The following is a 144179-nucleotide window of genomic DNA, read 5'->3' on the forward strand; positions in this document are numbered from 1 at the left end:
CTAGCAAGCTATCTCCCTCTAAGGGAGCTCAACTCACTAACACTGTGCAAACCCCCGAGGGCTGAGAAGTCTAAGTGTGACTCCAAAGAGCCTGACATCTGAGATACAAGAACCAATGTCTAAAGAAGCACAGGAAGGAGGGCAGCGCTTCCCCACTGTTCCCCCACGCAGGTGTGTGCAGGTTTCAGGCCCAGATGCAGTATCTGAAGGACCGAAGGAGCCGAGTCCAAAGATACAGCCCTGACGCTGCTACTGTGCAATTCCAACTTCAATCACAGTCCTTGGTTTGAAATCATCAGTTAATTGCCCTAACAGTTCATTGGTAAAGCTACAAGACAAAATGAGACATGCAACAGCCTCAACTACAAGTGGAAAATAAAATATATTTTTCCATAAAGACTCTATGAAAATATAAAGCCCAAAGTGAGTGACAACAGAAGTCCACATACAAACATCATTTAAAAATAGAATGTTTTCCAAAGCTTTTCATGAGATGTCAATGAATAATCAGTTAAGACCTTATAAATCAAGGTTAGGTTTACATAACTATGCTGATTGACATCCCGTCCATCATGTTCACTTGGCATACATAATTCACACACGTCCACAGGAACCCCTAATGCCCTGGTACATACCTCTTCCTGCTGGATGCTTGCCACTTTCTAGCGTGACTACCTCAAGAACCAAGAAGCCTTTTGGAGGAAGAGTCCATCTCCTCCTGTGATCCCCTCAGCGTAGGTAACAAAATATAAAATTAAAAGAGGTTTATGTCTGAGAAACTAACATAGAAAACTACCAATGCAATATTTATAGTGACTGCTTATAAACGTTGACAGTCATCTACAGTCTATAAAGTATATCCTTAGTTTTATAATAGAAATGCAGATTGTCTCAAGGTAAAAGTACAATGCTGGCTGCTGAAAAGCACTTTGCTGCAGTAAGATGTGCAACAACAAGCCTCTGGCTGCAGAAAACACGAGCACGCTCCCAGGCTCTCCTCCCAGGGACACACCAACTGCACTGTGGTAGCAGGGTACCGTCGGTGGCTGACACTGTAAAGCCAACTTAAGAAAGAAAAAGGCAGAAACTGTGAGCAGTGAATGCTGTAATCAAATTATTGCAAATGGAGATTAGCAGTGAGAAGGGAGGAAGGCGAACGTCCACTCCACTCTGATAAGATGCCATCTTTAAACATTAAGTTTTTGGCAGGAAGTGGAACTCCCATATCAGCGCAGGATGACTGGGAAAGCACACTTGAAAAGCTGGGCTCCGTGTGAAGATCCAGAGTTGAAGCACCTTCCTAAAAAACCAAGAAACAAGAGAACTATTTCACATTTACTTTTAGTGAAGAAACAACTGATGAAATGTATATGGGCCTGATTACCTGAAAACTCTTCATAACATGTAAGGCACTATGGAAGGCAGAGAGGAACAGGCACAAAAATGGCAGGTACATGTAATAAGTGCTTTGAAAACAATCAGAAACGGTCTATGAGATCGTGATGGGATAAAAGACTACTTGTCAGCAGCCAGACCTGCTCATTCACCTAATGGGAGAATGCCGCAACAAATCCTGTCACCACGCTACCCAGCTGCACAAGGCATGATTCCCAGCTTCCCAGATGAACATACTCAGACCCACATTCCCAAACACCCACATGTCTGCCCATGGCCCTAACGCATCTTCCCTACACTAGACACTTGCCATGCCGGGTCCCCCCTCTTCCCCAGCCTTCCCCATCCAGCGCTGGCTGACGAGAAGTATGAGAATCAGTCTTGACTTTTCTAACTACACCCTCATTATTTCTTTCATTTAATTCATCAAGTTCTACACATCTATCTTCAGAACATGGCTCCAACAGTACAGCACTCACCATAGCAAGGCTAGTGGACTGCAGAGTAGAGTACAGGCCTGAGAATTTCAAAACCCCACCACCTGTCTACTGATCCTCACATCACACTTTTTATATTGTTATGACTTACTGGCATGATAGCACATGTGCAATCAACAACACTTCCCTAGGTGTACACGTGCATTCCAGCTGTCCTTCTGTGAAAAGTGCTGAGTCACAGCATGGCTTCCTCAGACCATTAGCAGGGCATCTGGCTGACCTGCCTATAGACAACGTCTCTCTAACACTAACACACAGTTTAAAGCACTCCATCAGAAGCAATCTCCCCCCTCCAGCAGCCCTCAGCCATGTCTCTTGGCATTTGGTACCTATATAAGTTCCTCCGTACACTCAAGAAGGCCCTGCCCTCCGCAGCCTCACCTGTTGTCACTTCTTTTTTCTTATGATGCTTCTACCATCTTGGTTGCCTTTTGTTCCTGTGGGCCCAGTGCTTTGCTTTCCTGACACTAATGCACCCCCTGTCTACCTGCAATAATCTCTGTTCTATAGGCTTCAGCTTATATATTAATCTTTTAAGTCAGGGTTTCCTTCAGACACCATCAAAGCATGGCTCCCTCAAAGCACTTGTTGAAATCTTTTTACAAACACTACTGTTTGATCAGAGTCTCACTCACATAGCTCATGCTCCACTAGTGTCTTCCATGTCAGTTTCCTTGACACTTGGTAAGGGTCTGTAATAGGGAAGACTCAAGTACTGAATGAATGAATTAATTAAGTAAGTAAGTAAGTAAGTAAATAAATGAATAAAAAAAGCCCTCTAAAATACTGACTTCATAATGTTGAGTCAGATATCCTGAACAGACATATTCTCAAAGTTTACTTTATCTACAAAGTCTAGAACATTCCTTCTCTCCATACCACTGACCTTTACTTCCACAACATCCCTCCAGCAATGAAGCAAGCAGCACTGTGGGTAGCACTAGCCTGGCCTCAGCACTAGCATGTAGGACAGACAATACGCAACATATGGTCAAGCCTCTTCTGCTGAATGAACCCTGGTACAGAACGCAGGGCCAGGCCTTGTCTAGGAAGACCTGACCAGTGAAGTGTCCAAGTCAGTTAACACCTAGAATCACGCAATTACATACTGAGGAGACTCAAAATCAAACAAGAAGACTATCACACATTATAAAGCTATACACAAACACCATTTGCACTATTTGGGATTCTTACCTGGAACGAGTGAACAAAATTAAGAACTTGTAGAGAGAGTTTCCTACTGGAATGTAAGAGGCTTTGAAGGCTGAAAAGAAAAAAGGGAGAGAACACAAAAATTTTAACCAAATATAATGGTAAAAAAGTGAACTACTACAATTTAAATTTTATCAATTTAAATAATTTATGTATGAGTGTACAATCTAATATTGCCCAGAATCCTTAAAGCAACTACAATGCTTTGTATCAATAAAATTTGTACCTCTTTTTAGAAACAGGGACTAATAGTATATAAAAAGGAGGCCATTTTGAAATGCCAAACTTTAAATCTAAATTAAAATATAAGTTTCTGTGGTGGTAGAATAAGAATGGCCTCCATAAGCTCATATATTTGAGTGCTTGGGCACCAGGGAGTGGCATTATTTGAAAGAATTAGGAGGCGTGGCCTTGTTAGAGGAACTGTGTCACTGGCTTTGAGGTTTCAAAAGCCTATTCCAGGTCCAGGAGCTCTCCCCTTCTTCCCCCCACCCCCTCTTTCTATTCACCCAACCCCCTGCCCATGGATCAGGATGTGGCTCCCACTTGTTTTTCCAGCACTATGGCACCACCATACTCCCTGCCATGATGATAATGGACTAAGCCTCTGAAACTGTAAGCAAGCTCCCAATTAAATGCTTTCTTTTATAAGAGCTGCCTTGGTCATGGTATCTCTTCACAGCAAGAGAGGGAGGGTGGGACCCGGAGGAGAGGAGGGAGGGGCTACAATCAGGATGTAAAGTGAATAAATAAATTTTTTAAAATATTATTTAAAAAACCCAATCAGGTTCGTATTTATATAAGCATACCCATTTCCTCATATTCTCATCATGTTTGGTGAGATGCAAACTTACAAAATCTTAAACCCCAAATGTTTCCTTTTGAGTAACTTCTAATCTACTGAAATTAATTTCACACCTGCACACACATAATCTTAAGTATGAAATCTTTATTTCTTTATGCAGTCAACCAATATATAGGGCACATGTGTTCACATGTGAATTAACAAAGAACCAAACTAGAGCAACATTAGTAACAGCTTAACGTTGAGATGAGGACCAGAAGCCTTACCTCTCTTTACTGCACAGGCCATGTGTAGCTATTTTCTGACAAACTCTCCGGTTTAATTCAGAACTGAACAAAGGAATTCCAAAACACAGCTCAAGAGGAACCCAATCTGCTTCTGCTGTGGTCCCTACAAAGGACACAGAGAGCTTGAAAACCGCATGTTTGCATGCTCTGTGTGAGCACGAAGATCTTCCAAACTAAAGTTCTTAGAGCCTCCTACCCCCTCACCCACGAGCGAGCCCAACAAGGAGTGGGCTGAAACAGAAGAGTGTGCCTTCTGATATGCTCATAAGCCTGGGGAAAAGATACATAGCTTCTCATTAAATGTTCCATTTGCTCAAAAATGGTATAACAAGACATCTGCAAGATGATAAAACAAATCTAATATTTATCATACAAATAATGAAACTGAAATCATTATTCTCAGACTATACAGTATTTGAATTATTCTAAACACACAAACAGGTTTCCAAGACGAATCACATTAACACAAAACTCCACTGTAGACAACAAGACAACAAGCAAATAGCTTAACAGAAAAGTTAAGACCCAGGAAGGGAGTTACATCTTACCAGAGTTTTGTTTTGTTGCTGAGTCTGCAGTTGCTTCCTCAATGACCATTTCAAATGACTCTGTACTCCCATTTACATCTGAACCAGAAGCCAAATCAGGCTCGCCTGATAATTGTAGATATAAGACACTATGAGGACTCTAGTACTCAGCAGAAATCATCAATTACATCTTAGTACAAAGAAGACTTCAGGGAACAATAATAATCAAAGAAAAAGAAAAACAATCATCAAACAATAAAAAGAAAAATAAAATTTAAAGAAAATGAAAGATCTGCTATGGGCAGTCCAGGTACAACAGCTTTCCGTAGTCAGCCACACAATCTATAGAGAGCTGTGGCCAACGTTAATGTACAGCACAGATATATCACTTTCTCTTTCTCCCTTCTCATCAAATAATTTTTAAAATGGGAAACAGATTAAAAAAAAAAAAAAAGAACCATCTTTGGCTTAAGCAGTAGACATTTGACAAACATCTAGAGACAAGTTTGTGACTATGAAGAAGATTAGACTGACACCCAGCAATACCACTGACACTCAGCAATGCTAAATATCTAACCATCTGTATAAATTTTTCTCAAGGTAAAAATTAACCATGACCAAAACAATACAAACTCATGAAGCAGAACACAAGTTTAGACTGCACTGCCATCATTCCAAAGTCATCCCATGGGTGTGCAATTATGCAGTCTGGGTACTCTTCAGAGTTCTCTCCTGAACCCTTCCATCTCTCATCAGCATGAGCTAGCCACCTTCTGTGCTCATCTATCAACAACTCTCTTTTGGCTAAAACGAGCCACAGTTTTGTTTTCTAATTCTCTTTGCCAATAAAATGAGTGAATGAATGAATAATCAATGAATGAATGAATCAGCAATCACCTTTTGACTAATTTCTAATTTTTTAAATTTTATTTTTTATTGTTTTTCTTTTTTATATTTATACATTTATATTATTACACACACATATATATACAATAAACTGCCTACAGCAAGAACCACCACGAAACAATCAGGAATTATATAAATGTTACCATCATAGTGTTTTAGCTATTTGTATTTGGCAGCTTTGAGGAAAACATCTTTCCTATCTTGGTGCATCTAAAATTCTGAATGTAAATCAATATCCATCATCTCATCTTTATCAACTTAAAACATTTATCTAGACCTAAGAGCCCCTAAACAACTAAGCTTAATTATAAAACTAAACTCTGTGGTCTTCAACCCCATCAGAGACTTGAGAAGGAATAAATATTTATAATTTTAGGACTATATAATGTTTGTGAGAAATCATATGTTTTCAGAACAAAAGAACTAGACACTGACACTGGATCAGACCTGAAAGGATGCATTCCTCTCAGCATGCTGGATGCTGACAACCTGCATCCTTCATGTTCCAGCCCCAAGTGCTTCAGTTGCTGTTCCTCATCAGAACAGGACAGCTTTGAAGAAAGCTTCCGATTCCAATTGGTCCAGTATTTCAGACTGTCCCACACAGGACTTCTATTAAGCCTGGAATTTCTCAACATTTAGAAACTGGACCACAAATGCTATTCCTAGCTTGTTTAACCATTTCCTCAATTATATCTGGGCCCCTACAAAGGTAGTATTTAATCTCAAATCAGCCGGAAGAAACCTTAAGAGATCAACACCCTATTTCCTTAAGGAGGGGTTGCATAGGTTTTTGGGTAACTTCTCACTTTTCACATCTCAGCTCAAACTGTTCCTTCTTTAAGGTGCATGCCCAAAGGCCCCTGTGTTAAGAAGCCTCCTGCTCCCATGTATACTCCAGGCAGTCCACTGTCCCTCTCATTCTCCTGTCTCCCATGTATATACCCTAGAGAGTCCACTGGCCCTCTCATTCTCCTGTCTCCCATGTATACCCCAGGCAGTCCACTGTCCCCTCTTATCCTCCTGTCTCCCATGTATACCCCAGGCAGTCCACTGTCCCCTCTTATCCTCCTGTCTCCCATGTATACCCCAGGCAGTCCACTGTCCCCTCTTATCCTCCTGTCTCCCATGTATACCCCAGGCAGTCCACTGTCCCCTCTCATCCTTTTAACTACACAGTTCAGACAGATTCGTTTACCTTCCCTACTGAAGTTTCACTCTTAGGAATAAAATTGGACTTAAAAAATTAAATGTTTCCAGGACTTGAAACAGTTATTTGCTATTTAAACATTTGTGGGGGGAAAATGACTTAAAGAAATGAATTTTGAGTACATCCAAAACTCAAAGTGAGCCAACCTAGCCTACCAGGTAACCACTAACCACATTTCTCAGGATTTCAAATTGAAAGGGCCATGGAGTGCAGTCAGCCACACTCTGAGAATTGGTAAAATAGAGCTGGCATCACCACAAGCAAAGCTATACACACAGCACCATGTGAGAGTAGAGCAATCACTACACAAGAGCTTATCTGACTGTTGACATGCCAGACATGCCACAGAAGAAGGAAGGCCACAGGGGAAATGGCTGCAGCACGTGCTTTAAGGCATCGAGATGCAAACTAAGTTGAGAATTAAAAACAAGAAGGGCTGGAGAGATAGTACGTGAACCTCGGCATATACTCACAAGAAAATGCCGACTATTACACTTGGGCTCCAGTCCCAGCACCTACACAGAGACTCACAGTTGCCTCTAACTCCAACTCCACAGGAACCACCACCTCTTCTGGCCTCCCTAGGCACCCAGCTATGGTACACATATACAAGCACACAAAATAAAAAAAATAACTTGTTTTTAAAAAGAAAGAAGAAGGTGGGAAAGAGATGAATACAAGAGTCATTTTCAAAGTCTAACTCATGCATCTATAAACTGCTAAGTCTAGTTTGGAAATTTTTACAAAGTGGTGTGGGTTTTGAAATCACACTCCTAAAGCTAACTCGATTCAAAGCCTGTGAAGATAGATGCAATGCTAAGAGGCTGAGCGAACAGCAGTTCTGTATTCAACCCAAGGTCATGTTCTTCTCCCTTCATGAGAACTATGAAGTAATTCAACACGCCCACAAAGGTTGGCCATGGTTTACACACAGAGACCATGCTCAACTCAATCACAGTACCCAATCAAGCACTAACCTCTCTCATCAGAAGCGTCACTGAGTTTTCTACTGGCAAGTTGGCTAGATGCATTCAACATGGTGACATAGCCGCAGAAATGCTGCAGGTCCACTTTGCTCCTCAGAATCTGTAATGCTTTATGAACACCCATACTGGTCCGGGTAAACTCTAGAAACACACGGATGACACCACATCAAGGAAGTCTTGTCACGTAACACAACACCAAAAACTAATGTATACTTTACTATTTTTGAACTAGTTTTACACATTACATAAGACCAATTCCAATAAAGAAACAGAAGAAGATAGTTGGGTTTTTTTTTTTTTTAAATGAATAACCCACACAAGTTCCCATTAATCAGTTGAGATTTTGTAAAACTTAAGATTCTGACATAAGTGCATGGCATCTTCAGGAGAACAAACATTTGTCCTTAGAATTTAGAAAGCACTGAAGGATTAGAGAACAAAGCCCTCTCACTCACACATGCACACATGCACACATGCAGAAGCAAGTATACACATCACAGACCTTGCCTTGAGTACTCTGAAAAGGAAACGTATCAAGCTTTCTAAGCACAAATGGTCCCTGATGGCTTGTCTTCTCTCTCAATCTTCAAATAAACCAGCAACGAAGGGAATCTACTGAATAGCTACATACAGAAAATCTTCCATCTAGAATAATACCCACTTCCTCTCTTCATCGCTATGCAAACCAGCATTCTTTCAAAGGTTCTAACTGGTTGTCTACAGTTCACTTGCAGAAAATCACACAACTGAAAACTACCTCTGCCAACTCTTTTGACAGCAAAGTAGAAAAAACAGAATTTTAAAAATTTAAGAACTTATCTCCTGTCATTTCCTGCCAATTACTGACTGGAAGAATGATAAAGTCAAATGGATAGAATTCAAAATGTACCTCCTTGTAGCTCTGCTTCATCAAATGGGAACGGTATATGGACAGTTTCTCCTACCCCATGCAAACCATGTCCCTACAAACAGAAAGAAATGCAAGTGGAAAGGTGTATGAGAAAGCAACATTTCCAGGAACTGAAAACAGTATATGAAGTGGTACCATATCCTACAATGATACTCCATCAAAATGGAGTATCATTTGACTTTTTCTTTTTTCAGCAAAGAGTGACAATCTTGTGTGTTTATTAACTCCTTGAACAATATTTTTCAAATTGAATATATGAAAAGAAAAAAAAAAGGCTGACTAATTAATAGGCAAACCAGACAGACTTGAGCAAAGTGAGGACTGAGTACGTATGCTCGCAGCTCAGGCATAGTTCTGAGTGAAATAAGGAAGGACAAAGAATCTAGCTGGGAGACAAAACTCAAACTCTTACAAGGAAAGAGAATGCTTTCAAAGGTGCTTGCTAATACTTACATATACCAGAAACAACCAAGATGCCTCACAACAGAGGAGTAGTTACTAATTATAGTATACATTTTTCAGTTTAGCAGCAAAAAAGAAAGAGGAACTAACTCTCTATGATCTCAAATAAACTAACCAAAAGGCACAGGGAAAATCAAACTTGCATTTGCAGAAAGGCTACAGCTAAAATGGATCATCTTATTAGAAAGACAAAGATTGGCAACTGGGTAGAAAGGATTAAAAGGAAAGTAACTTTTCCTCTGTACATTTTCTAACAGTTTCATCTCTGAACCGTGTGAATGTACTATTAACTTAAAACACTTAGAGCTCATTTTCTCTATTGGGATATTGTTTGTGTCCCATATTGACACCCCCCCCCCCACCTCTAGAATCAGGAATGAGTTACTTCTTTTTGAGTTGTTAGCTAATGGAGTCCCAAAGACCCCCTTAAACATATCAGGCTACTGCCAAAGCTTTTGGCTATCCCCCAGAAACTGACAGTGAGACCCTTCTGCTGAAGTCACCATTTACTTGAGTCACAGAACATTGAGAAGACAAGCAGGTACAGACCTAGAAGCTTCAGCTCCATCGGCTGGCTACTTTTCACAGTGTTGGAAAGTGCTGTGCACCAAAAAGAACAGTAATCACTAATCCTTATCCAGAGGTAAATCCTGTGAGCTACAGTACCAACCAGCCGGACAAGATATGCCCACTGGCACAATAGTGTCACAATGTTATGGGAGTAACCAAGCATTTTCTGACTGGATTTAAGGCCTGCTTCATGAAACAGAACCTATACCTGGCACTGTTGGCATGGCCAAGAGGGCCAGGAAGCTTGCAGACCCTAGGAGAGAACTACTGCTCTACTACATGACCTCATGCGATACCCACAGACAGGTCAGTGCATCTCCCAATCCTCATTGAGAACCTTCTTCTTACAGTAGGTGTCAATGAACATGGAGACGCTCAGCTGGCCAATGTAAGAAACTAAGAGACTCTGGACTGCTCAGTCCTAACTGGGACATACATATTACACTCCTCACCTCAAGGCTCAGGGATCTATGTGAAAAGGGGTTCAGTAAGAGATAGGGATGGTAAATGACTTCAAGAAAACAGTGTTTTCCTGATGTTAAGGGCAGTTGCACTTATGAAGGAAGTAAAGTGGGTATGAAGTCCCACCCCTAGCTGAAGAGCTATTGGCATTTAATAGCTGCTAAGAGAGAGAGTTTTCTCTAATGCTGGGACACCTAGTATCCTGACCATTCTCCAGAGCAGGCTCCATACCTGAGAGCAGCTGGGAAACACAAGCTGGACTTAATGGACTTGAGAAAAAGGACAGCAAGAGAAAGAAAAAGGAGAAAGAGAATGATTATGAAGTTGGGTGAGTAGGGAGGTCAGGTGGATCTATGAGGAGTTAGGGGAGCAGATGAATATATTAAAAAATATATGAGATTCTCAAAGAATAAAAATATTATTTAAAAAACGACAATCCCTCATATTATAAATTATTCACCTATCACATTCAGTTAATCTTCATTTAAGTGTTTGTTTCAGAATTTGTCTTTAGTTCCCAATACAGTTTGAGTTTACAGTGGCGCTAGAATAATAAACATAATTCAATTTTATGTTCACAAATGTCATATGTGTATTGTCATAATACAAAATTTAAGTAAATATTGAGAAATAAACATCTTTTTTTTAACCTTTAAAGGAAACCTATTACTCAAACTCAAGAAATACTGATGTAGCTGGGTGTGAGGTTGTGTTAGCCAGTTTTGATTATCAAGTTGACACAACCTAAAGTCACCCAGGAAGAGGAAAACTCACGGGAAGGACTGCCTCCACCAGACTGGGCATTATCTTGATTGCTGACTGATTGGGCAGGCCAGGCCACTGTGGGCTGAGCACAGACAGTAAGCAATCCCATACTCAGTATCCGACTGTGACTCCTGCTCCAGTCTCGCCCTGATTTTCCTCAATGATAGACTGTGACCAGAAGTGTACGCCAAATAAACCCTTGCCTCCCCTAAGGTGCTTTTGGTCAGTTGTTTCATCCCAGGAACAGAAAAGCGAGTTAGAACAGATGCACATCCCAGCATTTGGGGTTTTTTTTTTTTCCTTGGTTTTTCGAGACAGGGTTTCTCTGTGTAGCCTTGGCCATCCTGGACTCACTTTGTAGACCAGGCTGGCCTCGAACTCACAGCGATCCGCCTGCCTCTCCCAAGTGCTGGGATTAAAGGTGTGCGCCACCACGCCCGGCCCATCCCAGCATTTGGGAGGCACAGAAAGGAGGCTCTCGTGAAGCTCAAGAACAGCCTGGGGGAGACCCTGCCTCAAAGATGACACACAAAGGAAGAGAGTGAGGAGATGGGGAGGGGGAGGGGGAAAGTCTACAGAGAGGAAGGGGGATAGAGCCAATACGTCCAAGATATCACACTCAATATGCAATCACACTAAGTACAAAACCATACTCTTAAGGAAGTTTATAATGTATTTCTGACAGATGTCTCTTTTATTCCATAGATATTTATGATTTAATCCAAAACTAACAGTTGTAAATAAAATTAGGACTTTATTAAAAATCTTAATTGTGGTATTTTTCAAATTCTAACAAGGGAAATTTTTCCAAAAAGGAGGCGTTTTTCTAGCAAGAGCACAACTTGTGAACAAATGAGTCATAGCAGCTGTCATGCTGATTTACCTCCTGTGAGGGTTTTTATCTGCAGCCTGACAGGATCCAGGAGACAAACTTCTGAGCACATCAGTGATGAATCATACAGGTTAGGTTAGCTGAGGTGGGAAGGCTCATCTTAACTACAGTTAGCCACATCCCATGGAAACAAGAGCCCACGCCTGCTTCCTGACTACATGCAATGAGATCAGCAGCCTCCTGCTCCATACCTCCCCCTCTGTGACGGACTTCCCTTCAAGCTGTGAGCCCGAAAAAACAGAACTCTTCCGTGAACTACTGTGTTGCAGCAAAGAGGAAAGTGACTAGTACACTATCCTTTCCCATTCATATTTTAGGATACCAGAACAATGACAACAACAAAATGCCTATTATTTGTTCTGACTCACTGGACTTTATGTGTACAATGGGCCTCAGCCATCATCCTCACTTCATAGGGAAGGAAACAGGCACTCAAAGCAGTGAGTGGTCAGCTTACAGCAGTAACAAGAGGACACAGTGCCCATAACTCCCTCACCACATCACCACCACAGACGACATCTTCACTGCCTGCCCCTGTGTCAGGTACAATGCAAAGCTCCTTATGCTAACGATCCATCTCAGGCAATGTTTTCAATAACCTGAGAAAGACAGGGGTTTCTATTATCTCCAACTGACAGCTAGAGACACGGAGACTCAAAGCGTGTCTCTACCTTGTCCATCAGTAGTGGAACTAAGATGTGACTTTGGACAGTCTGACTTGAATCCATGTCCAGCACATCCCATGTTTGTCACCTCCCATCACTATCCCTACCATACATTTTCCCTGTCTAACTTCATTCTCTCAAGAATTCAACTCCCAACTAACTATCTATGTGTTGAGGCTGACACTTCAGTCACTTCTCTCCTGTGGTCTCTCATTTGAACTTCAGAATTGCCTCTCTACCACCTGACCCCAACAAGGGCCACATATATAAAATGTGCAGAATAAGCTGCGCAAATGTAGAGACAGTAAAGTTATCTAGGTTTAGGAAGAATGGGCAGTGGGAAAAAAAAAAAAAACCAGATAATTAAACAGTGTAAGGTTCACTTCTGAGGGGATAGAAATATCCTAAAGCTGGTTATGTTGACAGTTACACAAATCTGTAAACAAATTAAAAATCACTGAATTAGCCGGGCGTGGTGGCGCACGCCTTTAATCCCAGCACTCGGGAGGCAGAGGCAGGCAGATCGCTGTGAGTTCGAGGACAGCCTGGTCTACAAAGTGCGTCCAGGATGGCCAAGGCTACACAGAGAAACCCTGTCTCGAAAAACAAAAAACAAAAAACAAAAAACAAAAAAACAAAACAAACAAAAACAAAAAACAACAACAAAAAAAACCCCACTGAATTGTACAACTTAAACTGCTTAATTATACATGTAAATTACAGATCAATAAAGCTATTTTTAAAAACAACAACAAAATGTTGCACAGTTAACAGTGTGGCTTCAATTAAAATGTGGGTTCAAATTCAGTCCACTTGAACCTACTACTCCCACAAAAAAGGTCCTGCAGACTCGAGTCCTTAAAACTCAACTTTGAAGTAAAAGGCATTTGACTGCAATTCAGTTGCATTCAGACAATATGATTTAAGTGATAAAAATCCTGTTTAATTTGTTCCAAAAGAGACAAAACATACCTGAATTAGCACTGCAGAATGTGTTAAAGCATCATTCAGCATTGTGAGCACGTTTGATGTAGGAACTACCCCAGGATCGTGGCCCCAAGAGGTTATAAGTAACCGATCATAACCCTGTTGGAAAGATGAATAACATATGAAATGGCACTTTGAGAGAAGGGAAAAATTAAGAAAGTGACCTCATACTGCATAGCAATTTCTATTTCCCCAAAACAGTTCAGGGTCTGTGCCCTGGTTCTGTCCCTAACAGAACAGAACGAGCACAGGGAGAGCCTCACACATACCTGGAATATATCTGGCAGTTTCCGAAGTCTTGTACCTTTGGACAGTAAGAGAGATGGTGGTCCTTGCCCAGTGACATGGTAGATATACAATTTAAACCAGACAGAACTGACTTCTGGGATAGCTGGTCCAATATGCTATAACCATGAAATAGGTAAGATAAACTATAATATTAATCTAAAGAGTAAAATTTCACAAATGATCAACATAAACTTCTAAGTAGTGAATGCTTCATACATACTTTAGTTGTTGTTATCTTTATAAAGGTAAATGCTAACTACCCCAGTAAAATAGTTTTATCTTCACAGTAGGATTAAGAAGACACACTGTTAAGACAGTGGACTTTGGGGTGGACTGCCGAGGTCTGAGTCTAGGCCTCAGCCCTTCAGCCATATCATATCACCTTAACGAAGTCTCTTAAACCCAAGAAAGTATGTATGCACCACATGTAAATGCTATAAGGTTTCTTAAAAGGCTGGAAATAGTGCCTGGGTAATAAGCTCCACATACAATGGCGGTCATGATCATCAATCACATGTTATTTTTCAATAGACGATGTCTCCTCCATCCATTTTCCCATTTGTGCAGACAGTTCATAGACTGTACTGTGAAAATATACTGAGTAAAGCTGGAGGGGGTATAAAAAATTATAAAAAAGGTTGGCTATACAGCAAATCTAGGATCATTCCTGTTAACACAAAACCAAAATTCTGGCACAGGGATGAGTGATCTGAGGCAACTAGAGCACACAGGTAGCAAAAACAAATTTGGTACCAAAATCCCTTCCTCCCTTCTCTATCACCAAGCCCCACACATCCAGAATCCAGGCAGGATGGACCACTGTCCAGGAGCATAACCTCAACTCTCTGAAAATAGTACAAGTACATCTTCCTTGCTGAGTATATAGGCACGTGTCTGATTTATTCTTCAAAAGCCAAAGGAAGTAGTCATTTTGGTAAATTTTATGGTTAACTATGAAGTTCTAGCTTGCAAAGTCCATCTTAGCATTACAACTCTACCTTTCTAAAATATCTGATATTTTCCTAATTAAATTTATCCAAACTTTCCTTCTGGAACATTCAAAATGTTCTCTTAAAATACATCACATGAATACATCTTTAATCTAACGTGTCACAAGACACTTAATGATATACAAGCTAAACATACCAGTCACACCTTTCAATTTGAATGTGACACCATCTTACAAGAGAGAACAGACTTATTTTCTTAATGAAATGACCACATTCCCATCTGGATCCTCCAAGTGAGTCATTACCTGAGGGGTACAGCTGCTGATGGGCCGAATTTCATTGGTAAGAGGTGCCATTGAAACAAGCAGTGTGTAGTTTTTGTTTAGAACTCTGCTGCAAGTTGCCGGATCCAAACCAAGAAGGCTTTCACAGCGCAAGAGATCCAGGGGAAAGCCTAAGTTACCATCAAGCAACAGGACATAACAAGTCAACCACGTGAAACAAAGATGCTGAAGATGAACTGTTGATCACTGCCTTAAGACTTATTATTTTTCCTTAATTGAAAATAGATTCCTTTTCACACAATATTACTCCTACTCCTCCCATTTCCTCCCTACCTCCTTTCCCATCTGGGATCCACTCCCTTTTTGTCTTTCATCAGAAAAGAACAGGCTTCTAAGGGATAATAACAAAATATGACAAAATAAAATATAATAAAACAAAAGCTATCACTTCAAATTGAACAAGACAAAAAGAAAAGAGCACAAGAAAGCAGAGACCCACTCATCTGCGTAGTCAGCAAGCCCATAAAAACACTAAACTGGAAGCACATTGTAAGCGCAGAGCCCCCGGTGCAGACCTGCGTAGGCTCTGTGCATGCTATATTGAGACTTATTTTTTAAAGATACAACAACTACTAAGGAGTACCAAAGACATCAAGACATCTCTAAGATGTCAAGTTTTGGGTTTAGAAAGAAAGCTGTCTTCTAGTGAAGCAGTGCTTCTTCAGACTCTCTGTAGGGAAGCATGCTTGCTCATTCCATCCCTATGCCAAGCCACTCTGCAATGTCTTCTGACACTGAAGTGTCGAGGAAAGCTCTGTGCTCCCCTAGACTGTCACCTCTAAAGTAGTGGTTTTCAACCTATTGGCTGCAACCCTTTTGGGGGTTGAATGACCCTTTCACAGTGGTTGCCTAAGAGCAACCAAACCACCAATACTTATATTACAACTTCTAACAATAGCAAAAAGATATTTATGCTGTACAGTGAGAAACTGTACAAAGGACTCTAATGAGAAAATACAATAAAAATTTCATCCTTCCACCCCATGGGAAAGAGCCAACCCCTGACACTATTAATGATACTCTGCTATGCTTGCAGTCAGGAACCTAGCAGAGCTGTCCTCTGAGAGGGTCCACAAAGCAGCAGAATGAAACAGATGCTGAGACTCAATGCCAAACATTGGGCGATGCTTAGGGAGTCTTATGGAAAAGGGGGGGCGAAGGGAGGAGAAAAATATCTAGAGGTGACAGGAGCTCCATAGGAAAACCAACAGAGCCAACTAACAAGGGCCCAGAGGAGTTTGCTGAGACTGAAGCTCCAACCAAGGACCATGCATGGACGGGACCTAGGCCCCCTACACAGATGTGGCAGATGGGCAGCTCAGGCTTCATGTGGGTCACCTAGTAAGAGGAGCAGGGGCTGTCTCTGACAAGGACTTCGGTCCCAGCTTTTTGATCAACCCCCCGCCCCGGTGGGGCTGCCTTGCTAGGCCATAGTGGAAAGGACTAGTTCAGTCCTGATGAGACTTGATGAGCTGGGGTGGCTGGGATGGGGGGCGCCCCTTTTTCTGAGGAAGAGGGGAGGGAGGAGAAGAACTGGGAGAAGAGGAGGGATGGATGGGGCTATGTCCAGGACATAAAGTGAATAAAAATAAATAAATATAAAAACAAAAAAACTTCAGTCTTAGCATTCAGGAAAAACTTTGCTGGAAAAAATTGTGGAGCATGGAGCATGACTGCAACAGAGGAGTGAATATACAGGGCAGAAACAACCAGGTGAGAAGAGATAGGATGCAGAACAGCAGGCCAGAGAATGTCTACTGTAAGGTGTCAGTCAGTGTGAACTTTGGGAGCCTGGAATCAACAAAGAATCCTACCTTACAGTTTGATTAACAAGCATCTTGTTCTGACTGATCAGATGAGAGGCAACTCAGCTAGTCACTTATGGGGCAAAGAAAGAGAACCCGGAGGATCTGTTTCAGCCTTGTCAGACATAAACAGGGCACAACACAGAAATCTCATGTAAGTTGGGTAGAAAGAGGATGGTCCTTAACATTGGCCATTTTCTAAAACACGAATGGATGAGGGGCTTCCTAACCTTAGGCAAATGGCAGTGCTATCAATGTCAACTATAAAATACACTTAGAGTAGGGACCTATAAAATCTATAGAGTTCATAGCGAATGGAGCACTTTCTAAGATCTTTACAATCATGACTGCTCATCTATAAATGTAGATTAGTTTCCAAACCTTTCCAAAATACTAGGATACCAAATTACAAATAGTGGATCTTATGTCTAATTTGTACTGATCACAATGGAAAGATGTCTTTTTCCTTAATTGAAAACAGATTTTTCTTTCATACCATGTATTCTGTTTAGTTTGCATTCCTCAATTCCCTACCCACCCAAAACTACATCATTTCTTTTTCCCTCTCATTTGTATGCAAACAAGCATCTTATAATAGTAATAAAATATAATCAAAACAAACTGGAATAGGATGAAACAAATTAAAAAAATCAAAAGCACAAGAAAAAATATAGACACAGTGAAACACATGCTCACACATACATAAAAGCCATAAAAATGTAACATCAGAAACCATAATATACACACAAAAGACCAATAAGAGAAACACATACATACATAATTACATACATAAAAATAATGTCCAGACATAGGATTATAAGGTGAGGAACCTCCAAAAATTCTGAGTTCCTTTTGTGTTTGCCATCTAGTAAAATGTAAAGTCCAACAGCTTTTTTTTTTTTTTTTTTTTGTTTTTCGAGACAGGGTTTCTGTGTAGCCTTGGCTGTCCTGGACTCACTTTGTAGACCAGGCTGGCCTCGAACTCACAGCGATCCACTTGCCTCTGCCTCCTATGTGCTGGGATTAAAGGCATGCACCACCACTGCCTGGCCCAACAGCTTCTTAATAAACACTCCTATAACCTATTTACAAGTCCTAAGCAGATTAAAATATAACAGACATTAGTAGTACAGGAGAAGAGAGGAAGGACGTAGAAGGAGGTTAGAAACAGCTGACAAGGGCATTCAGAGGCGGGCGATAGCTACAGATACCAGCTGCTAGCTACTAAATGTCTGCAAACATGTGCTGAGGAAATGAGGAGGGTGGCTGGCTAAAGCATCAGAGGGACGGTTATGCTTGTGACTTCACAATCAAGTATATTTTTCATACCATAATTGGGCTGGTCTGGCTGAGAAGTCTGAGCAACCAGATCTCTATTATGACGCAAAAAGAGAATCGTGTTCCTCAGAGTAAGCGCATGATCGAAGTACCTCTGTGCTTCTCCTTCACCAGTGCTCTGAACCTAAACCAAGAGAAAATACATTTAAAAACAACAAACAAAACAAAAACACACCACTTTCCAATCCCTGCACCTTACCTGGGTAGCACAGTAGAGCTGATGGTGATGGTGGTGTGTGTATGTGTGTGTGTCTAAGCTGGTCCAGAGTGCATGAGAGAGCTGTCTCTGTTACTTGTCTGCTCTGTGATGACATGGACAAGGGAGAGGTGACACCCGCTGCAGGCAAGAGAGCTGGCCCCAGGTCAAAAGAGCAGGGAAGTTGGTTTTGCCCCTCACCTGAGGTAGCACTTGAAAGAGCAAGCCCTGGATCTCACTTGGGCAGCACAGGAGAGCTGGCCCTGGATGTGGGGGATGTGGGTAAACCAGCCAGAGGGTGTGAGCATGGGAGAGCCAGGCCTGCCTCTTGTCTGATGTGCAGTGGGTCTGAGAGAGAGAGACAGAGATCCCCCTTCTCCTTCCTTTTGCCCTAACAAGGCAGAACTGGATCCTATGGAGTCTTGAGAGCAGCAGAGTTGGCCCTGCTCCTTACCTGCTGCAGCACGAGAGAGAGCAGGTCCTGCACCTCACCTGGGCAGCAATATAAACTGACCGTGCCGGCGGGAGCACAGATAAGCCAGCCCCAAGGGTGTGAGCATGGAAAAGCTGGCTCCACAACTTGTCTGCCATGCAGCAGGATGGGCACAGGAGTCACACCCTCCCCAACCCTAACCCCTTGCCACCACAGCAGGCAGGAGAGCTGGCCTCGAGGTCATGAGAGCAAGAGAGCTGGTCCTGCTCATCACCTGCTGCAGCAACCAGGAGAGCAGACCCTGAATCTCACCTGAGCACCACAGTAGATGGTGAGAGATGGAGAGGAGGAAGGCATTCCTCCCTCATCCATGCCACCTGTGCTCATGCCCTCAGGGCTGGCTCACCTAAACCCCAAATCTGCTAATTCAATGTGCAGATGTCCAAACAGCCCCACAGGATAAGATGGGGTACAGCAGAGACAGGAGGGAGAAGGCACATTCCACAGACCCAGTGCCATGAGCAGAGCGGCGTGCAGTAGGAAAGGCTGCAGACAGGCCACCATGGGGCACTGACCTTCTCTAGTTCTGTAAGGAAGCTGTCCAGAGACTCATCTGAGAGTTTGCCCACTTCAAACATGGTGACTGCATGGCTTTTCAAGTTCTACAAAAAGAAGCACAATATTAAAGCTCTGGTTTCCCTTTTTCGCTAATAGCATTTAGTATGATGTATAATATATTTACAACTGGTTCCTCCAACTACAACAGCAATCCTCACTCAATCCCAACAGTGGAAACTCACACTGTTCGGAGGAATGTAAAACACAGGTGGCTGCTTTCAGGACTAGTTCTAAACCTAAAGACATTATAAAGCACTGAATGATTTTATATCTCATCTTTATTCTAAACATCATTATATTTAAACAAGCATTTGACTTACTGGTGAAAGATTTCCCATCATTAAGAATGCAGTAAGAGTGGAGTCAAATAAGAACGCAATACGCTTTGTATAACCAGTGGACAGACTCAAGCTGCTTATACTGGCTGTGTCAGCTGAAAAAAAAAAAAAATTAGAACATGCAATCCAGTCAATGAAAGCCTTATTTGCTTATCTTCTGAAATAAGTTTTGTTTTTGTTTTTGTTTTTTGTTTTTGCTTCAGCTTTATCTGTTAGCCAAACAAACTTAACTGATATAAGCAATATTGTCTTAAGACATTCAACTTTTTAGCATCAGGGCCTCACTGCCTGGTCTTGAATTCCAGTCTTTCTGCATCTCCAGTACTAAGATTACAGGTATGTAATGAGGGGAACATTTTTGTTTTTTACTTTAAAAGACATTTAAATTTGTGGTGATGTGCTAGTTAGTTGTCAACTTGATACAAGCCAGGATCACTGGGGAAGAAGAGGGAACCTTAAGTGAGAAAATGTCTCTGGAAGACTGGCCTGAAGCCAAGTCTATGGGGTACCTTCTTGATTAATGGTTGGTGTAGGAGGACCCAACTCACTGCGGCAGGTACTACTCCTGAACAGATGGTCCTGGGAAGTACAAGAAATGCAGCTGAACATTAAGGCCAGGGAATAAACCAGTAAACAGCATTCTTTAGTGGCCGTTACTTGAATTCCTGCCTGTAGATTCCTGCTTGGTTTCCACCCAGGCTTCCTTTCATAATGGCCTGTAAACTGTAAGCCCTCACACTCACGCACTTCCTCCTCAAGTCGCTTTTGGTCACGGTGTTTTATCAGAGCAAAAGAAAAGCAAACTAGCACAGTTAATTTCCTTGAAAACCAGAAGTAAAAGTTCTTGATGGTCATCAGATTAATAAACACTACCAACAGGCATTTGCGCCTCAAGGTGTCCCAGGTTCCTATTCTCCCAATTTTAAACCTTGGACATCTCCTTTAGGGCTTAGCCTGGACTTTCTCCTGGGCAAATTGGCCTTTCCTCAATGGCCAGTGAACTCACATATACCCTGGCCATACCCTCTCCCTGAAGGTTGATTTGTTTGTTTGTACAGCCCCAAACACAACTGCTCATGTTTTTTGGGCTATACTCCTTCTCTTCTCTCTCAACTTAATTTCTAGAAGGCAAGTGTCATATTCTTATTTTATGCCTTCAAGGCCTTGCACAGTGTTCACAATATTGGTAAGGACTCAGACGGCAGACTAAATAAGAAGCCTTAAGCAGAGCTATAAAGGAGGTTAGGGCTGTGTCTGCACAGACGGCAGACTAACAGACAGACTCGAAGTTAAACTGAGTTGCTGCTAACCTGGATCTTCTTGACTATTTGTGTCAGTGTCAGTAGCCGAAGAAGCTTCTTGCACAGGACTCCTACTTTCCCCGCCATCCCATGATAAGAGCATCTTTTGAGGGTCTAAAGTGCTCCTATTAATGAAGAATACATTCATTTTTTAAAATCACATAGATGATCTCACATGAACATAAGCTACAATCCACCAGAACATGGGCCAATGCAGTGTGAGACTGAGATGAGTTCTCAGATTGCTCTGGCCACACACAGAGAACACTAGGACTAAACTCAGGCACAGCTTCAGGGAATCTGAGTTCTTCCACCTTCTACATTTTATAAAGAATGTTCTGTACTTTTCCTCAACAAAGCCTTCTTGGTTTCCATCAGATTATACAGAAGATCCATCACACCGAGATGATCGAGACACTAGTGTACAGGATTCACCTCAACTGGCAGAGTGAATAAAGAAACTCTCTGCATATAAAAATTTTTTTCAAAAGGAAACTGTGTCATACTGGATAAAGGAATTACTTTAATCTGTTCACAGATGGAACATTCTTCCATGATGAATGAAGTTGATCCAAGTTTATTACTTGTCCCTTCTTATGGGCAAAGCCCAATCGGCAATACATTGAAACAGCATTCTGAAAGGAATGTAAGGAAAATTAGCATTAAGATAGACATCAGATTATTTGTAGAGAAAAATATGCTGTATAAGACTAAGCCTCTGGTGCTGTGTGTGTCCATATCGTACCTACAGGACAGTCTGGACAGGACTGCCATCCCTGCAGCCTCTTCTAATGAGGCTAGAGCTGCAGCTTGAGCCGGATACTGACCAGGCTGCTTCCTGCTGCCCACATTAATGCGAGCACCTGGTGGAACACAGACTCAGGGCTTCTCATCTGCTCCTTCTCTCTGTGTAACCACCTTTACCATGCAGCCAGTAAGGATCAGTAATAATGTATCAAGATAAAAATCAACTAGCAAAATCCACCCAGCACTCGTGTTACAAATAGAAGGTGAAAAATATCATACCTTCACCAGCGATAAGTCTATCTCAAGGACATTGGCAAGCTAGAAAACAAAACCGAGAATTACCATTCCACTCTCAGAATTATCAGTACATCCTTTCAAAAATGTTTTTGCTACACTTACCTCTGCGACATTAGTGTGTTCATCTATTGACACAAATATCTTATAGAGTAGGGTTTCAAAATAATCACCTTGTACCCGATTCATTACAAAACCTTCCAGAGGAGGAACTGAAATCAACAAAACAGATAGACCTTTCTCAGCACTAAGGTTTTCATAAAACAACAAAGTATAACTCAAAACGCCTATGTAAAGAGAGGAATCCGAGACTGAGCACAGCTTTACGCTGTATTTCATCCACTCCACAGCAACCTTGCAAACATTCCCACAGTCAAGGCCATGCACATCATCTACACAGAGCTGCTAAAGGTTCACACAGAGTTACTGAGGCAAAGGGAGTATTAGACAGCACAGACTTGGTGAAAACACATGAGAGCAGAGCTGAGCCTCGGAAGCTTTGTGATCTATGTCCTTCTGATGCCTACCCGCCACAAAGTGAGTGGCAGAAGACTGCTCCAAAGAGTTAACATACTCCTTGGGAACAAGTGGATGAAAATTTTGGCTAGCTGCCGTTCCTCCCCACCCTCACCCTGAGAAGAAATGAGTTTGCAGAGTCACTAACAAATGCTCCCCCTCAGTGACCAGAGGTCAAGACTTCTTTAGCACACCAGGCAGCCAACCATGACAGAATGTCCACTCACACTCAAGCTATCTCTCTCTCTTGTCCAAATACTTTAGTCTGATTTACAGCAAGCTCTGTCTAGTAAACAGTAAAGGAGTATGCTTTTGCTCTCATCCTTCCACGTGCACATTTAAAATATCCTGGGGAGGGACTGGCAAAAGGGCTCACTGGGTGAAGGCACTTGATGCCAAGCCTAACAAGCTATGTTTAATGGCCCACATGGCAGAAGAATTTGACTCCTGAAAACGTGCTCTGACTTCCACATGAATACCACAGCATGCACATGCAGCACAAAGTAAAATGTAAGAAAAGAAATCTCATGGAAGTGCAGTGCACAGGCTACTAAATTTTGCTCAATAATAAAAACTAAAGGTTCCTTTTTAGAAATCTTTTAGTAATTCTCTACTTGACAAGTTGATTCTTATTCTACAGTACTGCTATGCTCAAGCACTTACTGAATGAATACCTCCTAGGTGCTGAACACCTGCCAAGTGCATTCTGTACACCATTTCCTCTTTTAGCCCGACAGGCTGTACAGTATGGAATTAACCCTTCCTTGGAGATACCAAGGTACTGAAGAGTGAGGAATTTCAATATCTAGGATGATAAGATGAGACAGCTCTTTATAAAGATATAAATCGGTTTCTAATATGTATTAAATTAACATAAAAAGTATTAACTAAAGCCAATTTCTTAAGCTATGGTCAGAATTCAAGGTTGTGTATTTGTTCTTTTAAGATACTAGTCATCCAAATAGAATGGAAGCATTATTTCATAGCAAGTATAAAGTCCAGACAGACTATAGATTTGACAAGTTATTTAGAATTTTAGCATGTATGTATGTTATATAAGTCTTCAATGATATATTCTTTGAAAAACTTTAATGATTAACTTTTATTTTATGTGGATTGATGTTTTGCCTATATGTATGTCTGTACAAGGGTGTCGGATCCCTTGGAACTGGAGCTACAGACAATTGTAAGCTGCCATGTGGGTGCTGGGAATTGAACCCAGGAGCTCTGGAAGGGCCACCAGTACTTTCAACCTCTGAGCCATCTGTTCAGCCCTTTAAGTATTTTTTAAATGAATTACAGAAAAGTATAGGTTTGGAAGCATTAAAATACACATGTAACAAAAACAAAACAAACAAACAAACAAAAAAATGTAAGAGCCAAAGAACCAGGACATCTGCTGTGAGACAGTATCTTCTTTAAACAAACAAAAAGCAGGCAAGAGGCTGGGAAGGGAAGAAGCAGTAATATGGGAGGAGTTATGGGGTAAATATGACCAAAATACATTGAATGAAATTCCCTGAGAATAGAACAGTGTTTCTTTAAAGGCAGAATGAGTGCATCAACATTGGAGTTCTCCAAAACCACCCTGACTGGTCCAGCAGCCACAGTGCTTACGTCTTTGCGGACCATCTGGAATGCCTCCTCTGAATAGCCTGCAGGGTTTCATGCTGAATTTGGTGGCCTCCATACTGCCAACTTTACCCTTGTGGGTTATTCCAAATAAAGGACCAAGCAAAAGCAGTGACACATTAACACGCAGGCTGAGTCCAGCAGCTAGAAAGGTGAGCATCTGCCAATTTCCATGTAAAACAGCATTATAATGAAGAAACCGTGCATCCATTCAGCCCTCCTCTGCTCTCTCCAACAAAGCCACGTGTGGTAGCACACAAAGGCAGAAGCTGAAGGATGAGTAATTTGAAACCAGCCTCAGCTACAAGTTTGAAGCTAGCTTGGGTATGTTAGAACCTCAAAACAAAGAAGTGCTGAAATAAGTCAGTGTTTAAATAGTTAGCAGTTAAAACAGACTGAAATGAACAAATCCATACTAATCTCACTTTTGAGTGCATCTCAAGTTAAATCAGTTTATCAAATGAAAATAGGGACTAGACTAAATCTTCCATGTCCCCAATAGTGAGGAGAGACCACCAGCATTTCTGTCTCCAAGGACTCACTAACAGCCTGCAGACTTAAACTTGCTATTCTACCTGTTACACCATCAACTTCAGATCTGGATTAGACTAAGCTAGCGTTTCCTTTCCTTTTTAAATGCCTTTCCAAACTTAAAACAGAATTCACGTAAGCATATTGTCCACGATGCATTACCGGCTAGCATGCATCTCACTAACATATGCTAACTTAAGACCTGCCTCATGACCTGTCAAGACGCACACTGACAAGAGGAAGTATTTCTGGAGTTAGCCAATCACCATCTATTTCTCAACATCAAATCATTCTCAGAATTTGACTCTTTACACTCTCTCTCACAAATACTATTTCAGTATGATTTTTAAAATCATAAGCAACAACAATAGCTAAGCCACACCAGAAAACATGCTTACTACAAATGTCTAACTATAAGTTAGTACTTCTACAAAATGAAAAAGTGATTTCATTTGGAATTGTAGATTTATCCTGAAGTTCTACTATTTTAATATAGTGTATGTATCAAAATAACAGTAAAAATATAATAGTAATAAATAATAATAAAATCACAATGGATTAAGTGTAAAAATAAAAATATTCTTTAAAAATCTTAATTATTAAAATTAGAGAATGATTCGTGTTAAATGTATTAGGCTGGTAGCATTTAACTTCAAGCAGTCATTCAAAGTACAGTGCAAATGTCAGCTGAGACTTACCAGCTATACAACTGTCATCTGATATGGGCACATCCAGATAAATAAAGCCTTTGTTATACAAACCTACAAAAGCATAAGCATCTATTAGACAGAACACTAGAGAGCAGCGTTTCTTCTATCAGCTTGACTACTGTCTTCCTGAATGCTACGTAAAGGGAAAAAAAAGTGCAGAGAAAAATAACTACATTTTCTAAATCTTGATTTCCTACGTATTTTTAGAACTACAAATCTACAAATCTCTTATCAATCATTTGTATAGGTCTGTAATTACATCTACCCCAGAAAAGAAAAGACTAAGATCACGTTCCAAGCAACATGAGTTAGGAAATACATCCAATTCGAGCCAGCATGATAACTGGCATCAATTATCGACTGTTTAGAGCAAGCTTTTGTGTTGACAGAGACTGTGTCTCCTAAACACTTACTGTGCACTACATTGTAGTCTAGTGACCCAGAGAGCTGCGGACCTGCGTCGATGATCTTATCAATAGTGCTTTTCTCAGGAAAAGTGCATATCTAAGAAAAAGAAAATATTTTCAATTAAGTCTGTCCTAATTAACTAATTTGTAAGTTTCCTAGGATGCATTCACATTGGAATGCATAACTGAGAACACGTACTCTCCCCGTTTATCATTAGAATTTAAACAATAAAGCTATGCACATAGCCATCACTTGAATGCCAAACTATGGTGCCAACAGTTCAGATGACAAAATCACCATAACTACCAACATCTGCTGGTTAGTAGTAATGCTCACTGATAAACAAATGTTTATTCTTTTTCTTTATTGGGATGAGACACATGAATCCAAATCATTCTTATCAAAGGCCACTGAGAATACTCCACACAAATAACACAGTAAAGTCACAACAATCTGGTAGCGCCATTAGAAAGGGTTTACAGTGAAGCAAACTTTTTAAGGCTTCCCACTTTAAAATGGCCTCTAGAAAAAAATATAGGCAAAAAAATAAACAAATGAAAGATGAAAGGTCACATACATTCCTTCAGACTCACAGTACAGATATGCTTTATATACACATACAGAGCACCCTACCCTTCCTTCAGTCGGCCTTCCTTTCACAATGTATAAGGCTTAGACTGACTTCTGGGGATGTCACTGCTCTTGATTTGGACACTATTTCCCCATCAGGACACCCACCCTCTTCCAGTGTCATTCAACAGTGACTGGACTAGAGATTCTGAAGAAACTGCCTGAGCATCTATCAACCTTGGACTTTTCATTGTAACGAGTCATTTAGTTCACTTGGCTCATCTGTGAGCTGGGATGCAAACAATATGTTCTCCTAGGGTGTCCTAAGTCCTAAGGGAGACAAGAATGTAGTTACATTAGTGTATGACACATGCGCACACAGGTCGTGTTCAGAAGTGTCAGCTGTGTTACTATGGCTGCTAGGTGTGACACCATATCACTTTACACAAGACAGCCTATTAAGACTTCAGATTACTGTGCATGATCCAAATTACTTCTCCCGTACTATTAAAGAGGGTCTTGCATATTCTACCTCCTAACCTACTAAGATCATTTGAATTAGCTTGATTTTCTATAAGAAAATCAAATGTTGGTTTTAAAAACATTATGTAATGTAATTAAAAGCAATAAAATATGTTAAAAAATAAAAACTCTGGTTTTAATTTTTCCTTTTCCTCACATTTTAATCTATGAGGATCTCTACCTTAATGTCATCTTCTGTGATATATCCAGCCTGCACCACCCACCATGCCTCAATAGCAATTTCCACTGGCTTTATTGGTAGAAGATCACGGGCAGTTTTCCTTCTGAAGAACTTCTGCAATAATAAAACACATAAGGACTCGCAGCCAACCCAAATTACCCCTTCCTCTATCATAATTGAAGACATTATAACAGGCTAGATCTTTTCAAATTTCTATGTTTCAAATGCTACTGTAGAACTATTCTTAACTTATTTTAAAATAAATTACTTAAGCCTAGACTTCAATCCAGAAACAATTCAAATGAAACCCATGAGGTTAAAAACCTGCACTTGAAAAATGTGAACTTAAATCACCCACTAAGTGAATTCTGGGGCTAAATTGGCCAAATAAAAGACAAGCAAAGAAAAATTAACTTCTAAAAATAAATGCTATATGCTGTAACTCACTAATCACTTAAGCTACAACCCAGTGAGCATAGAAGCTCTGTTCACTACGCCTATGATATGCACACACACGAACTGGTTCATGTTAGAGTTTGTTATTCCTACCGCTCTAAACCAAACTCTGGTTATAATCCAGTTCTGACAAGGAAGCCATAAGGCGAAAGGGGACGACTTACTTTTGAAGATCTACACTGATTCATCAGGTCGATGTACTGATTTCTTCCTATGCCAAGAAGCCGCAGACCTGAAAGCAAGTCTTTCTCTTAATACATATTGAAATGTGAGTGTACTATGCCAAATGACACTAGGAAAATTTCTCAATTTATGTTCTTTAATAACTGACATGGTCCATTAAGATCAAATTAAAAAAAATTTGTCACTCAATACAGATGAAACCTCAACTTTGGGAATGAGGAATTCAAGTTGCCACTTCTGACAATGTTAATGAGGACATACTGACAAAGCAGAAGTCCTCCCAGTTTTAAGAAGTAAAAATATGCTTTTCAGCAGAAGCTTCTGATACCCAGCACAACGTCACATGTTAAATAAAGCTTCACTAAGCTAAGCACAGTGATACACAGCAGATCATGCTTGAGGAATTGCACATACTACTGTAAGATAAGAGTATTGCACACAGGTGGTCCTTGTCCCATCAGCAGACACACGGCCCATGTAACAGCAAGAACTTCAGTCTCTAGAGCAGTGGTTTGCAACCTTCCTTACGCTGTGACCCTTGAATACACTTCCTCATGCTGCGGTGGCCCAACCATAACATTATTTTTGTTGCTATTTCGTAACAGTAAATTCGCTACTATTATGAACTGTAATGAAAGTATCTGTTTTCTGATGGTCTTAGGTGACCCTTGCAAAGGGGTCATCCAACAGGCTGAGAACCATTGCTCTAGAATAAAGGAGAGTCCTAACTTTCCAACTCCAAATTATTCTTTCCGCAGATGTTAGGCTAAATCTCATATCTGATTTGTATTATGCAATAATTGATAAAACTGCTCTCAATTTTTACATATTTCAGGTCAGAAACTCACAGTCCTAATATACAACATGCATGCGTAAAAACATTATCTAAATGTTGCTCCTTCACAACTGGATACTCACAGTCGGCAGCAGTAAAATTAGGCAATGAATCATAACTTTTCTCACTGTTCATGATGTCCTTTGAAAACAAAAATACAAAATTTGAAATGCAACTTCCCTTAGATGAAGGAGTGTACAACCAAACAGAACAATTATTATTATTATGAAAAACAGTGGGGCTAGGGAGATGGTCAGAGGTTAAGAGCACTGGCTGTTCTTCGAAAGGTCCTGAGTTCAATTCCCAGCAACCACATAATGGTTCACAATCATGCATAATGAGGTCTGGTGCCCTCCTCTGGCCTGCTGGCTCACATGCAGGCAGAATACTGTATAAATAATAAATAAATACATCTTTAAAGAGGAAGAAGAAGAAGAAACAACAACAACAACAACAACAACGGATCATGAACTGACACCCTTAAACATGCACGCACCACTGTGGTACGAAGCCTAGTAAAGACGTGTGGGCTTTGGGGTCTGGTTTCTTAGACCTCTCTGTGAGTCCCGACAGTTGCCCTGTAGTCTCCACTAGAGCTCAGAGTTCTAGCTTTTCCACACTTCACAGCTGAAAGCCAATAAATGTGTCAACACTATCAACATGTTTGCAAAATACACACTACCAACAAACATTCTAATTACTTCCAAGCCTTTGCTCCTGTCACAGTTGGTATCAGATTAAAGTCAGTGCCTGGCGTTTTCCAACCCAAATCTTCTCCAATAATACTCAACTACTTACTGTTGGATAAGACCTGTTTGCAATGCAATCATTTAAGAACAAAACCCAGAGAACAGAGAGCATGTCAATGTAACCGAAATGAAAACTGGCAAATGTAAAAAAAATTCTATCTGTTCTACCCCTAACCTTTTGGGTACCAGAAAAAAAATCAAGGAGACAAGAGGAAGGAGCTGGCCAGCTCACTGTGTTATGACACCCCATTTCTCCATCACACTACCTGCAGCAATCAGGACTGCACAGGGAGAACTTCAGAGACACAGGACCACACAAGCACCCATAGAAAGTGGCTTGCAGAGCCTGAAGTCAAGGACACCAAGCACATCACGAAGGGTGCTAGCTTCCCGCTATGGCAGGTGCTTAGCTTCTAGGCCCTTCCAATGTCTAGAGAGCCGCAAACAGCAGGACTCAAATGTAAACAGTGAATAAATAGTATATATTAATGTCAATCTTTATAGAAAGTTCACTTTTTAAAAAGTATAGGAGTTCTATTAAGGTTATTCAACAAGAACCAAGCACAAACAAGCTTTGGGATGAAGTTAAAAGTTAACTACAGTAACTAGCAGCCAGGACAACGGGCACACCTCTCCCTCCTGAGCTGTGTGTTAGACAATGCTAAGTGTGTACCATCATTTTTTATACAGTGAACAGTTGAATACATTAGTTTCCCTGATCTTACTGTTCAAGTCTGCAACCCACATTTTCTTTTTTTTTTTTTTTTTTTTTGGTTTTTCGAGACAGGGTTTCCTCTGTGTAGCCTTGGCCATCCTGGACTCACTTTGTAGACCAGTCTGGCCTCGAACTCACAGCGATCCGCCTGCCTCTGCCTCCCGAGTGCTGGGATTAAAGGTGTGCGCCACCACGCCCGGCTTGCAACCCACATTTTCAAGCTTTTATATTACAAGGAGCAACTGTACTAACTGCTGGTATAAATAGCTGATTAGTATCGTAGCTGCACAAAGGGTAAACAACGCCTTCAAGAACAAAGAATATAGCAGCCACCTTTCCAACATGAAAGCATCGATAATCACAACCCTGTGCACAAGTGTGTCTCAGCTACCTTGTGACCAGCCATCTTTTTACACATCAACTGGATAGACCACAACCACGATAGCTGAGACCAGGGAAGCTGGTGGTCGCTGTGAGCTGACCATGGCCTGAAGTCCCATTCCACTGTTGTTGGTTCACTACCTAGAAACTAACCTCCATGATCCCAGTATAGTATGAAAATGGTGTTATCCTCAGGCCCTTCACCATAATGTCGGATAAGTGGTAAGGGTACAGCATGAGGTGATCGCGACTGTATTTCAGCAGCTCCTCGTAGTATTTGCGCTCATCTTTCTTGACATGTTTAACTGCAAGAAAAGGAAGATGTCAAAATTTCCCAGGTTTGTTACTGCTTTACTATAAATACAGTGTGAAATACTTATCTTTTAACTTTGAGACAGTATATAAAGTAGACAAGAGCAAATAAACTTGGAAAAAAGCAACAATTTCATCATACACACAAATTGAGTCCTCACAGTATATGTAAGTAAAATGTAGTAAAGAAAATAATTCTTTCCAAATCAAGAATACAGGATAGAATCGAAAAACATAAGCTGTAAGTTTCACACCTTTGACCAGGATAGCCAGACCACACACTAGTTTTCAGTGAAGCCCATTTAAAAAAGCATTTTCTGTTGTGTTTTGTTTTGTTTTATGTGATAGGGACTGAACCTGGGGCATCTGTCCACCACTGAGCTCTAACAGAGCTGGCTGGGGATTCACTCTATAGGCCAGGCAGCCTTGAACTTACAATTCTCCCAAGTCAGCCTCCCAAGTAGCTGAAACTAAAGGCCCATGCCACCAGGCCCCTTATTTGTCTGTCCATTCATGTATGTAAGGTATGTGTGTCTGTGTAGGCCAGAGGTCAACCTCATGTATCATGCCTCAACAGTATTCTCCGTGTTCATTTTTAATCTATTTACCTGTGTATGTACACATACAGTCAAAGGGTAACTTGATGGAGCTAGTTCTCTTTCCACCATGTAGGTCCTAGGGATTGACTCAGGTGGTGAGACTTGGCAACAACTGTCTTTACTGCCAGAGCTCAGCTATCCTGCAGGCCCCCTACTGACAGGATTTCACTGGGACCTAGGGCTCACCACTTAGACTAGACAAGCTGGCCAGGAAGTCACCAGGATCTGCCTGTCCCTGCCTTCCCAGAGCAAAAATTAGAAGCATGCCACCACTTCTAGCTGCTTAGTGTAGGCTTAAGTGCTGAGCCCAGGTCCCCACATGGTAAGCACTTTACCAAACTCAACAATCTTCCTTGCTACTGTACTGGCTTTCAAATGTAAGAACCCTTCTGAAAAATGTCTATATAGAAATGCTCTGGAGTATGAATGCTTAAAATAAAAATAACACATACTATCACAACAGAAAATAACCAAACTAGCTTGATAAAATAAAATAAAAATAAGTATTTTAAATGAAGGGGAAAACAAAAAACAAAAACCCAAAAACCTCCAGAACTAACTATACTTAAGAGTTTTCATTAAAATTACAGAACTCACGAACAGGAAGGTTATAGTGACGAAACAATACTTAAGTGTGAAAATGATCAAGAAATGGTGTCTTGGAGCCAGGCATGGTGGCACACACTTTAATCCCAGCACTCGGCAGGCAGAGACAGATGAATCTCTGTGAGTTCCAGGCCAGCCTGGTGTACAAAGTGAGTCCAGGACAGCCAAAGTTTTTACACAGAGAAACCCTGTCTCAAAGCAAACAAACAAACAAAAACTGAACTGGTGTCCTTTTCCTCCTCTGGCACATTCTCTCATTCAAGTAAAAAGAACACTGAATTAAGGTTAAGATTTTATAGGGAAAATGGGCCTATAAACAGCACTCTAAAGAGGAATTTTCATCACAATTAGAAGGAAAATCCACAATATGAATTGCTATGAGGTAGAGTGAAGCCATGTGAAGGTTCTTAAAGTCCTAGAGAAATCTACGCAGTTCACACTGAAAACTAAGAGACTTATGAAAATGAAAAGACACCGATAGTCATGTCCATCCCTGTTAAAAAATGTCTCCACTTACCTAGGTTATTTCTGTAGCGCAACTGATTGCGGATACTGTACAAAACAACCTGTTTTTCATATTCTCGCTGTGAGTTTCCAAGACTCTAAAAGAAATTGTACATGGCTATTACACAGTTTCCAGATAAAATTTTAAAGGGTGAGGGGTGTAATTTTACCCTGGCGTGTGTAATGCCCAAAACTGAATTAGTATTATTTTCTTAAGTTTTACTACTATGATATTAAAGCAAGATCCCACATGTTTCTTTGCAATGTGCCCTTCTACAATGATTTACTTACTCAAAATATTTACATAAAATAAAAAAGCAGTATAGGAATATAACTTTGTTTAAAACAAGACTGTCAACAAAGATTTCCTTCCAGAATATCCCAAATTTAAGTGGGATGGATGAATGGACAGGTTGATGGATGAATGGATGGATGGATGGATAGATGGATAGTTGAGTGGATGGATGGGTGAATGGACGGGTGGATAGGTGGGTGGATGGATGGGTGGGTAGATGAGTACATGAGTGGTAGGTAGATTCTCACACCCACCCTTATGTAAATTTAAGAACACAATTAAGGATGGACAGATTGACAAGCCAGTCATTCTGGACTGAGCAGAGATTAAGATTTCTACAGAATGGACATTTCAGACGTGCTAAGGCTGCTTCTGTAAAATGTCATTCCCTTACTACTACCTTAGAAACCATTTGGACAATTTTGCCATTAGAGTGTACTGCTGTTCACAGGCTTCATGCAGCACTGATGCCATGACCCTCAGGATACCAAAACCCAGACACGTTCCAGTCCCTTTCATAAAATAGCATCACATGTTCGTATAATCTGCACAAACCCTACACTTTCCTACATATTTTAAATCATCTTAAAATCAGTTCTAACATCTAGAAACAAGTTGTTAGGCTGTATTATCTATGGATTAATGATAAAAAATAAATCTGTACATATTCAGAATAAACCTTTTTTTGCAATATTTTCAGTCAGTGGTAACTAAATTAGCAATGCAAATCCTACAGACAGAAATAGAAATTGTGCATAAAAAACAAAATACTTTCTAGCTATGCACATAGTGTTTTAAGTTCTAAGTTGGAACTATGAAAGCAAAGAATAAATATGTTTGATCATAATCAATATGACATTCATGTGTGACCATAAAGCTAATTTATTATCTGAAAGCTCTCTTGCTTATAATTACTAGGTACGGGGTTTTTGTTTTTGTTTTTTCTGACACACTATAAAGTTAAACTAGACAGACATCTTTAATGACAAAATGATTAGAGGATCCAGTTGATTGTATTTTTTACAGGCTTTTTTAAAAGCCAAAGCCATACATCTATATTTTGCAATCAGATAAATGAATACCTAACTAACTTGTCCTGTAATTGCACAGGCTGGAGGGACATGATGTGAAAATTGAAGTCTCTTTCTTTCTGTATTAGATTGTTTACCATAGCTGGAGGGACTCCCACGCTCGGCCAGCACAGGTGTGCATGAGCTATTTCCACCCGTAATACCCCAAGTTCTGGAGGAGAGTATACTGTGGAGATGCTACCCCAAGCAGCAAGGCTCCGGTCAGTAAGATTACTCAGGGCTTTGGTCAAGGTTCGGGTAGTTCTGCGGTCAGGTCAAAGTCTCTTTTTCAAAAAACAGCACACACTTGGCACAAAAGCATCCCATCCTGCTACAATCACAGCAAGTTCCAAACATGAAGCTTTAATCTTCTGGTTCATAATAAGTCTTTTAGGTTGACATTACTTATCTGTAAGTGTCACTGAAGAATGCAAACTATATTACCATGTGAGCTCTAGGACTAGGTGGGGAGTGTCTGATTGACACCGTCTGTCGGTATATTACGCACACAGATCCCTAAAACCACAGTGAATGTTTTATTCTTCCCTCAAGAAGTACATGAAGTAAAACAGCTGTTCAACAATTCTCTGACTCTCTACCCTTCTCCACATCTCCCATCATCTTAAACCGCTGTTCCACCACAGACCCAGATAACACCACAGGGAGAACAGCCACTTCATTAACACAGTGTGGCTGCACATGGGAAGGCGTGGTAGCATCACGGAAGAGGAACCACAGCAGAGGAAGTGGTCATGTGGGAATGAGCACTGGCTTACAGAGCAGTCCTTGTGCAGCAGATAACCCCGAAAGCAGGCTTCCTATCACCAGGCTCCCACAAACCCCAATGTGGACATCCTAACAGGCACTCCTCTACAAACGATATAAATAACTAGAAATAACCACACTTTAAAAAATGATCCATCAGAGGATTTCACTTTACACAAAAGAACTACAGTGTGTTAAATGATGCATGCCTGATATTAGTGAACTACAGAAAAACCCTGAAAACCACGGCCTGATTTACTTTTTCCCCGTGTGAAGGATAGAACCCAAGGTTCTGTACATGCTCAGCCCCATCTACATCTTTTTAATGTGCTTTCTAAAGTCTCCTGTGAGCCACAGAACAAAACAAGTTTTTTCCTCATCCACCAGCTTGGAAGATTTTTTTTTTTTTTTAATCCGAGTCTCCTTCCTCCAGCTTTTCAGAACTGGGAAATGAGTCATTTCCAAATTAAGGCCACCAAAATTTACTGGAAATCATCACATCAACACACTTAGTATTTATAATACCAAAGACACAGTCTCCTACACATTGTGTCAAACAATGAATGGCAGATATTAGTAAAGTACAGAAAAATCCTGAAAACATTCTTTCCATACCAAAAAAAAATCCCAATTTTTTAATACAGCTGAGATTTTTATAGCCTTGTAGGAGTCATCTCATTACATCAGACAAATATACAGATGCTTAAGGTACAAAATTAAGAAAGAATCTAACCAGAAAATGCACCATGGTGAGGTGACAGCTCTGATGGGTGAGAAGTAGCAGAGCAGTGACAACAGGGCTGAGGGTAACTATTCTGGAATTAGCGCGCTAGGGAACCACCAAGAAATACCTGAAGCTGTAACAGAAAGCGACAGACAGTGAGATGACTGTGCTTGCCTTAGAAGCCTCAGTCCAGGGCAGTGTGACAAGAGGATGAGGTCCCACGCTGAGGGTAAGAGACCAGACAAGTGAGCTGTTGTGAGCTACGGTGGACCTTGACTTCAGGAAACCCTGGTAAGGCTGGAGATCTGCAGAAACTAAATGTGCAGAAAGCCACACAGCCTAACTCAAAGCAACTGGAACTTTCAGTGACTTCGTATACTAAAACCAATCAGTTTATATTTGGACTTAAGTTTTAGCACTGTCCTATGCTTGTATTTAATAATCACAATTAAGTTTGAGGAGGCTTTTGCCAGTACTGATTACAATCAATTATTTAAGCTTGGCATAATCTATTTAAAATGGAAGTAAAAGGACTACTTATTCTAGTTGTCTTCAAAAATGTCTCAGAATATATTTGTTTAAAGAACCCAACTGTCTGCCAGAACCGTCATTCAAGCTTAAGAGTAACTGATTCCCGAAGGTTTAGACTTGTTTTTTCAAGTTTCAGAAACTGACTTTTTGACATTCTTGAGACCTTTGTCCTTGAAACAGGCCTTGCTTTATCTAGGGTTCTGGAGTCTTTAAAGCATTTGTCACATTAAGCTCACTAGACCCTTACCTCACTCTCTAGAACTAGGGCTCAAGGTAAACCACAACAGTCATAAAACCATTACCACCACCATCCCACACATTCCAAAAGCACACCTGCTGCCCAGCACCACTGCCAGAAAACAGAAACACAGAGAACTGAAAGAGAAGCAGTGGCCAGCGGAGCAGTGGCACACATACCTGTGGCATACGTATCACTGCCTTAAGATTGGAAACCACCTGCTGTGTCCTGCACTCATCCATCAGTTCATTTGCTCTGTCTCTGCTAAAACATACACGCCTTTAATCCCAGCACTCAGGAGGCAGAGGCAGGCGGATCGCTGTGAGTTCGAGGCCAGCCTGGTCTACAAAGTGAGTGCAGGATGGCCAAGGCTACACAGAGAAACCCTGTCTCGAAAAACCAATAAATAAATAAATAAATAAATAAATAAAACATACGCTCTGTGGAGGCGGGATCGTCGTCTGACTGCTGCCAACTATATGCACCCAAAACCAGGCATAACATCTAGTAGGTGCCCGATAAATAAATATCTGCTAAACAACTTAGTAAAACTGCTGTTCAACGTTAAGTATTAGATTAGGGAAAAAAAAAAAATCCTCAGGCGATGCCCCTGTTGACACATCCCTTATAAACCCGCGCTGTTTGAAGAACGAAGTCCGACAACACAAAGCACACATACCCTTCCAAATCAGGCCCTGACCACTCTGCCAGCCTGAGCGGCTAACAGCCTCACACACTCAGCAAACGCTTCCAAATGCATCAAAACACGTCTTCCAACCTTTGGTGACTGTTCGCTATTCTGGAGACTAGTTCTTCCCTTTCCCTTGGGGAGGAGGGTCTTTGTTCCTCATCCTAACTTTTATTGGTCTTCCAGGGTCAACTTTAAATGCTTTCAGTTACACATCCAACTCTAAACGGGTAACTGAACTCCCACATTCACTACAGAGGAGGTGCGTTTGAACTGTCGCCCTGAACTGTATGCACTGTTCTCATCCCTCTCCCATCATCACCCTTAAAATTTAGAGCTTTCATCTTAGAGCGCAGAAGCGCAGGAACCTGGCATCTAGAGGTTGTGGGTACCAGCCGAGTCCTGGGGACACCATTCCAGCCTTCATGGGAGACGGCACAGGCAGCGGCCCGGTTTTCCCGAGCTCGGGACCGTCCGCAGGTCAGGCGACAGCGGGGCGGGGCAGAGCCGTACCTGCCTCACGTTAGTTGGCAACTTGCTCCAAGGGTAGTTGTGCCGGATATGGAACTCAACGTCGATGTTCATGATGCCGGAGCCCAGGCCAGCGGTGGCCGCGGGTCCCACGCCGCCTCCCGCCCGCGCCGCGTGTCCGGCCCCTCAAGCGGAGCCCGCGGGAGGCCGTACACCTAGGTCGCGCGAGCGCGGCGCCGCCCCATGGCCAGGCCTCCACAGCTCCGCGCGGCGCGGGCCACGGGGCACGGTGGTGGCGGCGACTACAACCCGTACCTCAGCAGCTCCAAGTTTCTTCCTAGTTTCGGCCTGCCGGAAATGGCTCTGCGCCGACGTCACTTCCGCTCGCTGGAGAGCGGCCTAGGGTGGAGCTTCGCCCCCTGCACGTGTTTGAGCGATGCGAAGAAGGCGGGACCCAGAGACCCTCGGGAGCCTGCTGCGCCTGCGCTTTGGAAGAAAGGCGTTAGCCTGATCTGGACCGCTGAGCGTGAGTGACTCATTTTCCCGAATGGGTGTCCCCCGTGACTCTGGACAGGCGGTTAAAGGCACTGCGGTCGGTTGTGTGAGCAAAAGCGCTGTTGATGGAAGAAGATTCCTGGAGCACCAAGTGTGATAGGGCCCGCCACCCATTGTTTCGCTAGTGGCGTCATCCCTTCCAAACATTGGCTGTATCCTGGGGAAGGAGAACGTTGGACTCCTTCCAAGATCCAAATTCTTAAAAGATGGGGATTTAGGGAGCAGATATTTTAAACCTAAACTTCGATCACTTGCTTTTTAAAGGATGAACGGTGTTATCCCTTCAGCTCTCCTGAGGACTTTGGGAACGATTTCTTCCGGAGTGTACTATAGTTCCTAAGCAAGCTCATGGATTCCTGGCAACAAGAAGACACAAGTTGCCGGGCGTAGTGGCGCACGCCTTTCATCCCAGCACTCAGAGGTAGAGGCAGGCGGATCGCTGTGAGTTCGAGGCTAGCCTGGTCTACAAAGTGAGTCTAGGACAGCCAAGGCTACCCCACAGAGAAACGCTGTCTCGAAAAACCAAAAAAAAAAAAAAAAAGACACAAGTTCAGTGTTTTTTTTTGCCTGCTTTTCATTTTAAAGCAGTGTTTTTAAGTCATGTGTCGTTATATACTACAGATAGGAACTGAGAACATTTAAGACGCTTAATCCATACCTTGACAACTGGCAAGTCTGAGCCATACCCATTATATCTAACTGAAACAGTTGTGGTACACACTGCTCTTGCATAGGTGTGTCGGTCTGGTTATCCGATTGCAGTAGCTTCATGCCCTGTTGAGACCCTGCTCAACATAGCTAAAATCAGTTACTGCACTCCAACAATGGGACGGGATTCAAAAGCACAACCTGCCTACTACGGATCAGTAACTTGCCTTGCAATACATTGTTATCTCTCAGCATAGTCTGTGAAAGATTACATTAGCTGATACCCCTGTTAGAAGAATAAAGTGAGGCTGACAAGGTTACATGACTAGTTCACAAAACCACTCAGTATGACAGAGCCCAAACAGTTTTTCAATATTATTTTATGTATATGAGTGTTTTGTCTGCATGTATGTATGTGTACCACCTGCATGCCTTGTGCCTTCAGAGGCCAGAAGAGGGCATCAGGTATCTCGCGTCCTGGAACTGGATTTCAGACAGCTGTGAGCCTCTACCTGGGTGCTGGGAACTAAACCAAAGTCCTCTGCAAGAATTAGCAAGTAATTTAAGCTGCTGAGCCATCTCTCCAGCCCCAGCCCAAGGTTGTTTAATAGGACTGCCCTTTGAATTCCTCAGGGACAGCCCTCGAGCAGTATTCTGCCTCCTACTCCAGTTTAGGAAAGTTCACTTAGAGTTCGTGGCATAAATCCCCGTATATTTTTCATAACTCTACTCATGGAACAAACACTATTCTTTAAAATCATTTTATGTAGTACAACGTAAGTAACCAGAAATTTAAAGACATCTTCGGTTTTGTTTGTTTGTTTGTTTTGGGTTTTTTGTTTTGTTTTTTTGAGACAGGGTTTCTCTGTGTAGCCCTGGCTGTCCTGGACTCACTTTGTAGACCAGGCTGGCCTTAAACTCACAGTGATCCACCTGCCTCTGCCTCCCGAGTGCTGGGATTAAAGGCATGCACCACCATGCCCGGCGACATCTTCGTTTTAAAATCCCTACAAATCTTTATTTCAGCTGCTGATAACAGTTAAGTGAGAATGAACCTATTAAATTCATTTTTTTTTATTTCAAATAATATTAAATCTAACTTGGACTCAACAGAAGCTAGTAATGGTGAACGGATGCCTACTGAGTAAGGTACAGACCTTGGAAAGTCTCACCATAGTGACTTATAAAGGCTCAGTATGTAGCCCCCAAAAGCAGATATTTGAAGGGGGAGATAACATTAGGCCAAAGCTATATGGGCGAGAAGAAGATAAATAGCCATTCCTTTAGATTGGGAACCAATAACAGTTCAGTTAGTAAAAAAATAAGATAAAACATGATACAAGATGCTAATGGAAGGACTGAGCTGCCCCTATTTCCCTGAGGTGACAAGGAAACAAAGCAGTCTGGTCGTTGATAAACTAACAGACAAGGTTCAGTGCCGGCTGTATGGAAACTCCAGGAGCAAGACAGCTCCCTAGGCATCTGAAAGGAAAAAACAACTGCTAATTAGGTTCCATGAGTAGCACCGGTGACCTCCCTGAACCTTTTTGGGAAAGAATAATACCCATTCTTTGTCAGTTTCTGACTCAGGCCTCTGCCTTTCAAATTTGTAGAGTGATCAGAAACTACAGAATGTTGTTGCGGGACCCACAGGCTGCCATCCAAAGACACCTTCTGGGTGAACAACAGGTTGAGACATGCAAATGCCATAAGCTGCCTTCTCAGCCAGCCACACCAGATCAGATTAAGAAAAATTACCCAATGGGCTTGAGCAACCAGAGTTTGTTTTGTAAAAAAGTAATGATGACCTCACATAGTTCAGGCTGGCCTTGAACTCACGATGTCACTGAGCTTCTGATCCTCCTGCCTTCCCCTCCCCTGTACTAGGATCACAGGAGGGTGACATCGTACTTGTCCTGGCAATCTACTCTTTAGAAAGACTATCAAACTATTCCCAAGTTTTTAACAGAGACCATGAGAAGCAGCGACTTTTAATTAAGGAGCCGTTGGACAGCCGACTCACAGAGCCTGGAATAGCATGCCCTATGGCAGAAAGAGTGATGGCTCTCAAGGCTGTCCAGAACCTGCGAGTGCTTCCTTAATGGCAATGTGACTAAGAGACACTTGAGATAGGGAAATTATCTAAAGCTATCTAAATGGGCACAGGGTAATGGCAGGGCCCTTTAACTAGGGGGCAGAGGGACAAACGATGAAAGTGGAAGTGCGTTGGGATCATAGCTCAGGCTGTGGAAAGCTACTAGGAGCTGAAAAGGGAAGTGATTCTCCCCTAACCCTCAAAAGACACTCCCGCCAAGACATTTGAGTTTCTGATTAGCTATAAGATAATACACTCTTAATGTCAAGCTTTTAACATGGTGACTTGTTCCGAGAGCAAGAAGACATTACTATACTCTCCCAACAAAATATTCCCATGCCCAAGCAAGAGCTGTATAAAATTATATAATTACATTCCCTGGGGTCAAAATGCAAGTACCCTTTAGGTTACTAATCCTTCCTTAACATGACTATTTGAGGAGCAATGAGTTATGGTGTCCTTTTCATGGAATAATTTGAAAGAAAAAGAAATGCCCAGGGCTTGCATGGTGTCAGAAAATAGTTTCTTAGACAAAAAGAAAGAAGCCACTGTGTACATTTAAAATTCATGGTTATCCTGGGCCTGGCCTTGCCCATGGTTCATTTCATACGTGCTTGACTCTGTTCCGAGGACTAGTTCATCACCTCACACATTTGGATTTGATTGATTATACCACTAAGCTTCTGTCCTGGCTACTTTCTCTGTCCCCTTTCCCGTATCTTGGAGTGGGAGGCTCTGTGTCCCTTGGAGTGGCCTTCCTTAATACTCTGCCAGCTTTGTCACCTCTTCCTTGCTCTACACATCGCCTCAGCTTGTGTTCTTCATTGCAGACAATCACTGGCTAGCATTTGGCGTCTGCTTGATGTCTGTCTCTCTGTCTAGTGGGGAGGACTTCGTTTATACCTCAGTCTCTCTTCAGTACTCCAAGTTAGACTTCATGTATAGGTGCTTAGCACTGGCTGCACTAAGTGAGTAAAGTCACTGTGACAGCTGAGCTCACAAATACTATGCTGTCAGTGAAGCTTCGCCTGACCATCTTGTTCAATCTTGTTCAGAATTGTAGCACATCTCTAGTCCTCTGCCACCCAACACGCTATATCATTTTGCTCCATAAATGGGAGCTGGCACATCGTGCTATCTAACGTAGCTAGTAAGTAATTTCATTGTTATAAGTCATCCTTTCTGTTCGCTCAGAAGCTTCCCAAAGTCAGAGGCTTCACATTAAGCTTACATTAGCTCAGTATTACATTGTAGGCCCTCAATACACTCCCTTTCCTTGTCCTACCAGTGACTCCCTTAGGGTTTTGGGTATAGAATAGCCATCTCTCTGATGCTCAACCCCATTTCTCTACCTGGGAAACTTTGAATATTGGCACAGAATGGAATTCTAAAGAAACCAAATGCAGCATTGGAGAGGGTGGAAAGAATGGAGTAATGTTGGACATTTCTGTTTGCATTGTAGAGTTTCTGTGAATACCGGGGACCGTGTGGTTCACATCTGTAATTCCAGCACTGTGGGCTGAGACAGAAGGATTGCTGAAAATGCTAGGCCAGCTTCAGCTACACAGTGAGTTCGTGGCTAGCCTGAGCTAACAAGGAGACCCTGTCTCAAAAGAAAAAGCAAAGGCGTTTGTCCACCCCAAAGCCGGACAATTGTAATAGTGAAGGTGGCCACCAGGGGCTGATCTCATACAATATTTCTACACTGAAAACCTCCAGCGGCTTCTGCCTGGTGCCTTTTGTCTAACTCTTTCTTATGGCCCTGGCAGTCTTTGAAACTCCTATTCTGATTCATCTTCAGTAGTCAATAGCTCCAAATACTGTTGACTGTTCTTTCAAAATCCTGTCCCTTAGGCTCACCAGGCAGTGATCCAGCTGAAGTCAGTTCCCACCTCGAGTAGCAGCCTCCCCCAGGACAAGCTAGCCAGCTCTAAAGCTCAAGTTATTCTTAGAGAAACATTTTCACAGTACCCGTGATGAAAAGTAAAGTCACGTTGAGAATAAATGAATGCTCTGTGATGTTTTTGCTTATTTGTTTTAATTTCATTTTGGTTCTGGGATCCAGAGTTGGCTTTGAACTTGCAGCAACCCTTCTGCTTCAGTCTCTCAGGTGCTGAGGTTATGGGCGTGAGCCATCATGCCTGCTTGGGAAAATGGAGACAAAAGAGACAAAATGTTGAAAGCAATGACGGTGACGGAGTCTCTGGAAAGCTCCTCTAATCTGTGCCCATTCCTCTAGCAAATAAACTAATTTAAATATGTACATAATGCTGAGAGGATAAAATATACAATGCTAAAGAGTTAATACTATTTTTAAATGGAGAGGTAGTCCTAGTAACACTAGAAGCATCTGAGAAGTTTGCTTTTTTGTTTTTAAATACCAGTGTTCAGACCCCACACCTGATCAATCAGACTTCAAACCAGAAGGAATATATCTGAGTCCCTGGGGTTGGAAACCAGGTGCTACCCATTTATAAAGTGTCTTCAGGAACCCTAATGTGTAGGAAGGGCTGCAACCACTCAAAAACATCTTTAAGCCTCAGGTACCCAATAAGCATATGTTACATGAATTGATAAAATGAGATTGAACAAAGATTAATAATATCCAATTCTAATTCTCTACGTCAGTGGTTCTGTTGACCAGATATAATAATCAAATCTATGGTATAATATGTAATATTCAAAAATAAAATGCTTGATAAATATAATGCTTCATTTTCATGTGTAAGACAATCTATCCAATCTAGGCCTCCTAGCATAAGAAGTGAATAGTTTCAGTACTGCTCAACATTCAACACCCTGTAAAGACCAAGGAAGTATTTTTTTTTTTCTACCTGAAAGCAGTCAAGAGACTCATAAGTCAAAAAAGAGTACATCTCATCTCTGAGCCAACATGGAAACCTGAGTTTGTGCTTCCCTTGCATCTGGCTGCTTTGTTCTTTTTAGCTTATTTGGGTGTTTGGCCGTGGTGGCTTAGGGCTTGGCTGAAGTACTTCTCTGTTTCCTTCTACATTATGTCATTCAAAGTTTACACCTTTGCATTCCACAAGTAACTCCCCACTGTTAAACAAGAAATACAAGCTTGTCTACTAGTGTGAGCTGTGATCAGAGATCAAATCTAATAAGAGCAGAAGTGTTCTGTGACCTCTATAAGTGAGATGTGAGTGACAGATATGGACCATGATTGGCTGTGGCTGCAACTGATTCTGGGAAAATGTCAGTGGCTGATTCTTGGCTGTGAAAGCATTTGCTCCTCACTTCACAGAAATGTGAGATTCTCCTTCCTGGAGCTTTAACTTATGACGTCTTTTAAGAAACTATACAACCATAGTATACATTAATTTTTATACTTTTATTTTCCATAATTATTTCAATATAGAAAGTCTTTTAAATCATATACTTGGCTTAAAAACATATGCTCAGGGAAGCAAAAATCAGTTAAAATTAATTTAAAAGTCCAAAGATTTCCATATTGCCTTTGAGAAAATACAAATTGCTATAAAGAAACCCAAGGTTTAGCATTGGAATGTGAAACAGTTTTTGAGTCTCAGCCAGCTAGCCATGTTGAAAGCTGGGCTTGGAAAGCAGGACCTTTCAGAATTCACTCAGATCTTGAGATGAAGCAGGAAAGAGCATGCTGCCTTCAGGGTATCCCAAAACTTACCAGTGGAAGTCATTGCCCCAAAGAGATGACAGCATGTGAACAGAGGCCAAAGCCACTCTTTCAGGCAATAGAGTTAGGACACACACACATACACACACACACACACACACACACACACACACACACACACACACACACTCATGTACACCAACCCCTGTTACCTGTGCAGTAAGAGCACAAGGAAAATGCCCCAGAAAATGCAGCAGCAGATTTTCTTGGGTATGGAAACAGTTATGCAGGGCCATCATCAACCCCTAAATGATGACCTGGTTTAATGTGGACAAAGACCTATTTTCTGCACAGGAGATAAAGGTGAGCTTGAATTTAAGTGACAGTCCTTCATTATCTGTGTTCTGAGACATCAGTATCACAGGGCAAGACCTCAGGGACATCAGAGTCTTGGAGGGTTGGACAAGGAAGGTTTCCATGGACACATAGAAAGAGAAATAACTCAGAGGACTCCAAGTATGACTTCTATATGAGAGGACTTCAAATTTCTAAATTTAGAGTCTGTGTGGCTCCTTTTGACAGATAATTCTGACCAATCTTATGAAAAGCTAAGAATCAAGGCCATTTCACAGACACCATTCATGAGATTAATGTGAAATATGTGATTTATTTCCACGTGTAAAAAAGTGCATTCGTTATATTTAGGGATAATGGGAACTATCTCATCCTATATATACAGGGGAAAGAGAACACAAAACTCCTTCTCACACTCTGTGTTAATCCCAAGCCTCACAGACCAGCAATAGAAAGAATATTACGACTGATTCTTTTCTACTGGCAACTTCTGACTCCTGAGTCTAGAAATTAAATTCAGCCAATAAACATCAATTTAATGAATAGATATAGTTTTCCAGCAAATGTGGACTAAGTTTCAATGTGCCAACCACTCTGCTAAGCATTTAGGTAGGGCACAAAGCAAGTAGGCTCGAGAATCCAGGTATGTGATTTAATAGGCTGTAAAGTGTAAGGTAGGAGTGGCTCAAGATGCTAGCACAAGGAAATAAATCTTCTCATTAAAGACTCACGGAAAAAGTGGCTTTTCTGCCAAGCATTAATGCTGGGGTAGATCAGAACCACATATGAAAGGACTTTTTGCTGCCAAGGAATTATACCGACGATAACATGAATGGCAGTAACACAAGGAACATTTTCTTAAAATAGCCAAGGATGGTACACGCCTATAACCACACAACTCAAGAGGCTGAGCCAGGTGGGTTATGGGTTTGAAGAAGCTTGGTTTACATAATGAGATTGTTGTGTCGAGAAAACAACATGGACAGACAGAGTGATGCTGCTTCTAGACTCAATTCAGTGCTTTTAGGAACAGAAGCTCACCTGAGAGAGAATTTATGATTTATTCTTGACAGTCTCACATAGCCCAGGCTAGCCTTGAATTACTGATCCTCCTGCCTCCACCTCTCAAGTTTAGGAATTATAAGCGCATTACCAAGATGGGTTAAGTTTAAGTCTTTCCTTTAGCAATTCAACTGAGTTCTCTCTCTCTCTCTCTCTCTCTCTCTCTCTCTCTCTCTCTCTCTCTCTCTCTCTCTCTCTAATTCTGCTTTCCTTTAAAAACCTATGAACATATTCAAGTAGACGGCATGAACTTAGTTTAAAATCTGTCCTACATTTAAATGAAGCTAACAACAGCAGCAATAAAACTTTGATATGTCTACACACTAAGTCAAGAAAAAAACCTACTGCCTTAAATATTTAAAACAATTGATGATACTATATTTTAAGTTTCTTGCCAAGCTATAAATGCCAAATATGCTTGCCTCCAGTGTGGCCACTGGATTCTAGAACAATAAGAAGCTGGCTGTTCAGTTTATAAGTAAGCCACAAAGTTAAAGATTTACTGCATATTGCATGAAAACCTAGTAGCTGGTACAAGCTGGTACAGTCTATTTATTACTGATATGAGACACTGGACACACCTTATGAGCAAATAATGGTATGATACTGTGGGAGTATACATTCCTGAGCTAGTTGGTCATGTCACTTCATCACAGTGACAATTACTTAATGGGATCCTTAGAGACCACACTATTCTCTAGATTAGTATTTCTTCCCAGGTGGGAGTTTTGTTCCCAGGACACACTTTTCAGTGTCTGAAGATATTTCCTGATGTTGAAACAGAAAGAAGCCTGTCTTGATAGCACACAGCTATATCCTTAGCACTTTGGAGGTAGAGGAAGCAGGGTTGTAAATTAAAGGTCATCCCTGGCTACATAGTAAATTTAAATTCAGCCCCAACTATATTCAATACTATCTCAAAAAATAATAATCAAGTGGATGCTAACCTACAACTCACAAGACAGTCTACAAACAACAAATTTTCTGGCCCCAAATGCCCATAATGCCAAATAAGGCCCTTGTTCTAGACAATAAAGCCATGATAACTGGCATGAAAATGAGCACCCCAAGCCTTGACCCTGATCCCAGCTCAGTCCTGAAGATATCAGGTCAGTCTTCTCATAGGAGGCCATCTCCACCCAGTGGTGTGGTGGTCAGAAGAGTTCTGGCTGCGGTTCTTACCCTCCTCTAGTTCTTTAGCTGGGGCAGGAGGCGGTCAGCACTAGGCTTAGGTTTTCCATACACAAATAGAGGACAATGCCAGCATCTGTCTCAAAAGCTTGGTGTGACATTTAAACAAACACATCTAAAGTGGTTAGAATGGACTGGCTCAGAGCTGGGAATCCAATCCAAGTTCTCTGCAAGAGCACTAAGTGCTATTGACAGCTGGACAATCTCTGTAACCACCCACCTTAGCTTTTAAGACAGAATCTCTCCCTGGGACGTGGAACTCACCACATGGGCTAGGCTGGCTTGCCAGTGAGCCCCACGGACCCTCCTGCTCACCTCTCCTGCTCTAAGCTTTCAAGCAGTCACCACTGTGCCCAACTTTGTAAAGCCTGGGATCAGAAGGATCAAACTTGTGTGACCATGACAACAAGGTAAATATTTGACTGTCTGAGCCACCACCCCAGCCCAAATTCCAGAGTCTTCAACTGTCTCCTCTCTTTACCCCTTCTCACTGGAAGGCTTGTTTGAGAGACAGGAGAGAACTGACTGTCTTCTCCCATGTGGCAATAGTCAGATTCCAAGACACCCTCTTCTGCTAGCTTTCCAAGAGGCAACTGTATTCCCTGATTAAAGCATACTAACTCAGTTCAATATTTTTGCTTGTATTATTTCTATATGTATGAATGTCTTGCCTACATGTAAGTATGTGTACCACATGCATGACTGGCACCCCTGGAGGCCAGAAGAGGGCATCAGATCACCTGGACCTGGAGTTATGGATGTGATAAGCCACCATGTGGGTGCTGGAATCCAACCTGGGTTCTCTGCAAGATCAACAGTGCTCTTAACCACTGAGCCATTTTTCCACCCCCATCCCCGAGTTGTTTCATCTTTTATCAACACCATTTTGTCTGACTATTGCATACTTCTCCTTGTAGGTCCTACTATAAGGTCGACTCTTTCTGGAAGCCTTTCCCCATCCTTCCTTTTTTACCTTCCCCCCGCCCCCAGCTCTGCCCACTCCTTAGCCCATCCTCATTAGGTTAGGCAAATTGCACCTGGGCTAAAAACTCCACCCACTTAAAAAATAGTCTCTTAGCCCTAGTCTTCTAAAGTATAGATGGATACATTAACATGCTAGTGTGGCAGAGTGGGAGGTGGGAGGAATGGTGCACACTCCTAGAACAAGAGTGAAGTGGACGAATGTGAGGCAGAGAAGAACAAAAGTAAATGTTACTGAGAAGGCTATATATAGCTTCTCAGGAAAGATCAGCTTCTTCATCCTGTGTGACATCTATCCAGAGCACTATGAAAATGGTTACCAGGAAGATGAAGGTGTCTATGGATTGGTTCCCCACATCCCCCCGCCCAACCTCCTGTTGGACAAATTTTGAATGCTGAGATACTAACTCTTCTCACCCAAATGAGTTTCCTGGTGTGTATAGGCCGCAACAGAGCTGCCTGTCCCACAGCACCACCATGTTGCATGAAAGGGTGCTGCTCAACAGTTACCAGGGGATGGTCACTTACACACGTGCCCTTCCCTAGCACACAGCACAGAGAAGGAAAGGAGGGAGGTGGACTTTCTTTATAGGCAGACAAAGTGAAGCAACAACAGGAACGTTTGCCTCCGGAATCTCTAGGTGCACCAGTGTGGCAGAAGACACCAAAGTGTGTAATGTGAAGACAGGATAAAATAGAGGTAATAAAGGACTGTTACAGACAAGAGCTGTTCCAGAAGTTGGAAAAGGAGAAACAGTCCAAGGATGATAGTTGCCAAGGGGCATGGCATGCAGAGATGGGGCATGGCAACTTAAAAGTATCAAACCTATCCTTCGGATCAATGCACACCTTGACCAACCCAACAGCACGCTGACTTCTGGCCTTTGCTTGCATCTCCAGCTCTCCCAGTCTTCTCAGTAAGAGTCACAGAGCAACCTCGCTCTGGATGTGTGGTGTAGACAAGTTAAACAGCAAGTGTGTGTGATATCTAAAATCAGGCATCTGGAGTCTCCCTGCTTGCTAAAAGCTGATCTCATGCTTATGCTGAGCCCTTACATTTTTAAAAAGGTTTTCACATATCTGTTCAATCAAAGCCATTTCTTTTAGAAGTCTTTTCTGTACAGCTCATTTCTAAGGAAGCTTGCCACCATAATCCCTCTGCAATGGAGTTGCAATTAAGAAAACCATCATATAGAAAAGGGTCCAGAGGTTCACAATAGTGCTGCAAACACCAAGATGGCCTTGTTTGTTTTATACATTTGAACGCTCCTTCATTATCGATATTGATAAATGTATGTGAGCAAATGTAAATTTCTTTACATCAATACATTGGTGAGCACCGAGGTGGTTTCCCTCCCTCAGATGCTGTGAACATGAAAATGGAGATTTCCTTATATGAAATAAGACAGACATGGGAAGAGAAGCATTGCATGATCTCACTCACATGTAGGTGTGTGTGTAGGTGTGTGTGTGTGTGTGTGTGTGTGTGTGTGTGTGTGTGTGTGTCTGTGTGTCTGTGTGTGTGTTGGGTGGGGAGAGACCAGAGATCAGCATGTTCAAATGTCTTCCTCGGTAACTATCCATCTTATTTTTTTTTAATGTTCTTTTGCCTAACCTGGAGCTCTTCTCTTTGCTCACACTGGCTGGCCATGGGCTAGAGGGATCTACCTGTTCCTACCTCACCCCCAGTGCTGGAGCTACAGGCACACACTGCCACACCCAGATTTTCTATGGGCTCGGAATATCCAAGCTCATGTCCTCATGCATATAGATATTTTTAAAAATCATCAAATAAAATGAAACAGAGGATAGAACCCTAGTTGTTGAGTTCAAGAGAACAGAGAGGTGAGAGATGTAGGTCAAAGGTTATGAATTTCTAGTTATGTAGAATGAATGAACCTAGAAATCTAATTGATGTTCAACTTAAGGACCAGAGCAATTACTATTGTATTATTCTCTGGAAAACTTTCTAGGAGACGGTTTTAGGAGCTCTAACCACACCCAAAAGTGTAGTTATGCGAGATGATGGATGACTTTACTTGTGGTTTACTGCAGTAGTCATCTCCCTATGCTTATGTAGGTAGAAACAGACTGATGTATAATTTAAATACATACTAATTAAAAACTTTAGATGGGCTGGAGGATGACTCAGTGATTGAAGCTCTAGCCAGATCAATGTGAGGACCAGAGATCGGATACCCAGAGCCCACTTATTTGTGGCTGATTTGTGCCAGCTTCAGGAGGTGGAGATAGGGCATCCCTAGAGGAAGCTAGCTAGCAAGACCAGCCAGATTAGCAAGCTATGGGTTCGACTAAGAGACCTTGCCTCAATGAAAAAGGTGAAAGAGTGATGGAGGGTGATTCCTGGTATCAAACTTGGACGTCTACATGCACGCGCATACACACACACACACACACACACACACACACACACACACACAAGAATACATATCCACATGTGTGTGTGCGTGCGCGGGTGCACACACACACACACACACACACACACTTTTTGGGAGACAGGGTTTCTCTGTGTAGACTTAGTTTGTCCTGGACTTGCTTTGTAGATCAGGCTGGCCTCGAACTCATACAATTTGCCTGCCTCTGCCTCCCTGAGTGCTGGGATTAAAGGCATGCGCTACCATGCCTGGATCCATATACTCATATTTGCTAGGAGGAAAAATGGTCTGGTTTTGACCATTATCTTCTACAACCCTGTAATACATAAGCAATATTTGTCCAAGTGTGTGTTTGTGTGGTCAGCTGTCTGTTAAGCCTTCCCTGGCTGCATAGCAGCAGGCTAGACACCTTACACACCTCCAACCGCTAATGCCTTTTAAGAGGTTTCATGTTTCTAGCCACTTACCATGACCCCCCCAATGAAAACCCATGAACCGTCAACACACTCCTTTCAAGGTGATGACAAACTTAAGAATCGGGTTAAAAGAGAAAATTTAAAAAGTAAGATCTAAGAAGTAAAATAAATCATCGGTCTGATCTATTCCCAGCAATATTTGATCTGTTTGTTGTTTCCCGCATTCCGACTCTGAGTCTCAGCACTAAGGAAATGACAGGAAGCCTTGGTCCTCTGTAATAAGCCATGTGCCCCCTCCTCATTGCACCATTTGCCAATGACATTTGCACCAGTGCATTCGTCAGCGAGTCATTTATTGCTTCCTGCCTCATTAATCATTTGTCTATTATTGCTCAGTATGCCTGATATCACAACTTCCTCCAACCTCCATGGAGAGAGCATCCGGGAGCACGCCTCCCATCTGCAGCGGATTCCAGAGAGAGTTTTGTGGAACTGTTCAGCTTGGGGCTCCCAAGTGGAGCCCACACAGGCTGTGTGTGTCAGGAGGACAGGGGTGGCCTCGCAGGGAATTTCCAATGTGTGCTTTCTTCACAAAGTGCTGAGCTCAGCTGGGCCAGCAGCACAGAGCCAAAGCATAGGGAAGTTCAAAAGACAAGAAATTCTTATCTCAGGCAACCCAACCCCAAGGTCCCTTCATAAAGTGAAACATTTTGAACATAGATCAGGCCTTTTAAAGCCATAAAAAATCACAAGAGTCGTCTGCAAATGGGGCCGTCGCCTCTCACTTGTCGGCATTGTTTTGCATAGAATCATGAACCAAAAAGTCAGCAACAAATACTCCTCTGTGGCACAGCACTGCAGGTGAGGGAGCACAGTTTCTGAGCCTAATACAGTATTGATGTAAATACTTCTCAGCAAGAAAGGGGCTCGGTGAATGCTCCTAGTTGGGGTCACAGAACCCAAGTGACCTTGCAATGGAAGCGGGTTCATACGCCATCTGGTCTATTCTTTTGTTTTAGAGCTATAAACATGGAAGCTGTAAATGGAATGGACTTACTGGTCATTACTCAGCTAACAACAGAAACTAACAGAGGTGTAATGAGGGTTGCTGGAGACAGAGAGAGAGAGAGGGAGGGAGAGAGGGAGAGAGAGAGAGAGAGAGAGAGAGAGAGAGAGAGAGAGAGAGAGAGAGAGAGAGAGAGAGAGAGGAGTGAGGTTCCCCCGGGGACCCCCGGCCAGCCACCTGTTCTTCCTCATTCCCACCAAGCCAACACTGATTCTCATCAAACCTCTTTGCCTAAATCAAACCAAACTGGTTGATTTTAAAAGTTAAATCAATTAAGAATTTATTTATATTAACTTTAAAAGTAAAATTACCCGGGATAAGGTGGCTTCTGTTCAAGTGATACATGTACTTCTAATATAAATTTTTTTAAAAAATTAAAAACCCAGTAAGGCTAGTTATAAAAAATAAAGTATATTTTGGATGCTTTGCTCTCTTCATAGGACGCAACCCCAAGGGCAGCTGTCTTCTCCTGGTCTCTCATCTTGCTTTCTGGGTTCCACAGTCTCCTGTGCTTGCTGGTCCCCGGTCCTTTGCAGTCTCCACTTCTTACAAGGCGTAAGCACTGGCAGACTGAATGCTGTCTCCAGTGCACTCCTGCTGCTGGCCTTCCCCAGCCCATCCTTATCTTCTCTCTTCCCTCTATCCAGAGCAACACCACCCTGGCTTTTGTCATCTGCAGCACAGCACCGACTCCCAACTTATCTCTAGCCCAGGGTCATTCCACTCCATGGTGGTTTGATGTCTCTCCCTGAGTGTCTAACACAAGCTGCGGACTTAACACAAAACCAAAGCCTTTATCTCCCTGCGCCACAATCTTTCCCTAGCTTTCTTCTTCGCGGCGGCAGTGAATGTCAACGCCTCCCGGGAGACAGCTGAGACAAGTCCTGCAGGGACACACCCTCCACTGGTTTCCTCTGGGTCCTCTTTGATCACTTTGGTAACATCCAAATGGAAGCATTTTTTTTTTTTTTTTATCTAAACTAAACAAATTCCTCAGCCTCATTTTAACATTGCTCACAGCCCCTCAAGATACCACCGCCCAAACCAGCTCCTCATCACTTCAGTGGCAGCTGCCATTCCCCAGGCCACCCCTGCCTGTCCCCAAGTCTCTTCCCTCCCCTGCCACTGCACTAATCTCAAGGTAAGATCCTCCTCCTCCTGCCTTCTGATCTCGGTTCATCTCTCCTGTTCTTTTCACTTTCCTCACCTGCTTAACATTGTTTTTTCTTCTTCTTTCATTTATTTAGTTAGTTAGCTAGCTAGTTAGCTAACTAGTTAGCAAATTTCTCTGCTACAGTAGTTATTTCTTTATTGAGCCAATTTACCATCACACCCACCCTTCTTTGATTAAGATGGTGCTAATTTCTTCCAAGCAACACCCCTCACCCACTCTCTGGAGGGTTGGGTCAACCTACAGCTGCAGTGGCAGCTGTGACCCCAAGTCCTCACAACCTAGTGCTGTCCCCTCCACCTCCCATCTCTCCCCCCTCCCCATCCCAGCAGTGGAGACCAGTTCAGAGATGAGCCTGAGCTCCAGTTAGAAGCCAGTTAGAGTATCAGATCAGGACACATGTTCAAACATACAGGAAAGGGAAGCTTTTGTTTTCTTTCTAATAGTCTTGGAATTGAGAGAATAAAAAATGAGACTCCAAAGGGGGTAGATATCTGTCCCTTGAGTCAGAAAGATGAGGTCTTGCTCTTTGCTTCCCATAACAGAAACCCAAGAAGCCTGGGAGAAATGACTCTAACTTAAGTACCAGTCCAAAGTATGGGGCTTTGTTCTCTCAGTGTTTGTTTCTGAAGAAAAATGTAAACTTGAGCATTTTCGCGATATGGATGCATTATTTTTCCCTTTGGGAGGTGTCACGTTCGTGCCTGCCTGTCAGTCACATGTCCTATATAGTTCAACAGCAGCCCTCACATAGGCTAAGTTCTCGCTCACACACCCCGGAGCTAAAGGAAGCATTTTATTATGTGAGACTTGGGGTGTGTGGCTTTCAGGGTGTTCACTGTTGGAAAGTGCAGAAGTAGAGATGCTACTGCTTCCAGCAAGTGCAGTCCCTTCCTGCCAACATCAGCACTTTTGTCTTTGTCACATAACAATTTTTATCAAATTTTTATCTGTTTGCAGACATGTGGGTACAGAATGTGTCGAGCAGTAACCCTTTCCCCATTTTGGGGGCTTCATTAGCAAACATGAAGAGGAAAGCGTAATCAAACATGACAGAAACCCTGACACTTTGCTTTGGTTTATGTGGAGGAAGAGGCTAGGGTGGACTGCATAGCGACACTGCACGACGGGAATATTATTTAGTCTCTCTGCACTAAGAAAGACAGAGCCAGTGCTCAACTTTGGGAAACTGGTCTGTGTACACTCTGCTATTTTAACTAATACTAGGTGGCTATAAAGGAGCCTCAGACATTTATGGTCTTACTATGGTAAGTTGAGAACTGTCCGTACTTACTGAGAGACAGCTGCTCTCCTAAGTGCTGAGGGAACTACAGTGGACAAAAAAAAAAAAAAAAAAAAACAAAAAAAACAAAAAAACAAAAAAAAAAAAAAACAAAAAACCCTTGTCCTCCTAAGGTTTGTCCCAGTGAGGTAAAGAAAGATAAATGAAAATACTGTTTTCCTTCCTTTTACCATCACTGTGACAAGAATCCCTGACAAGGCACCTTTGACCCAGTTTCAGAAGGTTCATCTCGTCACCACAGGGAGGCCATGGTGGAGCCATAGCTGGCTACTTCGTGGGTTACTTTCTCTCTTCCATCCTTCTCTACCTCTTTATTTCTTCCCTTTCATCCCCCTAACGCTAGATAGGAGAGAAAAGAAGGGTAGAGGGGAACGGGGTGTCATTATCCTTAGACTACTTCCTGCTGATTTGGGATGCTCCTTGGGGTTACGTTTTTTGTTCACCAGCAGGGTATCTAATTTCTTCTTCTCATTTCTTTGTGCACAACTACTTGGCAACTCACAACCAACAGCGTCCAGCTACCAACCAGCCACCCCCTATTGGGGTTCCAGCACTTATATATCCTCTGAGAAGTCCCCAGAATCCCAAAGGTCACACAATCACATAAATTCTCTGCAGCGGGCAAAACAAGCCCCTGATACAACACAAAGCAAATCGTAGTCAGCTACTGCAAAGCAGCCCCGTATATTCCCATAACATTTCTATGTTTTTTAGAGAAATCAAAATGACACAGTTCTCACTACAGCACGGGGGTGGGGGTGGGGGAAGCAGAGTGTTCACATCGTGGCTGACATGGAGCAGAGAAGAGGGAACACAGGAAGAAGGCAGAGTAGGGACAGATCCTAGGACATACGAGTGACTCATCGCCTTCCTACCTTTATCCCCTTCAGTGATACTATCTTATCATGGCTTCCTTGGGGGACTAAGCCACTGATTAGGTCTAATCAGATGTGGAAATCTCCTCACAGACACACCTGAAGTGAGCTTCACTAATCTCCTAGGTGTCTCTTAATCCACTTAACTATCAACAAATACATTGTGGTCATCCAGTTTCCCCTCTTATGTATAAAGGGATGGAGGTGGAGAGGTGTAGGGATAAGCTATGATCTAAAAGGGAGCGACTAGGAATGCAGTAGGGGGAGGAAGGTGAGTTAATGAAGAGTAATAGGGATGAATATAATCAAAATATCATATGTATCTGTCATAATTAACTCTTTGGTTTTAAATAATTACTATACTAAAAAAAATTCAACTGAGGGCTTATGGGTAGAGCATTTGTCTAGTATGTGAATGGCTCTGGGCTCAATCCCTGGTACCACTTAAAAAATGAAATTGAAACACCACATACTGATCTGATGATAGTTAAGTCCAAGGGAAAAGATCAGCAAGTGTGCGAGAGCTTTAGAAGGAGTCGTAATGTCTCATCAGAGGCCTAGAGGGACAGAAGTTCAAGCCATAGAGACAACTGCAGGTAGAGTCTACTGGGCAGAGGAAACAGCATGTGCAAAAGTGCTGAGGCCTGTGTGCAGCCGCTGCAAGGGACAGTGAGGAGGCACATCCAACTAGAGCACACAGCATAAAGGGAAAAGAATGGGAGAGAGGACCATGGGAGTCAGGGGGACACTGGACGTTACAGGGCCTATAAGGACATAAAGGCTGACTCTCCTGGAGAGCAAGGGGAAGCCACTGGAGGGTAATAGGCAGGAGAGCAATACAACCTCCAGTGTTCACAGGCTCACTTGTCCTCCATGGTGAACAGAGATAGAAATGTGGTGACATGTTAGCGCAACAGTCCCGGAGGACTACTGTGGTGTTGGGACTGTGGAAGGAACAAGGTGGCCAGATCCCCACTCTACCAGTCACCACAACAACCTAGACACTCCCACACATTGCCAACAGCGCCTCCCCCTGGTGTGCAGTGTCTCCATTTTTATGAATCCTCAAAATCCAAAAGACCAAATAAGTTAAGTCCTCTCTGTTACACAGCACCTATTAAAATTTATAATAACTAAATACTTATAATAATACAGGAAAATTATGCTTCCATCACTGGGCCAGTGATCTTTACTCCTGCAGATTATATTTCCTTATCTTTTTCTCAAAATAGTTCCCTCTCCCTAGAGTCCAGAAATCACAGAAATGCCGTTAGTCCCCAAGGCTGCAGCTGTTGGGTACATTCCAGCTAACTCCATCCATCTGTGGAAGGAGGGAAAAAAAAAGATACCTAGGAGAGTTTAATTTCAGCCAGATGGAAACCTGGTACATCTAGAAAATTGCAATTGTCCTTGGTGGTGGTGATCTGGAAAATTAAAAAGCTAGGTCGACTTGGCCTCTTAGCTTTTCTATCTTTCACCTCCCCGGGGCCATAAACCCATAACTGCATATCCACACGCTCACTAGCTAGGCACCCTTGAACACAACTTATCTCCACAGTGACGTGTGTATCTAATTGCTCTGTTCATTCTCCCGACCTTTGAGTTTCCAAAGTCAAAATCATAAGGGGGAGGGACCAGAAACCAACCGAGATCCCCTGGAGGTTTCTAGGAGGGGGTAACTGATGCATAGGGCATGACTTCAAAGCCACTGCTGAAGTGGGGCAGGGGTGACTGGGCCCCAAGAAGCCTGGAGCTGTCTAAGGAGACAGTGGACAATAAAGCAGAAATTAGGTGCAACAGCTGTAATAAAATAGCAAAGAGCCAGTGTGTGGGTCATGTTTGTCTTTGTGTCTTCTTCTCACTACGAGTTCTCAGAGACAGGGGTGTTTATATTACTCACACGTATCCTAGGACCTAGCACTCCTCCTGGAAGACTAACTCTTCTGGTTAGTCTCCACTCTTTGATTTCCTCCAATCGGTAGTGTTCTTGCCTATTTCTAACCTTAGCACAGCTACTTCATCCCGTCTGAAATACTATATTTTCAAATGAGAACACCTTGTCCTTTAATTCATAGTTTAAATGTTGGCTAACTATCCGGGCAATCCCAGCACATGGGGGTGAGGGTGGGGTGCGACAGAGGCAGGAGGATTGCAGCTCAAGGTGTCAACAGAAAAATGCACCTTTCACCTCAGAGGAGTAAGAGGTGATGCCAGATTCTAGAGCCAAATGAAAGTGACGACGGCCTGGGGACACCAATTGAGGGTATCCCTAATCTTGTGTTCTAGTATGGTAAGCATTCCGTGCAGCTTTTATAGCTAAAGAACATTAGAAAGTGTCAATAACAGTGCTTTTGAAACACCATGCTGACAATATCCCATAAGCAGGTCCCAGGAGAGTGGAGAGATCTCTGCTGCAGGTCTCAGACGCCCTTTGATGGATGACATAATTCCTAGCCTTTGGGTAAGTGGACAAGTCACAGAGATGCTTAGAGGGGCAGTGAGCGGCCATTAAGGAACCTAAAGAGAGCCACAATGATTTGGCCCTACTCTGCACACCTACACTATATTCCTGCCCGATAACCATGACCCATCACTGTGGCCAGCATGAGAGCTGCTAACACACTCCGTCTGTCCCCAGTGATGCAAGTGTCCCAGGATCATTATCCTGATCCCAGAGGCCTGGACAAGCAGACAGCCACAGCTACCACCCACGAGTGGCAGAGTTGGGCAAGGATCCGGGGCAGCTGTCAGGGAGAGGTCAGATTTTGCAGTCCACATCTGGTTCCCCTCTTTCTCCTTACCCTTATTATTTCTGACAACATGTCCAGGCACATGTGAGGCGTGTATTAAGAGAATGCTGGACACAGGGAGAGGGGACATCATGTCCTTTCTGAGTAGCATGTCAGAAAATGGAGTTACACTTTACATTTGGGAGAGGTGGGGAGGGTGCTTGCTTATTAATGCAAATAACAGGGTCCTGCTGTCTTCTCTGAACATGAAGTAACATTTTAATGTCATGTTTTGGATACACATTGCTTATAATTTTTAAAAATCAGCAGGAGTCTTCCGAATCCTGGCTACCTCATGGTGACTCCTGGCTGGCTAGCACTGGGACGGAATGGGGGGCAAGAGTTGGGGTTAAGGCTCTATGCATTCCCAGCCCCCCTGCCATGGCTTCAGAATGGGGCTTTTATCACCTGACACAAGTGAATTTTTGGTTTTTTGAGGCAGGGTGTCATGTAGCCAGGGTGTCCTGAAGGACATTATGGAGCCAAGTGCTGGCCTTGTACTCCTGCCTCCACCTCCCAGATTCTGGGATTAAAAGTGGGTACCACCATGCCCAGGACAGTGACCTGCACTCTGGACACACTGGGAAGGGACCTAGATCAGGCAACTGTCCTTTCCCACAGCTCATGCTACAGCAATGCTCAGTGACACTGCTCAAGGATTCCTTCCACAGATGGCATTAGCATGCGGTGTGTGCCATACTCTGGCCTGGTCCTGGGGTGTAACAGTGACTAGACCAACAAGGACCCACCTTTGGTGGATCTGGGGGGAAAAAAGATACTAAACCTAAATAAATACCAATGGGTGAGGCTGGAGGGATTGCTCAGTGGTTAGGAGCACTTGCTGCTCTTCCAGCGGGCCCAGGTTCAGTTCCCAGCACCACACCAGGTAACTCACAGCTGTCTGTAACTCCAGTTCTAGGAAGCCAGATGTTTTCTTCTAGCCTCCACAGGCACCAGGCATACATGCAGATAAAAAGTGATACACAGGAAAATTAAATATACATCTTTAAAGATACTTTTAAAGATTAAAAAATTAAACACCTGTAGGATTTTTAAAATTAATCAATTTAAATAATTTTGGTCTGGGGCTGATTGTACAGACCTATAATTACTATTACTCTGGAGGTTGAGGCAGCCTGAACTACAGGGTGAGTTCAAGCTCAGTTAGGGAACCTAGTGAAACTCTGTCTCAAAATAAAAAGTAAAAAGAGACAAGTGATTCAGTTCAGCCATATAAGGCTCACCTAGCACCCAAGGCCCTCACTTCAATTCCAATTACTGAGACAAATGAAAGAAAAACCTTAGAAAAACACAATATTTAAGCATCTTAATGCAGAAAAAGTATTTTCTAAGCAAGAGAAAGTAAACACTGACATTTAAACATTAAAAACTCACAATTTCCTCTCATATATATTTACATGCTCAACATAAAAATGGATCAAAGGCAATAAAAACAAAAATGAAAAACCTCATAAAAATAGCTGTTCTACTTGGCAATGGCAATAATACTTTTATTATAAAGTGTTTTATGACTAGAAATGCAAAGACTGGTAACACAAACTGAAAACAGGAGTATGAGCAAGCAAACAGTAGGAAAGTTTACAAAAGAGCTCTAAGGGAATTGAATATATTACTTCAAAGATATTAAATAAAAGAAATATAAATTAAATTACCATTCTTCCTTTTTGAAATTGACAGAAGTGAAAAGTTGGGCCGTGTGAATGCCAGCAGCAAGCAGGACCAAGCAATGTATGCCATCATAGGTTGTCGGTTTTATCTTTTAAACACTAGGCCTCTGGGTCAGCTGACCCTCAACAGTAGTACAACATTCTAATGCCTATGTCGAAGATATCTTGACAACAACTACTAGAATTTTAAGCTCTTGTCCTGTTTGATAAGCAATCTCATTTCAAAATTCAACAAATAGACAAATAAAAACCAAAGACATAAGACATTTATGCAGAAAATCCAAAACAACCTAAATGAACTGTAGTGGTGGACTAATTAATAAGGCTGAGTTCATGCCCGTTACAGAAGAGCATCTCTTTAGTATAGGATGCATGGCAGGCATAGAGCAAAAGGCATCATGAAAGCCTTTTGTTGTAGGTTCACATACCAAGATTGGAAGATAGATAGGTAGATAGATATAGTCGATAGATAACAGATAGAAGACAGATATGATATAGATAGATAGGTAGATAGATAGATAGATAGATAGATAGATAGATAGATAGATAGATAGATAGACAGACTGACTTTTGGAAGGATTCATAGAATCAAGCCTCTAAAAGAGACTGAGAGAACAATAGGCTTATTTTTTGTTTGTTTTGTATTTTTTTTTTTAAGACAGGATTTCTCTGTGTAGCCTTGGCTGTCTTTGACTTGCTTTGTAGACCAGGGTGGACTCAAACTCACAGAGATCCACCTGCCTCTATTAATTTTTAAATTCAAAACCTATTTAGATTATAAAAATGATGACCCAGTACAACTCAACGTATCCACCCAAAAAATATCTGTAGTAAACAATATAATAATTATAGTGATATAAATAAAATGTAGTTTTCAGTCTCTTTGGTTAATGCCATGATGATGATAATGATGGCAGTTTTAAAGACAGGGTCTCATTATGTAGCATTGGCTGGGCTAGAACTCACTGTATAGAGCAGGCTGACCTTGAACTCACAGAGATCTGCCTCCCCAAGTGCTGAGATTAGAGGTGTGTGCCTCCATATCCAGCAATGCTTTTATTATGTAAAAAATGAACACACACACACACACACACACAAATACAAGAATAACTTGGGGCTGTTGAGATAGATCTGTGGGTAAAAATGAGTGTTGCCAAGCCTGACCACCTTAGTTTGATGCTCCCTCAGACACACATATCAGAAGGAGAGAACTGACTTACAAGTTGTCTTCTGATCGGCATATGCTGTCTGTGACATACACAGAGAGAGAGAGAGAGCGGGGGGGGGGGCGGCAAACAGACAGACAGACAGACAGAGACATAGAGACAGACACAGAGTAGATGATTGTAATATCAGTACTCTGGAGCTGAAGCAGGAGGATTCCTTCCAGTTCAAGACTAGTACAGGCTATATAATGAGAATCTATCTCCAAGAAGAAGGGGAAAGAAAGAATAATCTTTTCAAATTCTTTCAAATATTAGAAGTGAGGCGAGCTTAACCTTTTAGTTGTAATTAACTAATTCACCCCAAAGACTCCAAGCTCCCCTTCCTTGGGTGTATTTTCTGTGGGATGGCCTGCCTACTCAGCCTGGGTAGCTAAGGTCCATTCATAGTTATCGCCACTTCCTACCCATCCCCAACAGTGTATTCAAATCCAACATCAAAAGTTACTTATTAAACACAAGAGATACTGTGCCCTGAGAAATCCATTATAAACTTTGTCTGTGGGAGGACCAATCTCTTTCTGAACAAAGCCAAGACAGGCATCTCAGAGAAGAGGAGATGGGGAACCGCCATGTAAGTACTCACTGCCTTTGGGGATCGGTTTTCTGTTTGGTTAGCCTGTGAAAGAATTAGCTGTGGACTCGTGGCTGGTAACCTTCTGTTTCAACGCTTTAATGTTCCCCTCGTCGGGAGCACTAGCAAGAGTGTACTGTGCTTTTTCAATGTATTTGGAGTACGTGTCTCTCCCGTCAGGTAAAAAAATCATATAAGAGGGGCTTTAAAAAGGTGTTTAAAATAACACAATAAAGATTGCCTTGCAGAGAGCAAATGGCTAGCATGTGTTTGTAGAATGAATAAGTAAAGCTTTTAGTTTGTGGCAAAGTTGTACAAACCCTCATAGACTATTCCCACTCAGTTTGTGTGGCAGATAAGCTCCTGTTAAAATTGTGGGTACAGCAAGGGAAAGATGCTCCTGGAAGGCTATGTCATTTAGACTACAAGGTGAAAATCCTCCGGTGTTACTGCCCAACACCCAGATATTTGCAGTTATTCATGGAATAGAGTAAATGTTTCACTTTTCACTTCTGAAACATCTAAGCTTACAAATGTCATGTCTGAAAATGACTAAGAACTGACCGAAACACTTACCATTTGGTGTCTCTGGTGCGTGAGGCAGAGAAGAATTGAATCAGATTTTTATGCAGCAATATGGACACCTGGAACTAGTCCAGTTAGACTGAATGAGATCATGTGCAGCCACTGTAGTTTTTCATGGTGAGATTCTATATACATCATATACTTAATATAGATATTTATAGAATATGGCACTAGGGTAAAGGGAGTAAACATTCAATTTTTTTCCCTGCGAACTAGCCTTCTTTATAAGGGTTTGCCTTTACGGGTATGAAAGTATTGTTTTTAGAGGGTCATTTATTTTAAATCATATATAAATAGCTTTTTCTAGCTAGCCATGATTATGAGTTATCTATTCACTATCTTTCTCAGGAACCAAAAACTAATTATATTATAAACTCTGTAACTAGACACAAAAGTCTTCAGGAGACCAACGGCCCAATGCCTGCACTTTGTCCCTTGAAAAACCACTCCTGACTGGGGCAGTCGCCTTTTGAGATTGGAGCGGAATTGTTACAGATTTCAATTTTTAATCCCCAGGCCCCTTCTTACTCCTCTCAGGAGGCAACTGACAGTTGTCCAGAAGAGACATCCCACTCTTGGTAGCCTTGCTCCCACCCAACCACAGCCAAAAGACTTTATTTTCCTTTCAAATTATAAGATTTCTCCTAGGTGTGGAATCACCCAGCTATGGCCTTTGGCTTCAGGCTAAAAACCTCATCACAAACATGACTTACAAGTAGGGATCTCTCTGCGTCTCTGTGTCTCTGTCTGCTCTCTGTCTCTGTCTGTCTCTGTGTCTCTCTGTGTCTCTGTCTCTGTGTCTTTGTCTCTCTCTCTCTCTCTCTCCCTCTCTCTCTCTCTCTCTCTCTCTCTCTCTCTCTCTCTCTCTCTCTCTCTCACACACACACACACACACACATACACACACACACACACACAGAGGCAAAAAGCTTGTTACAATATTTGCAGCTAACTGAAGAAAATATAGCCTTCTAGTGTTCACTGTTCCCAGCAGCGTCCCATTAACAGCCCCGCCCCACACCCTATCCCCACACACATGGCCCCAAGCTAAGTTACAGTGTAACAGAGAAACTTAACAAGCCCAGATGAAGTGACTCCATTCTAAAAGAGTGGGTGCAAAAACATACTTACAGAACAAAAATATTATGCCAGAAATGGCTCAGGTTAATTGCCCTACCAAGCTTCTTGAATATGTACAAACTAAAACCCAAATGCCAAACCAGATTCACAAATTAAATACTAATAAATGCAAATCTGTGATGTTCATGTAGTGGGAGATGTTGTTTTCTTGAGTTACGTGGTCATGTGCAATCTCCAAGCGTCCCGTTTCTCGTGCTACTGTCTCTTGAGTTCCTGCAAGCCTAAAGTATGATGTGGTATGACTCGTATCTCCACTGTGCTGTCATGCTTACTCCAATCCATCTGCGAGAAAGTTTTAGTTTCGATACGTCTTGCTATGCCATTGGGCTCTGCTTTTGGCTCTAATACTTGATTTCCACAATATCTCTCTCTCTCTCTCTCTCTCTCTCTCTCTCTCTCTCTCTCTCTCTCATCTTTGTTTTATTTCCCTCATATGGCTATAAAATGAAATTTGGCTTATTCAAAATTTTAAAAATGTGTACACAAAAGCAGGCACTGAACTCATGTACCAGCACTTGCTCATCCTCATGATCCAGGGTGCTCTATGGTACGTTTTAGGTTATCATCACAATCTAATACCTAGGAAAATCATAAATTCCCAAGAACACATCCACAGACCAATATCCATATATAACTACTTGACTATTATTGCAAAATCAAGAGAAAAATGGCCAGGAAATACATTTTCTAAGTACTGACATCTGGAACTTCGCCATTCCAGAAACTGAAGAATACTGCTGCTTCTTACTTTCCTTTTCCCTCCCCATTAGTGATTTTATTTCTTTTTTATATCCATATTATGAGCATACATGCTATGGTGCATGCATGGAAGTCTGAGGACAACTTTGTGGAGTCAGTTTTCTCTTTCCACCTTGACATGCCTTCCAAGATCTAACTCAGGTCTCCAGGCTTTCACCACAGGCACTTTTGCCCACTGAGCCATCTCACCAGTCCTGATTTTCTTTCTCCCCCGTCTCCATTTTTTGTACTAAAGATATCATTCTTGCTGACTAACCTGTTTGAATAGTAGTAACCAAGACCCTGGATTAGTATCATCACACTGACTCAAAGAGTTTGTGTTACCTAAGTTGGTCCCTATGCTGTAGAGCATCACACATTGAAAAGTAAGATACATCGAACACCATGCTTAGGTTTAACTAGGTGGGTAATCAGTTCTGCTTTGGTGTATGGGTTATTCTCAAGAGAGCTGGTATCGAGAAAAGAAATTGAAAACTGAGCTGGCAAAGTAACAGAGATAGAAAACAAGACTCGGGAGGGGCACTAAAATGTGGAAATGCTGACAAACCCAAAAGGATGAGTGGCTTCTGGGAAATGATCTGCAATGTTGATAAAGAGAGCCTAGAAGGACAGACAGCTTTGCTGTCCATTGGGCCCTTGCCCTAGGAGAAGGAGCAGCATTGCCGGGACTCTTAGAAATTCGAAGCCAGGGCTGGAGAGGTGACTCAGTAAAGTGCTTGCTGCCCATGCATGAGAACCCGATGTGACAGCGAAATGCTCTGTGAGCAGAGCCTGCCCTCTTTATTTACAGACAGGTTTTCATTCAAGGGCTAGCTACTTTTCAAGGGAAACTATGTGTCCTGGGCTTAGAGGTGGCAAGAAGGCTGCCAGGGACAGATAGGGCAGACACTGACACCCACACGAGAGAGGAAATGAAGCACACAGATTAACATAAGGCTATGAGAGCTGCAGGTACCAGGGGCTGCTTAGTGAATGGATACATCCATACACAGCCTGGTGGCGCAGCCTGGAGTCAGTGTTCTCAGCTCAGAAGCAAGAAACTGAGACCCCCAGGAATGACGGAGACAGAGAGAGGTTAGATGAGACCATAGAAGTGTTGGTGACAGCCAAAGTCCATCTGGTACTCACTGGAATGGGAGTTGCATAGCTGTGCACTGTGGTCTGTGATGTTTGAGCTTTTCACTGTGCTTGCTACAGTACCAGACTATGGGCACAGTCCTCATGACAATCCTGAGAGATGCTGGTACATCCCTCTCTCAAACAGAAAGAAGGTCAGTCAGTCCTTCCAAAGAGGTACACCATGGTGGTCTGGGAAGATGGTCTCAGGGTAAAATGTTTGCTGTGCAAGCACAAGGGTGTGAGTTCAGATTCCAAGAACGCCCATCATAGTTGGGCACGGCCATGTGTATCTGTAGCCCCTGGTATTGGGTGAGGTCCATGGAAGCAGGAGATTCCAAGAGCTTGCTGGCCAGCCTAGGCAAAACAGCGAGCTCCAGATTCAATGAGAGACCTGTAGAGAGTGATTGGGGAGGCACCTAATATTAACCTCTAGTCTGCACATGCACACGCGCGTGCGCGCACACAGACACACACACATACACACACAAGATACAGCAAGGACTTGGATTTAGCAAGTTTTCGCACTGTCTTGGGTTCATTTAAGCTCTAGATGCTAACCTATGATCAGGATCATTCCTTCCTCTTCTTCTTTCATCCCCTTTCTGAGTCTCCTCCTCCTCCAAGCTGTGTTAAATATCATCTCAGCATAACATTCTATAACTCTCCTTGCCTGTGGACTTAAATCAGTGTCTCTCAGCCTGTGGATATCCTGTGTAGCATATATTTACATTACGATTTATAACAGTAGCAAAAGTGCAGTTATGAAGTAGCAATGAAGAAAGCTTTTTGGTTGGGGGGGGTCCCCACAACATGAGGGACTGCACTAGAGGATCGCAGCATTAGGAAGGTTGAGAACCACTCAACTGATTGTTCTCTGAGTACAAGATGGCGTCTTAGTTTGCTTCATAGTATACCACAAACACAGAGCCTACCACACAGCAAATGTCCCAGGAAATGTCAATAGAGTCTTTAATTAGCTACTATCTTAGTTCTTTTCCTGTTGCTGTGATAAAGTACCTTGAGCAAGGCAGCTTATAGAAGGAGGTAATCATTTAGGACAGGACCACATCATGGCCAGGAAGCATGGCGACAAGGGGCAGGCATGGTGGCAGGAGCAGTGAACTGTTTCAAAATCAGTGACAAGAAAAATACCCATCCATGTGCTGGACAAATGCAGTTATTTTCCAGATAGTCTTCAATCTGTGGTTGGCTGAATCTGCAGAAGCAAAGCCAATGGACACAAGAACTGTACGTTATCTTCCTTCAGCACCTGTGCATAACATGCCAGAGAAGGGATGGAGTCAGAGCTTGGTGGCTGGGAGTGCTTGCTGAACTATCATGAAGACCAGAGTTTGAATCCCAGCACTCAAGTAACAAGCAAGGTGTCCTGTGCTTGTGTTTGTAATCCCAGCCCCTCCCCCCCACCCCCCCAGGAAGGCGGATCCCTGGGGCTTGTTGTGTTCCACCTTAACCCAAGATGACATGTGTGCCTGGTCAAGGGGAGACTCTGCCTCAAAAGAACAGAGGGTGCTAGGGAGGAGAGCCAACACCCTCTTCTGGGCCCTGTATTACCTTCAAAGACACACATGCCTACACACACACTCACAGAGACATGCATACACACAAATACATAAGTCATCTTTTTTTCACTGTCAGAGAATTCTGGATGGACTGGATCACGTCCTGCCTGGTGGGTGATCACTGTGGCCGAGGCTGGGTTTACCTTTGGGAGTGGGGACATGGCCTTCTCGAGGCTGACAAAGAGATAATAAAGACTCAAAGAACATACAGGAAGTGAAGCAACTCTCTCTTCATATGAGGGGAAAGGATTAAACACACACACACACACACACACACACACACACACACACACACACACACACACACACGAATTTTAAAGAAAAGAATTACTAGGCTTGGAGCCAGCACACAGTTAAAGTCTCTTACAGGGGAAAAATAACATTTATTGTTTTGATGCTGACTGAGATAGGAATTTGCTCAAGTGAATTCAGCTGTTTCACCTTGCTTCCTTTTTAGCAAATCACAACCTGTCCACACTCTGTTGCTTAGCCCTCACTGCACAGCATATAGAACACAATAGCTTGACTCAATCTCCAGTGTTTTCTCTCTTCAATTCCATCGGCCCACTTATCTTTGATCTGTGGTTTCTAGAACACACCAGTTTTTTTTTTTTTTGTTTTTTTTTTTATCATATAAGAAATTAATCTCAAGTTTTCGCCCTGGGTGAATTGGCTAAAGACAGCCTTTGGCAATATAAGAAGGAAGTGGATCATTCCTTTCTAATGAAAAGCATGCTTCATTTGTCATAGCCCCTGAAGACATGGCTCTTGTCATCCTTGAGAAACACCCTTCATCTCCCAGCTGCCACTTTGTCCTCCAAGCTTCCTTTCCTTAGTGCAGTACAGTGGTAATTGGATATATGGAAACTTAATGCAATCCCAAGGTCTTTGGCTCCCAAAACAATCTGTGAACAACACTTGAGTAGACCATCATTTCCCCGTGACAAGTGTTCTGCTTCCAGATAATTAGTGGTATTCCTCTTCTGGTAGACCAGAGGTTCTCAAACTGTGGGTCTCCACTCTTTTACAGGAGTTACCTAAGACCATTGGAAAACTCAGATATTTGCATTTACAATTCATAACAGTAGCAAAATTACAGTTACAAAGTAGCAACAAAAATAATTTCATGGAGGCTGGAGAGATGGCTTAGTGGTAGAGAGCACCGACTGCTCGCTTTTCCAGAGGACCTGAGTTCTATTTCCAGCACCCACATAGCAGCTCACAACTGTCTGTAGCTCCTGTTTAAGGGGATCTGACACCCTCACACAGACATACGTGCAGTCAAAATATCAATGTACATAAAACAAATAAGTTATTAAAAATAGTTTTATGGTTGGGAGTCACCACAACATGAAGAACCATATTAAAAGGTCGCAGCAATGAGAAGGTTGAGAATCACTGTATTAGGCACTTCATGATCTTGGGCCCAGCACCAAAAGACCCTAAAATGGGCCAACTGAGAGCTGTCACATAGGTGTGACATCCTGCGATGCAGGCTGTGGTGCTCTTAATATCAGGATGCAGACAAGCGAGCAGGAGGCCATAGCAGGCTTCTCACTCAGGGTCTGAGCTTAGTGCCACTGTTTTTCTTCCCAGTTATTTTATCCCATTACTCATCTTGTAGCTTTATCTTCAGAAAGGCACAGCTTGCTTTTATCCTTCCCTTTTCTGGAAGGCCAGTTATTTGCTGTTAGTGCCTTGAAATCTATGCCTTAGTCAGGATCCATGTGCCATTTCCCACTAGCACCTCAGTCTCTCGCCACCTTCTAAAGTAATGTGTTGACAGCGTTGTTAAAAGCACAGGCAGCCTAGACCCTGGGCACGTAGGACCTCAGTACTATTGACATTTGGGCTAAGACATCACTTCGTCATAAGGGTTTTCTATGCATTCAGAGAATCTTTAGCAATCCATGACTTCTATCCTTAACTACGAAGGTAGTAATCCTCTGGGATCATTGTGAATGTTTCCAGTCAGTGTTGCCTGGAAGGAGAAATCACTCCTGGTTAGCTGAGAGCCAGTGTATTTGGTACACCATGGGGTAGAAGCTGTCCCTAGAATGTCTTCTGCTCTCAGGATCTGCATCAGCGGTCATACTTGCTGCCTTCCACCTTCACACTGACTCTTATCACAAGGGGCATAAGCTCCTGGAGACTGACCCTTGTCCTCTCGATAAGGACAGTGGCAGTTCTGAGGCAGCAGTTGTTCTATGTTAGTGATTTGTGGTGGCCAGGGGAAGGGAGCACTGCTACGCTGCTATGTGGCAGGTATCCCTGAGTAGAGTGACACTATGGGGAGAGGCACTGATGTAATCACTCAGGCGTTCGTTTACACACTTGGTTATAGGCTGCAAAAGGCTGCCTGGCTTTGTCTCCCTATATCCTTGCTCAGTATGACAAGCTGACCACCCACATTTACACTTCTGAGTGTCCACTGCCACCTTCAGGAACAATGGTACTTGACCCTGTTTAAGGAGTGTCAGGTCAGGCTTCCTTGTTTCTGGCCAAATCCACAACCACATCAACACATATAGACTAAGAACACTTGTCTTTATAGAAAATGCCCTAACAATGCCAGCTGCCACTAAAAAGTACCAAAAGGCAGGTATGGTAATGCACCCACTTAATCCCAGCAATCATGAGGCAGAGGTAGGATGATCTCTGCGAGTTCAAGGTCAGCCTGGTTTACATAGTGAGTTCTAGGATAACCAACTACATAGAGAGGCCCTATCTCAAAACATCAACAATAAAAAAGGTATGAACATATAGAATAGGTATAAAAGAAAGCTTATTTGTAATAGAAAAAGTTTCACTCATTTTTCAAAACAGTCAGTATATGTAAATACAGCATGTTGTGTTCTGATCTGAATAGATGTCTTTTTCTTTTTCTTTTTGCATGTGTCGTGTGTGTTTGCGTGTGTGTGTGTGTGCGTGTGTGTGTGCGCACGTGCACACGCATGTGCATGTCCACATGTGTATGGATACATATGTGTGTTCATGTGTGTGGAGGCTTGAAGCTAATATCCGGAGTCTTCTTCAAGTGCTCTCTGCTTGTACAATACAGGCACAGCTGAAGCCAGAGCTAATGTACCTACTCAGATTGTCTCTACTTTCCAAGCTCTGGAATTAGAGGAGGACCATTACACCCACCAGGCATTCGCACGCGTGCTGGGGATTGCAACCCCAGGTCTCGCATTTGTATGGCAAGCCCTTTAATCATTGAGCTATCTTTCCAGCCCATTTGTCTGCCTTCAACCTTGTCAAATTATCCAAATAGCTTACTCATGTAGAGTGATGGCCAATCACTTAATAGTCATAGTGTCGCTTCAAAGCTGCATCTCTGAAAGCAGAGTCCATAGCAACACATAGCCATGTCACACTTCCAACCCACTATGAGGACAGAGCATAGGCTTCCATGTACACTTCCTGGCTCTCTGATTCATCACAGTATTAGTAAATGTAATGGGTACCAGTGGGAAGGGGCACTGGGATCAGGGCAAGCGCTGCCTTTAGCTGGTGTAATAAAGGAGAATCCCACTGAAAATAAAGCAATCATCACAGAGCAGACTGGCAAATATTCCTGTAAGATTCAAACTGTGCTTGAATGTGCCAAAACAGCAAAATGTTTTGTTGGTAGTCTTAGCATTTGCCATACAAGCACTTCAGTGCATTTTGACTTGAGAAACAATAAGACTTTTAATCCGATTGATTAACCATAAGGAACTATGACCAAGAAGCAATCAACTTAATGAAACCAACATGCCATGCTTAAAACACAAATGACCCCTTGCTTGTTTCAACTTGTCTCTCAGTCTCTACCATCTGTGTCTATGGATATGTCATGAGGATATTTTCCAGTTCTGAATTCATGAATTTTAACTGTGGAATAATTTGTGTTCGGACTAACTGGCTCAAAATACAAATGACTAACCATTTAGAGGTATGAGATCATTATCCTAACAGGGACAGGAATCTATTACATGAACAAGTATGTGACCATGGGCAGGCAACTTAATAACTAGACTATAGTTTCTTTACCAGTAAAAGGACAGGATTAGATACAGTCCTTCAGTGCTTTCCAAAGTTCAAACTGACACATGACCCTCATGATGCTGGCAGGATGCACATGTCACCTGATCTACTAACTGTTCTATTAATTACCATCTTTAAATCTGTTTGCTTTTTTGCATCAGTGAATTTACATTAGGGGGGAAACTCTAGATTTGTCCCATGAATGGTGGGCTAGCATCAGTGTATGTATAAGTAAGTGAAAACAAAAGATGATATCAAATTCTAACTAAATTCTAACTAAATCATCCTGTCACCTGCTCTCAGAGTTGAAAGCGAGGAATAAAGTAGTTTTCCTGGAACAGAATAGATACTGACACAGTAAATATCTGAAGCCCTACGGACCCATCCTAATATCATACAAATGTAGCCATGGACCAGACATAACTGGATAGATTGTGTTTTACAACTTTATTTCCAAACACAAATGATGGGTTCTGATAGATTAGAAGGATGTGAAACTTTGGTGTCACCAATTAAAGACCTCCAGAAGAACTGAGGAAGAACTTAAAAGAGAATTGTTTTTATTTTTCTTATTCCATCATTTGTTTGTTTATTTTGGGTGTGGTGTGTGTGTGTGTGTGTGTGTGTGTGTGTGTGTGTGTGTGTGTGTACACATGCACAATCACATGCCATGGTATACATATGGAGGTTAGAGGCACATGTGTGGAGTTCAGAAGCCAGCTCCTGAACTGTGGGAGTCAGTTCTCTCCTTTTACCATGAGTCTCAGGATACAACTCCAAGTCATTAGGCTTGATGGCAGCCATATTTGTTCAGCATCATCTCCCAGGCCCAGAAATTCCTTTTCTAATGGGAGTTCTAATGACTTCCATGCCTTGGTGTTCCATGTCACCTATTTGAAAAAAAGCTCTAATTGTACTCTTCTATAGGAGTCTTTGATAGACCGCTTCCCTCTGTGTTTAGCATTTTGGGTAAGGTCCAGGCTTTCTTGTCTACATGAATCCTCAGTACATTTCTAGTCTTCCTTTGTCTTCATTGGAATATGAACAGGAAATGTTTATAATTATTGTTAAATCAATGGTTCTCAACCTTGGCCATCCATTAGAATTAGCTGGAGAATTTCAAATTTACATAAGACTGGTCTATACCTGTTTTTCCTGGTTAAGGACCAAAGTAGGTCTCTGTCTTTTGTATATTGTAAATATCCAAAATGATTGTGAAACACAGGCAGGGTCAAAAAACTACTCAACTCTCTTCTGGCCAGGCCATCTTCCTTAGAGCCCATTGTCCCTCCATATGGTGTTAATTCTCAGAGCTCTAAGTTCAGTTTAGCTCAGACTGCTCTACGTCTGAGTATCTGAGGCCTTGGCTTTGCCCTTGTGAGTCCTGCCTTTCCGAGGGAACTCCCTCAGCTATGCTGGTTTCAGCTGTCTTTTCCCTGCTCCATCTCTCCAGGAAGCCTGATGTTATTTGCAACTCAGGATCTCTGTCTGGGTAAGTTTTCTCTTCCCTTCCTCTGTCCTCATTATTGCCCTTGACTCTTGACAATGTCATAGACTAAGACAAGGCCAAGCTACCACTGAGGATCCTTATTTTCTGAAAAGACAGAGCCATGACTTGTGCTTGCCTAAAAGAGTTCCTCCATTCATTACATGTCATATGCTCAGTATTGGCAGCATGTGGTCCCATTCCCTTCGCTAATGCATGTACATTGACCAAGTGCCTCAGTGGGTGGCCATTGTGCTGGTATTGTGGATGTGACAGTGGATAAGAAGTGGCTCTCATCACCAAGAAGTCTACAGTCTAAGGAAAGAGCCAGACTGGCAAACATAGACAATGAAGGGAATACTATGGAAGCCTCTAGAGTACAATGTGAACACAAATAGCAAAGTTCATGGGTGTGCTCGAAAATGAAGCCATAATCAAAAGCCTAATTTATGAGTTTTCCAACTATATGGCTGATTTCCAGTAACTGATATGACCTCTCTGAGGCCCAAGTTAGAACAAGATGATCCTAACTGGTGCTTGCAAGCTTACCTAATATGTTTCAGATGGGCTAGTCAACATTGGTTTATCCAGCATGTCATAGATTTAGAACAGAAAAAAAAAATCTCTCCTCCCAGGAAACCCCCAGTTCTAGGCAGGCAGGTTAGACATGGTTTCAGAAAAGAGTTGGAGCTTTAGTATATTCCCATATATATTTGTATTTTCCATGCCTGTCCACGGAATCAATGACAAACACTGTTTAAAAAAAAAATGGAAGCCAAGCCTGGTGGCATATGCCTGTAATCTTAGCACTTGGGAGGTGAAAGCAGGCAGATCTCTGTGAGTTTGAGGCCAGCCTGGTCTACAAAGTGAGTCCATGGCAGCCAAGGCTACACAGAGAAACCCTGTCTCAGAAAAAAAAAAAATCAACAAAAACAAAAACAGAGGGTCATGAGGCTCCATTCTTCCAATCAGTCCCACCCAAGAAATTACAATGAAAACCCACTTGAAGTATGCTTCAAGCAAGAATGCTTCACTGTAATGACCCCTTGGGAATAACATATAGCAACAGTCAATTTATATACATTTTATCAGACAAACATGTGCCATTTTATGTTTGCCATTATTTGACAGTTTGTCAGGCAGGAAATCAATCACCTCCCATCTACCCCCAAACAAATATATTAGAAGTGACCTACTGGTTACTCTTTTCCAGTCTTCAGAATGCCTTTGCTAAAATCACACACACACACACACACACACCACATGAGAGTGGGCCAGGGGGAGAAGGAGAGGGAGAGCATGCTGTATAGTACTTTCTGTTCTGGAAGAAACGTGAAAAGCTTGAAAGTGTAGGGTGGGATGGGGAGAGGAGGAGAAAGTGTCCTCAGAGCTTGTGGAAGGACTGAAAAGCTGGTTTCTCCCCTGCCAGCTCCAGGTCATCATGCCAAGTAGCCAATATTGAATCTTCCTGAGACTGCTGGGTAGGGCAGGTGTTAATCTCAGTTTCCAAATGAGAAGCAGAACACACAGTTCTGCTTGAATGGAAAGGAACACTGGGTGATGGTTATGGCCACAGTGACCATCCCACACGCCCAGTCGGCCTAAGAAAAGAGGGACGCCCAGGTTACCTTGCAAAGAGTGGTACCCAGCCTGCAGTTTCCATTTCACTTTCTATTTTTGCTTCATTAAACTTCTCTTGATCCCACAGCTATCTACAGAAAGGGCTCTACTTTCGGCCAGGGGACAAGTGTCAAATGATGCTTCTATGAAACAAAATCTTTTGAAGACTTGGACTACAATTTCTATCCTTAAAAATAATTTTAATAGGGGACCAAAAAAAATCAGTAATGGGAAGTCAGTTGCGGAGTTTCTGAACCCAGAGTGTAGGCATGGATACTTATCCCATCACTTGACCTTGGGTGGGTAATTTACCTCTCCGCCAACTTGCACAGTCAGAACACCTGTTCCACAGCTGCCGCAAGGATTAAAATTGGGCTTTATGTAAATCATCCAGACCAGGGAGGGCATGCCACGTAATAAGTGATCTGGCTTTGGCTGTCATCCTCAGTGCTAAGTTTTCTTTCTGTAGATTTCTCTGTGGCTTTTAGTCCTTGCAGCTGATTAAAAGTATAAAATGGTTCTAAGAGTAAGACAAAATATACAGTTAATAATTTTGAGCTCACTGTGGTAAAGGTAGATTTTATTTTTGTGTGTTTGTGCATGCGCGAGTGTTTGTATGTTGAGGTGCAAGTGTGTGCACATTTGCGTAAATGCCAAAAGACAACCAGACAGCCTCACATGTCATTTCTAAGGTGCTACCCACATTGTTTTTAATTTTTGTTTCTTTCTTAGGGCAGGATCTCTCGAAGTAGGCCAGGCTAGGCTAGCTGACCAACGGGCACTCGCTTTCCTCCCCAGTGCCAGAATTTCATGTGTACAGTACCATGCCTAGCCTATTTCACATGGGTTTTAGGGGTTGAACTCAGATCTTTGTGCTTGCAAGCAAGCACTTTACTAAAGGAACTATCTCAACAGCCCAAGTTTTGAAGTCTCCAGACTACACACCATGGGAGAAATTCACTCAGCCCCATGCAAACCAAGAGATAACCGACATAACAGAGTGCTCACCACATGCCAGCCATCTTGCCAAATGTTCCATGTCCGTGTCCTTATTACAGGCCATAAGAGGTGGAGTTCCTACTAACTCTCAGAAGGGAAAACAAAAGATAAGAGAGGACATAGCTTTGTACCTGGACCAAGGGTAAATATCTTTTTGAGGGCAGAGAGGGGAATCTATGCTATCTCAAAGAAGTCCTTCCCCAAGCTAGACCTCAGTTTTGTCAAGTTTACAACACTCTTAAAGTCAACACAAAGCCATCTTACAATGAGATATGATTCAAAATTAAAAAAAAAAAAAAAAGTTGTGCCATTTGTGACAACTTCGATGAGCTCAGAAAGCAATCTTTTAGATAAAATAAGCCAGTCATTAGAAAACCAACCCCTTCCACTTAGGAGGGGTACCTACAGCAGCCAAACTCATAGGGATGGCATCTGGAATGGTGGTTACCAAGTACCACTTGTTTCCTAAGCCTCATTCCCTCAAGGCAGGGAGGAGGGGACGTGGTTCAGCCACTGTCCCATCTAGGCCAGGTGAACTGAGCTAGTTCTAGGGATGTGCTGGCCACCATGCAACCACTACTCAACAATATTCTAACACACACATAAAATTGGTCAGGCATGCAGAATGCTCTCCCCACATACTCAAAGGAACAGAGTAATGTGGGGGAGGTGACGACGGCGGTATTGGTAAGTGCTCTCTCAGAACAGTCTAGGCAGCTCCAGGACTATCCCCAGCATGATCACCCTCTATTTTGCTCCTGTTTCAATAGACTCAGACAACACCTTCTTCTAATTCTGGTCCTTGTTTTTAATATCTTTAGTCTCTTCCAGCAGCAGCACCTGGCAGATCAATATACAACAGCCCTCTGCCCTCTGCCCTTCCTGAGCCCTGCTGGCTCAGAGCCTGGACACTAGGCAACCATTCTCAAATATTTACTAAGCAGAGCGCCCCAAGGCAGGGCCTCCGGGGGCCTGGGGTGGAAACAGTAAATCCCAGTGCCACTCCCATCACATTTCAACAATATTTCAGAGTTACAAATGACCCTTACATTCTTATGTCACCAGGCTGCCTACCGCCTACGTGCCACCAGCCAAGTGAGCACCGTAATCCAGCACTGTGCTACTCTATCCCAGACCCGACTGCATCTGAATACCACACTACACATGAGCAAGAGCATGTCTGATTTAAAGATGAGCTGTGACGCTAATTAAATAGCTAATAAAATATTGCTTCTAAGGGGAAGGAAACCAGTCAAGCTAAAGAGCAAGCCTTCCTCCTCAGGCTGCAGTTGAATCCCACCAACTCAGACTTGTCCATCCTCTGTCCCCACTCTCCGCTTGGGTAACATCAGGATCGGAAAATAAGAATTTATTGTTATAGAACTGGACATTCCCAGGACTCCAGCAGCTGAGGCAGGAGGATTTCTCTGACTTTGAGGCCAGTCTACAGTAGAGAGTGAATTTCAGGCTAGCCTGATCTACAGAGAGACCCGGTTTAAAAAAACAAAACAAAACAAAAAACCGCCACCTCTAACAGCAAAAGACTAAAAAGGAATATATAGTCGTGTAAGAGCCATATGAATGAATTAAAATGTATCACAGCAAATTAAGCTCTCCTCTGCCTAGTGCCTCCCTTTCCCATCCTTCCTCCCCTTTTTTATTCCTCCTTCCTTTTTCTTCCTCCCTTCTTTCGTCTCTTGCCCTTGTTTGCAAACAAGTGCTCAGGACCAACAGTGGACCAAGCAGGTATTTAAGTGAAAATGTGTGTGTGTGTGTGTGTGTGTGTGTGTGTGTGTGTGTGTGTGTGTATACACACACACCACATGAGAGCCTGGTGCCTGTAGGAGCCAGAAGAGGGCAGGTGCTCCTTTGCAACTGGAGTTATAGACCATTGTCAGTTGTCATGTGGGTGCTGGGAGTCAAACCCAGGTCCTTTGGAGGGGCAGCCAGTGGTCTTAACCACTGAGCCACCTCTCCAGCCCACTAAAAAAAAATTTAAAGCAAGATAGCAATTGCTCTTTTGTAAATAAAAAATGCATTTTTCCATCCTTAAGTGTTAGATGATACAATAAAGTCAATGAAGAGTATGGTAAATTATTCTGCTAAGACACAAAATCTTTGCTAGTAGATAGATTATGGAGCCAGTAATGGGTAACAAGTCACAATCTACTTACCTTAATTATTGTCTTCAGTGGCCAACTGCAATAAATAACATTGTTTGGCCAAGTGTGGTGGCGCACACCTTTAATCCCAGCACTTGGGAGGCAGAGGCAGGCAGATTGCTGTGAGTTTAGGGTCAGCTTGGTCTACAAAGCAATTCCAGGACAGCCAATGCTACGCAGAGAAACCCTGTCTCAAAAAGCAAAACAAAACAAAACAAAACAAAAATAACATTGAACATTGTGACATATATAATATGTATGCATGCGTGTATGTATTTGTAGATAAATATATGCTAAATATATGTGAATCAAAATATGCAGAATATGAAACTCAAGTATCTTCATATATATTCATATAACTTTTCAAACTTGTCAATCAAATATGCCTACCTGAGCCAGGCACGGCATGATGGTACACACCTATAATCCCAGCACTTGAAAGTAAAGGCAGGAATCTCAAGGGTCAAGGTCATGCTTGGCTACCTAGTGAGTTCAGAGACACCCTGAGATAGGTGAGATCCTGTCAAAAGCACATATGTGACTGATATCTACATCAGTATTATTTCCTGAAATGTTGGCATCACTGTACAACAAAAAAGGCAAGAGATGGCTGAAGAAGCAGGGAGGGGCTAACATGAATGCTCTACAACAGTGGGATATTTAATGTTGATGTGGAGCAATCGTGTGGTATAAATCTGGCATTTGAAATGTAGTCCCATGCCAGGCTGAGCCTTGCAAGATAGACACTGCCTCCATTTTGCAGATAAAGACACTGATTCACAGGTGAACAGCCAAGTGGCAGAATCACTGTTGAACCAGAATTCCTGTGGCCCAGAGCCCAGACTTTCATACCGATTGTTACTGGCACTTAACCTCTTGTCTTGTTTTTGTTTCCTGAGTGTCAGTGGATGCCAGGGCTGCTCAAAACACACACATCAGAACATAAAGGATGTCACTCTGCCTCCACATTCAAAGCAGGCGGAGTGTCTGTGTGCTCACTCAAAGCCTGGGGAATATGGTGACCCTATGCTAGAGTCCCCTGCCACCAGCTCTCTATCCGACCCCACATTCCTCTTCTGCATGCAAGTTCTGCACCATAGCTTTGGTTTCAAGAATGAAATTTCCTTCTTGGCAAACAGGACTAGGCCCATTTAACAATGAACAATGACTATGGCATGTCTGCTCCCCTGTGCATTCCAGAGGAGAGCTTGTCCCAGCTCCTCCAGAAGAGCCCTGGGACATTCCAGGTTCAACCAAAGGGCCACTGACAAACATAAACATGGTCATTGTGGAGACAGATCAAGCCACACAACATTCTCTCTCTCTCTCTCTCTCCCTCCCTCCCTTCTTCCCTCCCTCTTTCTCTCTCTCTCTCTCTCTCTCTCTCTCCTCCCTCCCTCTCTCCCTCTCTCCCTCCCTCTAGCCATATATTCTCCCTCCCCCTTTGCCTCTCTCTCTTAAATCATGACATGGTATAATCCCTTAACTCCAACATTACAGACCCCACTGTTATAAAGAACAAGACTTCATTCTTGAGTAGGTTGGAAAGAGTAGCCAGAATGGCTAATGGTGATTACTCCATCTGTGTCCTTATCCTTCCCTGTCCATGATGGTGTTTCTGATTTGGACCCCGCTCCGCATTACATGCCAGGCATGTGCAGCCATAACGAAGTCCTAGTATCTTGGTCATTGTTCTATTGCTGTGAGGAGATACCATGACCACAGAACTCTTACAAAGGAAACCATTACAATTTCAGGGGTTCAGTTCATTATCATCATGGCAGGAAGCATGGAAGCAGGCAGGCAGATGCTGGAACAGTAGCTGAGACTTGCCTCCTGACCCTTAGGCAGAGAAAGAGAGAGACATTGAGCCTGGCTTAGGCTTTTGAAACCTCAAAGCCTACCCCCAGTGACACACTTCCTCCAACAAGGCCACGCCTCCTAATCCTTTTTTTCTTTCCTTTCTTTTCCCTTCCTTCCTTCCTTTCTTTTTTGTTTTTGTTTTGGTTGTTGTTGTTGCTTTGTTTTGTTTTGTTGGCTGTTTGATTTTTTGTTTTTTGTTTTGTTTTGTTTTGTTTTGTTTTTTGAGACAAGGTTTCTCCTTATAGTCCTGGCACTCACTCTGTAAACCACATTCAGAGATATGCCTGTGTCTGCCTCCCAAGTGGTGGTATTAAAGGCATGGGCCACCACTACCCAGCTCCTAATCCTTTTCAAATAGTGCCACTCTCTGATGACCAAATATTCAAATCTATGAGTGTGAGGACCTGAGTTCAAATCAGCAGAATCTACATAACACTGGATGCAGCACCATACACCTGTAACCCTAGAGCTCCAAATGGCAAGAGGGGAGGCAGGAAAAGAAAAGGCCAGGGGAGCCCCCAGGCCAGCTAACCAGGTATGCATAATGGCAAACAACAAGAGGTCTTGGTCTCAAACAAGATGAAATGTGAGAACTGACCCCCAAGGCTGTCTTCTATCCCCCATGCTTGCAACATGACAAATCCATGCCTATTCGCGCACACAAGCAGGCATGCATGTACACACATTGTATGCACCAATACACATGTTTTTCTTTAAAGAAGAGCAGGATGAGTCTGTGCGGCCTCCAGGGTCCCATGCTCACAGAGCCCCGAGTTCGCCTGAGTACTCTGGCATTCCATGGCGCAATGCTTCATTACGTTTGAGCATCGCTTAGTAATGAAGCCTGAAAACAATGCAGCAGATTTTGCCAACAAGCCTCCAAAAGCAGCAGATAGGTTCTCTCAAATCCACATGAGATCTTGGTAAGGAGAACGGGAGTGTCAGGCCTGAGCAGAAGGCCTGAGGCATAAGTGGGGTGAGGGATGGGGTGGTGCCGGACCTGAAGCCAGGTGTCCTTGCCTATAAGGCTGACTGACTACAAGCGTTCACTCTTCTCTGTGGATAACAAAGGAAGGTCTTATACATAGGCTGGTATGTAGCAGGTGTTCTAAAAGTGCCAGCCCATCTCCTGGCATGTTTCAAATATTTCAGTATAGGCCACATCAAACTGTAAGATGATGGTTCAGTGGATAAAAACACCTGCCAGCAAGTTCACTCCTCAGGAAGGAGAGAGCACTGCAAATTATCCTCTGACCTCTACACAGACACTGTTGCATGCACACACCCATAAACATATATAAACAAAACCAATCAATCAATACGTAAATAACTATAAAAATTGTTAACTGATGATCCATGTCTTCATAGTCTAAAATGGGTGATTGATGGGTGGCCCCAGGATCCCTCTGACCCCTCAGAACCTATGGTTCTCCATTAAGGGAAACTTTCTTCAGACCACAGACTTGGTCAGGACACTCAGGGCTTGAGGGCAGAAACAAAACTCATTTTCTCTTAGCTGAAGGGGAGGTTTGTGGTTTGTGGCTCCCCTCAATCCAGGGGTCACTGGCCACTGGTCCTCAGGAACAAAGGAAGGAGAAGTGATGAATTGGGGATTCAGTGGCCAGTGAGCATGAACAGAAACACCCTTCGGAACCAGCTGCAGGGAGGCAGATCAATTTTATTTGGGGTGAACTAGACTTATATAGAATTTTGAGGAGGGAGTAGGGGTTTCCAGGGTGAGCAAATGGCTGAAGGGCTCAGTTACTGAGATGCCTCATTAACATGGAGAGGCACTCCAGGGATCCCAGGTACTTGCTGAACAGGTTCTATTGGGGGAAAGGGAGGTGGACCTGTAATTAGCCTAAGGACTGACTATGTGACATTCTTCAGGTAGAGAGTGTGGGGATCCGGGCCTCCTCAAGGCAGAGAATAGGAAACCTTGCTGACCAAGCTCAGGGCTTTTAGGTAATGACAGACTGCGACTTTAGCAGGGTTTCCCCCTTAGTGGTTGTCATTAGTGAAACAGAAAGCTAAGGATCCAGGCACTGCGGTGAAAAGGCGTGTTTCTCCCTGCTCCCCGCCCTCCTCCTTCCTTGTCCATTCTCTCTCCTCACTGACTCTTGTTCTCTGTCTCTCATACTTTCTCTCTGTGGCATGTAGTGGGCAAAAAGGTCACCAGCAGCTTTAACCTATGAGCCACTCAGCCCCTCAGTGTCCTCAGAGGAACTCTTGTGCCTCTCTCAGTATATTAACCAAGGAAAAGACTGAATGATTCTGTTTGGACTATATCCTCAACTCTGCATGGATCATGGCAGCCAGAGTGACAGGGCTGGTGTCCACATTGATGACTGACAGCCCCATTTGGGACACCAAGAATGCGGGAGGGGCAATCTACCAAAGAAATAGTGATGCTAAGCAGATAAGTGCTACATAGCCACTGTCCCATGTGTGGTTTGCTTTTCACTTCCTCTGTGCAAGGAGAAGAAGAAGAGTGAAGGGGATGTGGACCCTAGGTCCTAAGCCAGCTTCACTGAAGGAAATACACAGATGCCTCATGGACATCTGAGGAAAGGCAAAAAGTTGAGAGAACTCAGGTGTACTCAAGACCACTAGCTTCAGAATGGCAACTTAACCTCCTACCTTAACATCTTTAATCTCCATCTGTCTGCTCTTATGGCTATCTGTTATTATGCAAACTATATTGGTTTTCCAGTTTAGTACTAATGGAAGTGTCTTTTTAAAATAATTAAGTAAAAACAAAGCACAGCCTTATTATTATTAGGCAAATAATGAGGTTGGCTAAGTAAAAGAACACAGCAGTGTATGCTCTAGCCCAGGACTGTGCTCCCCCAAGAGAACTAAAAGCTAAAACCTACTCTCTTGTCAGTTCACAAAGAGTCACCAACAAACTAAATGATGTCCCTCCTGTGTGGACGGCACTGATCCAGGCCAGCAAGAGAATCTGTAATAAGATTCCCTCAGCTTCGGCCAGCAAATCTGTTCCCTGGATATACTTGGCATATCCATCGTGGAGGCCAGATAGTCCAGGGACACTGGCCCACTGTATCGTGCTTTGTTTGAGAGGAGACGACACGCAAAGATGGGTAGCTATGAAAATCATTTACCATAGAGTTGGCCAGTGCAATTAATTGTACTTGAGAGCAGAGGACTTCTTTCTCCCATGACTACCCAAGGCCAGCTGGTCCCAAGGAGTACCAGCCATCTCTCTGAGACCAAAGCTTCCCCAGGTGATTTCCACAAACACCCACTTGTAGAGTGGCATCTGCCCTTTGTTTGGATGATGGTTTGGCCCAGCAACACTAATTTAAGAATATCTGCATTATTCACCTCACCCTTTGAATTATTTCCTTTCCAGGCCAAAGAGAGAAGCCATCATGGTTTTGATGCAGATCGAGATGCCAAAAAGCTGTACAAAGCCTGCAAAGGAATGGGTAGGAGAATCATTTTGTTCACTTATTTGTCTTTGAAATTGATTAAGCTTGACGTCATGACCAACTTTCCCATAGTGACAGGAAGGTGACCTACCTGCCATATGTTTTCTAAGCTAATTCGAGTTGATCTCTTCTCATGATCTCTTTATTTGAGGTCTCATAGTTTCATAAGGGCTCGTTACTTTTGAGGGTATTGGAAGAGCTAATCCCCGCTTGGCAGTGACAGCCAGGGGGAATCAGAGGGAAGCCCAAAGGTCGCAGCTTCCAGCTCATCCCCTGCTCTGGCTTGTTTCTGCTGTCATCTCTGGCAGACAGCTGTCAAGGAAAAGCCTTGCGTGATGCCTCAGGATGTTTACGCCTGGGTGTTGCTGAGTGGAAGGGAACTCCAGGGGACTTTCCAGGCAGCTGAGACTTTCCTGGTGCTCAGTGGTGAGCTCCAAATGCCTGGCCATGGCATGGAAACTAGATCACCTAGAGTTCATTTAAAAACACCCGGGTGAGCACCTACTGAATGCCAAAGCATAGTTCTCAGGCCCGTTTTGCATGGGACCACAGAACGGAGCCAGCATGCATGTTACTGTGTGACCATTGCCCAGCTCAGTGTCACTTATCCATCATCATCCTGTTCAGTCTTCTCAGCAAGCCTGTAAAGTATATGCTATTATAAGGACTGACAGATGACAAAGAAAGGCTTGATATTAAATATTTGCCCCCAAATCATAAAATTACAAAACAAGAGTGGAGCTGTTAGACACTTGGCCATCTGAGAGATCTCTGATTTGCCTGGAAGTGTAGAATCTTGCTTCCAATGACAAGTACACACTGAAGCAAAAACATGTCACTGACATAATTTGCCTTCAAGACTTTGTGTGACAGTCCTGCCAGGGCAGAATTTAAATGTCTAAAGTGAAGCTCTCCAATAGTCACAACAGTAGGCTACATGATCACTTTCTACTTTAAAACTTACTTTGGGATAAGGGCTTGCTATATAGCCGAGGCTAGCCCCAAATGATGGCAATCCTCCTTCCTCAGTGCTGGGCTTATAGGCATGTGATACCACAGGCAGCTTTGCAAGCTTATTCTGCAGCTTTGTGTGGTCAAGAATGATGTGCAAGCCGAAAACTGGTGTCAGGTGTCTTCTTCCATCACTCCTTACCTTGTTTTTTGAGACAGGGTCCCTCCACTGAGTCTGGAGCTCACTGATTGGCTACACTGACTGCCAGCAAGCCCAGGGACCCTCCTGTTTCTCAGCATCGATAGTCCAAGAGTGCAGCACTCTTACATGGGTGCTGGGCATCTGGATTCAAGTCCTCGTGTTTCCACAACAAGTCATTTACCCACTGAGCAATTTTCCCAGATCTATTTTTTTAAGATAGGGGCTCATGTAGTCTAGGCTGGTCTTGAACTCATTATTTAACTGAGGCTGGCCTGAACTGACCTTACTGCTTGTGCCTCCAAGTGCTGGGACTACAGGCAGGTACCACCATGCCCAAATAGTAAAATAAGCCAAATAGTAAAAGAAAAAAATTATGTAAGTTGTATTATTTTAATGATACAGTTTTTCTTACCCCAATTTATATAAAAATATCATTTTATCCCAATATTGGCATAAAATTACGAGTGAAGTATTTTATATTCTGGGTTGGGTTTTGTTTTGTTTGTTTGTTTGTTTGTTTTGTACAAAGTTTCTGAAATCTGGTGTGCACTCTGTACCCACAGAATATTTGTATTTGCATCAGTCACCCTCCAAGTACTAAATAGCCATGAAGGGTCAGTGGCTGAATGGGATGAATGGAGGAGGGCTGGAAACCCCACACATAGTAAAGCTAGCATGCACTCCTACCCCTCATCCACCAATGCAAGTCAAAATTATAATGCTCCATAATAAAAATGATAAGTTTATTTCTCCAAAGAGTTTAGCTTGGGGCATTTGTACATCCCTGGTGACTTATGATGCTCTAAGTATGCAGATAGATAATCTGGGTCATGGGCAACTCCAAAACAGTCCCCAGCTCCTAGGCACTGAACCCTCCACCAGCTTCTGCCTAGGCTTACCCTTTGTGGAGTTATCGCCATCAACTGACCCCATCAAAGAGAATGCCTTAATAAAGAGTACATGGACCAGCAGCCTCTTAGACCTCAAAGCCACTGGAGGTCAGCTAATACATGGCTTCTCAAGTGTTCAAAGGTGCAATAGTCATCAAGGGGTCTTGAAGGAACACAGGGAAGAAGGCAACTGTCCATTTTGCATTTCCAATAGGTCTCAGTTAGTAAGAACACTGCAGAGCCTGGGACCACACCTTAGGATCAAGCTTAGGCCCACCAAGGTACATAGAGGTTAAACTACTCAGAGCATGCTTCTTGGCTAGATTTCAGATCCTAGCTTTTATCCCAGCACTCTTTCCCCCACACTATCTGCGTGCCATGTACAGCACCATTGGTAACCCTTAAGCCACTTTTTTAAAAAAAAATTAATTTATTCACTTTACATCCCGATTGTAGCCCACTCCCTTGTCTCTTCCCAGTCCTACTCTCCCTCCTCTTCTCCTCACTGCCATCCCCTAGTCTTCAGCAAAGGGGAGCTCTCCTTCTTACCAACTGACCCCAGACTATCAAGTCTCTTCAGGACTGCCTGCATCCTCTTCTTCTGTGGCCTGGCAAGACTGTCCTGCCTGGGGGAAGTGATGTCCCTCAACAGAAGAATGGGTTAAGCCACTTCTGAACAGTGAGCTTGGATCCAATCAAATCAGCCTGCACACTGAGCAAGCCCAACCTGTTCTCCATCAGGAAAAGTTGAATGGAGGCCTCTAGAAGGGTGCAGCCCCCCAGAACCCAGGAGAGTAGCCTTATCCTTATTTGGAAAAGGAGTCTTTGCAGATGTAGTTGAGTTAAGGAAAACAGCCCTCTGGGATACCTGAGTAGATTTAAAATCCAATGACAAGTGTCTTTAAGAAAGACAGAAGAGAAAGATGGTGGCCAGTCTGGGGACACATGAAGACAGGTGGAGAGTTCTCTCATGTAGTCACAGGTCAGAGAACACCAAGCAGCTGGGAGAACCCTGTTGGCTCAGTGACTTCAGACTTCCAGCATCAGAACGGTGGTGGCACAAGTTGTGTTGTTTGAAGCTATTGACTTAGTGGCAATTGACACAATAACCTCTGGAAATGAATGCATTGAACAATCGAAAGCAGGTGGTCCCCTCAGGCAGAGAGTAATCAGCCCCAGGCATTGTTTCATTTGCCTTCCTTGTGCCCTTCTTCCAGAAGAATTTAGAGGCAGGGCATCCCAGTGTGAGGATGTGGGGCAAGACCCAGGAACATAGATTTCTGGGGTCAGCCAGGTCAGTGTGGACCGGCGTTTCTGCTACCAGAAGCCTTGTTTATCTGACACCTGGGACCTTGTGGCCTTCAAATGCTGAGGCTCCCTTCTGCCAAAACTCCAACCCCACCCAGTTGCTTTCCAGAAAATTGCTGCAAAAGTGTACCACAGATGATGGCCACGGCTACTTCCAGGCTGGCGACCACTCTGGCTCTGACAATGCTATGTAATTACTCCCCTCCGGGGTCTGGTATACAGCCAGCACCATATAGCAGGAGGGTTTTTATTTTTTTAAGTCTTTCCCAGAACCACTAGGGACTGGCCCGAGTACCTCAAACCATTGTAAATGTTTACAGGAAAAGTCTCAGCAGCACAGACTGCTTATAAGACCCATGGACCATGAAATGTGGAATGAGGTCACCTTCCGCAAATTGCTTCTTCATTGGGTTGTAAAAACAACTCCCAGGATCAACCTGAGGCTTGTCTCGAATGGCTTGAGGGACATCTGTGTGTCACTATCCTGCCTTTCCTCCACCTGCAGGCTGGTGTTGAACCATCTACAATGACTGTGCTTTCCTGTGTTTGTATTTTTTGCCTTTCGTTTTGCTTTGATTTTTCTTTCTTTTATTTTTAAGTGGGGTCTTATTGCATAAACCAGGATGGCCTTGAACTCAGTGCAGGTTGATGTCTAACTTGTAATCCCTCCACTTACCTTAGCCTCGCTAGTACTGGTACTACACGGGTATGCTTATATGTCCATCTTGAGAGCTCTCTTAATTAAAAACCTTCTAGCAAGGAAAATCTAAAGAACTAGATTTTTTTTCCTAATATTCTCAGTTTCTCTGATTATCCAGATGCAGGTTGCATGTGGCATCGCAGTATAGAACATTTTCTATTAGCCCTTGTTATGTACGGTCCACTCGAATATGGCACACAACTCACACACCAATGCAGAGACAGAGTTCTATCACAATGGTGCTCAGATTCCCCCCTCCCATTCATACATATAGATACGCACTCACTCATTCAGCAAGACATGAACACAGACAAACACCAAAAGCCTTCTGTGTAGATACAGCAGCACATGAACACCCTGCTCCCCACGCTACGTGAGCCCCAGAGCCAGTGAGGCTGGAGCACGGGAAGGACGCAGATGAAGAAAAGCCTGGTGAGGTGAGTTCTGAACCTAGACAAGTAAGTGGCAGTGACAGTGAGGCTCAGAGATAAAGGTGTTGCCACGTAGAGGGAACGATCCAAAGACCCAGGACTGAGGAAAAAAAGCGACGCTTGTTCTAGTAGCTGCAAACTACAAACTCCCTCACAGCAGATGGCAAGGACTTGGAAGGGGGTGAGTCATAGGATGGACGCTAGTGGGTCCTGCGGACTCCTCTAAGACCTTTGCCTACACAAAGGGACCTGTGTTGAAAAGTTGGAGCAGAGAACTAATTGGCTACATAGTGAAAGGAAAGAGGGATCCATGGATGAAGCCCAGGTTTTCACTGGCCCCAAACAGTGAGTGTACCCAATAGAGGCAGGAAGGCACGGGAGGATCTAGGCTCTGAGTCTGAAAGACCAAGGCCCTTGACAGGGGCAGGAGCAGCGCCCATGGAAAGAGGGTCCACCAAACTGACATTTGAAGGATAGTTAAAGGAAAAAGAAACCTTATCTGAGGTGAGCCTTCTGGCACTCAGACATGTAAACGCTACCCAGGTGAAAGCCCCAGAGGAAATGAGGAGGGGCGATGAGTAACAGGGCTGGAGCCAAACTAGGAAGAGGCAGACAATTCACTCCTGCTATTTTGGCAAGTGAGCTCATCCTAGGCTTTTTCTCTTCCTCTAGTTGGACTCAAATAGCTAAAATCTTGGAACTGGAATTACAGAGGTGGAAACGGTGCTTGAGATGGAGTGAATAGACCAAGAACTCAAAGCTAGTGGCTATGCCGGGGCTCTCTCTCCTATGGGCTGGGCTTCTTCATCTAGGTTCTGGCTAGGTCCTTCCAAAGACAGTTCTCAGAGTTGATGCAAAGCCAAACTGAAGAGAAAGCATCCCAAGTGTTTTCCGGGCTCCATTTTCTTCCCTTCCTCCTTTCCAACCAGTTCCTGTCCATTTCCCGTTCACGACCGTGATCTGATTTTTTTTTCTTGCTCCCGACTCCTCCATCAAATCAGTCAGCTCCATTTACTGGTCCCCCAGGATCCCAGTCTCTCAGCAGGGTAGTCCTTAGCCAGCGAGTTCATTCACTCAGCTCTGGTGAGCAGGCACCTTGCCAGTGTCTGACCCCTGCAACTGAAGGTCGTTACCAGCAATGTCAGGACTCTGCAGGTTTGGGGTCGTGGAGGGAGGTCTCACACATTACTGAGCAAGGCAACTGTATTCATGCCTTAGGCTCTCATACTGACGTGCCAAAAATTAAGTGGCTTAAGACAATGGAAAGGTGCCGATCCCACAGTTCTGGAAGTCAGAAGCTCACCATCAAACAGTTTGTGATACACATTCTATTTCTACAGACAGTGGCGGTGGCCACTCCTGAAGAGGCAATGGACTGAGTGGAAGAAGTATTAGCCCAAAGTCACAGGAGCTCAGCATTGTGTCACATCATAATTGAATAAATCACCACAGGACAGTGTAGCCCATACTTTACACAGAATATGCTAGAACACCATAAGCCACTGTGTAAAAGAGACTCAACTCTATGTCAGACGCATCCCACTTCCCTGAGGAGTCAATAATCTATAGCAAGGTATCTGGACCCCCAACATTTGACTTTCCCAAAGGTTTTGCCAATACAAATATGATTGGCTTAGTATTTTCTTCTTGTTCAGTTTATTTGTAACCCTTGTTCTTTCACAAAATACAAGTTCACATAAAATCGTAATTAGTATGTGTAAATGTGGTGGACCTGGCAGAACCTTCAACCCTCCCACGCTCCCAGTTATGGCCCAAGCAAGATGCATGTGACTGACAATATAACAGTGTCCACTGTCATTGAGTGACACTTCCCAGGGCCTAGCATTGACCTACAGACAAATGTCATTAGGAGAAACTAAGGGAGCCCTGGGTTAGTCATGCCAGAGATGGATCTAGAAGAACAGCTTAAGACCAAATTGCAGGAAGTCTTATTCTACTTTGGGATTCTGATCCAAACCTAGGAGTCAGAAAGACTCATTAGTGGCATTTAGATTATGGGGTGAAAGGAGCTGGAGGCTGCAGAGATCAGTGCCTTGAATCAGGGAGACCAAGTGTCAGGTCCTGGCAGTGGCATCAGAAGCAAAGGAAAGGCCCAGATGAAAGAACTAGAAAGGGTTAAGTGGCCCAGAAGCAAAGGCAACAGAGGTAGACCCCTTAGGTAACTTTGGATTTTCTGACTAAGGTGATGTCAATGAATTAATTATGGAAATGAATTAATAGTGCAGATAATAGACATAAGAATTTACCAAATAAGTCTAGCTAAGCTACACTGCAAGTTGAAATGCCTTGGAGAGCCATGAGAATGTGGCCACAGGAAGCTGGAAATAAGATGGGAAGTCAGAAGAAAAGAGCTAGGCTAAAGGGGCTGATCTGGAGCTCACCTGAACATAAGGAAGGGCAGTGGCCATCTGTAGGCTCAGATTTCTTAACCAATATATTTTATTAACAACTTAGTAACCGAGGGCACGTCACTTATAACCCAACTAACCAAAACACTAGGAAAAGAGGATTAAGGAACACAAAAACAAAACCATAAGGATATCAGTTCTGAGGAATGATTTTCCTGGCGTAATCAGCAGGATTTCTTCTGCTGGAACCTGGAGTAACCAGAACCCGGAACCTCAGCAGGAGCCGGAGCCCCGAAGCCTTCCCTCGAGCAGTTCTCTCTAGGAGCGTCTCAAAGTGGCAATGAACAGCCAAAACTATCCGAAGTCTCCAAAAGCCCTGCCTCCAGTTCTGGGATCATTTATATATCTCCTCCCAGAGTCTGTTCACAGGATCTTTTCAGCTGGCAACAATCAAGCTCCTGCATGAGATGGTTGGTTTTCGAATGGATTAACATCACCTGCTCTCTCACAAGACGGGTCCGATCCCACACTTGGGATCCTAAAAAACAGGTTTATCTCTTTTTCAGCCATCTGAACAGGAAGGCCAATGGGAAGCTGAGCAAAAAGGGCAGGGAAAAGAAGGGCCAGCCAGTGCATGATGCTGAGAAGAAGATGGGGGTGGGGAGAGACTAGTGGGAGGCTGGGGGTAAGCTAATCACAATGCTTGAAGCATTGAGAGGTATATGCAGGAACCAATAAGATGTTCTTTCCTCCATTTCATCATCTATCATTAAAATGTGAACTAGATGAGCTCACAAGTTCCTTGTATAGATCACAGTTGCTGAGTGATGTTGTGGGACAGGCTCTGTCATTGGTGAGCATCCCCTGTAGGATGGCCTGAACACAAGCACCTCCATGGATGCGAGGCAGGGCCAGGTCCTTGGGCATATGTGGTGCATGATGTCTGTGACATACAGTTTGTTGCTGTGTGCACCATGGTCCCCTCTCTTGACTCTCTCTTTTCAATCTCACATACCCTTGAACTACATGACCCCAACTCGTGGGTGAGGAATTAGAGCATCAAAGTATTTATACACACATACACACACACGCACACACACACGCACATGCAAGTGCATGCACACACACAAATGAAGTCTATGGATAAGATCAATATTCTGTACATTTGGGCTTCAATCTTATCTGTTCAGTACCCAGAAGAAAAGGAACAAGCCACTTCCTTATTAGGTTTTTAAAAATAACTTTATTGAGATATAATTCACATACCATATAAACAGGTCAATGCTTACTACTTTCATAGATATATGCAACCCCACCATTGTTAATTGATTTTAGATGATGAGACTGAATACATTCAGGGTGGCGTGGCCATAGACAGTTGACTGTTTTTCAAACATTTTCATCTCCTCCTACTCCTGTCTAGTCTATCCACCCCCAACCCCTAACCCACTTTCTGCCCTCTGTAGAATCCCCTATTCTAGATTTTCATATAAATAAAATCATATAGTATGTGGTCTTTTGTGACTGGCTCCTTTTACCTAGCATAACAGTTCCAAGGCTCCTTCATATTCTTCTGTACTCTAGTCCTTCTTGTGACTCATCAGTACTCTATTGTATGGATGGCCCATGTTGTGTTTAGCCATTTGTCTTCTGGTGGACTTTGGGATGTTTCTTCCATTGGCTGCCTTTAAGTTAGGAAACACGCCAAAGGCATTTCTCTTTCCATGAGTGCCTCTCACTGCCCCGCACACAAGGGGAGGTCTTCATGGATATTTGTCTGAGTGGCAAGAATACGGTTTTCAGCACAAGACAGTTAAAGCCACCAGATCCATCTAGTCCCATTCTAACCTCTGACCCCTTCTAAACCAGACATGTAGTTTCTTCTGGTCTGGATAAAAACACTCTCCATCATGTTTCTTCATTCCTGTGGCTTTGTTTCTATCTCTTGCACTTCAGGAACGGATGAAGCAGCCATTATTGAAGTCTTATCCAGCAGGACATCGGAGGAGAGGCAACAGATAAAGCAGAAATACAAGGCAAAGTATGGCAAGGTATGCAGGGCTGTGCCAACCTTGGCCTTAGCCTCCGCACACACCCCAGGAGAGAGGACACAACTGAAGGCTGAATATGGTCTGACAAAGGGGCATCTGGAACTTGTTTTTAAAGAATTTTTCTTTATTTATTATGTATACAGTGTTTTGCCTGCAAGTATGCTTGTGTGCCAGAAGAAGGCACCAGATCTCACTGGTTGTGAGCCACCATGTGGTTGCTGAGACTTGAACTCAGGACCTTTGAGAAAACAGCCGGTGCTCTTAACTTCTGAGGCATCTCTCCAACCTTGGCATTTGGAACTTTTAATTGACTACACAAAATACTAACATTCCTATGTCAACTTAACACCTATAAGTCAATGCTCTTTAACTCATTTTTAAATTGATCTTTTTATCTATTGCATTTGCTCATTTTTCATTCAATTTGGACTAATTCCATATAATAACTTAGAGACGAGACAGTAATTTGAAAATCAATTCCCACAAGTGGGGTTTTGTATAGAAATTTTTGTGTGTTCAGCTGTCTTTGAGACCCATATTTTTTCATAAATCACTGGTACAAAAATGCTTTAAAATTATTTCTTTTATTTTTTGAGATAATAATGTAATTACATCATTTTACCCTTCCCTTTCTCCCCTCCAAACTCTCCCCTATAACTATAATTGCTCTCTTTCAAATTCATGGCCTCTTTTCATTGTTGTTAAATACATACATACATACATACATACATACATACATACATACACGCTCATATATATATACACATATATACATGCTCATAGATCATATGTATACACACACATACATACAAACACACACACACAAACACACACATATGGATGGATATATATTCTTAAATACATAATGCAACTATTCATTCTGTATCATGTTACTTGTGTGTATATTTTTAGGGCTGAGTATTTGGTACTGGATAACCAACTGGTGTGCACTTCCTTGGGAAAGACTATTTATATGTAAAAGTAACGTACTTAGTGGACTTTTTAAGAACTGTGTATTTTCTTTCACAATTTAACACATATATCTTGAGTATATCCAACCTAACTTTTATGCCTCCCTCCTCCATATTTAATTTTTGTTAAAAAGGAAAGAAAGGAAAAAGCAGGACCCATGCCCAAGTCTTCAGTAATCAAGGCCAACATCTATTCCCAGAAGGCCAGTGTCATAATGAGGCTGTTTACTTATATACCAAATGGTCAATGACCATGGTGTTGTTGTTGTTTGCTTTTGTGTCTCTCTTAATAGTCAAGCTTGTCAATGTTATTTTTTGTGAAAGCAAGTGAGTCTCCAGTTTGCTGCATTGTGTTGAGGTAGAACTTTCATCCATTCCTACATGCATGCCTAACTCTAAAGTATCCCCCCAACTTACATTTATTGCTAGCTCAACAAAACAAGACACCTTATGCTCTTGTCCCAAACACAAGTAGATGTGGGCCTAGGGACACTTCCCTGTGCTGAGCATCTACTGGTCTTTAATGAGATGCTTCAAAAACCTAGAGGAAGTCAAATAATCAACTCTAGGTCTCACATGAGCTGAGCTCTGGCAACAGCCATACCAAGGTACCAAAGCTGATTTTCAGAGACGCCAGGACAAGAATCAGGTTTCCTGAACCTGCTTCTTAGGCTCAGAAGCATATAAAAATACCATATTTTGATGGAATAACAATGTAGTTGTAATATGAATAAATTAATTAAATAAAAATATACCATATTTGTTTTCATGCTTGGGGATCAAAAGACTGAGCAGCTGGGAGTTCTCTGCAATCCCAAACGATGCCAATCCAACGTGAAAAATAAATGTTTCAGGCATTTCTAGGGACCCATAATGGATGGTACTGAGAACGGCCTGGTCCTGCAGGATGTGGTGTTAGGTGAAGCAACTGTGAGACATGGAGACATGACGTCACAGTCTTCTTTTAGCCCAGCAGATCCCTTTATGTAAAATCTTCTGCCTTTTCCCCACCAACCGAGAGCTTAGAGATCTATCAGAGAAATAGCGGACTTGTGTTTTCTCAAAAAAAAATCCAGGATAGAATAATAATATTCTTGCATACTATATCTGAGCATGAATAATTTTTGAGCCTTGAATGTGGGCACTGTGCTGAGTTTTTCGTGGGTTCTCATTCCCCCAACAACCCTATGACATAAGTCTTGCAATCTCCCATATAAAAACACCATCAGTGGAAATTGTTGACTCTTTTCCAGCTAAATGTTTGGGGGCAAATTCTTCATTATCTGAGGTTTACTGGGTGGAGATAATGTGATTCATCTGCCAGGGTTTTCAGGGATGTTATGAACTTCAGCTGATAAAAGCTCTCTGAAATCTAAAATGCTTTGTAAATGTTCTCACTGTTTTAACTCATCTTTGAGGGCTCCGGCCCTGAGGGAGATGCCCTCTCAGCCAGATTTCGGGGCAGGGGAGAGATGAAGAGGCAATTGTGGTGACTACTATCCTCAAGATGGAGTGGCTCTTGCCCAAATGATTTCTATGCATATCTAGGGCAGGTGTCCTGGCCCTGAAACTCACGTAGTAACGTAAGCAGACAACCACCTTCCTCTCCCATGACACTTTCAGACAACTGCTCTGTGCTTCCTGCAGGACTTAGAGGAGGTCCTCAAGAGTGAACTGAGTGGAAACTTCGAGAAGACAGCCTTGGCCCTTCTGGATCGCCCCAATGAGTATGCTGCGCGGCAGCTGCAGAAAGCTATGAAGGGCCTGGGCACCGATGAGACAGTACTCATAGAGATTCTGTGTACAAGAAGCAATAAGGTCAGTCTCACTTGAGCCCTTGGTCCCAACGCCCAGAGGACAGGCCATTCATGCATCAGAGATGGCTGAGCCGCACTGGAGGAAGCTCACCCTCTACATGGTATCCACAAGTAGGCAAGAGTCTGGGCAGAAATGTATCTGCTAAGCTCACTCGGGAAGAACAGATCTGTCAGTCCTCTGGAGGTCAATCTTCACCTTGCTGCCCCTGGATTGACAGGAGAGCTATGTCAACCTAGGTTTTCGTCTTTCTAATGGATGTGGTTTGAATTCAGGGGGCAGAATTCTATTTTCTCAGCTTCCAGTCTGACCTTGTAAGCCCTCTGCTGTGAATATCAATAAGTAGCAAGTATGTTTGAGTCACTGCCTCACACATGGCTGTCACCGTAGAACAGAAAGCTTCAATAATGGGCAAAGGTGGGGGGTACCAAGGATTCCAGTGAACAAGCCCTGTGGCCACTAGCATCTCCGTGGACAATTCTGTATTAGTTGTCTTTTGTTGATTTTCTTTGGGGCTTGGGAGTTTTCGATATTGCTATTTGGCTTTTCTTCTTTCTTGGTTTCTTCCTTCCTTCCTTCCTTCCTTCCTTCCTTCCTTCCTTCCTTTCTTTCTTTTTTGAGACAAAAGTCCATGTAACCAAGACTGGCCTCAAATTCTTTATGTAGCTAAGGATGACCTTGAACTCCTAATCCTCCTGCCTTTATCTCTGAATGTTAGGATTATAGGCATGCACCACCAGACCCAGATCAAACCGAGGCCTTCATACATGTTAGGAAAGCACTCTACCAATGGAGCCACATCCCAAGCCTGACCCTGTGTCCTTCTATCAGCATATCTCCCCACTTTGCCCTTGCGAATGCACCACACTCTAGAAGCTGCGCATTTGTTAATGTGCAGGCACAAGCCAACTTGTCTTTGGTTCCCCAAGCCAGGAGGGTTGAGAGTAAGATTCACGAATCATCCTTAGAGACACCCCTCCCCACTGGTTTCTCCACAACCACCAGTCCCAGTGCAGTAGGGAGGATATGGCAAAAAAAAAAAAAAAAAAAAAACAACCAGGAAATCCCAGCATTCTGAGGCTCCCAGGGGCCAGTGGGGTGGGGTGATGTGGGGGGGGGGGACAATGGCAATGGGTAGAAAAGAGAGCAAGAACATCGGAAGCACTGCCCTGCCACCATACGTCGATATAATGACGTGACACCCTGATGCTGGCCTTCTGCTTCTGCTTGAGGCTCAAGTCATGTCCCCACAGAGGCACCATGAACCAAACCACCACAACAATCTCCAGTCCTTTGGATCTCTGGGTTAATAAACCCCCTCCATTTCTTTCTCCTTTTTTTAGTGATGGGAATTGAGCTCAGAGCCTACACCAACCATGCAAATGCTCGGTCAATGAGCTGAGTTCCCCAGCCTTGTAACCTCTCCATCTCAAGGAGACAGGGTAGAACCTCAGGGGAGGAGCAGCCCAGACCTTATCTGACGTCACTCCTTTTTCTCCGTTCATGCCCACCCTTCCCAGAGATGCCAAGGTCCCTGCAATGAAGCACCTGGTGATGTCAAGTGCAAGCAGTACCTGCTTTTGTAACCCTGTTACCTTCATTATTCTTTTCTTAATTTTAGCAGGGTTCCTTTAAGATCCAAGCAACCAGAAAAGTTTTCCTTTCAAGCAACAGACCTAGTGATTTAACAAAAAGAAAAAAAAAAAGAAAAGAAAACACACACACAAGTCAAGAGAGGGAGGGGTTGGGTTCAGACAGATCCCAGGAGTAGCTGGAAAACACAAGGTGAGGGAGCTGCATAAACAAAGTAATGAGCAGCTCCTACCACCTGGTCTGCCTCTCCCCCCCTCACACTTAACACGCCACAACCCCCTCCCCACTTGGTGCCCTCTGCACACCTGCTCTTCTCTGACTGTGCTTTAAACTCAACTTATGCGCTGGGGTACCAGGAAATGCCTGTTCTTAATCATTGCTGGCTTACTAGTACGCTGAGACAGCTCTGAGGTCGGCAACTTGACACAAAAGGATGTAAAAAAAAAAAAAAAAAAAAGCTTCCTGCCGGGACACATTCTAGAGGGCAGCTTGCACTGCTGACCCAGCAAGTTGTTTAAAGCATAGGCAGGCTGGAAACCACCTAGGCAGCCACCATAGGAGGCTAGCCAAATCAACTGTGGCCTATGCTAGAAATGGATACTTCCTATCCCTTCCAAAAAAACAAAAACACTGATGGTCTGTGTTAGAAAATGGCTGGATCTCCAAGACAAGAGGGAGTTAAAAATCAGCCACAAAACAATAAGCACTCTTTCCCACAGTCTAAAGGTATGATGTGCACAAAACAGTTCTGGGAGTTCTGTTGCTAAGGTTCCTTTCCTAGGAGAGACATAAACAACGTCTTCCCCTTAGGTCCCAGTGGCAAACCAAGTAATGCAGTTCCACAAAATTCACTCTGGGGAATCAAGGAGTTTATTAGGCTTACCCATAGAGCAGTTGGTGAGGGCTTACAGGCAGGAGTTTGGGTGGCCTTAAGGCAGCCACACTAGAAGGTCTGCACTGAGCATGGATGCCCACTCCCCCATGGCTACATAGATGAAGTTCCTTTCCCTAGTCCCCCTTAGCCTATATACCTGTAGCCCTCTCCTTGGCGTCACCATTACAAGCAGGGCAGAATTACATATAACTGATTGGGAGAAGTGGCTGTATATTTAGGCAAAAGTCCTAGGACCCTCCACACCCCTCTTCCCATGAGGGAAGGTCAAGAGTCAACAAAGCTCAGCTGTGATGCTGTTTTGTAAGTGAGCATAGCTGCAAAGTTACAAAGGTGGTTGGTCTTTGGCTTGGGGAATAGTACAGTAAGCATATATATAAGTATACAGGACTGTTATAGACACCTGCAAGATACACACTGAACTCTAACCTTGGTTGTTTGGGAATAAGGGGAACAAGACTGGGTTAAGGGACAGGAAAAATACTAGCTATTAGCTATGATACTTCTACCTTTCTATTTTCTTATTGACAAGACATCTTTGTAGCTATGTCTGGGATAAGGTATGGTATTTTGATACATATACAGTGTCATGGCCAAGTTTGAATAATGGGCGAATACATCACCTTAAATATTTATCATGCCTTTATGGTCAGTGTTGGCCCTATTCTTTTATTACCTATTTCAATGGGGTTTCTTATAGCTCTACCTCCATTCCACCAACCCCCAAGACAAGGTAGGGGAGAAAAGTTAGTGGTGGAATGGGGCAGATTCCCTTTAGGTACTTCTGGCTGGTTAGGGTTGTCGGGTTCTTTGGGGCAACACCAATCTCAGTCATCAGAATATCCAGCAGTCCAGCAAACAGTAAATGAACCAGAAGCCTTTTCTCTTCCTCCAACAATCTCCTTGAAGCGTGTGTGTGTGTGTGTGTGTGTGTGTGTGTGTGTGTGTGTGTGTGTGTCAAAGCAGCCTCCTCTCTCTCTCTCTCTGGCCTTTGATATTTATCCCCTCTCTGAGTCCTTTGAATTAAACTATCTTCATGCCCCTCTCTGAACCACAAGAGGCTGTTACCAGCTGGCAAAGACATGCCCCACACAAGGCAATTATCAGCTATGGATAAACTAGAAGCACCCAGTATTCCACACTTGGGATTAACACAAAAACGTGTTTACATAACATAACTGAGTTTTTAAAGAAACCAAAACTTCCACTACAGGTGAGAGCATTCAAGATCCTCTCTTTTAGCCACACTGAAATGCACAAAATATTTTTGTTTACGTCAATCGTCCTACTGTGCACACTAGAAGGCCTCACTACTATCTCACTGTGTTTCAGTTACCTTTCCATTGCTGTGATAAAATACCATGGCCAAGAAAGAGCACGTCATAGCAGGATGGGGATATTGTAACTCTTGGTTCCAGGGGCATAAAAACCAGTGATGGCAGGAAGGCATGGCAGCCCAAGCCGGAAGCTGAGAGGTCACATCTTCAACTACAAACTTGGAAGCAGTATATAGAGTGAGGCTATAAACCTCGAAACCCTCTCCTAGTGAAGTGCTTCCCCCCATAAGGCTGCACCTTCCCACAGCCCCCACAAACAGAGCCAACAACTGAGGACCAAGGTTTTTTTTTTTTTTAGTTTTGTTGTTGTTGTTGTTTTTGGTTTTTTGAGACAGGGACTCTCTGTGTTAGCCTTGGCTGTCCTGGACTCGCTTTGTAGACCAGACTGGCCTTGAACTCACAGTGATCCACCTGCCTCTGCCTCCTGAGTGCTGGGATTAAAGGCATGTGCTACCATGCCTGGCTCTGGGGACCAAGTTTTTAAATGCCCAAGTTACGGGGGGACATTTCTTACTGGAAGCACCACATGCTGTAACTTAGTACCACTGGCCCCTCTGCCACCCTTACTTTCTCCAGCCTTTGGTAACCACCATTCTACTTTCTGTGCCTATGATGTTAACTTTTTTATACTCCATAAGTGAGTGAGTTCATAACTTTCTGTGTCTAGATTATTTCATTCAACATAATATCCTCCTGGACCAACCATGTTGCCACAGATGACAGAATTTCTTTCTTTTTATCAGTGAATAGTATTCCATTGTATAAATATGCCATATTGTTGCCATTTATCTGGTGATAGATCCCCCAAGCTGACTCCACTTCTAAGGACACTGTATGCACACACTACTTATGTGTTTGAAATGCTTACACAGAGAGAACCACTTTATACTCACAGACTTCACATAAGCCTGTGCCCTGCTCTGTAGAGACAGTCATCTTAAGGGAACATCACAAAGGCCTCCTGCACCTGAAAGCAGATGTCTGCCCCATCTTCCTGTTTCCTATTGACTCACAGCCTAGACATTAATCCCTTCCATCATCTTCCTAGGAAATCGTCGCCATCAAAGAAGCTTACCAAAGGCGTAAGTAGCTTTTGTTCTGGCTTTGGGTTGAGTCAGTTTCTTTTGAAATAGCACTGGGAACTCAGTCATCCACTTTCTCCTTTTCCTTTCTCTTCCTCAAAAGTATTTGGCAGAAGCCTTGAATCTGATGTCAAAGACGATACAAGTGGAAACCTAAGAAAGATTCTGGTGTCTCTGCTACAGGTGAGAACAAACAGGCTTTGCCTACTTCATGATCTTAGGAATAAATGCTTAGCAATGTGCTATTGTTACAAACAAAACAACAACAACAACAACATGCCAAAGGAGAGAAGTATTTACTTATAATCTTAGAGAAGGGGTCAGGGAGACAGCTCAGGTGCTAGAGTGCTTGTCTAGCATGAAGGAAGCCCTGGGTTCAATCCCCAGCACCATGTAAACTGGGAGTGAGAGTTCACATAGGCGCTCCCCGCACTTTAGAGTTGGAGACAGGAGGATAAGAAGTCCAAGGTCATGCCAGCCTGACCTGTAGGCACAACAAGATCTCAGACAGAGGAGTGGCTCTTTTACGATCTGGCCCTTCTATCCATAGCCCTAGGGCTCCAGACAGACAGCACCCATTTCTCACTGACAGACATCCGTCCACCACCCTCCCTATTTCACATCTCCCACTTGGGCACAGTGACAGCAGAGAACATGAGTGTGTAGGTTTCACCCACAGAAGGAAGGATCTTCTGTTTAACTGCCCCAATCATAACAGCTCTCAATGCATCATGGCCCGTTTTCCATCAGTGTCCATGGGCCAAGGGTCCAGATATCTGTACGTGAAGTCCTTCATGGAGGGTCTCACTGGGGTAAAATCAACTTGTCCGCATGTCAGCCACCCAAGGCTCAGGGAGAAATCTGTCACATCATGGGCCCTTTGCCAGCATCAGTGTCTTCTTGCTATCTGTTACCCAGAGGCCATTGTGAGATCCTGGGACGTTCTTGAGAAACCTACTGCATGCCCCTCCCCCCTTGCCACCACCAGAACAGTTTATAATCAGGCGGCCTGCTTTCTCCAAAGCCAGCAGCAAGAGTTCTTCTGGGACTTCCACCTCTGATCTTGAGGAACTCTCATCTGGTTAGGCCATTGGGCCAGGGGCCACCCAGGATAGTTTCCCTTCGGATTTCATTTGCCTGATTAGAGACCTGGGCTACATCTGCAAAATTCCCCCATGCTATCTGGCATGATGTCATTGTGAGATCATCCACACCTAGGGAAAGGGGGTTATAGCAGGGGCCGTGTCACTGGGGTCATTTCAGCACTCTGCCACCCACCCTGGGATTTCTTTAGACTGCCATAGTCTTCCATGACCAACTTTCAAAGTTCTTTGGCATTGCCACTGAATTTGGTATATGAGGAGTAGGAATACTTGTTCCCTACTGGATTCCAGGTCACTGCTAGCTTTCACTGGATGGTGGATTTGATGAGAGACCTTTCTGGGGTGGGAGAAAGAGAGGAGGAGGGGGGGAGAAAGAGAGAGACAGAGACAGAGAAAGAGAGACAGAGAGACAGACAAAGTCAGCCACATAAATTAAACTGTTTTCGGTCTTTCCCAAAAGATGGCAGCAAAGAGCAGGCCTTGCCACTCTGTCAGGCTGACCTGAGCTTCAGCTGGAGCTACTTTCCCCCAAGTTGCCCCTGTATCACTGGGTTCGCTCGGCTTTTCTGTGGTTAAGCAGTTATTGAATTAATGGCAATCTTTGTAGGCCAGTCGTGATGAAGAAGATACTGTGGACAAAGACCTGGCTGGTCAGGATGCCAAAGATTTGCATGATGTAAGTGTTTGCGTGCACCTGGCTCCATACATTCTTTTGTTTCTGACGTATTGGCATTGCTTTAACAGGCATTTCTTTGTTTCATGCAAATGAGAGTTACTTTGGAATGAAATCCGGCCTTTGATAAAGACATAAATGCTACAGTCTGCATAGATCATATTATAAAGACTCATTCCCATTCTTATATTGTGGGGTTGACCACCTCAGATCCATTTTGGAACCCAAGGTGGTATAAATAAAGGCTGATATGTCACGTATACTGTAGGCTACAAGGACTAAATGCTCCGTATATTCGCTTGACTTCTAAGTATGCGTATTTTGTACTTCACTGTAAGCGAGGCCTTCTCTTGGTCTTGTGGGTCTCTCGGCTCCTGCGTCTTAAAGGAAAGAAATCTGCTGAAAGGCATAGATAGTTTAAGCAGAAGTTTATCAGTAAAGCAAACACCCCAAAGAGAGATTGGAGTGAGATTCCAGAGGGAACTCCCTGAAAAGGGGATACTCCAAGTGGGGTCTGTCTGCACTATGGGCTTTTAAGGTGTTTTGTGAGTATTTATGAGACGGGTGGCATAAATGGAGTAAGGAGATAACCTTTTCTCTCTCGTACCACAATGGACTACATCTCCATTTGAAGATATTTCTTTCCATGAACCTCTTAAAAATCCCACAAGGGAGAGTCAAGACCACAATGTAAGTGATATTATAACAGCACGGGGCCTTTTGAGGACACGGACCTTTAGATGGAATGCACATGTAGCAGTCAGGAAGGTGTCCTGCCGCATTGGTTTCTGATATATCGGGAGCAACCTCACTATAGACTCAAGGACATTTACCCACAAAGTGACATTCTGACAGCCAGGAGACATAGCTACCACGACAGTTGTAGTTTTCTACATTACATAGTGTTTAACTGCTTGCCTACCCAGCGTCAGCAGCAATGCATGTTCAGTCTTTTTCATATGAGTTCTTTTCACATTGTCTGCACTTGGCCCTTTAAGGCAGGCGAAGGCCGCTGGGGTACCGATGAGCTTGCCTTCAATGAAGTCCTGGCCAAGAGGAGCTACAAGCAGTTGCGTGCTACCTTTCAAGCTTACCAGATGGTAAGTAGTGAAGCCCTGACACTCAAGGGCTCCTTCCGACACCATCCTGGGCTATTTCTAAAAGAAGCCAAGACCTGGCATGTGGAACTGAGTTTGGGGGATGGAATTGTTTACATCAGTGGTTCTCAGTGGTAGAAGAAGGAAGGGCTGGGATACTGCCAAACACACACAGAACAGCCCGACTGTGCAGAACTGACCAGCCTTGAGTGTGGGACTGAGGCTGGGATACTCTAAGTCACAGCAGAGCCAGGACAGCAGAGAAGTTCAGGAGGAGAGCTTGGCACACAGAGGGTCCAGGCACAAATCTGGGATCTACTGATAACAAATGCCTAACCTCCTTCTCCATCATCCTCAAAGAGCCATCCTAAGTGTGAGGGCATGGGCGGGCTCAGAACCCTATCTGGCATCCTAAGTGTGAGGGCATGGGCAGGCTCAGAACCCTATCTGGCATGTGGCAAGCATACAAATACTAGCTTTTGTTTTTATGATTACGATTTACTGTCTCATGGGACAGATGTGCTATGCCTCAGAGAAAGGCTCCTGAGAAAAACATGCATAAATTATGCTTCTTTCTAGTCTCACAATCTCCATGAGCCAAAAAAAAAAAAAAACCAGAGCTGGCTATTTCAAGGTACTTCGTGATAAGTCCCTTTCTGGGAGAAAATTCTTAATTTGCAAAAGAGCCTATGGGGAGTTTCCGATTTCTTTCTGTCTTCCATTTGGTTTTTTTGTTTGTTTGTTTGTTTGTTTTTGTTTTTGTTTTTTTGAGAATGCTTTTACCTCTTCAAAACATTTCTATGCCCAGTGCTTGACTTCAAATTTCACAACAATATCATAACTCTCATGCAGGCCAAACGGCTATTTTATGGTGGCCCACAACTGCAGAGCAAGGAGCCATCTGTAACTTATCAGGACCACACAGCAAGTCGGTAGCAGAAGTGTACAAGAACTCCAGGACCCCCCGGCTGAGTTCCTACCTCAGATGGGGCTGGCTGCTCCTCACTCAAAATAGCCTCTCATGTGTGCTGCCAGCAGATGAAAAGACAAAGCTTTGGAACTGTAGCCTTACTGTATGTGAGCCCTAAGGGCCCCCTGCTTTCAAATCGTGCCCAGTGTCATGATCAAAGGCAGCTGGCCCCATGCTCCCCGGTCTCTGAGCCCAAAGCCCATGGCCACTGAGCTAGAGGACTTATCTGTAATCTTGGTTCTCTTTTGGTGCCATGAGGGCCACAAATGATGTTTCTGAGGATGACTGACGTTGATGATCACTATAGAAACACACATACACACACACACACACACACACACACACACACACACACACACACTATGAACAAGTGTCATTGGTAAAATAGTGAAAACAAGTGACTAGAATCTAGGCCATTATCATAAAGTTTGTCTCCAATCGGTAACATCATAGTGATTTGAGAAGCCATTAAAATGAAAATTCTCAGTCCTTTCTTTGGTCCCACAGAATCACACTTCCTCAGCTTTGGGTCTTGAATCTGAGGCATGCTAAAGTTTGAGAAGTGAGCTCTAGGCTTAACCTTGTTCAGGTATTGGGGCTCTATGCCTTGGTTTCCCCAGTTGTAAAACAGAGTTGATAATACCTCCAGAATTAGGCCTTACTGGGTGGGGTTAGTAAGGATTCAATGAATGAACAACAGCAAGCACTGAACGCCTGGCCTGGGGTAGCTGTTCGACAGATACTGGCAATTGTTAGTCGTTTCCCTTTGTAAACCAACAGTGACAATGGGCACATTGGGAATCATGTGATTTCATGATCATTTATACAAAAGTAGCTCTAAGTCAGCCCCCAAAGCCTTGCTGCCCTGTTGTTGATCTTGACTGTTATTTTTCTTTAAGAGATTACTATGCTGTTAGAAACCAGACCCTGTAAGCTTTGCATAGTCACTGGCCAACAGCACAAAGATGCCAGTGTGCCACCATTGGATTGTTATGTATTACACCGTCCTGGAATAGAGGTGGATTTAATGTTGGCATTACACCTCAAGGGTCTGTCTTTTTTTTATTCCCCCCTTCTAAGTCCAAGTCTTAACTTCTGACTCACCCCAGATCAGTTCCAGATCAAGCAACAGGACCTCAAACTGCCACAGCATGCAAAGGGATCACAATCCTGAGTTGATTAAGCACAAAATACTGACACAGTTACAGGGCCAAAGTAAGTCTGCACACGGGGGATCAGCAAGAACAGTATGCTCACACACCCACGGCACAGCCTTGCCGCCTCTGTGTCATGGGCACCACTACCCCGCCTCTTCACATAAATATCGATGAGTCCGTGCAAGAGGCTTTGGCCCTTTCACTGTTGGCATGCTGTCAGTTTGGGGGAGTGCATTTGGAAAGAGGAACATGTGTCCCCTATTTTTCTTATAAGCGCTATACAGGCACCCGTTTATCTAGTCTCTGAGACTAGTTTGGCCCAAAGATAAGAAAGAGCACCTTAAGAACTAGGTATTGCAAGAACTGAAAAGAAAAGTTTGCAAAGGAAGATCCCAATAGCATGGGCCAGCTCACTGTCTTCAGACCTCTAAGCAGCTGCCAGTGATGGGTGAGGCAGGAAGAGAAAAGACATTATGTGAATATCGCCCCTAGAGGTACATAAAGAAGACAACCCCCACCCCCTTCAACAGCAGAGCATGACATTGATGCTTAGACTCGGTACGGAACCCACCTCCTGCCTCCTCAAAACTGCACCTCTCCAACTCTTGTCTGCTTTGGAGGCTGAGAGTCTACAGAAAATTGAAAGCCACTGTTCTGGCTCAGTCCAAACAATACAAACAAAAAGTGGTTTCATGGCAGAGGGTACTGGGGTTCACCCAGACCCGTGTGAACAAAACATCCTCATGAAATACAATCTCGGTCTGCACAACAAAGAGCCCAGGTCCTGGGGAAGTGATACCCACCCCCTCCCAAAGCGCTGACTGCCACATCAAACCCCAGAAAGGTGACCAAAGCTCAGAGCAGGGGAGCCTGAAAGCTTCTGTTCCCTTGTGATCTGGTGTCCTCAGCTTTACAAAAGACTTCCAGACATGTGAATGGAGAGCAGACCCTTTGTTACCACCACCCCCACTCCACCTTACTTACACACACATATTGTCCTTACATCACAAAGAATGTTTGTTTGCCTTCGTTTTTCCAGTAAAAGCCCCAAACTCTGCTAGTGTGTACTCAAATGTCTCAATTATTTTGAGGATCAACTGTGTCCTGTCCTCAAAGACAATTTCTAAGAAAGAGACAAAACCCTCAGAACCAGCACACTCCTTTCTCTTTATTTGCCTTCCCTGAGCTTGGCCCTGACAGTATTTGTGTTAAGGATAGGCACAATTTACTTTAACTTTAGTTTCTGTAAATATTTGGAAAGAAACCTAGTGTGTAATACTGTGCCAAGCGACGTGAGCCAGTGATGAATGTATAAGACCATTAGCAATCACCCAGCAGTAAAGGGAGTGACATTTTGATGTGGTCAGCCCTGGCTTCCAGCCCTTGAAGCCTCACTCTTTTATGAACCTTAGATCTAGTTTCATCATGAACTGCATAGCCTTGCCTCACTTTACCCAAACTGTAAGTGATGGAGTCTTCAGGGCTAAGGCAGGTGAGAAGAAGGAGACCAGGGCCAGAGTTTCAGCCACAGCCTCCAGGAACTTGCAATGGAAAAGATAGAAAACATTTTGGAAACTAGGATGCCATCTAATGTAAATTAATATTGTTGCAAGCTGAGGATACAGCTCTATAGATGAGACTGCTTGGTGAGTGGGCGTGAGGACCTACATTTGAGTCTCATGCCCATGTAAAAAGCCACCAGGAATGGCCAGACATGCCTGTAACCTCAGGGATATGGCAGGGGTACAGGGTGAGGGAGAGGCAGGATTGCCTGGCCCTGATGCCTGATGACCTGCCTAACTCTATGTTCAGTAAAACACCCTTGTCTCAAAGGAATATGATGGAAGATGATGATAAGATACCAGTCATCCTCCACTGGCCTCTGCACACACTGTCTGGCAATGTGGATGCGTGTTCTCTCTCTCTCTCTCTCTCTCTCTCTCTCTCTCCTCCTCCTCTCTCTCCCTCTCTCTCTCCTCTCTCCTCTCTCTCTCTCTCTCTCTCTCTCTCTCTCTCTCTCTCTCTCTCTCTCTCTCTCTCTCTCTCTCTCTCTCTCTCTCTCTCCCCCATACACACACAGGGAGATACCCATATACTACACATATATGCTCATACACAAAAGAATATTGTTGTAATACATATCCATTATCCTGCCAATTCCTAGTTGTACGGATGAGAAAATGGAAGCTAAAAGAAATGACATTGAGTGGGGCCAAGAGTCCCCTTTTGAATAGAAAGGGCTGGCACATCATCCCACCTTGTGGTGCAGGAGGCAGGATAGGCACCCTTAGGGGCACGCCACTGAATCTGGCACTGTTTCTGAGGGAAGCTGAAGGCTAGCAGCAAAGCCTGCAGTAATGCCTGGGCTTTGTCTCTCTCTCTCTCTCCAGCTCATTGGCAAAGGCATGGAAGAAGTCATCGAAGAAGAGACATCAGGAGACTTGAAGAAGGCCTATTTAACTATAGGTAAAGTAAAATCAGGAGAGAGAGAGCTGTCCTAGTTTGGGCTCCTGGGAACCGTTCAGAGATATGGAGGTCTCCTGACTGGAGTCATTTTGGAAGCACCACATCTAAGCAATGCTGGGCAGGGCAGAAGGTGGATGTGATGCAGCTTTTGTTCCCCAGGGAGCTCAGAAGGTGGGGATGTCCAAAGTGAAGTAAGGAGGCAAGTCTCTGTGCTCTGTTAATGATGGCACCAGTCACTGGCCACAGGCTGTGTAGCCCAGGACCATTGGCAACACTGAGCAGGCAGTTGGTTCTTGGAAGGTGACTTCTGAGAAGGGACCCAGCTGTTAGCAGTCAGCAAGCAACACTGGCACTGAGTGCCTGATCCTAAAGAGAGTGTCTAAGTGAATTCCATCATAGCATCTCCTTTGATAGTACGGAGAGTATGGGTCCCTGGGAGCATCTATCCAAAGCCTAGGTCTACTATCTAAGCTCAAGTAGCAGTATGCAGCTTATATGATACACACTGAAAAGTGCCCACAGTTAGGACCTGTGGGCATGTTCGTACACATGTCTGGTGGCCAGATGGTTTCTTTTCCCCCTTCAATGTTCCCAAAGAATGAAGTCTGTTTAGAAACAGAGGGTAGGGAGGCTAGATTTTGGCCATGCCAAGTCAACCCCAGGACTTTTTTCTCTTCAGGTATTGCCCAAGGCCAGGAAATAGCAGAGAGATGGGCACAGGGCCATGCCTGGCATGCTCCCTTTTCCTCTTTGTAAGTCCTGGAATGAAGACACTGTCCATTGTCCACATTGCTGTGGTAGGGAGTCCATCACAAATGGCACAGGAATGGAGAGATGTGTCCCCCAGAAGAAAAAGAACCAAACAGCTCTGGAACCTAAAAAATGTGCTCCCGTTGCCAAACTCCTTTGTGGAGTTCTGAGGATGTTTTATATTCATAGTTTTATTTTAAACAATACTGGCAGCTGACCTTTTTTCCTAACTATGCTCATTTCACATTCAAATTAGCAAACATCAAACTGATGCACAGAACCCCAAATCTTACCTACACTGTTCATGCCTCACACTGAACACCCAGGAGCCCTGTGTGGACAGCTGTCCTCTGGGCTTCATGAAGGATTGACCCGATGACTTGTTCTAAGGTCCAGACCTTTCCTGTACTTGTGACACAAGAGTCAAAAAGACCCCAGAGCATATTAAGAAGACACCAATGCCACCATGCCACTATTCAGTGACAGCATTTGCCTGGCACCTGCCTGGCCCAGAGTTGTGCTTGGTGTAGGATCAGAGGCAGAAAAGACCCAGTTCTTGCTTGTGAGAGTCTGAATATCCACAAAGAACACACACACACACACACACACACACACACACACACACACACACACACACACCAACCTCACAGAGAAATAGCTTCATGAGTGTGTTCTCCAGACATCTGTAACCCTACCCCACTTACCTTGTAAAGACATCACTTAACTGTTCAGATCTATAGGGGCTGAGATCACATGATCACCACTATGAACATTTCTTGAATGGGGCCCATGAGCCACCTGCCTTAAAATAATCTCCTGTTAGGGAAAATGTATTGAACCCACCCCCCAGGTTCACCACAGAGAAAGCAGAAGTGGGGCACAGCCTGGAAAGCCACTGTCACACACTCCCAGTGATGGTTTTTTGCTCAGTACAGTTTTCAAAGCCCTGCTCCTCGAAGGCAGGAGGATCAAGGTATGCAGAGCCATGGCCATTGTTGCTTCCACTCAACGCAAACAGTTTTATTACAGCTATTTCCTAGCTGTCCTGGTCCAGCCTTTTGTGGGATTCCTGCTACTTCCTACTAACAGAAAGATGGCCTTTGGCTATTCATCAGTGCTATGTGGCATAGGAAAACCTTGTGGATGCCAACAGCTCAAATGGCCTGGGGACCATAGCGAGTCTCAAGTATGCACCTGTCAACGCAGCGCAGGGGTTTCCTACCCACCTGTGGAGTATGGAGATAGAGACACTAGACATCTGGCCCTTGAGTGTTCCACTGAAACTCGGGCAGCTGCCATATAGCCTGAGAACTAAAGGAGATTGGCTCCTGACCCAGGCTCTGCTCTTCCCCTTTGCTCAGAAGCATCAGCCACACAGATTGTGACCTGGGGAATGAAAGCCCTGCTCCAGAGCAGACAAAGGTTCACACTGCACACTTGTATTGAATTCATTACTGTACTAGCATTGAAACATTGCTGTAATTCTAGCACTGTACCTCTCATCGAAAGCAGGAGGATTACCTGAGTTTGAGGCTATTCTGGGCTATCTCAAAACAAAATACTAGTAAGATTTCTAGGAAAATATCAACAACCTAAAGAGCAAATGGTTTGTTCCTCTTAAGCATTTGTAGTGGTGGATGCCTACAAGCCTAGGAGGATGGGCAGGAAGTTCTGACTTTCCTCCAGGGTGAAGATGCACCCAATTGCCTGGTTGATGAGCAAACACCAAGCCTCATCAGTTTGGAAACAGAGCAAAGATGGCGGGCAAGGGGAGGGCTAAAAAGGAATGCGGAGCAGCAACATAGAGGGGATCTTCGGTAACAGGGACAGACATCTTTGTCTCACATACCAGATGAAAGATGCTGGGGACCTGCAGATGGGAAAACAGAAGATACCCAAACAAATGCAGTAAGGAGAACAAAGGGTGTAGAGGTTGCTGAACACAAGAAAGCAGGGTGTGGTCCAGCTGAGCAAACCTTCTAGATATGAGGTTCTATTATGGAAGGCTGCTGGCCAAGCTGTGTTCCCACGGAGCCCTGCTCTAGCCCCAGAGGTCCCACTGTGCAGCACCAGCTATGTGCATGAGTAAGACTCCAGACCTCGACAGCATGGACATGAGGAGGACCCATTTTCCTTCCTCAGGGCTTGCAGAGAATAGACACTATCCTCATTCTCCAGTGGTTTTTTGACTCAGCTCTGATTGGAGAGCCATGCTATGCTGACACAGGGAACCTTCTAGATCTCATTTCACAGCAGTAAAAAGTCAGATCCTTCCAAACTTTTTCCCGTCAAGTCCAGAAGTCCCACGGGTACAGGGGACACTGTGTGTAGGCAGGATCCCCATGTTGGTCACCAAACCACAAGAACGTTTCACATCTTCCTTTCCCCTCCCTCCCAGTGAGATGTGCCCAGGACCTCGAGGGCTATTTTGCTGACCTACTATACAAGGCCATGAAGGGTATGGGGACAGACGAGGAGACGTTAATTCGCATCATTGTGACCAGGGCTGAGGTAAGACACACTTCACACTTGACGTAAAAACAAAACAAAAAAGAACCAAAAAAACAAAAACAACAACAAAAAGCCTTCAGCATCTTTCTTCCCCACTGATGTCATTGGCTGCCATTATTATTATTATTATTATTATTATTATTATTATTATTATTATTATTATTATTATTATACTATTTCTCAAGAATGTAAGACAAAGACAGTCCGTCCCTTCCCTTCCCAGAATATGCAGAACACACTGGACTCGCCTTCAATCTTCTCCTTTTTATTAAATACAGTATTGAGAGTTGCTTCTATTTTTGTCATCTGTGGCTCCAGAGAGCTGGTGGCGCTCTGGGAAGGGGAACTGGTGAAGTTCTTCCAAGGTAGCACAGCTACACCCAGCTCTATTTTAAGGAAGACAAACCAGAGACATGGAAAGGGGTCACCCTGCAGCACGACAGAGATAATGCACAAATGATTTCCTCACTCTCTTAACAGAGCACACACCTTACAAGTATGGTCTTTCAGAAAACATAAACAACAACAACAAAAAAGCACCACCCCACCCCACCACCCCAAAATCAACAAAACAGTTTCTTGGCTTTTTTTTTTTTTCAATTCTAGCCCTCTCAGAGAGCCATTTTAGACACACTTTTGTCTGATTAGCGTCACTCCCCACTCAAATTTAACAGCAGCAGATAATAGTGAATATCTCGTTACATACCACATGAGTAGGGATACTTCACATATAAAAAGACTGGGGCTTCTTTTACTCCCTAAGAGCCAGCTTGCACCCCATCTCCGAGAAGAATGTGTCAGAAAGAAAACGCGAAGAGTAGCCAGAAACTTGGAATCGCCTACCAAGCTTCACAGAAAACGCCTTGGGCTGGTGTGTGTGTGGTGTGTGTGTGTGTGTGTGTGTGTGTGTGTGTGTGTGTGTGTGTGTGTGTTGGGGGTGGTGAGTGGCCCGCAGTCTGAAGGGGATGTGAAGTGAAGGGGCAGGCATGTCCCTGCAGCAGCAGAGGCCTCAGAGAATGAAGGGAGCTGAGCGGCTGCAAACCACAGACATCTTTCAAAAATGTTCAGCGGGGAGGGAGAGAGGTACCAACCCAAATTCTGACCCGTGCCTTTCAACAAACACTTAAAACATCTGACGTTGTTTTTAAATATAGCTTCACGGCAAGGCGGTTCTTTCGTTTTTATTTCTGTTCCTGGAATTTCTCCTCCCCCTCTTTCTCCTCCTCCTCTATGTTCCCCACACCCCAGCAGCCTCTTTGCCCCTGGAGTTGGCTTTCCCTCCCTCTGTTCTGAGTCTCTCTCTCCCTCCCTTGGGAGCCCTTGCTTTCTTTGTCTCTTCAGCTCTCAGCAACACAGCCCCTAGCTCCAAAGAGGTCTTGAGAGAAACAGGGTTCTATAGACCCTGAGAGAGACTGGATCCCACCGGAAGGCTTGTCAGCATTCTGTGTCCACTAGGATGCAGACCACAGGATGCTCAATTCCATCGCAGAATGGACCACCTGTGAGTATGGGTGAACTCCACAGGTGGCCAGGCTCTTTGGAAAGCTTGAGGGCCAGGTGCATGTCTGTTTAGGGGATCCTCTAATCGTCCACATGCACTGGAACAAAACGCCAGCTGCCCCCATCCTTTACGCCATTGTTCCACCCCCTCCCCCAGGACTGGGCATCCAGCCAGGCAGTGGACACCCAAGCAGGGCAGCAGGGGCGCTCACAGCATCTGCTCTCCAGTAGTCTCTCCCTTGAGATCTGCATCCGCTTCAAGAACACCCTTGCTCCCCGACTCTCTCCTACCTTTCCTTCTTCTCTTTCAGTACTACCTCTCACTGAAGCATAGACCAGATGCTCGTCTATGATGTCTAGGCCTGGTGTGGAAGGCAGAGTTCAAACCAAAACCAAAACGCGGCAAACAAAACACTGTTTCTTTGAAGGACTTGTTTCGTCCTGACAGAAATTACCCTTTTCCTCCCCTAGTGTAGCTCTCTCTCCTTTACAGCTGAAAGAATTTAAGAGTTATTTATTTATTATTATGTATATGGTGCTCTGTCTGCATGTACATTTGCAGGCCAGAGGAGGGCATCAGATCACATTATAGATGGTTGTGAGCCACCATGTGGTTGCTGGGAACGGAACTTATGATCTCTGGAAGAGCAGTCAGTGCTCTTAACCTCTGAGCCATCTCTCCAGCCCCAACCCCTGAGTTCTTAAGCTCTCTATGAATTAGAATCAAAATAAGTCCTACAAATGGTGATCGGTTTGAAACGTGTTAACTGGAACTATTATCCTTCCTAGTCTGGCACAAGGAAGCAATACATAATTTCTTCTTCTTAATTATTGTTTATTTTATGTGTGGGGGTGTTTTTCCTATAAGTGTGTCCCTGCAACATATATGCCTGATGCCCAAGAAGGCCAGAAGAGGACATTGGATCCCTTGGAACCAGAACTATAGGTGTCTGTGAGCTACCACATGGGTGCTGGGAATCAAACCTGGGTCCTCTGGAAGAGCAGCCCATGCTTTTAATGGCTGAGCTGTCTCTCCAGCCATTGATTGATATTTAATTTCAAACTTCCATCTGGAAAATCCTCTTACCTTCTATCAAATGCTGTCAGGCTGTGTCTTGGAAAGCAAATATGGCCCACCACCTATCTGTTTATGTACACAGCTCTGCTACCCAAGAACGAGCCATTTTCAAGTACCTATAACACATTCAAAAAAAATATTTTATAACACATGGAAAATATGTAATTTAAAGTTTACTTTCCATAAATAAAATCTTATTGAAATAAGTGGTGTGTGTGTGTGTGTGTGTGTGTGTGTGTGTGTGTGTGTGTGTACATATACACATAAAGAGACACTTTACTTTTAGAGGGCTAAAGTAGGCTCTCCTTTTCTTATCTGTCCAACGTAAATGACAACCCAGTCCCCCAAGGTCTGCTATAGATATAATAAATGAATATGATGGCATAGGAGGGTACCTGCTGTTTACAACAAACACGAACCTATCAATGCTGTCACCCACTCTGTTGTCATCATTTCCACAGGTGGACCTGCAAGGGATAAAAGCCAAGTTCCTGGAGAAGCATCAGAAGTCTCTCTCTGACATGGTTCGCTCAGACACCTCTGGGGACTTCCAGAAACTGCTGGTGGCTCTCTTGCACTGACCCAAGGCTGAGCAACAGCAATGCGGCGGTGTGGGGAGGGTGCCTTATCAGGATTCTTCAACATAGCAAATCAAATTTGCAACTGGGTGAAACCCTTCACCTCCTGGGTTGTTTGCTCATCAGTCTAAATGGAGCCCCAAGGCCAAGCTGTTGAAGCCAAGAGCAGCATCCTCCAAAATGCTCCAGCAGTTCACCTTGAATGCTGGCTTAGCAAGAACCTAAACTGCCTCCCAGCCTTCCTTTAGCATTTTCAGTGAATGCTTTCTAAGCACAAATAAAATCAGCGGTTGGTGGAAAAAAAAAAAAAACAACCACCTGAACATTCATAATAAAATGTTGAGAAAATTATATGCCTCCCAGATGTATAGACCCAAAGTAGAGATTAAATGGCTAACGCAGAGTAAAGATGAGATTAAACCGTTTGTTCATTTCCCTTCTGTGTGTTCAGTTTCAAAGCCTTTCTGTTAATTACAGTTATGGTTTGTGCCTCCATCAGCTGCTTTTTCAAACTAGTTTGATGAACTTGGGTACTTGCCTGGGAAACAGAACTTGTGAAGTCCAAATGTACAGGGGGACTGCAAACATCTATTAGCAAATCACCAGGGATGGCACCAAGAGCGGCATTGAGGAAAGAGAAGGCCCACCTGTGTGAAATGTGACTAGACGTAGAACTCACACACTGTCTCTGGGTCAGTTAGGTTTCTCACCTCTGATCTTCCAATCTGTCTTCCTTCTGATCTTCCAACCCAGTTAGGCTAAGCAGGGTGCCCATGGGATCACGGTCAATGCCCTGCCTCTCTGGGTGGATTAATTCTGTGATTATAGAATCTCCATTCCAAGATGCTGGTCTTGTAGCCACATAGAGCCACTTAGAGACTGTCAGGATAACTTGGAAACCTTAGGCGAGCCAGCTAGCTGACCTGTCTTGGATGAGGTCTGTGCCTGGCACTGCTAAGTACCACAATTTCATACTTAGTCCATAACCCTACGGGGTTAGTATGAGTTCCACTTAGGAGTTGAAGAAGCTAAGATGTTAAGTAACTTGGCTAAAATGCCATCTGTAAGCACTAGAATTAGGATTTATATCCCAAGCTGGATGGCTACAGAAATCACACTACTGACCAGCTTACTTTTCTGAGAACATGTGTGAGAGCGAGTCAGTAGCCATTCAGTGCTTATTCCTCAGTCTTCCATTCACTGTGGTGGGGTCCACTGACACAAAGGTAAGTTGAACATGGGCCACTTCTAATGTAGAGTCTTTCCAAGCCAGTGCTGAAAACAGATGGCTCCATCAGTGCACAGGGTGCTGTAAGTACACTAAGGCGAGCAGATAGGTCAAAATGTAGAGAAGAGGTATCTACAGCGTGCTCAGATATAAACGGGGCATCTGCATCACATATCCTCCAATCAAGGCTCAGTGAACATCCCAGACAGGGAGACGAAAAGACTGTAAGAGCCACTGATGCGAAACAGTGTCTTCCAAACATGACATAACATTGCACTAGTGAACTCATAACAGTTGTGGCTGCCTGCATAAGATCTGCTCCTGATCAAGGCAGTCAGCGTCCAGTGTGGATGAGGTAGGAGCACATGAGCCTCATGCCTGGCTGAGGAGCCACTGACAGTTTCCTCAGGGGTGTGGCCCCTGGTAGGCTGAGAGGCCAAGAAGCATTAATGGACAGATGTCTTGGTACATGGGTGTTGTGAAAAGCACAAGCTAGCAAGGCTACAGGAAGGTTGCTGAGATTGTATTTTGACCCCAGGAGCAATGGATGTTCTCCCAAGGTAGGACTCTACCCTTTGAACACCGGCAGTCATGGGAGATGTGAACATGAGCAAAGAACATGATCAGGTCTGGACCTTTGACACAGGAAGGACATCAGTCACACACAGGAGGGGCATACAGGTGTGAGCCAAGAAGCAAGAGAGATGCCAGGCTAGCTTACAGCAGTCTGATCCCCTAGGACTTCTCATGGAGGTATTTAAGTTTTATTCCTTCTCAAATATCTGATGGGGTTGGAGACCAGATAGTTTAGTCTTACAATTAAACTTCGTAGGCTAGAGGTTAAGATGTTTTTAGATCAAGATAGATGGTTTAAGTTAATAGTGATGAGATATGATAGATACTAATCTTCATTGAGAAATTTAGACCCAACAAGATAGGAAAGATGTTTACTTCAAGTTTGCCAAATACAAATAGCCAAATCACTATGAATGTAAGCATTTATATAATTCCTGATTGTCTCATGGTTCTTCCTGACATATGTAGACTATTTTATTCATGTGTAATAATATAAATGTATATGTTAAAAAAGAAACATAATAAAAATAAAAGATGGAAAAAAGAGGAAAGAGAGACAGAGAGACAGAGAGGGAGGGAGGGGAGAGAGATGTTGAGCCTGGTGTGGACTTTTTGAAACTTCTAAACCTCCTAACCTCAGTAACACACATTCTCCAACAAGTCCACACCCTTTTCAACAAGGCCACACCTCCTAATCCTTCTAATCTTTCTCAAATAGTGAAACATTTTGGAGAGTAAGCATTCAAATATACTAGCCTAAGCCTACCATGGGGACATTCTTATTCACACCACCAAAGGTTTACATAGATATTGTACTCTTTTTTTTTTTTAAGATTTATTTATTTTATTATTATGTATACAGTGCTCTCCTTGCATGTACTCCTGCAAGCCAGAAGAGGGCGCCATATCACATTACAGATGGTTATGAGCCACCATGTGGTTGCTGGGAATTGAACTCAGGACCTTTGGAAGAGCAGGCGGCGCTCTTAACCATTGAGCCATCTCTCCAGCCCGATATTGTACTTTTTTAGCGTTATATTCTTCCAGTCAGGGATTGGCATTCATTCCCAGTGTTCCCAGGGCACAGTGTGCTTTATAAAAGTAGAATCATTCATATGTCTGGTTATAAAAACTTGAGGAGTAATTAGGTTCGTTCTACTTCTAGGCCTCTCTCCTGACAACTGCTAGAAACTTGTCTGCTGTTTACAATGGAGAGGCCAATATATCTGATACTCTGTTGCCAAGCGTTTCTTTTTTTTCTCTTCAGAACTACTACAGGCTTTATATTATAGGAATATGGGACTTAGAAAAAGGTTAGAAAGTTAGGAATAGTCATGTTTATTAGTGTTTTCTTTTATATATTTTTAGCAATTCGGCCACATTGAACTTGTTAGTGTTAAATTCTGCTATTCTTGCAGATAGGAGCCTATCAGACTTGTCCTCTGAGAGGCTTCACACAGCTGTGGTTCAAAACAGATGCTGGGACTCACAGCCAAACATTGGGCAAAGCACAGGGAGTCTAGAGGAAAAAGAGGGGTGGGGATAAAAAGACATAGTGATGACAAGAACACCACAGGAAGACCAACAGAGCCAATTAACCAGGGTCTAGAGGGGCCTGTGGAGGATGATGCACCAACCAAGGACCATGCATGGCCTGGACCTAGGTCCTCTACATAGATGCAGCCAATGGGCAGCTCAGGCTACATATGGGTTCACTAGTAAGGGGAGCAGGGGCTGTCTCTGACATGAATTCTGTTGCCTGCTTTTTTATCACTTCCCCCTGATGGGACTGCCTTGCCAGACCACAGGGGAAGAGGAAGACCTAGTTCTGATGGGACTTGATGAGCTGGGGTGGGTGGGTAAGGGGGTCCCCTTTTCTGAGAAATAGGGGGTGGGGGAGGGAGAGTGGGATTGGGAGGAAAAGAGTGAGCTACCACTGGAATGTAAAGCAAATAAATAAATAAATAAATTATTAAAAAAGACAGTCCCCTCTGACTCAATCACCTTTTACAAGGCTCCACCTTTTAAAAAATCCTAACAGGTCACCAGTCCACACTATGAACAAGACTCAAGAACATGGCCTCTGGGGAGGCACATCTCCAATCAGTATACCTACACACATGTGCACATGCAAAGAGGATTAAATTTGCATAAATAAATTTCATTTGCATTAGTTAAATATATGATGTACTATTACTGCCCTTGGGCCCCCGAAGAGAGCATTCCACAGGCTTCTTTGTAACTATAATAAAGATACTGATATCTTCTGTTTTGAAAGGAGCCAACTCCATGAGTTCAAACCCTGTTCAGTCAGAACTGACTTCACACAGAAGGGTGTGGGGAATCAGAGAAATAAGTGCAAACTGGGGAAATCTGGCAAGCTCAAAGTAGAGCCAAACCCTGGACAGTTTATGAAGCTTCTGGAGTGGACTGGGCCTCTTCCCAGCAAAGCAGACCCAGAGCTGGGAGGAACCATCTGTTCTGTGAGTACCTGCGTGAGAAGAGCTTCGTGATCTATGTGGGGCGCCTATGCAATATGGTGCCAATCCCTGTCGGCTTCAGTGGGCTGAGAGTTACTTGTAGTATTTGGTCTCCAATGAGTGGCACATTAGGATTGCTTAGAATATAGACACCTCAGGACAAAAGAGACCCGAGGAGTTTTTTAGACTCTAAACCAGAAGACAAGCACTGATTTTGAATCATTCCTCACAGGGAGGGGTCATGAAGACCAGGATAAGATGACTCACCAACCAAAAGTGGACAGCACTAATTAGCTGAACTCCAAACCCAACCCAAGTATTCATTTTTTTTTTTTTTTTTACTGCCCTGAAAACAATATCAATGTTGTTGTTTTTCCAATCCTATTGAACCAGTTCAAATTAGAACCAGTCTTTTAAAAAGGTTAGGCCAGAGGAAGAAAAAAATAAAGAGCCATAAAAGCAAAAGCATTTCAACACAAAGATGCTGTTCACTTCACGTGTTTCTCAAACACCAGGGTGAATTGAATGCATCTGTTTCCATCTGTCCAGAGTTCTTCTCATTCAACCCTGTTACCCTTTTTTTTTTTTTTTTTTTTTTTTTTTTTTTTTTTCCAGCTCAACAGCTATTAACCTATTCTCCTTTCCAATCCTGTTGGTGGGTCCATGGTTGCTGTATGGGCTAACAGACTGTGGAATGTGTGTAGGAGGTCCCCTATCTTCTAGAAGATTATGAATTTTGAAAAAGCAGTTTGTATTTGTGTCTCAACCCATTTATATCTGTTGTATTTGCCCCTGTTGTTAAATGATGTCATGAAAAAAAATTTTTTTTATTTGGTTTAGCTTTTTTTTTTTTTTTTTTTTTTTTTTTTTAAGATAGGGTTTCTCTGCGTAGCTATGGCTATCCTAGACCCTCTTTGTAGGCCAGGCTGGCCACTAATTCTTAATTAAGCTGATCATCTATGAAGAGAAAGACCTGTTTCGTTCCTGTGAAAGCCAAATTGAATATGCTGAAGAAGAGGAGGAGAGGGAAGAGGAGGAAGAGATGATTAACTTCACTGTCAATCAATCTGACTAGATAGAAAATCACCTAGGAAATACCCCTCTAGACATGTCGGGGGGAGGGGGTTTCAGAGACGGTTCAGCTAGCAAGGGAAGATCTACCCTGGATATGGGCTGTGGCAGTGCACAGGCTGAGGATCCTGACTGAATACAGAGAAGAAAGCAGGCTGAGGACCAGAATTTGCCTCTCCCTGCCTTGTAACTTGTATGTCATGTAAACAGCTACCTCACACTCCTTCCTCCATGCTGTCACCACTGATGTCTTCAGACTATGCGACAGGCTAAAGCCCTTCCTTCCTTCAGGTGCTTCCCCCCCCCCTCCCCCCCCCCCCCAGTATTTTGTCACCACAAGAAAAGTAACAACAGCACTGCATGACCGCCTGTGGCTCAATCTCTGATTAAAATTCCCAGTAAATCAATGTACACTTTCACATCAAACATATAGGTGCCATAAGACGTTCTATCCTGAGCCGCTGCTGTAGGCTAAGATACGGATGCTCTGCCATATGTCTCACTGGGGCCAGATGAGCCAGCTTCTACTGAATGCACATCTTGGCTCCCTTCTGAAACATCACTGCACATGTGATTACCATCCCCGCTGCTTCTCCGGTCAAAAGTCTCATGACTCTGTCACCAGCTCATCCTCTCCCATCCTAGCTCTGCCTGTCTGCACACTTTACCCTTTTGTGGCTCAGCTTTCCTGTCTTTAACACAGAGGAATACTCCAGAAGCTCTCCTACTTAAGTGTCCAAGGCAAAAAGAACCTTCATGGATGAGAACAAACTACCCTGGAGGAAACAGCATGACTCTCTTGGCTAACAACAGATATCTTTAAAAGATAATTATTTAGTGTCCTTTTGCATGCATGTGTGTTTACGTGCGCATGTGCAGGTACACACATGCATGTGGAGGCCAGAGGACAATATAGCTGCTATTCCTCAGGTACCACCTACTTTGACTTTTGATACAGTATTTCTCTTTAGCCTGGAGTTGGCCAGATAGAATGGTTCCAGGGACCCACCTTTTCCCCCTTTCCCCAGCATGTGTCACTATGCCTGGAATACACACACACACACACACACACACACACACACACACACACACACACACACTGGAATCTAGGGATTGAACTCAGGTCCTCAAGCTACAAGGCAAGTACATCACCAACTGAAATCTTACTCTAGCCCACTTAGTGTCCTTTTGAGTTTACCGAGACAACAGCAAGGGCAAACCACACCGACTCAAAGTACATGCGTTGTACCCGCCTCTAGAACCTCTGTGTGGACTAAATGGCAGAGCACAGTGGGAGCACTTTGCAGAGGCTGATACAGTCCAGAAATTCACATATATCCTTGTTCTTCGTCAGCTCAGTCCTAGTGAATGGAGACCAGCCCAAAGGCTCTGTAAGACCAAAGGAAGAGAGGCAGGAAGACCTTAGATCTCACAGTGTCATTTTTCTGGAGGACTTACTGACAGAAGTGTAGTCCTAGGTGACATCAAACCAGTTGGATCCTCACAATTTGGGTCACAATAAGGCTATGAAAAAGTTACTTCATTCTAGCTGGAATGCACCTGGGTTACATTAATACAAAAAAAAAAAAAAAAAAAAAAAAAAAACAAATCCCTGGAGCCTGGGTTGGCCTATAAAGCTCCACATACCACTCTATCAGTCTTGTTTATAGTTATAGTTTTCTGGGAAACTAGCAAAAAAAAAAAAAAATGGTACCACTCAGGGGTGACTGTGGTGGTTCTGATTCAAGATGGCTGCAGTCATGCCATGCAGAATCTCTTCAGTCAGATATAGTGTTATCTACCCAAGTCATCACATCCTCTGTGTTGAGTGGCCAACCCTGAAATGGGAGTCATGAAATCCATCCACTACAGAAGGAGGCCCCTGGAAGGAGCAGGTGCCAGATGAATGCTGACCTTTGCCCTTTCCTTCCTCCACTCATGCAACAGAGCAGCTTGGTCTTCCATAGCTAGTTACTTCCTGCCTCCAGGCTGTTCCCTCCTCGCAGCCAGATGCCTTTCTAACTGTATCTCTCCCATGCTGTTCCCAGGCACCTAGCTCCACGGGAGGGTTTGCCACTCTCAGATCTCAAACTTTCATGGAAAAAAAGTAGTTGTTTGCTTTCTTCCAGAGTGTCCAATCAGCATCCCTTATTAAACATGTCCAATGCAAAACTCCGTGTCCAAAAACAGCTTCTTTCACTCTTTCTCCCATCTCAGTCACCACTTTCATCTACAGAGCTTCTCCAATAATTGATCAAGAATCATCTTTAATTCTTCAGACCTGCCATGTATTCAGTCCCTCCAAACATCTTATCGTCCATAGAGACAAGACTTTATCCTTTCTAGCCTGGACTTCTTCACAATGACTTCACAATGGCTTCATGACCAGGCTCCCTGTTCCACCAGGTGTATTTTCTCTGGATTCTTCTGGAATGCCAATCTGTCATTCCCCCAACAGGCACAGGCCACTCTAAGGCATTTTCCTCTTGATCAAACTTCGTGTGCTCCTTCCTGCTTCTGGCATTCGGAGCTTGAAAGTCCTTCCACCCAGAATTCCCACAGTCCCATCTTAGCATCCATGTCACCTCTTCCAAGCCCAGTCGCATCCTATGATGCTCTGAGAACACATTCCAAAGCTTTCTTAGCCGTTATCCTGTATCACCTTGGAAGCTGTCACCACCATTCAAAGTTATCTTGCCCATTTACTTATTTGTCGTCTACCTCATCCACTATTGGGACATAAGCGCTAGGAGGCCGGCTTTAACTCCCACCCCTAGAACAATGCATACATACGTAGAGTAAGTGCTGGGGGAGCTGTGGTTAGCCAAACAAACCCTAACAGGATTACGCACCATCCTTCCTTCAGCCAACCTCACCCCCTGCCTTCCACGCTTCCTTCCTGGCATGGCTCACACACCAGGATACCAGAAGACAAGCCCTCCCTCCCCACTCCCAAGAATTTCGTCAGCCCCTCTGTGTGCTTCCTCTTCGTTAGCTCCATCATAGCCCTTACTGCACTGTTCTCCACAATTATCTTTATCCATTTGCCCAAGTAACCCGGGGACTCTGTAACGGCTACATGTTACTCAGCCTTTCTGTCCTAGCGCACACATGGACTATACACCTCTCACCTCTTTACCTTCTTTAACTACGAGGTAATTATGGTGGGTTGGATAAGAAATGCACCCCCCATAGGCTCATGTATTTGAACACTTGACCCCCAAAGACAATGCTATGGGGGCTATAGAACCCTTAGGGGTGCAGCCTTGCTGAAGGAAGTGTGGCAGTGGGTTGTTCTTTCCCTCTCTGCCTCTCTGTCTCTGTCTCCCTCTGTCTCTGTGCTTATGTCTGTCTCTGTCTCTCCCCCACCCCCCGCCCCGCTTCTCTCTCATTCCTGTATATGTGTGAAATGTAACCAGCCAGCTTCTGGCTCCTCCTGCCACACTTTCCCTGCTATTACAGACTCTACCCCCACTGGAACCATAACCCCAAAATAAACTCTTTTTTCTTACCTTGCTTTTGGTCATAGTTTGGTTATAATTGCAGCAGCCGATGAGCATCAGTCACATGACCAAGACAATCATGACCCTCCAGCCTCTTCTCCATCCCGACTGGCTTCACATCACTTCACCTCCAATCACAACATCCTCACTGATCCATGGACTTCACCTATTCATCTTTCGCCCCTGCTTCCTCCACTGTCTCCCTGGTACCTGGAACAGTCGCCGAAACATAGTGGGCCCTCACAGCACAGCACAGCGGTGCGCAAATGAGTCACCTGACATATTTGTTAAATAAAGGAATAACCAATTGATTAGGCACCACCATGAACCCGGAAAGCAGGGAGACTTGATGCTATGTTTACAGTTATTACTCACTTTTTTTTTTTTTTTTTCAAAACAAGACCCAGGAACATGAGTCATTCAAATCGCATTTGGAAACAGACAATAGAGAAAGGGTAAGAAGAGATTCAGCTAATGAGAAAAATGTGTTTTGTTGGGGTGCTCTAGGGCACCCATCCCCTAAATTACTGACTGCTTGCTTTTTTTGTTCAGCAGAGAGCGCCTAAGCGACAAGAGCATCCAGTTGTCTTACGGCTCTTCCAGTCCAGTCCAATGAGACCACTCAGCAGTCGGCCTAAAGGCAGCCACCTAGATGTTTGGTTTCAACAGAGGTTACACTGCAGCTGACCCAAGAAGACTGACAGAAACGCTGGCAAGCAGAGGAAGGAGAACAGCATCCAGAAAACAGGTTTCCAATGCAGGTTCCAAGAAGAGCAAAGAAAGATTTTTTTGGTTTGTTTGGTTGTTAGTTTGGTTTGGTTTTGATTTTTGGTTTTGGGTTTTTTAAGACAGGGTTTCTCTGTGTAGCCTTGGCTGGCCTGGATACTAACTTTGTAGACCAATCTGGCCTCGAATTCACAGAGATCTGCCTGCTTCTACCTCTCCGAGTGCTAGGATTATAGGTGTGCGCAACCATGCCCAGCTGAGTAAAGCAGTTTTAACAGCCTCTTTTCAGGAGGGAGTCCCCACATCTGCCTTCATCCAGGTCAGTGGGTTAATGAGCATGTGAGATCTGTTAGCAAGCTCAGGCTAGCACCTTTCACGTGTCATGGAAATCACGTAGCCACGTCAGTCACATGAATCCACAATATTTCCACAAAGGGCAGTGAAAGCGCAGACTGGGCCTGAGCCAAACAATAGGGCCAGCAGAACACAGGCTAGCTCAAGGCTGCCGATAGCTAGCCCCCACACTAAGGTTTCATCGAGAATGCCGTGTGGCTTGTCATAGGTCCATGTGAGAAGAAGGAAATGGATGGCTGATATTAACTCTGTTCAATAAACAAACTTGCTCATGAAAACATGACACCTGTGTTCTCTGAGACTTCTCTTTCCTTGCCGCCAAAGAACTTTTCTCTTACCTTGAGCTACTCTGTCTTGGCCAGAGGCAGCTTGCACTGCAGAACCTATAGGTAGAGCAATGGCCCTTTCCATAAAACCACAGCTCTTAGGGGGAATTGAAGGTACGCGAGGAAAGAAGGCAGGGAGCTGAATCTGGTGGTCAAAGAACCCCTAACTTGGCTGAGCAAAAGAAGAAAATGAGATGGCAAAGGTGAGGGGGGGGGGCAATAATGGGTGTGTAGGGAACAGTGCCTAAGGAGAGAAAGCATGAAGAAATTGTGTAGGGAAATGTCAGGCAGCAAAGGTCTGTTCTGCCTAAATTAAACCATCAGGGCACCTCCTGCGGTGAGCTGGAAGGAGGGAGAGGGTTCTCACAGGCTCTCAGGCAACCCCAGGTGCATCTGTGATGCAAAGTTGTGGTGTTGTTTGGTTTACCTGTCCAAGGATTTCTCTTCCATACCCCAACCAGCTCATATGAGCAGCAAAGTACAGGCCTGCTATGTTCTTTCTAGGGATAATTCACATTCTATTAATGCCTTCTGGAACAATCTTTTTTCCTTATCCCTGGAACTTTTCTCCACTGTTGTAGAAGTCATCATCTGATCTCACTCGGGGAAGGGATGATTTCCAAGTCAAAGAGAGATGACTGACTGGATGGCCTGTCTTTGCTTCTCCAAGCCCACCCCATGGTCAAGTGAGTATCGTATGTGTGCAGTCTGTGTTCCATGACATCATGTTGGGCTGAAGTACTTACTCTGTTAGGATCAGAGCTGGTGATGCTCCAGTTTTCTGAAGTGGTCGTTCTGTGACTGCTAGAGAATTCTCTGACAACTGGAAAGCTCACATACTTATTCCATGGTGTCCTACACCAGCAGCCATAAACAGAGAACACTCCCCTGTTGTCACTTGGGTTGGGTTGAAGAAAATTCTGGATATGACCATAGGAACAATGTACAAATCTCCCAGGTGGAATAGCAGATTCCTGGTTTATAATTCCTGGTAATAATTGCAATTATTGCCACCAGTGTTGTGCAATGTCTCTGGACAAGTGTCAAAGCCCTGGGTGTGACAGAAAGTTTAAATAGCAGACTGTCCAACCTCCGGCTCATGTCTGAGAGTCCCTGCTTGTACTGGCCTGTCCGCTGGAGTGAAAACACAGAAGGTGCTTCCTGCTTCCTTATCCAAGACCCTGGGGACATTTGTCGAGTTTTCCTTGGAATGGAGGTTACCAAGCCAGCTATGTTTGGCTTTGTGCACTCTTCCTACCTTTTGATTATTCAGGTGTAGGAGAAGGTGAAGAGATGACAAGGCAAGCCTTTAGCTATCCCAGGGGAGCCTGAATCCCTGCAGGCTTCTGGGGAGTCAACCTCAAGAGCACTGTGTAAAGTTGGTGTTCTAGGACAGTTTTGTGTGTGTGTGTGTGTGTGTGTGTGTGTGTGTGTGTGTGTGTGTGTGTGTGTATACACTTTCCATTGTCCATAAAAAAATTATTTACAAGGAACAGTGAGTGTTCACCACACCCCAAAGCCTGTATCTGGGATCCATTGAATAATGACAAAGAAACTGCAGCTGGCTTGAGGAAACCATTAGGTGACCCAATCAGGCTTTGTCTCAAAGAAAAGAGGAGTTTTGAGTCTCTGAAAGTTAGTACAAGGAGAGTTCATTTCTTCTTTGTATGTACCCCTTGACTCAGAGACAAAACAACCACAGTAGTCTTAAAAGTGGCCAGTTAGTCTCCACTGTATGGAAGGAATCTCCAGAGGAAGTCAGATTTCTCTATCTCTCTGTCTCTCTGTCTCTGTCTCTGTGTCTCTGTCTCTGTCTCTGTCTCTCTCTCTGTCTCTCTCTCTGTCTCTCTCTCTCTCTCTCTCTCTCTCTCTCTCACACACACACACACACACACACACACACACACAAACACACACGGTCATACTGCACAAAATCTCTGTATCCTTTTAGACACTGTAATGCTCAAGCAAGCAACCAATATGAAAGACAGTAAGATTTATTCATGTCAGGTGAATCCGGGGAGCTCACCGGCTAGGCAGCATAGGGAAACTGGTAAGTTCCAGGTTCCGTGAAAGACTTTGTTCCCCTAAATAAGGTGAATAACAGGAAGTGCTCAATGTGAGAGCAGAAGCACACAAGTTCAGATCCCCAGTACTGATGTAAAATCCATGCATGATCACACCAGCCTGAACCCTGGTTAGGAGGCAGAGACAGATCGTAGCAGCTCACTAGCCAGCCAGCCTAGCTGAAACAACAAGGCTCAGTGAGAGACTCTGGGTCAAAAAACCAAAAAAATAAGGCAGAGTGGTATAGGAAGACACTGGGCATCCTCTTCTGGCATCCAAGTGCACACTCAGAGGAATGCACGCATATGCATATATGTTACACACACACACACACACACACACACACACAAAATAAATATTGCACAGATTAAAAATATTTAGGGTTCTACACAAAAATGGTCCCATCAACAACCAGGCATGGATGGAAGGAGGGCTTGGGAATTCCACTGAACTATTTGCTACTGACAGGTCCAGAGATGGGGGAAGTTGTGTAATACTAGTGAACCCATGAGGCTCCGATGGATAGTTCCAATGCAGTGCTCACACAGATGGCCTGGTTAAACTAAATGACTCAGCAAACAAAACCGAAACTCATGAACCTGGTAGGGACTGGTAGGGAAGGGGGGGGGGTTGCTAGAGATGGAAGGGATAAAGCTGTGAAGGGGCAAGCAGCCTGAACACACTACACACATGTATGCATGAAATTCAGAAAACAAAACTAATCAACCAAAAGTTGTTTGGGACCGTGTGATGCTTGTGAGAAATTGTATGTTTTCAGAACAAAAGAACAAGACACTGACGCTGGAACAGACCTGACAGGATTCATTCCTCTCAGCATGCTGGGCGCTGACATCCTGCATCCTTCATGCTCCAGCCCCAAGTGCTTCAGTTGTTGTTCCTCATCAGAACAAGACAGCTTTGAAGAAAGCTTCCAATCCCAATTGGTCCAGCATTTCAGACTGTCCCATACAGGACTTTTCGCAGCATTTAGGAACTGGACCACAAATGCTATCCCTAGCTTGTTTAACCATTTTCCCCAATTTTATTTGGGCCCCCAACAAAGGTATTATTTGTCCCAAATCAGCTGTCAGAAACCCCAAGAGAATGATGCCCCATTTCCCTTAAAGGGGGGTGTGTAGGTTGTTGGTTGCTTTCTTGGGCTATAGATGTTTATTTTCATTGGGAGTTGGTTATAAGTTACTATTGGTCTTATTCAGAAACAAAATGAGGTTGGAGTCAGGGATGTCTCTCTTTTCCTTTATCTTTCTTTCTTAGGTATGGAGAGAGGGGTTGAAAAGAAAGAAGGGGAAATATATAAATACATAGGGATGATAGGACAAAAAGTAGATTATTGAATCTACTCCTCAACTTAAGGCCTTAATTGTTACTCACAAATAAGGATATTTTTAATTCATTGGTATAGAAATTTGTATATTGATGTAAAATAAGTTTAATTTTGATATATTGGTATAGAATTCAAATTTAAGGTTATTCTTCACACATATTTTATATATGTATATATATATTCTTATAGGAGGAATTGTACCCATATAACTCAATTATAATACAAGATTTATTTCCAATACATTGAAAGTGCTATTGCAGGCTGTTTAAGATTGCAGGCTGTTAAGTAATACAAGTTAATTGTTAGTTGATCAACTCATTGTCATGTCAATTACTAGTCTATTTTTATGACAAGAATACACATCCTAGATTTAACAGATAGATATGATTCTATAGACAAATAAGGTAAAATAGTTAGATAAGGTCTTCAAAAACCTCAGAGACCTACAGAATATGGCATCTAAAGATATTCTTATTATGTTAAGGATTGACAATAAGACAGGTGAATTCCTGGCAACACCCAGCCTACCTCAAAGAAGATGATGAGCACCAAGGAACCTCCTTATGGAGATGGCTTCAAACATGGCAAACCAGCCACTGGACAAAATGTCCTCGTTTCTGCCACAGATAGAGTTCTGTCTAAAAATGGACAGGCTTGTATCCAGCAACATCAATGACCAAACGCTGCCAAGACAGGGTAAGCAAGTCCTCAATAGTTATTGCATCACAAATATGTCTATCATATATTGTGGGCCAGAAGGCTGAAGATGATGCTCCAAAGTTATAGGAAGTTGGGGGTGACTGTTCAGGCAGCAAACTGTCTCTGTCATTTTTTTTTTTTCATTTTGGAAGCTGCTAACTGCACTTCCTGTTTACTCAGGTAATTAATTTTATTTCTTCTCAAGTCTCTGATGGGATTGAAGATCAGATAATTTAGTTTTACAATTAAGCTTATTTTTTAGGGGTTAAGCTGTTTTAGGTCTAGATAGATGTTTTTAGGTTGATAGAGATGAGCTACGATAGATACTGATTTACATTCAGAATTTTAGAGTCACCAAGATAGAAAAGGTTGCCAAATACAAATAGCCAAAACACTATGAATGTAACATTTACATAATTCCTGATTGTTTTGTGGTTCTTCTTGCTGTATGTATTTTATTGTATATATGTGTAATAATATAAACATGTATGTAAAAAAGAAAAATAATTTAAAAAATTTAAAAGTGGTTTTGGAAAATTTTAGAGGTATAGTGAAAAATATAAACAGTCTACAGGGAGCAAAGTAAACAGTCTCTTGCATCAATCTATGCTAACAATTCCAAGGATGTGTTTGTGTGTGTGAGTTCTCCAATGGGGAGCCAGAACTCATGAGAGTGAGAGGTGACAGTGATGTGGGAAAAAGGAGAGTTGGGGGAAGGCTTCCTTTCAGAACACTCTGGGCTCTTGAATTATTTCTGTATCATCCCTACCAGACGCTATGAGGACAGAGTCCATCTCTGTCTCCCAAGTGTCTTCTGGATAGATGGATGGATGGATGGATGTACAGATGGACAGATGGACAGACAGGATGGATGGATGGATGGATGAATGGATGGATAATTGCACAATTCTTGGTTAGTCAGATTATTGGTCAATTCCCGTTTCCTCCAAGGCACCTAACCCTATTTTTAGGGTCAGAAAGTTCACCTCCCAGGCCACATCTCCTATGCAGGTCTTTCACCTTCAGTCTCATGAGAGTAAAGAGCCAAGTGGCAGGAAGGCGGGGTGCCTGCCTCGGTGTCTACCTTGCCACTGGGCAGCAGAGAGGCTAAGCAGCGCATTCCACCTTCTATTCACAGAGCTAAACCAGGAAGATGTATCCTTGCTCACGTTCGTTCTTCTTTGCTGCCTTAATGGAAGCCAGGCAAGCTGTCCTGTGGTGTAAAGGATATGTGAGGTCACACTTTGGTTTACAGGAAGAGTAGGTCCAGACTTCCGGGTTACAACAGCATCTACTAACAGTGCTGACATCATCTCTTGAGTCTTCTCTCCTTGCTTTCCATGGGGAGAAAATATGAAGATATTTTTGGCAGTGGGAGAGGGGCATGGAGAAAGAGTGGAGCTACTAAAAGAGTAATAATGGGGTCACAGGACAGTAGTCAGAGAAAACCGTGCATCAAGGAACAGATCCCCCTTTACCTATTGCTGTTAGTACAAAGTCTTTTTTTCAACTTGCCACAAGCTGGGAGGAAAAGAAATCACAGTAAGAGAGATACAGGCTCAGGCAGATACTACACACACAGTCATCCCTCAGGACCTGCTGGGGACCAGCAATCGCCACCAGTGCTCGGGTCCCTCAGACAGTTGTATAGATTTTGCACATAGCTTTTGAGACTCTTGGCACACACTTTGAATGCAGGTGCACTTGTTCCTCGGTGTTCTAGCTGCAGGTTGCTGACCCACAGGATGGAACCTGGACCTGTGGAGGGCTGGCATCACACAGCAAGGCGGATTCCATACTGCTGCTCTTATGGATCCAGCTGCCCAAAAACTCTTGTGTCTGATCACCACATCTCTCCTCCATTTGCCCTCAGTGGGACCAGGAAGTGCCCTAATACTGGTTGGGAGCACTATTCCAGTAAGAGGAGCTAATGTGGATGTCTTCATATGCAGTATGTCTTTGAGGCATAGGTCTTTGAAGCCACTGCCACAGGGTTCTCTAAAAACAGGTAGGGTACACACCCAGAGGGCACATATGTGTGTGTGTGCATATGTATATACATGCATGTATGTGCATCGCCCTGTGGTCACGTGTGTACATGTGTGCACTTGCTAGGTGGCTGCTTGGTCCTAGTAGTCAAGCCTACTGCTGACACACTGGTCTACCCTTCCTGCAAGAATCCAGTCCCTGCACACACAGATGAGGAAGAAAGGTCTCCAGAGTCAGTACAGAACTCTACCGGGAAACCAAGGCTTCCTAGATTAACTTAGAAGGCCAACATTATAAAAGGCACTGGCTGACATTCTGCTCTGTAACTGGCTTCAGGCCAGAGGTGATCCAGAACTCTGATGAGGCCTCAGCACCGAGGCTCAGCCTTTGACAGTCCCTTTCTAGACCTCATCTTACAGAAGACACCTGGGGCACAAACCAGGGTGGGGCAGCTGGAAGGCTCAGGGCTCATGCCGTAAGGCCAGATGGGAAACGTATACAGAGATTTGTGACTTTGCCCAAGGACATGTAGCCAGTTCATGACAGAGCTCTGAGTAAATTCCAGGAGCCTCAAAGGCTGAGTCTCTAGAGGATTAGGAACACATCAGCCTACCGCTCAGGACCAAAGCAGACAGCTGAAATGAACAGGAAACCAATGTAGACCCTGCAAACCAGACACCGTAATCTGTCAACCTCTGATGAGATCACCTTGAGAGCAATAAGATAACATTAACGAGGCCAGCTACATTGCTAGCACTTCACACGCCTTACTGGTGTGAAACAGGGATGCCGAGCCCCATTTATTTAACACATGGGAAGTCAAGGATGAAAGAGCATTAATACTTTGCCCAAGATTGCATAGATACCAAGAGAAGAACCCGAAGACTGTCCTCAGCCATCTTGCTTCCAAAATCCAGGCCTTGATTCGTTGTGACGCTGGCTTTCCTCAAAAGGAAGGACATAGAGCTGGGTGTCCTCATTTATTTTGGGTCACCATATGCTCAAACTCTAAACTAAGATATCTTCTTAAGGAAATTTAAGACAAAAAGGAAAAAAATCGTCAAGCAAGATAGTGATGTGTGAACAAGCTGTCTGAGATTACTCGTAGGTGGGGAAGACACTTGGATTGGTCTCCTGGGTGTGCGTGCGTGTGCGCGCGCGCACGCACGCACGCACGCACGCACGCACGCACAGTATGTGTTAAACAGCTCCACTCAGTGTCTTTCCCTGAATTCTATTTCAGGCCAAAAGAATGGCACCCCCTTTATTCTAAGTGTTAGAAACGTAAAGATTTATTGAAGCTGGTCAGACACTATCCATATACATCCATGCTCACCCTAACATTTTGACAGGTTTGGCGCTGGAAAGGCCAACTAATTAGGAGAGGGAGGAGAAATCCAAGGAGCATTTTAGGGGCCAGTGGTAAGTCAATTCACTCTGTCCTTTGTCCTCAAAACATCCTCAGCTCGCTCACCAGCTGGAAGAACCACGATACAGGCATTCAAATCCCCGCCCCCCCCGCAAAGTTGTGCTTCTTTTGTTCCTAGCTCCCAAAGACCAAACTTTGGTCTTTAGGCTATACTCAGCTCTCACTCTATTATGCAAAGCAATTATTTGACTTTTCAGTTCATCATATTATTGACATTATTGGATTTGATTCACGTAAGGGACATCAGAGTCGCATTGCTATCTGCACACAAGCTGCAAGTGGTAACCCTGGTCTTCCTTCAAGGCAGATGGGACCAGCCCCCCCCCCCCCCCCCGAGGCTTCCATCTCCCCCATTCTCTGTTCTGTTTCTGTCCAGTTCAGGAACTTAACAGAACCCACTCACTAGATGCCAGAGGGGGAGCGGGGCGGAGAATGAAGCTTTCTGCATTCAGATGCTCCACGCTGACAGGAGTGGCACAGTGGGCCAGCAGACATCTGTGGAGTCTGAGGCACAGCCTGTTCCAAGGTGCAGAGGACATGGGGACAGGGCAGAAGGGCGAGGAAAAGCAGAGAAGAGGCTTTCAGAAGAATCTGGCACATGGACTACATTTTGAAGGATGAGTGGGGGCAGTGAAAACAGAAGACGGGCCAAACGAAGAATGCACATAAAAGCGCAGAGTACAGAACAGAGGGCATCGGGCCCCTGTTAGAGATCTAACTACTCACCCCTGTCAGGAAAGGCCAGCATCCCTGGCCACTGCCCTCAGCTCCAATCTCTGTTCTTGACTGTATCTCCTGGATCCCTGACCCCTTTGTCACAGGCTCTCTGCTACCACCTATGTCTGCCTCTGGGTCCCTGGGCCCAATGCCATGCTTCGGGTGTAGGTTTTGTCCTTGATCACCTGGAGTTTTGTGGGGTAGACTTATAGCTATGAATGGGAACACTCCTTCCACCATGCCCTGAGTACCCTAATAGCCAGGCCAGTCCTAACTCCTCACGAGAGACGCTAACAGATATGCGCATGGAGCTATACGTTGTCTGCTGAAGCAAGTATAAAAACACATAGGAGGGAGACGTAGTTCTGGGACCTGACTCCTGCTAAGAAGCACTCATGACATGGGAGCCAGTGGAGGTGTGGCGAGCCTGGCAGGTCCTGACTTGTCTTCCCAGGGGTTACTCTGTGTCAACAAGGTAGTAATGGTGGAAGGACTAGAAACACAGGCTAAGACAAGCATGAGAGGCTGTTACAAAAGTCTGAGCAAGGTGGGAACAGGAAGCTGGGCCTCTATTCCACCCATGGCTAGAGGAATAACAGACACCAGTGAAGAAGGGAGTGACACACACCTGCCCGCCTCCAACCCTTCCAGTGATGTGACACTGCCCCCTGCCCATCACCTTCATCACCACCAGTATTTTCTTTCTCTTTCTTCTTTTCTTCCTCTTCTTCCTACCTGTTTTCCCTCCATATTGCCTTTTCTTCCTCCCTCTCCTCCTTTCTCCCTCCTGCTCCTCTTCCTCTACCCTCCATCCCTTTCTGTCTACCTCCAACTTGCCTTCTCTCCCTCTCTCTCCCTCCATCCCTTCCTCCACCATCTCTCTTCCGCCATCTCTCTTCCTCCTCCATGTCACCTTTCCCATTTTCTCTTCCTCTTCCCTTCTTCCTGCTTGCTTTCTCTATCCCTTCCTTCTTCTCTCCTCTTCACTCACCTCTATACTTTCTCCTCCTCACCCTATCCTTCACTGTTCTCCTTCTCCCTGGATCAATGTGCCTTGCCTCTTGCATCTAACTCATTTCTATCCAGTGAGAAGAGACAGAGAAGAAAGCCTGAGGTCAAAGAAAGACCAGCTGAAGAGCAGTTAGCAGGTTTCCAGAGGGACAGACAAACACACAGTTATTACAAGTCAGAACATACATACATACAGAGAGAGAGAGAGACAGAGACAGAGACAGAGACAGAGAGAGAGAGACCATAGCAACAGAAGACTCAATTAGATCGGGACTTTCTGAAGTCTAGAAACTCCAGAATGCTTAACAACTATTTAAAAAACAAATGAACAAACAAACAAAAACAGCCTTTCCTCTGGATTCCTTTGCCTTGAGAGCCGAGAAGGGAAACCACAGCCCTCACAGCAATCCTGCCAGGCAGGAGGTACTGGACGGACACCTACTGAATAGCACCCAGGGTTCTGTCCGTTCTCCGCCTATGACCACCTGTCACCTCCACTGTGACCCAGAGCTGTCCCCAGTGTGTCTGTATAGGTCACAACAACCTGTTTACAGACATCTAGTGTCCCCAGGCAGTCTCAGGACAAGGGACTCGGGAGGCATCCAACTGGGCAGCAAAGCCTTGGTCAGAGAATTCATTCCTCCCTTTCTATTTATGCCGATGTAAACACTCGCCAAGGAAACAAGGCATGTGGGCATGCGCGGCCCTGCAGGCCCTCGGGTGGCTGCGAAAGGCAACTGGAAAGTCACATGTCATAACATTGGAAAGTACATATGCAGCTATTCTTAGCCTTGGAATGTATACACTGTCTGCCTGCCCAGAAGCCCTTGCACAGAGCTCTAGAAGCTGTGAAAGTGCCTGCAGCATAAACAAACCCTGAAGTCTCCTAGGATAGAGAATTCACCAAAGGAAAGGCCTGGACTTTGTGGTTCTATTCCAAGCCTAAGGTAGAAATCTTCTGAGAGGACGAGACAGACTCAGCAAGCATCTGTGGATGTCACCACACCAAAACAAGGTAAGTGTCCCTAACACAGCATCCCTCAGCAGGCAGACTGGCTGTGTCACCAATAAATCACAAAAGGTGCTTGGTCTTCGCTCTCTGTTAATTACATCCAAAGACTACGCAGTCTTCTATCCGCATCTTGCGACGGCCCACTGTGATCCCTCACTTCTGTCTACTGACCAGAAGACCACACCCCCCAGAATGCCAGCCTCCGGGAATAACAAGGCCCCAGAAAGATTCGGAGATAAATTAACTGACACATGTGTTGAGGATCTGGACAAAGGCGTAATTTCTTGTCAGATGCATGGAGTGTTCTCAGGTGTCAGGCTAACGTGTGAGTTCCCCGCTACCTATCCGCTTTGGTTGGAAGATGCCTCAGTGTAGCTCGAGATGTGATGTGCCTTTTATCTCTGAGGATGACCGTGGCCTAAAGTAGATCACTCTGTGGCAGAGGGTGAAGGTGCTCTACGGCCTGTGCTTCCAGCAACTTGGGAAACATAGCAGTGAATGAGGCTCGGAGCCTGCACAGCTAACCCCCCGTCCAGTACGCTCTGTGAGAAAGCCTTGACCTTGCTTCCATTTGAGGCTTCCCTCTTTCTTTGTAGGATGGATGAGGAGTTGCCAGATGGGGTTGTCTTCAAAGACCACGACTTCTCCTCAGACTTGTTGAGACAGCTCAACAGCTTAAGGCAAAGCAAGATTCTGACAGATGTGAACATCTGCTGTGGGGCCCAGGAGGTCCCTTGCCACCGCAACGTCCTGGCCTCCAGCAGCCCCTACTTCAAGGCCATGTTCTGCAGCCACTTCCGGGAGAGCAGAGAGGCCAAAGTGCAGCTGAAAGGCATCAACTCCGCAACTCTGGAGCAGGTCATCACGTATGTGTACACGGGAGAGGTGCACATCTCAGCCGCCAGCGTCCTCCCGCTGATGGAGGCAGCTGCCATGCTGCAGTATCCACGGCTGTTTGAGGCCTGTTCCTCATACCTGCAGAGCCAGTTGGCTCCCAGCAACTGCCTGGGCCTGGTCAGGCTTGCGGAAATCTTAAGCTGTGAGAGCCTTAAGAAGAAAGCCAGGGAAGTGGCCCTGACTTACTTCCCAGAGGTGGCGGCATCAGCCGACATGAAGGAGCTCTGTGCCGTGGAGCTGAGAGACTACCTGGGAGATGACCGGCTCTGTGGAGAGGAGGAGAAGGTGTTTGAGGCCCTCATGGCTTGGGTCAAGCATGACCTCAGGGCCCGGTGGAAGTACCTGCAGGAACTGCTGCAGCAGGTCCGCTTACAGTATATTCACCCTGCTTTCTTCCACCACTTTATGGCCAATGATGCCCTCCTCCAGTCCTCACCCGCGTGCCAGGCCATCCTGGAGACGGCCAGAAAGCAGATATTCTCTTTGTATGGTCCCAGTGCCCAGGACTGCAAACTCGTCTGGCACAGCCCCCCACGGAGCTCCTATCAAGACTTCCTCCTCCTCCTGGGGGGACGGAAAGACAGCCAGCAGACCACCAGGGACGTCTTGCTCTACAATATACAGACCGGCCAGTGGCAGAGCCTAGCCAGACTCCCCACGCGATTGTACAAGGCCTCGGCGGTCACCTTGCACCGCAGTGTCTATGTGCTCGGGGGCATGGCTGTTAGTGAGGGGAAGAGTCTCATCAGCCGCAGTGTTTATATCTTCTCTCTGAAGCTCAACCAGTGGAGGCTGGGGGAGCCCATGCTGGCAGCCCGCTACTCCCACAGGAGCGCTGCCCACAGGAACTTCATCTTCTCCATTGGGGGCACAGGAGAAGGGCAGGAGCTGCTGGGCTCCATGGAGAGGTACGACAGCATCTGCGAAGTGTGGGAGAGCGTGGCCAGCATGCCAATGGCCGTGCTCCACCCTGCCGTTGCGGTGAAGGACCAAAGGCTCTACCTCTTTGGGGGTGAGGACATCATGCAGAACCCTGTGCGCCTTATCCAGGTAATCAGCTGGTCCTTCTCGTCATGTTAGTAGCAAGTGTGTTTGCACACACGCACACACACACACACACACACACACATACTAATAAACACACCTAATATAATGCCATATACAAATACCTGTGTCTTTAGTCATATGACTGTACATTCACATGCATGTATGTAATAGCATAAGCATGTACACATATACACACATAAACATATACATATATACTCACATAGGCCAATGCACATATATGATGGCATATACATATGTGTGCAAGTATTCAGTCATGTGTGCATTCATTCACATGAACATATATAACAGCATAAACATGCATACATATACATATATGCACACAAATTATATGACATACTCATATATGCATGTACACATATATAATGGTAGATAGATGCAGACATATACACATGCATATACAATGACAAACATGTGCACACATGTATATATATGCATTTATGTGTATATTCATATTTCTCATGGCATATAGATGTGCATATATATACCTGTATACATATGTATACATACAGATACATAATGGAATATACACGTGTGCACATATGCAGGCATGCACTCATGTGTGCATATATATGCTATATTAAATGGTATACACACATGCCCACATGTGCACATATGTGTATTATTAACATGCCATGTGCACACATAAACACACATATATGTAAAAATGTGTGCACATATGAGAGCAAATACATGTATGCTTGTGTGTGTGCATGTGTGCATATACACAATATGCACACATACATACACATAGGCATGCACAAAGCATGCAAATACACATGCATAAATTTGTCTTTGCAGAGAATTAAAAGAAGAAACTTTTCAGTGTTTTTTTTTTTTTTTTTACTTATGAATTCTTTTTGTGAGACTAAAGTGAAGTTATGTCAAATGCACTCCCATGCACAAAGACTTTGTTTCCGCTTGAAGGAAAAGTAAGCGAAAAGTTCAGGCTGAAATACATTAAAAACAAGACAGCAAAGTCCTATTGGATGTTAGTGGTACCCCTAACCAGTATCAGTATGTCTTCAGAAGAAGACTCAAGCCTTCCCCCAACAGATTCCCTGGAGCCTGGCCTTGGACCTGCTGAATCCAAGTCTCTTAGCGCGGGATCCTGGCACCTGTGCTTTACAAAAGTCTCCAGGAGGCCCCAAAGCACAGTGAGGTCTGGAAACCCGTGTCTTAAGTGACAGAAGAAATTCAGGTCACTGACACAGTCTCTGGGCAGTATTTGATAAAGGCTACCTTCAGGATATCAAGAGTTACCCAGCTTCACGCAAGCTTGTAACGACTGCTCCACAGGTGGTAAGCTTCTCTTCACTCTATAGAAAGACCCTGAGGGCTGGACTCTGTTCGTCCGTACACTTTATAGTGATCATTGGCCACTGTAATGGCCACAGACCTGGGAGGAAACGGAAAGTTAAATTTAATCTCCAAGGAGCTTACAGGGCAGTTGTTATTCAGAAGCTGAAGATAAGGGTCTCTGCGAGCTCAGGGTTGTCCAGAATGGGACTAGAGGGAGTCACACCTAGTGTGAGGGTCCAAAGGACTTCGAAGAGAACTCTGTACTTGGCTTTAGCCGATTTGAGCACAGCAGTAAAGAATGAGAGCTGACAGATAAGAAAGACGGCTGAAAGAGGAGAGAAAAGTCTGTGTGGATGCTGAGATGCTGAAAAGAGCATATAAGTGAGGGCCTGACTGGAGCCAAGAACCTCCTGACAGCTGAAGAAGTCAGTGATCCTGGGGAAAGGTCCTTTGTACAAAGGCCCAGAGCAAAAAAGGAGACACAGCCCACTGCCTGGGTCGCCGAGAGCGTGACATGTGGTTGTGGACACTAGCTGGGGGACAGAACAGGTGTTAGCCCCCGTATAATCTTCATCACCCCCTTCCCACGCTTCCCCAGCAACATCCTCCACCCAGATGCTACCTTCAAGCCCCTCCCACCAAAATTCTGGAACTTTCCAGAAGGGCTGGTGGAGATGAAGCTGTTACAACTGGACTTCGTAACTCTTGTCAAGAAACATGGGATGGTATCCTGAGAGTATGGGGCACAGAGGCCTTCAGAGTGTTTCGTGTGGGGTGAGGAAGCAATCAGAGCTGCATTTTAGCTCCCTCTCTGCTTGTTGAGAAGGGATTGGAGGAGATCCAGGCAGGAGAGCTGGGAGATTCTCCCAGAAGTCCAGGCAAAGTGTGAGGATGGCTTAGGCTCTATCAGCGCCGCCACTGGAGGTTGCTTTCTCACCTTCTGTCTTGCAGCCCAGACTCCCGTGCCCATCTTTGAAGAATCTTACTTCAAAGACATACAGGTTCTCAGTTGGATGTTGGCTTAAGCTGGGAGAGACTCCACGCTAATCCTCAAAAGAGATGCATGCAACAGAGCACTTTGATGGAAAGCTACAACCCTTCCCACCACCGCTCTGCCTGCTTTTCTGAATAGAATCAACAAACATGCTGGTGACTTCACACCACAAAACCATCACAGGCTTCCTAAGAATAAGACGCAAAACTAAAACAAATCCAAACAAACACCAGCTTGTGAGTGAGCCTTTCGTGGTGCAGCTAAGGAAAGCCAGGAATAGGTATTTTTATCAGTTTGCGTGCATTTCGTTCCTGCTTCGCATTAGCTTCGAAGTGGATGTCCTACTCACTAAAACGGAGTTTAAAATGAATGCCAAGAGTTCCTCGATGGAGCAGGTTGGGTGTTCAGGCAGAGGCGGAGTTTTCTCCATCCAATGCGTGTGTTCTTTCCAGCGCTGTCTTTTTTTTTTTTTTTTTTTTAATTTATTCTTGTTACATCTCAATGGTTATCCCATCCCTTGTATCCTTCCATTCTTCCCTCCCTCCCATTTTCCCCTTATTCCCCTCCCCTATGACTGTTCCTGAGGGGGATTACCTCCCCCTGTATATGCTCATAGGGTATCAAGTCTCTTCTCGGTAACCTACTGTCCTTCCTCTGAGTGCCACCAGGTCTCCCCCTCCAAGGGACATGGTCAAATGTGAGCCATGCCAGTGCTGTCTTTCAATGGTGCACTGGACAAGGTGGGTGTGCACGGTCCCTTTGTACCTGGCCTTTGCTCTGTCTCCGCTGCTGGATGGCAATACGAATTTCATGCTATACTATGAGGGAGTATCACTTGCTCCCTTTGCTCCCTTGCCTCAGCCTCTCTGGGGTACTGTGAGGATGGATGGAGAGATGATAAATGTGTCCTTGAAACCAAACGCAAAGCTAAGAGAGCTGAAGGCCAGGGGAGAGATCACTCACTGGAGTTGAATGCAACCAGTGTTTGCTTTTTTTTGCGAGGATCTCAGTTCTCAAGGGGTGTGTTGTTGGTGTGTTTTCAGGTGAAGCAACGGGGCTTCCCAACCATTGTGACCATTCTCAGGCTCCTCCAGGCTTCAACAAGAAGAAGGACTGATATGGATCCCAAGGGGATCTTGGTCTCAAAAACATCCATCAGAAGACTGTAACAGGGATGGTTTAATATGTAAAGAAACTTGCCATGAAAGCCTCGTGAACTGAGTTTGACGCTCACCCAGCCCCCAGAACCCATGTAAAAATGGAAGGAGAGAATACAGACTCCATAAAGTTGATCTCTGACCTCCACACACATGTCATGGCACGAGTGTGCACACATATACACATGCGCAACACAATAATGTTTAAACTATCAGGAAAGGCTGTATGTACTCCCTCAACAGGTCCATGACATTGCACTCTGGATTGAACCAGAAACTACCATTTCCACTCAGTCTAGCTGTGTAGCCTTGAGCAAGTCACTGAGCTCAGGCCTCAATAATGAGGAAGAAGCAGCAGCTGTCTGACAAAATGTTTGTGGGTGTCAAATTATTCATGCTATGTATTTACTTATGTTTAAAGATGTATTTGGTTTTATGTATATGGGTGTTTTGCCTACATACATATCAGTGTGTGCATATATATACCACACACACACACACACACACACACACACACACACACACACACACGCACACACACGCATTTGTGCATACAGTGAGAACGTCTGATTCTCTGGAACTAGAATTAAAGACACCATGTTGAGTTGCTTAGAATTGAACCCAGATCTTCTGGAAGAGCAGACAGGTCTCTTCACCACTGAGCCAGCTTTCCAGCCCCTATTTGTTATTTTAAAAGCAAAGTCTCTTATATTTTTGGTTGTGAGCCTCGTCTTTAATGGCTGAGCCATCTCTCCAGCCTAAAAAGCAAAGTCTCATGTAGCCCAGGCAGACCTTGAACTCCCTCTATAGCCAAGGATGACCTTGGCCTTCTGATCCTCCTACCTCCACCTCTTGGTTGCTAGGGTTACAGGCGGCACTAACCACACCCTGTTTATGTACACAGGCCTTCATACATGCCGTGCAAGTACTCTATCGACCGCCTTACATGATCACTTCCAAATTTTTTATCTAATGGTACGATTAAGGTCTTTCATAAAGTCAGAAATTATATTTTATATGGAAAAAAGGTTTTCAACAATTACTATGTCATTTTTCTCTGTGAACAAATACTTTTGTTCCTTTTCTGATGTGGAGTCATTCCTTTATTTCTTGTGCTGAATTTTGCCTATTACTAATTAACTTACTTTTCATATTTGAATTTTAAACCTAGGAAAGCAACGGAAGAGGGAATCCTGATTTGATCCACATTTCAGAGTATGGCTAACAAGCCAGGCTTCTCTGATTCATTGTCTTCTCTTGTTTCTCGTCTTTCCCCAAAAGGCATAAACTGTTCCAAAGCCTTCCTTACATGGCCTCAAACTTATTCTTGGTGTTCTTAGCCTCTCAGCTACACAGGAACATTTAGAAATATAAACATGAGCTAGAAATACAAATTATAGGAAAAATAATTGGTTTACTAAATACCCAAGTTGCTTCATGTCTCATTAGAAGAATAAACTATCCCAACAAGGTAAGTGAAATGCCTACCCCAATGTAGAGCTCTCGGTCCATTCAGTGGAAATACGGTCATTGGTCTCACGGGGTCACATGACTAGCTTCTAGTACGTTCTTTTTTCTGCCAGCCATAATTCATTTACTGATAGTAATTACCTACACTTTAAAACATGAAAAGAAATAGAAAAAATTATTTCTAACTCACCCTCTAAATGACTACTTGAGCCATGAGACGGCTCAGCGGGTAAAAGCTCTTGTCACCAAGACTGATGACCTGCGTTAAAACCCTGGGCACTCCCATGGTGGAAGAGGAGAACCGAAACACAAAAGCTACGCTCTGACCTCCATATTTGAGCTGAGACATCTACAACACACACACACACACACACACACACACACACACACACACACACACACACACACACACACACACGTCAAATGTAATAAACAACAGCCTCTTTTCTCTTTTCAAGAAGTTAACTTTAAATTTTATTACTATGATCGTGTCTCCCGCTTTAGGTTTACCACATTTCCAGAAACACGTGGTACAAAATGGAGACAAGAATGATCAAGAATGTGTGTGCCCCTGCAGTGGTGCTGGGGGAAAGAATTGTCATTGTGGGAGGTGAGTTAACAGAGGACAGCTGGCTGAGAACAGACTTGGCAGGTCCTAAGGGAAAATGGTTACTGACAGCCAAGTGTTCCTCTACGAGTGGGTCTCTTTGAAAGCACACCCATGCTCTGAGGACAGTGCAGAAAGCCCCACAAGGCTATTCACCTGGAAGCTTCTCCCTATATCTCTGTATAAACAAGAGACAAAGTGGTAACCATTCTGCAGAGCCGTTGCCATAATAAAGTGTGTAACGTGGCTAAGGCCCTCGGGATTGTTCCAGGCACACAGTGAAGGAAAGATTTTGGCTGCTATTAATACTAGGTAGGTGCGGTGGCTCACACCTATGACTTGAGACAGAAGGACTGTCACTAGTTTGAAGCTAGTCTGGGGCTACATAGTGAGTTCCAGATCAGACTAGACAACAGTGTGTAACCCTGGCTCAAAACAATAATAATAATATAATATTGTTGTTGTTGTTATTATTACTGGTATAAGTAATCATCATAATGATGATGACACTACCAAGAGCAACAAGAACAATGGCCACCAATGCATCATTTCTCTGTAAATGCATAATATATTATGGTTTAAGAGGACTGGTGTAGGGAATCAATGAGACCTGGGCTCAAAATCCCAATACTGCCACTAAATGGCTACATGCTTTTTTGCAAGCTATTCATCTTTCTATGTCTTGGTTTACCTGTCAGTAAAATAGGGACCCTCAAAGTAGCTGCCCAATAGCCTGGCTTCCTTGACTGGCTATGGCTCTCGGATAACGTGGGAGACATGAAATGCCAACGAGGCTAAGGAAGCTGCTGGAAGGCAGAACCTGCCCTTACTCTACAAATGACTTACATGTTGCCTAAATTGGGGCCAGGCCCAGCTCTGTCACATGCCAGGCAGCTGCAGGGTACCTGAACATCCATGCTTCAGCTCAGAGTTTCAGCGCGGTGTGGGTGGGCCGGAAGCAGAAGCATCAACCACGGACCCGTGGCCCAGGTGAGCAGCCCACAGTTGTTTGTGTTATCGGATTTTCCAGGTTACACAAGGAGGATTCTTGCTTATGACCCTCAGTCTAACAAGTTTGTCAAATGTGCGGACATGAAAGACCGAAGGATGCACCATGGGGCCACAGTGATGGGGGACAAGCTGTACGTCACAGGTGGACGGTGGCTGACCACAGACTGCAGCATCGAAGACTCGGCTTCCTTTGACTGCTACGACCCTGAGACAGACACCTGGACGTCCCAGGGACAGCTACCTCACAAACTCTTTGACCATGCCTGCCTGACTCTCCAGTGCATACCCCACATGGCCAGCCTCTCATGAGAGCCATGGGAACCATCTCGGTCAAAATGCTGTGTGGGGTGAGAGGCTGCAACCCAGCTCTGGTAGGGCCTAGAGCAGAGAAAGTCAAAACTACCACTTCTACAGAGTAGTCTTGTTCTTAATGCCAGCGGGTGCTTTTGAAAATTTCATCCCTACCTCTGAACCAATGCCAGACACTACACTATTCTAACTGGATAGATCTGGATCACATCCCTCTTGGTGGGAGAAGTGAGGTTAACTATACTTGATTGGCAGCCCAAACTTCCTCTGGGAAACCTGGATGGACGGACACACACACACACACACACACACACACACACACACACACCTACCCAGGTCACCCTTAACATCCAGAATGAGAGGGCTGAAGGACCCAAGAGGACCCTTAGAATCACTCAGGCCAGGTGCCCACATGTGAAACTGGCTGTGACTGCTCCCCTACATGCTATGAACATAGCACATTGAACTTAGGCTTGGTTCAGTATCCACCTAGGGTTTATAAATTTTTTCTGCAATGAAAAACATAAGAAGAGGACAAATTTTGCTTCTGGTAACAGATGTTCTTTTCTTCCAGGCTCCTGGGAGCTATAAAGCTGCAGAATTAATCCAGGGTTTCATTTCAGTAAGTGTTATAAGAATAGCTTTTCTGAGGAAAACCAACAGATTCCCTCATCAACAACAGCAGCGATTACCCTCTGGATGTCAGGGCTGACCCTCCCTGTGTCCCCCTCACTTCCAGGTGCCCCCTCAAACTCATCCATTGTCAGGCCCATGAAAAAGCTCAAGTGCCCATCTGAGGCTCTCAGGGCTGCCTGAGTACCACCACTGGGAAGACATTTGGAAACAGGGTTGTGTAGTCCCATTCAAGATGGATGCACTGGGGTTCTTTGAGGTGAGGCCCACAATTCTGTATTTCTGAAAAGCATCCTAGCTGGCCCTATCATTCAGCCATGGTGAAGAACTTCTCCTACCCCTGCTCTGTTCTGAGCACTGCAGACCACCATAGCTACTCTCTTTCCCATCCTGGCCAAGGCTAAGCAATTTCAGTATTGTAAGTAAAGTTGTTCCCCACCCATGGAAGCATGTGGGACAAATTGTGCTGTTCTGCATGCAGTCCTGAAGTGTCCACATGCTGGAGCCTTGCTCTCTTCTTGCTTCCCATCCTGGCACCTCAGGCTCTCAGAGGCCAGCCAGAGACTCTGCCTGTGCCATTGGCCCTGCCCCTCAGCCTACCATATGCTGACCCTTCCTTGAATCCTCTCCCCTTTTCTGAGACAGGGTCTCATGCAGCCCAGGTTGACCTCAAACACACTATGTAGGCTTGATCTTCTAGTCCTGCCCCCCAGCTCCTGAGTTCTGAGATTACAGGTATGTACCGCCGTTCCTGATTTAGGCTTCACTGGGGATCAAACCCAAGGCATCGTACATTCTAGACAAGCGTTCTACCAATGAAACTACATCCTAGCTCTAATCCATTCTCTTTGAAGATTCTCTAATCAGGCTCTTGGTCCCATCTCTCCTTGAATAGGAACTTGGAAAAGCACCCAGTGATGCAAACACTGACCAAACAGTCCAGTTTCATGTCTTGCCCACACTGACCACACAGCACGTCACTGCCCACCCCACCCCACCCTCCACCTTGAACTACTTTCCTTTTCCCACTTCCACGTCTCTTGCTCTGGCCTCTCTTCACTTTGACTCAGTTTGTCTCCTCGTTTTCATGACTACTAAATGGGGCTACACCTGAAGTCTCAGTTCTTGGGGCCATTTTTTTTTTTGTATCTCTTCTCTCTTTGGATGGGTGAATTTATAAAATACATGTAATTATATATTACTCCTCTTCCAATCTCCACAGGCCCCAGACATGCATGTAGTGCTTATGCATGCAGATAAAATATACATATACATAAAATGTGTGTGTGCGCGCACGTGTGTGTGTGTGTGTGTATTAAAAATAGTTCTTCATCCCCTTGTTCTCCCAAACCCTCTCAGCTCACTGTGATGAGCCTCAGAGCCTAGTTAGTACCTTTCCTCAAACCTCGTTGCAGCATCTCCACTCTTGTATTAGGGCCTCATCTCCAATCTTGCCTCTCTGTATTTCCTTTAGCAATAGCCATATCATTCACAGTTATATATACATCCCAAGCAGACCCCTTTCCTCATGTTGTACCCCTCTTCCA

The 144179-nt window shown here is 43.9% G+C and overlaps 3 protein-coding genes across 3 annotated transcripts; 2 read left to right on the forward strand and 1 right to left on the reverse strand.

Moving 5' to 3' along the window:
* Nucleotides 1-1023: 1023 nt before the first annotated feature.
* On the reverse strand, nucleotides 1024-37740 carry Fam91a1 (family with sequence similarity 91 member A1). The gene is made up of 24 exons (XM_051159633.1): nucleotides 37425-37740; nucleotides 32614-32698; nucleotides 30733-30884; nucleotides 28818-28875; nucleotides 27881-27948; nucleotides 27261-27374; nucleotides 25993-26083; nucleotides 25568-25630; nucleotides 22296-22402; nucleotides 22176-22214; nucleotides 21672-21784; nucleotides 21159-21274; nucleotides 19831-19943; nucleotides 19468-19554; nucleotides 18255-18387; nucleotides 15082-15230; nucleotides 13808-13942; nucleotides 13524-13637; nucleotides 8715-8787; nucleotides 7817-7966; nucleotides 4745-4849; nucleotides 4176-4299; nucleotides 3087-3156; nucleotides 1024-1300 (listed from the first exon to the last, which is right to left on the reverse strand). Exons 1-24 carry the CDS (start codon nucleotides 37494-37496, stop codon nucleotides 1115-1117), a joined length of 2517 nt encoding a protein of 838 aa, XP_051015590.1. The 5' UTR covers nucleotides 37497-37740; the 3' UTR covers nucleotides 1024-1114.
* Anxa13 (annexin A13) lies at nucleotides 37626-113079 on the forward strand. Its single transcript, XM_051160519.1, has 12 exons — nucleotides 37626-37908; nucleotides 52584-52696; nucleotides 82101-82176; nucleotides 90987-91081; nucleotides 93700-93870; nucleotides 98738-98771; nucleotides 98875-98954; nucleotides 100482-100550; nucleotides 101546-101647; nucleotides 106162-106237; nucleotides 109386-109498; nucleotides 112538-113079. The coding sequence occupies exons 1-12, from the start codon at nucleotides 37626-37628 to the stop codon at nucleotides 112655-112657; spliced, it is 1332 nt and encodes a 443-aa protein (XP_051016476.1). The 3' UTR covers nucleotides 112658-113079.
* A 20605-nt stretch (nucleotides 113080-133684) lies between these two features.
* Klhl38 (kelch like family member 38) lies at nucleotides 133685-142233 on the forward strand. Its single transcript, XM_051159634.1, has 3 exons — nucleotides 133685-135134; nucleotides 140577-140682; nucleotides 141710-142233. Exons 1-3 carry the CDS (start codon nucleotides 133686-133688, stop codon nucleotides 141997-141999), a joined length of 1845 nt encoding a protein of 614 aa, XP_051015591.1. The 5' UTR covers nucleotide 133685; the 3' UTR covers nucleotides 142000-142233.
* Nucleotides 142234-144179: the final 1946 nt, after the last annotated feature.

The sequence above is a fragment of the Acomys russatus genome, chromosome 17 (genome assembly GCF_903995435.1).
Source record: "Acomys russatus chromosome 17, mAcoRus1.1, whole genome shotgun sequence".
In the NCBI taxonomy this organism is placed as follows: domain Eukaryota; kingdom Metazoa; phylum Chordata; class Mammalia; order Rodentia; family Muridae; genus Acomys; species Acomys russatus.

Excerpts from the sequence above, each read along its gene's own strand:
- Fam91a1 (XM_051159633.1), bottom strand. The coding sequence starts at position 37,496 with ATGAACATCGACGTTGAGTTCCATATCCGGCACAACTACCCTTGGAGC. Across the intron at positions 4,850-7,816 it reads TGACGCTTCTGATGAGAGAG|GCGAGCCTGATTTGGCTTCT; the intron begins GTTAGTGCTTGA and ends TACAATTATCAG. Across the intron at positions 4,300-4,744 it reads AGCAACAAAACAAAACTCTG|GGACCACAGCAGAAGCAGAT; the intron begins GTAAGATGTAAC and ends TGTCCTTTGTAG.
- Anxa13 (XM_051160519.1), top strand. The coding sequence starts at position 37,626 with ATGGCCAGGCCTCCACAGCTCCGCGCGGCGCGGGCCACGGGGCACGGT. Across the intron at positions 52,697-82,100 it reads GGTCCTCTTTGATCACTTTG|GCCAAAGAGAGAAGCCATCA; the intron begins GTAACATCCAAA and ends TTTCCTTTCCAG. Across the intron at positions 100,551-101,545 it reads ATGCCAAAGATTTGCATGAT|GCAGGCGAAGGCCGCTGGGG; the intron begins GTAAGTGTTTGC and ends TGGCCCTTTAAG.
- Klhl38 (XM_051159634.1), top strand. The coding sequence starts at position 133,686 with ATGAGGCTCGGAGCCTGCACAGCTAACCCCCCGTCCAGTACGCTCTGT. Across the intron at positions 135,135-140,576 it reads ACCCTGTGCGCCTTATCCAG|GTTTACCACATTTCCAGAAA; the intron begins GTAATCAGCTGG and ends CTCCCGCTTTAG. Across the intron at positions 140,683-141,709 it reads AAGAATTGTCATTGTGGGAG|GTTACACAAGGAGGATTCTT; the intron begins GTGAGTTAACAG and ends CGGATTTTCCAG.